This window comes from Argiope bruennichi, chromosome 7 (genome assembly GCF_947563725.1).
Source record: "Argiope bruennichi chromosome 7, qqArgBrue1.1, whole genome shotgun sequence".
Lineage (NCBI taxonomy): Eukaryota > Metazoa > Arthropoda > Arachnida > Araneae > Araneidae > Argiope > Argiope bruennichi.
The window spans coordinates 46,400,999-46,545,177 of NC_079157.1; the positions used below are offsets into that span (position 1 = coordinate 46,400,999).

Genomic DNA, 144,179 nt, shown 5'->3' on the forward strand with positions numbered 1-144,179 from the left:
ACCTTATTGGCTTCATGAACAGTTTACTTGCTTTTCATTGGATGGTAGAAATGTCTTCCCGACTTTTTTTGCCATTTTAGAGTTTATATAATAAGGACAATTCCAAAAAGAATCGAATTTAATTTCAATTTTGATTATGTTGGATATTAATAACATACTTTATTATATTTTATCTTTTTTTAAAAATAAGCCCCACTAAAGTAGTTTGCAAATTAAAATTATTAGAATTGAAATTATAAAAGTAAATTCTACGCTTTTTGTTTTCTTATTTTTGCTTCTTGACAAAGCCGCAAACAAATGAAACTTCTATTCGAACGAAGAAACTCTTAGCTTCTTGCTAAATCAGTGAATATATAAAACTTCTCCCAGCAGAATATCAGCTAATCGGCGAAGAAAATCTTTGCATTCAAGACAATATTTAATTTTAAACAATTTATAAAGTTATTTTGATCGCTCGTGTGTTTAAAATTTTCGAATTATCAACTCAAATTTTTTTACAAAAATGTAATAAAAATTTTAATGCAGAAGATTTAGTTTAAATGACTAATTTTTTTAAAAAAATTCTCAAAATTCTGCAAAATATCAAAAATATAAACCAAATTTCTTGATCAACGATTTGCTTACTTTGTTCGATTGAGAACAGATTTTTTTTTTTCCATCAGTCATTAGTCAATGATATTACTGATAAATTCTTGTGAAAAATCATTCAAAACATTATAAAACCTTAAAAAAGTTTCAAATTAAATTCGTAGTGCATTGAGTCACCATTACAACTAACAATCTGCAAACTTTTGTGAGTATGAGTTATATAATATATTGAATATATATTGTCAAAAGAAAAATGCCAAATGTTTAGAGTTCTTTATAGCAATGACGAAGAAAATATTGTTTAATAAATTTTAATAAATCAAAATTCTGATGAATATAACTTTAATAAAAATATTTCTTAGTTATAAAAATATTATTGTAATCAAAAAGTACCGGAATGTTTATTTAAGATAATTCTAAAGCAGATATCGTCTGCCAACTTTTATCAAACATTTTTAAGATTTATATAAATATTTCGTAACAGTCAGGAATTTATTTCGTTTCATCGTCTGAATATAAATTTGTTTTTAATAAGATAAGACTTTTTACTCTGTTGATTTTTCAACATGGCGAAAGTTACTAAAACAAAGAATATGCATTACATATTGCTTTCGCAACGAAATTTCTGTTAAAAAAGCATTAAAAATGGGGGGGGGGGAAACCCTTTCAAAGAATTTTTTTTATTAGAAATGATAGTATTCTATTGATATAAAAAGCTTATATCAATAAGACACAGATGACAAAAAGCCGTTGTAGATCCACTTCTATTAATAATCAAAATAATAAGGTCAGAGAACTGGAGCTTGGTGATCGTCGCTTGATAATAAAAGATATTATTGAATAACTTTCTAGATCGTTAGAATTCTATCCAGAAATTTTAAATGATCACTTAAGGTTGCGATGCATCGCTTCTTGAGTTATTCAAAGAACTTTGAATTTGTTCCAAAAAACAAGAATTTGCTCAGTTGTCATGTCCTGGTCCGAGAGATATTTTCTTAAAACGATTCCTTTCTAAAATGCATTATTACTTTGACGAAATTTCGATATTTGTTTCGGATACAAAAACCGGCTCAACTATCACGCTAATGACACTTAAAAGATAAAGCACGGAAAGATCATTACAAAATCCTTCAAAAATTAAGGCAATACTATTTTCTTTGATTGTCAAAGTTTATGCATAACGAATTCCTATTAACAGGCCAGAAAATCAATAAAGATTATTATTTAACTGTTTCACATTATTTGCATGATACAATTCTTCGAAAATGGCCTAAAATGTAACTGATTCATTGGTTTTGCAGCGTTCACATGCATTCTCAAAATACAATTATTATTCCTGAGTATTTAACCAAAAATTCAACAAATACGGCTCTAAGATCTCCATATTCACCTGATATATCACTGAATGGATTTTTCTTATTTGCATTATTGAAATTACCTCTTAATGGTAACTTTTTAGTCCTTTAATTCGAAAAAGGAAAATTCGCTTCGAACTCTGAAACGGTTTCACAAAAATGATTTTAAGGCACTTTTTGATCACATTATTATAACAATACGTTTTGACTAACTAACGGTCTTTGTCAACCTTATTTAAAAATTGGTACATCAATGTGCGCTTTAATATCGTATTGCTGTTGCGGGTGGTTAGACTGCCGACGTTTTCTGGTTCTTCCTCTTCCTTTTTATCTAGGAGAAATAAAAATATAGGCTCTTTTCCTCTAAAAGTCCTCCAAGAAGACATCCTATCTTCATACATTAAAGCCAAATCATTTTGTCTAAGTTGCATCAAAACAGCGTTAACTACGAAAAAGTGTAACTTATTTTTTGTCATTTACCCTCGGTAAGATATATATTAAAACAAGTGGGACCGAAACAACAGCTAAATTTTGGAACCTAATCTCTATTTTTACAACTTATTTTTTTATATAACTCAAATTTAGGTAACAAGACAGTAATCTAAAAAAATTATTATATGGACTTTATCAGTACTTTACCCTCATATTAGATTTTAGACACATGAAAAGCAAATATGATGTAACTTCTTGTTGATCTAACATTTAAGCACATGACAAATAAGTATAACCTCCATTTCATAGCGCATCTGAATTCAGAAACAGTGAGTGCAATCATTTAAAAATATTTTAGGATTAGATGACTCATTGAGTTCCATGCTGTATGAAATTCCGGAATATGAAGATCCCCAGATGTTGGAGTATGAACTTTCACAGTTGGAAGATCATCCCATTGTGTCTCTCATACATCTGGCAAGGAAGCACGTACACAACAAGTAAGAAGTTTTTTTGTAATTTACTATCTCACAACAATAAAATCCGACGGGGAAAGGATTGTTTCGTAGAGTGTAAAATGAAAGAACGATATAGGCATTATTAATCCTTGGGGTACATTTGATTGTTAAGATTCGCCAGATAGCCCTTTTGCCTACATTACGGATAACGAAACTTTTATTTAACTTTATTAATCTTTATAATCGCACTTTAAAAAGTTTTAATAACATTATTATATTTTATAATTCAAAGAATATCTACTTTCTGGAAATTGATTTGGCGACTAGACTAATTAAATTTTTAATCTACCTGAATGCTGCGGCCCTAGGTCAACCTAGCTGCCTAGTCTGTCTAATCGGAAATCCGCCATCGTACCAGGGGGCACATAAAGAGATCATATAAACTCCAAGACAAATTTTTCAAGGCAAATAATCTGGCAATAGTTCCAGACAGTGTATGGGACTATTAAACCAGATTTCCCAAGACTTTTCATTAAAAAATTGAAGTTTTACGGTTGAATAACAAAGATTGGATCCACATTTTTCGGCATTGCAAATGTTGAACCTACCTCAAGCAGCAAAAAATCGTCGACCAAAGAGGTTTACCCGACCATTGCGATCATTGGCTAATGATTTGGCTACCACTCTTGCTACTTGAGACAGATCGCTTAAAAGTTCGCCAGTGAGCACTGCTTAATTACAAAGGTTAATATTAGTGTTTTAGATGTGTTAATTTTGTCAACCAATTGACACCAAATTTGATACTGAACTGCAATTTTTGTATCGAAACCACCAAATTTAATTTTTTTTAAATCGCTGCATTTTTGAGTTATCACTTTTAAATGCATGTAAATGTACAGATCTTTAACCCATTGAGGTATTTAGCTCAAAACTGGATACAGATCTAACAAATATACTAGCAATATACAGATACAGATATACTAACAGCGAAACGAAATTTATCCATCTTTGTCTTTCCGTGTTATCATGAGCTAATGCACAAGGACAGTTAAACTTAAAAATTTCTTACTAATGGAGCTCCTTTTAAATTTGATAGACATGTACAAATTTGATATTGTAATACCACTTATTCAATTTAATCCATCTAGCTCAAAGCGTTTTAGAATTATGATGTTCATAGACAAGTAGTCATTATTCCAAAAAATCAATTTTTCTGGCTCTGGGAAGGGGATCTCAAGCTCAGTAAAAATATACTATAAAACTCTTAAAATAAATTAACTTCAAAATAACTAGCCTCCTACGGCTACCATTTATTCGTCCACCCTATTTATACCAAGTAATGTCGACCACAGTTGATGAGCTACATCTTGTAATCCAAATGAAAATAATACTTTAAATTGTACAGTAAATATGGAGAATTCCGATCGATTAGCTATGCAATGTAACGAAATCGATCCAATTGTTGAAACTGGAGACTGTTTAATATTTTATTTGTAATATTTCTCGAAAATAAGGGCAGGTGATCGCTGATGACTTATCTAAGGGTCATAAGCTTTCATATGAAAAAAATAATTGATGAATGTAGACCTGTTGTTGGGTCTGCAGAACTTTTTTTTTACTTGTTATTTTTAATATAAAAAATGATATTGATTCCTGTAAAATTCTTATTGCAAAATGAAAAGAAAGTGAGCTGAGATAGATTCTGTTTATTTTTTAACCATCTTTCAGAAACAGACACTCGCTGCCCAAAGAAGCAATAGCCAGTTTTAAACCGCAGCTAGATTCTGTCATTACTAGACTCCAAACTCTTCAAACACGCCTGGAAAGAGGCAGCACCGAAGTTTCCGTGGAAGACATTGAGAAGGTAAAATAATTCTTGAGTCATTTTTCATGACAGCAGTGACAATATAAAGGTTTACTTTACTTTTTTGGAAACAAAATTGAAATATTAGATATTTTATAAGTAGGTCTATAGTTGAAAATATTCCTCACAATGTGAAAAGTGACTTCCACAATTCAGTCACACGATTGCTTTGAATGGTGTTGCCATGGAAATCAACTAAGAATGATTACAGTTCCGATAGTATCCTAACAAATGTATGTGGCGTCCGAGGCATTATAAGATTATTTTGAATCCAATGGTCATCACTGGAAAAAGCGTTGCGAACGAGATGCAAATGGAGGCAGTCTAAGAGCATGGACTGAAAGCATTTTTCGTTTATGTGAGTTTTTTGAAATAAGGTAGGATTAAAAAACGAATAAAATTTACTAAACCCCTGACATCAGCGACCTTTCGATCCCACTGATGAGAAATGGAAGCAAAATAGTCATATTATACCCCTGATGTCACATATCGTCGTTGTTACATCAATCATCACTGATAATTGGTAATTTATCGTAAAAGACAGATGAGCCATAATATGATTATTTTGGTCTCTTTGGACATCGTTTTGGCTGAGGGGGTGGCAAATGGAAGTATAAATATCCTGGGCACTAGTCTTAAGGATCACAATAGAGACAAAACCTTACTAAGTTTATGTTAATTTTACCAAAAAAAAAAATGGCAAAGGAGAAAAAAATAAAACTATATCCCTGATATTGACCTTCTTTAAGGGATTGATGCGAATCATATTATACCCCGATTGTCACTTATCTTTATTATTCTACTCGTCATTGGCTAGTTAATGTAATTAGCATCCGGAGCATAATATGATTATTTCTATTAACTTGCAGAGAGAGGAACTTAGGTGTATAAGGACTTAAGCACCAGTCTGGAAGAACGTGATTAAAACAAAACATTAGACCCTTTATGTCATTTTTTAAAAAATAAAATATGACTAAGAAATAAAAAATATATTATATAAAATATTTACATAATTGACATAAGGATTCTTCAATTTCATTCCCTTATAATTCCGAATACGTCAAGATTATTTCGGAAAAGTCCAGAAAATTCAAGCATTTTTCGTAAATCCTTTGATTTATCAATAATCTCTAGGAGTATTGATCAAAAATTTTTCGGATGTTTCCTTTGTCTTTTCGTTGTTTCGCTTTTTTGACCTTTTTCTGATGATTTCTTAAATAAGAAATATTATACTGCATCATAAATCCTTTTTGACGAATATAAGATATTTGTAGCTGAAGATTAAATTTGAAAACAGAAATAATATTTAAATACAAAACAAAGTTATTTTTTAAACAAATATTTACATTATTACAAATATTTACATTATTTAATGTAATATCCATTGTATCTTGCAGTCAATTCAAGACCTTAAGAAACTGGAGCATATTGTCCGGCCAAACATTGACCAATTATTAACCGCAATGCACCAAGGCCTGTCACATTCTGGGCAGCTCCCTCAAGGAGGACTGTTGAATGTTCGATCCAAGCGTCCTCCTCCAGTCGAGGTCACGACTTCAGAAGCTGATGTTTATGAATTTAAACCTCTCACAACTGAACCCCCAGTCCATGAGAAGAAACCACTTGCAAGTAAAACCCAAGTCCATGAAATCGGAGTACTTACAAGTAAGACTCAGATCCATGAAATTGAACCTTCTGCAAGTAAAATCGAGTACCATGAAATTGAACCTTCTACTAGTAAAATCGAAGACCATGAAATTGAACAAGTTGCAGCTAAGCCTCCGGTACATGAAGTCGAGCCACCGGTCACCAAGCCCCCCATGTATGAAATGAAACCTCGTGCAACTGAAGAACCAGCCTTCGCTTTGCCACCTCCATCGACAGAAGCGCCCAAGGATACTAGCCAGGAAGAACAGAGAAGAGCCCCTTATAAAGATGAGGTGTTTAAAAGCGACAGCATAAAGGTATGTTTGCTTTTTCTTACAGAAGGGATTTATTGACTCTTTGGTCTTAATAGGGGCACGTGATATTAACTGATTTTCATCGCCAATTGAGAGTCACATTCCGCAAGTGCAAATCCCCAAGGAAAAAGTCAGTATGGGGGGGATGCAAAGGGAAAAAGAAGAGAATCACTACTATTTCTTCTTTTTTCCATTCTGCGCTTGTCAGATTGTCAGATAAATTTCATTGGAGTCACATGGTCTAGAACTACTTCCAGCAATTGTCCCTATGTAACCAAGTTTTAATTGCGATTCTTTATTCCAAATTGGACTGCGTATCTGTATATTGATTTCATGAAAACACTAAAAGTCAGAGAGAGAAAGATTTGATTCTTCGACATTAGAAAGCGAAATGAAAGCAAAAATTTATCTTCATTTGAGACATTTAATTGACAAATATGAAAATGAAAAAATTCGATTAATTTTTTTCTTCTTAACAGTAACAAATTATTCATACTCCAGTTTTGTTTTCCTCCTTTCATTGCACACATTGAGTGGCAAAAAATATTGTTTTGATATGAACTACAAAGTGTTTTCTGATAGGTGTTCCGGCTTTTAGATAAACCTTATTTCTTTTTCCTTACAATTGACTATTCAGATTTAAGCATGGGACCAAATATTTGAAGCTTAACATTTGTAGCTAAATCAAGGCAGATAAGTTGATACATTTTAGGAGCTCAAAAGCTAAATAAGACTATGCTGGTCAAGTAATTAAGTCAAAGTAAAATTATCTGGGCTGACTTACCCTTTACTTTTATGTCCTGCCCCTTACTCTTTCCTATAGACTGAAATGGCAGTAAATGTCCCAAATTAGATATATCATTTTATTCAAAGTTTAGATAAGTATGTAAGTCAAAGGTTATGTCGTTAATTTTATATGCGATGTACTTTAAATTGAAAAGCGTTCATGGTGTTTGGCTTACAAAATCCCTCAAACAACAAAATCCTCTTAAAAGGACTTAGCCACGCTCAAGAGTAAAGGATTCATGAAAAATAATGAAATGTGGAATCTTCTATTAAACATAGGGACCATACTGAATCTGAAGCAGAAATTTGATTTAGCTACTATTTATGGGGCAATTAACTCATCTCCATTATTCAAACAAAGTCAGCTTATTGAAGTAAGCTGTCTTACACTTAGAACAAAACTTATAAATTAACTTATCGTCTGTTAGGAGAACTGTGAAGAAAAACTGGCCAATTACAGAATTTCGCTAAGCGTACAGCCAGATTAAGCCGTCTAGGCAATGAAAACACGTCTCTCCTTTCCTCTCTTTCCCATCTTCACAAATTAATTTTTTTTATTGATTAATAATTTAATCTCCATATAAGCAGTTTTAAGCAGTAAATTAAAAAAAAAAACTACATAAAAAAAAATCCTTTAATTTCTGATCACTTACAGGAAAATTGCTTTCAGTTACTTGCTATTTGGCCGATAAAAAGAACTCAAAATTAAAATTTATAAGTAATTTGAAATAAAACAACGAAGAAATATAACAAGAAATCTAACAGTATCTAAATTTAAACAAATTTAGATACTGTTTAATTACAAGATTGGGCATTTAAATTATAAAGCAATATATTTTGTTCGAATTTTAAAACTTCCAAAAGGAAATAAATTAGGAATGCTGTTAGAGTTATGTTTCAATTGAAATTTTAAGTGGTCTTAGTTATTATTTGAACAAGATCTATCATACGTCACTTGTAAACTCACACACACACACACACACACACACACACACACACACACACACACACACACACACACACACACACACACACACACACACACACAAATAAAAATTTTTTTTAAAAAAACTGCATGTCATTTAGTTTTTAGGAACTGCGGGGCACTTAGGCAGTTATCTACTTTGCCTGTTTATTAATCCAACCCTGGTTAAGAGTGGAATCTCCAACACCCAGCTCAACTACACATGCAATTAATTGTTAAAATTCACTTTGGTCTATCAATTTTTGAATAAATATAATGCACCTGTTTTCAAATAAGACATATAAAAGCACAGCCAGAAGATAGGTGCCATAATTTTTTTCTTCTAACTCATATCACTCCCACTCTGGCTGCGGGGGCCTAGTAGTAAGGTTTCGGCTTTGGAGTTGGAGCTAGAGTCGCCGTATATGGAGACATGGTGCACATTAAATATGAAGTCGTGCTCCAAACGTCCGCCCGCTTGTATGGTGTGGAAATTTGTAAAGGGAATGCCAGCCCAGGTGTCTTTTTCGCCATCTAGCCGTGGCTGAAAATTACGAGGTCCGTCCGAGAATAGCCTTAAGGTTGCTTTCAAACGGGTTATTAACATAATTAAAACTAAAAAAAAAAAAAAAAAACTCTCCTAAAAAAGCTACTGAAAGTGGGGGGCAATATGCCTCTAAAAGTTTATAATTGATAGTTTCAAGATCAGAAGTTCATTCCAAAAATAAAATAAAAAATAATAATCTAGATCAATGAATACTACTTCAAATTAATATTTGATTTCCTCTTCAAAGCTGTTATCAATAAAGCTGAAATCGCCAGCATTATTCTGTGTCAACTCACGAGTTGAAACAGAAAATCATCGAACAAATGTAAGCTTTTGCTTTACAAATTTATCGTTTCGTTCAGTCTTATTTCATGGCTCTCCCCTTTCATCCTCTTTCATCAATGGTTCTCTCCGTTCATTTTTCACAAGATTAAGGAAATTGCAAATGTTTCTGAACTAGTAGAAGTCATCACTATTCCTCTCATTTTAGTTTAAGGTAATTGACTCTATTTGCATAATTTTTCCATAGTCTGCAGGCAAGGATTTCCAAATTGTGTATCACTAGGGAATTTTTGTTGGGTTGTGACAAGATCTAGAATGTATATGCATCTGTCCTCAGTTTTCAAATCTGTGATGTGTGCTTGAAATCTTTAACAGGCCATTTGGTAATAATGCAGATAAAAAACATCAATACGCAAAAAAGCGGCTCGTGTCGAATAACAAAAAATAAAGAAACAAAATAAGAGTTCTTTCACCGTTCCAATGATATTTAAAAAGAACCGTTCTTATGCATGCGATACATATGTTATGTTCCCTGTTCCCCCAATCTGGTGCTTCGCATAGAGTTACATTTCCATGCAAGTATTTCAGAACCCGTTCATCTAATCCGAGACTCTTTTTCACTATGGACACTCAATTCAATTTGCGTGCGTATTAATTTCGAAATCTTTCTTTCAAATTTTGGTCAATGATATGATATTCCTTTCTGACCCACAACATCTCTTTTTGACAGAACGTGTTCATCTTTGAAAAAATTCAAGGTGCCGAGCGTGCACCAAATTTTATCCATCTAGCTCTGTTTGTTTAATAAATATCGTATTGTCTTATATTCGGACAGCCTCACTTCCCCGAAATGAATTTCGATTACAATTTGATAGAAATATGCAAATTTGGTTTGAAGATTATTTACTAAATTTCATCAGTCTAGTTCAAAACGTTTTTGATTTAAAACGTTCAAAGGCATAATGCCAAAAATGCGTTTTCCGAACTCGGGGATGTTTAAAAAGTGAAAACTTGTCAAAATCTGGAGTTCGAATTTTTTGACGATTATAATACTTTTTCCATGTTTTGTAAACGAGAGAAGAAAAAAATATTATTAATAATTTAATAGTCATGCAAATTTTTCATTTTTTTTTCAGTCTTTTATATATATTTTTGCTAATTTTCAACAATAGATTATATTTTTGCTAATTTTCAACTATAGATTATATTTTTAGCTTGAAATACAAACCCTTTTCATTGTTACATCAAATATTTAATAACTTGATTTATTTCCATTGTTGAAAGCTAAAGGAGTATTATGCTTAATATCTGCTGTAGTACACTAGACGATTAAAAAAGTGAAATTACAATACCGCGAAATTTAGAAAACATAGGAACCAAACACTTACGTTTTTAATGTCACTATGATGTTTTAATATGCAAATCTCTTTTAGAAAAGTTCATGTAAAAATGAACAGAGCATATGCAAGACAATTAAATAGCATGACTTTAATGTCCGACAATTTGATGGAATCATCGACATAATATTATATCTAAACAATTTAACTGAAATTAAATACACCCAATATCCCAGTGCCCCAACTAAGTGATCACCAAAGGCGATTAGTAATAAATAAAAACACATACATTTTTACAAATGTATGTAAAAAAAATTTAACCGAAAATAAATCATTAACTCCAATGATTATGTAAAAAAATGTGAAATTAAATTGAATAGTTTATTAAAAGAGGGACATTATAATAATTGACTGCCTATGGTCATTTAATGCTTAAATTCACCAGTGGTCACAGGCAATACTATGAGACTACAGCTCATTACAATTAATCAGAAGTGTTATCACAAAAGGCATAATTTATTTGACATTAAGCCTATAAAGTGTTTTATTAATGATTAAGTTAAAGCTTTGATTAATAATGATTTGTCATTTCAGGAGAGATATGAAATGAATCCTTATCAATCCAGATGGACATGGAAGACTGCAAGCTTTGCAAAGTAATATATATATATATAAAGAAAAGATATCAGTGTTCTTTAATTGTGAAGTGTTGCAATTAAGTCATCTGTAGAAATTTGTGAATAAAAATTACAACTACACATATTTAGAATGTGTATTTTAATTCATTCTATTCAGACTACTGTTGTATTTATCTCATTTAAATGTAAAAGGTATTTAAATACATAGCCATTGTACTTTTAAAATATATACTAGTAAAAAGAAAATTTATCAAAAGATTTACTTAAAAAAAAATTTAATTGTTTTTTTTCTTTGTGAAAAAAATTAAGCTTTATAACCAATTTTTTATTTATTTTCTGATATGTGTAAATTATGTTAATTTTATGTCAGGGACATATAAATTTTATAAAGTATAATTTTGCATTTTATACTCCACAGCAGGATAGATTTTGAATTATGAAATATACACATTATTGTAAATTCAGCCTCGTGTTTTTCTCCTAAAATTTTTGAAGATTTAAAAAATAATTGTTTTTGCTTTGCTTATGACTACTTTCATAAAATATATTGCAATTCAATTATTTTATATCAATGTTCTAATTATCATAATTATAATAAATAATTATAATAAATTATAATTATTAAAGTAAAAAAATAAATGAATAAAATCTATATAAGGAATAATGATTATTGAGTTTAATGCATTTTCAAGAATATTTTGTCTTAAAAATAATTTTATTTTTTCAATGCAAGCATCAAATAACATTAACATGAATTAACACTATACGAAAGCTGACAATTTATTTAGTAAAAAAAGATTAAAATATTGGTTATTTAGTTCTTTAAGACTTTAATAAAATTGTCACTAATACAGAGCCCCTTCCATTATTTTGTAGAGAATTTGCAACCGGGTTCATAATTACTGTTATTTGGAAATAACAATCATTTAAATATCTCTTGCTTTTTACATTGAAATTCAATTAATGCTATTTCCTTTCAAAAAGTTTATGTACAAAATACCTCTTGACGAATCCTACAAATTAAAAAAAAGGTAACATAATCTTATTTTTTTAACAATGTGCAAATTATTATCTTTTCTGACTTTTTCTCACTTTATTTTAACTAATTTTTTTAAAAAAGATAATGATATTTCTGAGATCCATCTTGCTTTTAGGATACATTCCTACTTTTATAAGTTATTTGTATATCAAAGTGTGCAATATATATATATATATATATATATATATTTAGAAATTATGATGAATTTACATCAGACTGATTCAGTATATATTTGGAAATGTAAGATATATACACAAAATCAAAAAACATACTAAAATGTACATAATTCTTTAATGGCAGCCATATGAATAAATACTATCATCAATGACATGTGATTCTGTGACATATGCAAATATTTTAACTTGGCTATACAGAGTGTAATTAAAACATATAATAAAAACAATAACAATATAAAAATAAACAACATAACATATTACACAAAAATAAATAAATTTACAATATATATAAAGAAAATTTATGACAAGAGTTTAAATTTATAACAAAAAAATCTAACGTGAAAACTAAAAGCTTATTTCTTTATTGAAAAAATAGTATGCTGAAGAAAAAAAATGCACAGAAAAATGTATGATATAAATTGAATCAATATCTGTTATCTCTAGAATGATTAGCAATAAGAACAGAATATCAACTAAATAACAATAAAGTAGGTTATAATGGAAAAAATACATTAATAAATACTTGGTCAAATAAAATATAACAAAGCTACTTTGGCAACATGGCAATTCATATATACTTTTTAATTTGCAGAAAGCTCTCTGAACGTAGTTAGGATTCTAGATTTGTATTCATAAAAGAAAATCTGGCAAAAAGGAATTAAATAATTTAATTGCAAGATAACAACATGGTTTAAACAATTAATTTTAGATCATATATACTATTGCTAAAAAAATAATATCTAGCAAATGTTGATATTCCCCAGTGTACGTCAGTATTCAAATAGTCGTTTGATAATGTGTCTCGACATTCACTGGAGTATACTAACATTCTCCAATTTTGGATACTTTCATGGCAAAATAAATATAATATTCTTTAAAATTGTAAGTAAAAGTAATAAATAAAGAACAATAAACAAATTGATATTATCAGCAAAAAGTAAAGCTCAGACTATTAGGAACACATAACATCATATAATTGAAGAAAGAAGTTTATATTGAAATTGAACAGAATGGTACTGAAATAAGCTGAGATGCATATAAAGGCATATATCAGCTTAAAAAAGTATGGCAAACTCTCAATTTATAATGCATATTTTGTGACGCAGCAAGCACAACACTATATAAAATATTTTTTATATATTTTTGTAATTAAATTTTTAATAACGAACTCAAACATTTGTTAATTATCGAACTTTAGTCAATAAAATAATGCCTACCCTGTTTGGAATAATAACTTTATGCTTGGAGGTGCTTATTGGTGCAAACAATTATGAATGAAATAAGTCCCTTAAAAATCCAGAATTATTGACACTCGCTTTGGATCAGATTTAAAAGAAATAACTATGAACAAGATATCCCTCAAAGTAGAAAAGGTGTTAGCTGAAAAGAATTGATAAGTATCAGGAATAAAAAGTTAATTTTATCATCATCTTTATTTTTTCAGATACTATGTTTGAGAAATAAACATACATCTACCTGCCTTTATAGGCGCATAAATTTTGACTTTGTTTATTTGAGCTACAGTGGCATTTGAATTTAACTTGTTTAATCTAAAATTTAGTAATGGTCACAATTTAACTTGTTAACTTACTATTAAATTAAATAGTTCTAAACATGATCTTAATGCATTTAAAAAATAGTTGATAGTTCTGAAAAACATAACTTTTAAACACATATATAGATACTCTGTTTAATGAAACTCTATTTTTAAAATAAAATAAGCATCACTTCATGGAAATCTTTCTTTAGTTTTCATACAGAAAAGAAGTGTTTTATGCCATTCATCAGTAATTGATTCATTCACAGTTTTTTAAATACTGTCAACTTGAGTTGCCAGAAATCATAATTCTTAAAAGTTTTTACTTATAATTACTATATGGCAATAAAAATTTATTTTTTTTACATAAAATTAGACAAAAATTATGTCAAATTAATATTTTTATGGCACCACATCAAAATTCTTGTCTATTTTACTTTCTTGATATGTTTTTCATAATAACAAAATTTTAGAATGTTTCTTCATGTCCTTTAAAATATTAGAATATAATTTTCCTTTTAAATGACATTCCATAGCTTATAGTTCATTTTTAAAACTGAGTGTCTCAGTTTTTAACTAGCGCCCTTCCAATAATACTTCGTTAAAATTAGAATGGAAGCCCTGCAAGTGTATATTTTTATTTGAATTTTATTTTACTAATTTTTTTAATTTTCAAACATTCTTATAAAATTAAATATGTTCGGATAGTTTTCATTTAATGGCTTCACAACTGGCAGACTTATAAGGATTAATATAAATAATATCATTAAGCGACTTTTTAAACCATGATTTTGAGAAATAATACACAATGAAAAATTCTCAAGAGATTATAAACAAATTTCTCAAGTTATAATGATATTTAAAATCAGGCTGAATATATTGCAGAAAAGTTAGTAACTATATTAAATGTTAAAAATACTCATTTTTTGCAGTTTATACAGTTAAAATTACATTTTATTTATTACTATTTTTCATCAATGATAAATATAATTCCTTAACTCATTCTATACATACAAACAGCAAAAAAAAAAAATTAAGTAATTAAGCCACTTCCAAAAGGTGAGATAATACAGTCAAATAAAATAAAATTCAGTTTAATTTACCCAAATTTTATATAACTGAAAAACATAATATAAGGAATGTTGATATTTCCTTATTATATTGGCCTCCAAGCTTACTTGGTAACCTCAGAATTATACCAAGATCGCAGCTATGATATCACTAAGCTCATTAAATTTTATAGGACTGCAAATGCTTCAGTAAGATTTCATCGCCATTTTGGCAATTGAATCTGAGGTATGCTATGACAAGAAAGAAGCAAAATGGCAGTAAAATTATTTTTGAATTTGTTTTGCTAATAGAATCAAACATAGATTATGTAGACCAATAATGGTCAGCTACAACACTTAAATGAAAATAGCAAATATTATATTCAAGCCCGTTTTTTTTTGTAAGTAACAAAATATACGTAATAAATAATTTAGCATTACAAAAGATTCAATAAAAATAAAATAATTGATTTTGATTAATTATTTTATAATCCAATAGAAAACATTTCATTGAAATCAACCATATTTAAATTTTCAAGACAAAATTTCACTAAATTATATGGAAATTCTTCATGAATTATTATTTTAACCAGAAGATAATTAGTCATTTGTTCCTTATAAATCATTTAATTCTTAATTAGAAAAGTATAATAATTATTTAATTAAAATCCATTTTTAATGAAAAGTAAAAAAAATCACATACATTAAATAATTTATTTCCTTGTAATTCTAATAGATTTAAGTTTCAAAAAATTTTTCCAAAATGAAGTCAATTATTACTTTAAAGTCAAACAACAGTATCTAAAAAAACTGTTTTCCAGCTAATGCTGGGCAAAATAATTTTAAAAAATGAAGAAAGAATATAAGCATATGTAAATCTGCTTCCATTATTAGAACATATTAACAGAAATAGAGTTACATCTGTTCAATAATAAGAATCTCTACATTTTTCAATATCTTCGTATATTAAGTCAAAAACACTTCTTGCGGATACAATAAAACCCCAGTTAAGAATGTCCATTCTCCAAAGTTGAATTCTTGCCAAATATAGTAATTGTGACAGCTTTCATTAGAACTCCAGAAGCCATTTGTTACCATTTCTTAGAGCCATCCAAGCTGATGGACTTTTGAGAAATTTTGAAATTTTTAAATGGTTTGTATGACTTTGTCATACTTATGTGAAACTGGACACAAATCTTAAGTTTTGCCATATTAAATCATATTTGATATTTAGGTAATAAAACATCATGTAAAAAAAGAATTTTATGAAAATATGATATTAAGATAACAATATGTTATATATAATACATATAACGTTATATATAACATATTGTTCCACAGAAAAAAAAAATAGTAATTTAAATAGTTTACATTGTTTTTTTTTAAATAAAGTATCAGTTTACAATATATATGATAATTTATTTTTGCTTATTCCATCAAAATTTTGAATAAAAATATTGAGAAATAAGGTATTAAAAATAATTCCCTATGCATATTAAATTATTATGATATTAATTCAGAAATTTTTTTAAAGCAAGATCATAATTGCAGTGCAGTTTTAAAAATTAATATTTTTTGAGGTGAATAAAAAAGTTGACATAGTTTATGATTGTGAGTAATTATCCAGTAACTTTCAAAATATGAAATAACTATTTTTTTGATATTACAATTTGATTTTTTTAGTAAATCAACTGTCAAATTTATATAAAAAAGATAATAATAAATATTAATAAGGAAAGAAACTGGTCTCTTTATAATATAATAACTAAGATTTTACTAACAGATTTAAATATCACATATGTATAAAGTATTACAACACATAAGATAATATTTTTTTGATTTTTTATCCTATCGAAATAAATATAAGAAGGACCTACCAGAAAACTATATAAATGTTTGTAATTAGGTATTCATATTAAAAAATAAAGTTCTCTTGAGTAATTTTTTTTGGTACCTTTCCATTAATAAGGTAAATACATATAATTAAGATAATTAAACCAAAACTAATACTGTAAAATTTCTTTCAAAATTTCACAATATTTTTTTAATAATAATTTCTGTTTAAACTATGTTTCACATAAATATTTATGCAAGGTAACAAATGATGTACTTTTGGCTGAAATATACTTTTTTTCATACTGTAATGACCTTGAAAAATATATAATATGGCATAGGAATTAAATATCTGCAAATTGAAATGAAAGCATGGTGGAAGGTCCTTGCTTTAATTCTTCAATACATTATAACAATTATGAAGTACATGTATTATAAAAAAAATACATGCAGTTAATATATTAGTAATCTATAAGTATTATTTATGTTAACAGAAAGAAGTAAATTATTTGTTTAAATAAATTTCTTAGTAGTAAATGTGACAAAGAAACTATTGATAAGCAACTGATCTAAACTTTAATCTTTAAAAGATCATGATGTAATGTCCCATTTGGAATTTATTTTCGAATATTTTATAGAAACTAGTTGAATTCAATTTGACCTAATCTGTAGTATCTTAAATAAAGTATATGAGGCTGTATATTCCCAGATACACATTCAACCTATGAAGCTTTCTCAACAATATTTTTTCAAAAACAATGAATTTCAAAAAACAAATAAAACAAATTTGATGACTGAAACATTTTGCTTCTTAACAATGATGTTATAAGCATATAAGTCAAAGCAGCCTTTTACAAATGTGTAATTAGTGTACATAATTGACAAGAAGAATGGATGAAATGTGATTTTACACAATGAGGTAGTGGAATGATTTCACTTCAGTAACAGATCAGATTAACCACATAAAAATATTTGAGTTTGGTAGATTTTTTCAAATGATTATATGATAATCAATCAATATTGTTATTCATAACCCATTGGCTGTTCAAAATAATGAGTTGGATTATGTTGAGGCATTTGAAAATTAGGAGGAGGTAACCAAGACTGATTACAATTGATGGGTGGTGGAGGCATAAAGTTATTAGTGGGCCTATACTGGTGATGCTGCAAAACAACTTGATCATTGGGAGGGCTTGGACAAGGATATTGGTGTTTTTCCCGATGTTGCTGCTTCTTCAAGTTTTCATTTTTAATTTTCCTTTCACCTTTACAAATGTTACAAATTTCTTTCTTAATACCTTTCGTTTTAAAATTAAATTTTCCATAGTATATCTTTTTGTACATGGAGAGGCTGACAGGCTGTTCTACTTCCTTTGCATACAGATCATACATTTTGGATAAACTTAGCTCAGGAGGTAAAAACTCAGAGTCAAACTTTCCTTGAAGATGGTTACATTTATATCGAGGCATTTTCTTAATATGATCCACAACTTCATCATATCTTTTGTCACTGATTTTATTTTTACCACCTTGAGAAAGCCCTCGATGGTCAATCAAGCTTTTTGAGCGCATTTTAACAAGTGCAGTGTTTATTCGTTTGGAAGTTATTCCTAAAGTCTTAACAAACATATTCCTGCACACTTGTTTGGATTTTAGGATATAAGTTCGCGAAAACTGTCTCTTGCTTTTCTTACCTTCAGATGATTTTTCTTCAACTTTATCGGAACTATCTTCCTTGTCATCTTTTTTGTCCTTTTTCTTTTTAGTACTTTTTTTTGTGACTTGCTCATCAACTCTAGCAATCAGAAATATGGCTTGTGCCTCGTATGATCCAAGTTCCCAAAACTTTTGAAATTCCTGCTTCCTTTCAGCAGCTGAAAGGATCTCTCTACATTTCATCTGGCATTTGCAGTCATAATCGATAAATTCTTTACTTTTTATTTCTACACCTTTGTAATTTCTATAAGGCTTATTTAAATATTTATTCCCTTTCTCTTTCCTCCATTGGCTTTTGTTCGATTTAACTTTCCTACCTTTCTTGACTGGTTGTTTAGGTTCAGAAGGATTTGAAGGATCTAATGGTACTTCTGCAATGTTGGTAGGAACTATAATTTCATTTATTTGGGCATTAAGATTATTTGTGTCATTAATATTATTATTACGATTAGGAATGCTGGTTTGATTGATATTATTTGCAGCGTTCACGCATTCAGGATTGTAGACATCCAAGTATGTGATTACTTTGTCTTTCATCGCATCCATAACCCAATGCACTCATAAATTCTTTGTCATAAAGGCATGACAAAATTTACTATTAAGGTGGCCCGGATAATAAGTGAATATGCAAGTTAATGCATATTTAAAATTTCTTAATATGGCACATAACATAAAATTCAATAATTGTCAATACACATATCATACATCTTGAGTAATGCGACAACAGAAGCGTATCAGAAAAAGAAATAGGAATTTTTTTTCACCGAAATAATTACTTCAAAATGATCTAATGCAAAATTATTCAAAAATCAAGCAACTTTCATTCAACTTGTGATCTGTTTACCAACATAAGACGCCATATCTGTTTCATAAAATAATGATTATGGCAAGTTACTATCGATATATGTCATAAAATATTATATCCATTTGTAAAAACAACATTTGATGCTGAACGAAAATCGGGAAATATTTTTGTAATAATAACATAGAAAAATGAAAAAATCTTCCTTCACAATAATTTAAATTATCTCTTAAGTTTCGACTTGTTTTTTTAATTGAAATATTTGAATTAAATTTGTACTCGACTGTTTCTAACACAGACATTAGAAGTGATGTGAAGAAAAAAATTTGCAATTGCGGCAGACGTTTCACGGTAAATGTTTTTATTTTGCAATTTGATATTTATAAAAATGTATCAGTGTGGTTTAAGGTCTATGGATGTCTTTTGATATACTGGCTTTTAACTCCTTGATGATTTGATTCTTCTTTACTCGTAATTTTGGTAAATCTTCATTAACACGCGATCGTAATGTAAGGGAGTGTCAAATAGCTTAATCTATTTTGTTTTGGAATAATTAACTTTTATCTTTAAAAAATATTATTATATATATCTATATATATATAACATTTTATAAAAATGAAATAAATCCCTCTTCGGACATCTGATCCCTATGGAATGCTTATAAAAATACATTGCATTCACTTTTCTTTTGTAGATATTACATTTATGGAATCGTAAAAATTACTGGTGTTTTAAGTATATTCCATATTGTTTTATTAAAAGAAAATCTAAATAATAAGCGACTATTTTCAGAACGATTTCTTTTCTTGGAATTGGCATATTTTGCTTTTCTCAGAAAATAGTACATGTTGGAGTAAAAAGTTTCAAATCCATATGGGTTTTAAATAAGATTAAAAAAAAGATTGCAATTTTGGAAAAGAAATTTATTGTTATTCTTATTTTTTTTATTTCGGAATAAATTTTTTAAAGTTACAAACAATTTAAATTGGAAAACAATTAAATAAATATATTTTATTCATAGGTTTTTTTTTTTTTGGCGTAGAATGTGTTAATGATTATGGAAGATAGAATTAAAATTATACTAGACAGATATATAACATAAGTTAGTTTATTTTTAAAGATAAATGTGCTATCCTGAAAGAATCGTTTCATTCTGAAAAATTAACATTGTTAAAAGTTTTAGAATAATAATATATATGTATATATATATTCTACTATGAATACTACTTCTTAAAGCTAGAAATTAGATTTTTCAGTTGTGTCACATATTTATTAAAGCCATTTTGTTTAATTTAATCAATGAATAAATTTATTTTATAGATATTTTTGTGCTATTTTATTATCAATATATGATTCTATGTAACATATAAAAATTGAAAGCTTTTGTATTAAATGAATTTTTATTTCAAATCAAATATTAATTTTTATAATATTTTTGACATTATTGATTTGTTTTAATTAATTATTTGTTCAGATAAAGGAAATATGTATTTATTATTTTTTAAGTTCCTTATTGAAAGACATCCTCTACTTATCAGGTAAAGTGTAAATTTCATCATTTTAAGAAAAAAAAAATCCATTCATGTTCAAAAGAGAGACAGTAAGAATGAGAATGACTGACAGAAAAATTAAAACTGAAAAAAAAAAAAAATGCAGTGAATGATTTCTGTCTAATCTTTAAAAATTTCGCTATTTCTGCTTTCTAAAAATTTTGCTACTTAATTTCTCATTAATCCAGATATTTTTAAGACACTACTGATGGAAAGAGGTGTAGACAGTTTAGTTAACTTTATAATATTTATATTTTAAGTTGAATTCAGAATATATATTAGCTAATCATTTTAAAAAGTATAATGTATATATGATAGCATAGATTATCAATACATACGGAGAATTTTTCTTCCATTCAGTTTTACTTATCATAATAATGGAAAATTGTTACTAGTGTGATGAAAAACAAACATATATTCAGCAGTATTTATTCACTTATGAGTCGAGTCTTTATCAGCGACTTATATTTTTCACTTATGAGTCTTTATCAGCGACTTATATTTTTCACTTATGAGTCTTTATCAGCGACTTATATTTTTCACTTATGAGTCTTTATCAGCGACTTATATTTTTCACTTATGAATCTTTATCAGCGACTTATATTTTTCACTTATGAGTCTTTATCAGCGACTTATATTTTTCACTTATGAGTCTTTATCAGCGACTTATATTTTTCACTTATGAGTCTTTATCAGCGACTTATATTTTTCACTTATGAGTCTTTATCAGCGACTTATATTTTTCACTTATGAGTCTTTATCAGCGACTTATATTTTTCACTTATGAGTCTTTATCAGCGACTTATATTTTTCACTTATGAGTCTTTATCAGCGACTTATATTTTTCATTCATAGTATTAAAATGTATAATTTTTATATCAGAAAAATATATGTGGCATAAAAACAAATCCTTATTTGTTTTAGTGCATGTATTTATTTTTGCCTGGTATTCAAGAAATGTTTCAACAGATATGAGTTGTTAGTAATCATTTTCTATGTATTAGCAGAACAAATGTCCTTTAAACATAACATTATTTTTCATTGGATATCTTTCAGTTTAGTTCTTTTATTCTAGAGTACCATGTGTTTATATAGAAAATGTTATTAAGAATGTGAACAAATTGCTATATAAATAAGACTGATCTATATAAGTTATATATTCATTTAAAAATAGTATGAAAAAAGTATAATGAGATTTCTGTTGATTATTATTTTCTTTTCACACTCATAAAAAAAAAACAATCAAACATATGAAAATGTATAGTTATAAATTCCACGATAACATTTAATACAGAAATAGTAACATTTCCTAAAAATTATAAGGTGATCATGTATATTTATTAAGTAAATTCATATTTTTTATGAATAAAATCTTTTGGAATTAAATAAGACTGATCTATATAAGTTATGTATTCATTTAAAAATAGTATGAAAAAAGTATAATGAGATTTCTGTTGATTATTATTTTCTTTTCACACTCATAAAAAAAAAACAATCAAACATATGAAAATGTATAGTTATAAATTCCACGATAACATTTAATACAGAAATAGTAACATTTCCTAAAAATTATAAGGTGATCATGTATATTTATTAAGTAAATTCACATTTTTTATGAATAAAATCTTTTGGAATTAAATAAGACTGATCTATATAAGTTATGTATTCATTCAAAAATAGTATGAAAAAAGTATAATGAGATTTCTGTTGATTATTATTTTCTTTTCACACTCATAAAAAAAAAACAATCAAACATATGAAAATGTATAGTTATAAATTCCACGATAACATTTAATACAGAAATAGTAACATTTCCTAAAAATTATAAGGTGATCATGTATATTTATTAAGTAAATTCACATTTTTTATGAATAAAATCTTTTGGAATTGAAGTAATTATTGGAGATTCAATATTAATTTTTCACACAACTATTTTAATCCATTCTTTAGTGAAGTGTTTCTATATTATAATGTATTGTTCTATAATTTAATCTATTGTTCTTCTTAAGTAGGACTGGTAGCTCTTCTGTGTTTAAGATATTCTTTAAAAATACTAGTATTGATATTTTTTTTAAAAAAACTATTTAATTATTTTGTATTATTAACTGCTTTTTTTTTAAAAGTGATATTCAATTTATTTATATACTTTGTAAATATTTTCTATTGACATGGAATTTAAACTCAACTGTTTAGAATTTGCTAAACTTTTTCTAAACTAACATATTGGCCAGGATCTTTCACAATTAAAAAGCTATTTAATTATTCAGAAATGCATTTTACAACTTTCTGCTTTTGAGTAATACCCATTGTAATTAATGTATTAAAAAATATAATAAATGGTCAAAAAGCTGTTTTCTAACCATTTTTGTTTGTTTCTGATGTCACAATAACATCAATTAAATGCTTAAACAATATAACTCCTTTATGTTTAAATATTCTATTGATTTGCATTAATTAATTATTTTAATCCTTTGGTTTCTTACAATTTTTTTAAAAACATTTCTGTACAAAAATCAGGGATAAATGTTTTGTGAATATTTTTTTTAATACTTTTAATTAAGTGAAAATATTTTATTCCATTCTTTTAAAATTAGAATTCTGTTCAATTTTTATTAAAGATTCAGTTTGCTATGAAGATTTTTTTTTTTTTTTAAATCAGTAACCTAAATTGACTTGTCATAACTAAAACTTGCTTATTTTTTTAATAATAATAAATTCAGTAATATTTAGATACATATAAGTTTTACTTTTTGCAGTGTATTAGTTTATATAATCTTTTTGTTATATATAAATTATCATTAACCATCAAATGTAAATTTCTTATTTTGTTTAACAATTAATGAAATTTCCTCTTGACACACTTAGGACTATAAAAAAACTTTGGAAGTTATGTGTTTTGCATTGTGTCTTTCTCTCGTGATAGATGCACATATGCTACTTCCAATGAAGTTTAACTCTATTAGAAGAGTAGTTCTGTCCTGTTTTATCTTTGTTGTTATTCATATGTTGCTTTTCACTTTATAGTGTACACTTTAAATTTTGAAATTTTCTTTATAACTATTATTGTATATTAATTGCTGTATTAAAATATATAATAGAAAATAATTTACATTATCTTTTCAGTGGAATTATTGTCCCGATTCCAATTCTCTTAATAATTCTTATGATTATATCAAAGTTGAGTGTTGCTTTTTCCCCATCAAAAAAAAATTAAAATCTTTTCTAAAATAATATGAATCAAGATGATAAAAATCACTTGCTATAACTTCAACATTGAAAGCTTTTTTTCCCCCTTCCAATTTCATAAACATTAAGGAAAATGTTATTTGTTATATCCCTCAAAACAAGACAAGAAGCAAAGGTTTTATAGTAAAATAAACATTAATATTAGCAATAAATAATATTTAATTATGTTTTTTTTTGTTCCCGAAATATTGAAAACATTTTCTTCTAATTAAATTTTAGGAAAAAAAGAAAGAAAAAATCCCTTTTTAAGGAGGGAAAAAGCTGCTTTTAGAAAAACTTATGCTTCTATCATTATTATTGCAATACTGTGATAGTTACATCTGATTATATGTATTTTTCCTGTCTGGCTGCATGTATTTTAAAAAAATGCATGCAGCCAGAATGCTCTAAAATGATTGTAATAATTGTATGTTAATCTTTTATTTTTACTTTTAGTATTAGTTTTGGATTGAAATAGCAGCACTTAATGCATAGGAAAATGTTCTTTTATCAAGACAAGTATATTTAGGGATATTTGTATTTTCCTCTCACTCTTTTATTATCTATCAATTTTTGAGCCAGCAACCTGGCCTACGGGTAGGCTCTGATTTTCTTCAAATATTACTATTTCTATTAAATTAGTGTGAGTCAATTGCTAAAAGTTTTTTTTATAAAATGTAATAATGTCATTAATGGAATGTAGTTGATGTGCACTATCATTTAATTTAAAGTATCACTTTTGTGTAAACATTTTATTCATTTTATCTATCATTTTAATACCTTTCAATGTGTATGCACTCGAATATATTTATTTTGTTTTTCTACAGTACAAATTAAAAAGAGGGAAAATCACAAATTTTATTCCAGTTGCTTTAAAAATTTTGAAAGGTTTTAAATAATTAAAAGATAGATTTCATGCTCTAGAAGAATAGAATAAAAAATGATTGAAGTTTTAATGGTGTATAAACTCTGTTATACTTATAAATAATAAAAAAAGAGGAGTAAAGAAGATATATATAAATTTTTTTAAAGATTTAATAATAGAAATAAGATTATTGCATAAAATTCCTATATTTTAAATGTTTTATTTGATTACTATTGCTTTTAGTTCTTGCTTTGAATTTCTATTATAAAATTTCGTTTTGTAAAACTAAAATAATTAATGTTTTCCCCAGTCCACTTTAACAAGTCACTAATAATTTTGGTTCTCTGATTAGTCATTTTACTTTCAACAATCCGTACTTAAAAAAAATATCCATAGTTGATAAATCTAATGATTTAGCAGGAATATGAGTGAAACTTTTAAATGGATAGCAGTATCTTGTTTAATCTATTCTGAGAATTTAAAAGGGAGTTTAATCATTTGCATTGTCTTGAAGTAGTTATACTGCTTGATTAATTTGTAGCTAGATTTATATGGGAATAATTTTCCTTTAAGGCAGGAAATAAATTAAAGAAAATAACAGATTTTCTTCTTTATTTTATTTTTCCAAAATATAGTTCCAATAATTTGAATAGCCTCATTTAAAATAGTAAATCTGTGTATAGTAAAATAAAATGGTTAGAAATTATTTTGATTTTCATCTATAACAACAATATTATGAAAAAAAGTCTTATTGAAAAATGCTAATCTACTAATAAAACATCTGTTCATTTGAATAGTTTCAGTATTGTACCTTTAAATTATGGCTAAAAAAAAAGACAATTTAGTATTTTGTATGGTTATCATGTATCTTTATCATTTTGGAAATTTTATTTGATTAATAATCATTAATAAGCTGTTAATTCGTTAAGAATTAACAGCTTATTAACGATTAAGAGTTAATTAAATTAATTTATAGTTTAATTTTTAGTTGATTTATAGTTTAAAGAATTTCTTTATAAGTTTAAGAAGTTTATTTAAGTTTAAGTTTATTTCTTTATAGTCTAAAAAATATATAAGCTTAAAGAATTTTTTTTTTTTTTTTTTTTTTTTTCCCCATTCTGCTTATAATGCTTGAATTGAATAATTGTAGCTGTCATATTACTTTAAATATCATGAGGAAAGATAATCCAAACTTTTTCTTTTATATATGAGAACAAATTTAACTTGACATTTTGAGGAGCAAATAACCTTTTTTTCGATATTTGCAGTGTATATCACTGTATTAACTTTCAGAAAAATATTTGATTGAAATGCAACTTGAAATTTTGCATGTTTCGTAACATCGATAAATAAGTTTGTGATGTCTGACTACCATTTAAAATAATAAATGTTGTCAGTGTCACCATTGAAAGTAATTGCTTATCATACCATAACACAGTCAGGACAAGAGAACAGTGTGATAGAATTTGTTTTTATTTCTTTGTATCTTAATAAGGATCCTTTGTATCTTAATAATTTTCTGTTTAATAGTTATAGATTTACTTAATTCTAACTTGTACTGGGGTTCTTGCGACACGGTATGTACTGTTTTGTTTCAATAAAAGCTTGTGCGTCCAAAAGTCGTCTATCATCTTAAGTTCCATTGCGATAGATATTGCAAAATAATAATTTTGGCAGAGTTGTCAATCTCTACAACTGGACTGATTTCGCCAAGCTGTTGATTTTACCTCTTGAAATACATAATGATCTATCGTGACTGTACAAGTGTAATTTAAAATAATACTTTCTCCTGTTTTTAATTGTACTTTGGAACCTAGCTTAGTGAACATAATTTGTTCTCGTATCTTATTCGTAATATGAAACTTTTGTTGAGTGAAACAATTTTATCCATAGGAAGCTATTTAACCCTTTCCCTACTGATCCTGCCCAACCGGCCGGTCCAATTCTATCCTGGAAGGCCAGTTCCTATTTCAAATCAGGGATGCAAGATGTAAAATGAACTATCACCAAAGATGTTTTCGCTTTACATCCTGTACCCCTCTTTTAAAAAAAGAAACTGGTCCTCCAGGATAAAATTTTAACGGTCAGTTGGAACGGGTCCGTAATAAAAGGGTTGAAATAGAACAATTCATCCCATTCCTTAAAAAAAAATACCCAAACAAATATATAATAATGCAATTTATTATTTTAAAAGAAAATTGTATAAAGAGAGTTGCCTCTGGCAGGGTTTCAAGATTTACGTTATCGCTAAATGAATTTGTAGCGCGAATAGCCCGTGCCTTATTAAGATGATGCTACTGAGTATGCGATGCAATAATTCTCCCTGCTTTCAACAACTCATTTTTTCACTGGAAGGTTGTTGCTCTGTTGAATCTGTTTATTTCCCCCTTTTTCCAAATCGCCCCCCCCCCCAGCTTTTTGTGGTCACACAGAATTACCTTCATAAGTCCTGTAGTTCTGGTTGCGTTCTCCTCCACCTCGTCGGTGTTGCTGTCCACCTCTAGCCCCAGGTTCATCATCATAGTTGCAATCTTGTCGATTAAGGCTGTATTAACACTTGTTCAAATCTTTCGGAATTGCTTTCGACAACGCTATCTGGCCAAATTTTCTTCTGTGTAGATATAAAGTTTCTCTTCAAACAAGCGCTCAACTCAAGGTTGAGGCAGGATAATCCGGTTATATTATTGAGTTATTGAGATTGAGAGGTTTGTCTAAATTTTGCTTTGTGATATCTCTCGAAAATGGAAAATGAAGATGGAGAGAGAAAACGACCCTTGATGAATAGTCGTAAAATTTTATGTGAAATAAAAATTATTGAAATCGGTACATTAGAGTTTTATATAATGATTGTGAATGGGTAACATTTTTTACAAAGAATGTGTAGTGAAGGTGTTTTATTGCAAATTCCGTTGAAAATGGGTATAGTTGGGAACAAGATACGATTGACGACGTATCTAGGTTTTCCTAACTTTTATATGAAATAAAAATTCGTGAAATCGGTACTCAGGTTATGGTTGGGGACAGATTCTTTGTTTTTGCCAATCATTTTAAATATATGGATGGTGAACAAACACCTCGTCGCTGAAAGGGCTTGTTTGTATTGATTTTTCGAATTAAATGGATTATATAAACATCTTTTTTATTGTTAGAATTTGTTTCTGGAAAGATAATCATAATTAAGCTTATTTTATGGTTCATTATTGATGAAACTGTTCAAGTGGTTAAATACTTACAAGTGATATTCAGAAACAACAGCAATCATACATACTTACTGTTTTTAGATTTGTTGAACCCACTTTTTAAAAAATTTCTGCTTTTTCACAATGATATTAAATACATTTCTATCTTTTCCTCTCTCTATTTGGCGCAATTGCATTATATGTCCAAGTTTCCTTGAATGTTGCTGCATTGTTCTATTCATAGATGAAAGTTTCGTATATCGTCGCTTATCACCTATTTCAATTTTTATAAGAACAAGTAGAAATGAAATATTTTTGGAGCCAATAACGAGATTTTCTTTCTTTTTCCGTATTAGACGTGAGTGTGTGATCACATGTTCATGCCAGATTTAGGAAGAAGGATCACAACTATTCTTTATTAATCGCGAAAATTTCAGCCCCCTCCACTTCATATTTTAAAATTTAAAAAAATTGAGATGAGTAGTGTTGCTGATTTTGCGACGATAAAGAAGTCTGCATCTTTTTCTTCATGTAGCTGCATATCTAAAAAATAAATAAAAGACGATAAAAACTATACGTTTTTGTTTGTTTTAAGATTCAAATCATGTAATTTTACTTTTTTCAGGACATATTAATTATATTACCAACACATACATATTCTGCCTTAACTCGTACTAATTCCACAGCTTTTATAGTGTTTTTGATTACCAAAATATAAATATTTTTCTTCTGAAAAAACTAGAGGAAAGCGAGGCTATAACTTTTATCAGAATATTTACAAAGACAGTTTTGTGTGGAAAGAACATATATAATATCAAATTATAATTTTATAATTTGAACAAATAGTTACTAATTAAATAAAGCTATTTGAAACTAAGCCATTGTTTTACATTAAAAATGTCTGATATATATGCCAATCGTTTTTATATCATTTAAAGTTTTTAAACTTTATCTTATTGATTTTATAACTACATATATTATGAAAGAGGGCTAAAGAATGTACTCTATATTTTTATTTGTGCTAGTATTAATATTATCAGTGTAATTTTGTAACAATTCTTTACTACATATTCTTTTCTAGTTCATTATATGTTCTTATTTTAATATTTCTTCCTTCAGTTCCAAAATGTCTGCCTCCGCCATATACCTACTGGACCTTAAAGGAAAGGTCCTCATATCGAGGAACTACAGAGGAGATATAGATATGTCTGTAGCAGATAAATTCATGTCATTGCTGATGGAAAAGGAAGAAGAAGGTTGTGTCACTCCAATCTTGTCTCACAATGGGATAACATTCATGTATATTAAATATAATAATTTGTATCTTGTTGCTACCACGAAAAAGAATGCCAATGTCGCTCTTGTCTTTGTTTTCCTGCATAAAATTGTCCAAGTCTTTATTGAATACTTCAAGGAATTAGAGGAGGAGAGTATCAGAGATAATTTCGTCATTATTTATGAACTTCTGGATGAGCTAATGGACTTTGGCTACCCGCAGACCACGGACAGTAAAATTCTGCAGGAGTTCATCACTCAGGAAAGTCACAAGATGGAGGCTCAGCCGCGACCACCGATGGCAGTTACGAATGCAGTTTCTTGGAGATCTGAAGGAATCAAATATCGCAAGAATGAGGTTTTCTTGGATGTCATCGAGTCAGTCAATCTCTTGGCTAATGCCAATGGCAACGTATTGCGCAGTGAAATCGTCGGTTGCATTAAAATGAGGGTTTACCTTTCTGGAATGCCAGAGCTTCGTTTAGGACTGAATGACAAAGTATTATTCGAAAGCACTGGCCGAGGGAAAAGTAAATCTGTCGAATTGGAAGATGTCAAGTTTCACCAGTGTGTACGTCTGTCCAGATTTGAGAATGATCGCACCATCTCATTCATCCCCCCGGATGGTGAATTCGAACTCATGTCTTATCGTCTAAACACTCATGTGAAGCCACTGATATGGATAGAATCCGTCATCGAGCGGCATGCCCACAGTCGGGTCGAGTACATGGTGAAAGCAAAGAGTCAGTTCAAGCGACGATCCACTGCCAACAACGTAGAGATAATTATTCCAGTTCCCAATGATGCTGATTCGCCGAAATTCAAAACCACCGTGGGCAATGTGAAATATGCACCCGAGCAGAATGCTATTATTTGGAGTGTCAAATCCTTCCCCGGCGGCAAAGAGTACCTTATGAGGGCCCATTTCGGATTGCCCAGTGTTGAGAGTGAAGAGAGCGAGGGCAAGCCTCCCATCCAAGTTAAATTCGAAATTCCTTATTTTACGACTTCCGGGATCCAAGTGCGTTATCTTAAGATTATTGAAAAAAGTGGTTACCAAGCTCTTCCATGGGTTAGATACATTACTCAAAATGGCGATTATCAGTTAAGGACTCATTAAAATTATATTGCATTAAATGTCTGTTGAGTTCTGTTTTGTTTTTGGTGGTGATTCCTAGGGGTACAAAAACGCTTCTTTCTTGATCAAAGTAACAAGATTTTGTTTTTTTTATTTCCTATAGTTGAAACCCAGTGCATTATATTTTTATAACAGAAGTTTTTATACTAGATGTTGCATTCCAAATCTTTTAGCTTCATTTATCCTCGATTTCACCCTTAATTAATTTAAACATAGCAAGAGTTTTATTTCAAAAGAGAAATGCTGCGAAGAATAGTTGTTTGTAATATGAATTGTATTATATGTTACAGTGATTCAAATCTATGTATAAATAAATTACATTTAATCTTATCTCTTTGCAGTGCTTTTCTTTTCGCTGTCTCTTACCATTTGCTTGGCGCAGCATGGTCAAAAATGGCTTTTGCGCCAAAAAAATCAAACCAAACCAAATCTTTTCGCTGTCTTATCTTTAGAATATGGAAAATTGGGTTTCTTTCTCAAGAGTCTAAACATAACATATGATTTTAAAAAAAAATCTGCTATCACAGTTTTCAAATGATCACGTGAAAACATTTGTATTTTGTAATAATAAATTCTGGAAAGAAAAAAGAAACAAACCACTGTTACAGATATTAGGTTATCTATCATATGAGAACAATTTTATTTTGCAATATAAATTTTGATTACCGAGTTAGTCACACGTTACATTGAATCATCCGAAATATTTGGGGGAAAAGTACATTGAACTTGCTAATATTATCTCTCTGCTCAATTATATACAATAAAGTGATTAGAAATAAAACTAGACAGTGGTAACTCAGAATCTGAATTCAAACACGTTTTGAATTCGGAAGAATGTTTTCTGATATTTCACGTTTTCTAAAAACCGATATAAAGCCAATTTTTATAACCGATAATATCTTTGATTACCTATGGTATTTATCTCTAACTAATTTCTTTCTTTATAACATACAGTCAAATCTGCTTTGTGTTCAAAACACACACACAAATCCGAAACTTTATAAATAGCTATAATAAATAATTTTTTTACAATATATTAAAGAAAACATTTTTTATGCGGTGAAACGGGGACCGCATAAAAATAAAAGCCTCATTTAGAAAATCTTTTGAAGATATCGGAAATAATGAGAAAGTGCTTTCCAAATAAAAATGAATAATTAAATTACACATGGAAGCATTTAAAAAATTAATTTCTCATTTCAAACATAAGGAACTTTTTAAAATGCGCATAATTCGATACTAATCGTCGTAATTCAAAACGCCCGTCTTCTTATAATGAATTTGTTCAAAATCGCTTGAATTTATTAAGAGTTCGTTTGTTTTATCCCACATTGGAGTTAGCTGACGTGATATGTAGATACATTGTATATTATACATGTATTAGTGTACTTATGTGCACTGAGAGAAAATATTGCTAACACCGTTGGAATGCATATACCGCATAAAAGCAGATTTGATTGTATTCCATTCCCAAATAAGCATCATATTCTCAATAGCAATTTATTTCAATATATTTTTTATTGATAAAATGGAGTTAATGAAATAGTTTTAATACTTTAAAATAATTTTCCTTTTAATTTTTAGTCTGGTTAATTTATTAGTTAATTAATGGTTAAGATCAGTCAGCTGCTTTATTAGCTTTAGAAATAATCTAAATCGAATAATTTAGGTTCATCTTTAAAAGGAATGGCTATATTTAAAATTTGACTTGCAATTTTCTGTTGCGAAATGAAAATAAGTTTGTAGAAATAGATTAAAATTTACATTGTGTGTGTGTGTGTGACATAAGTTATTCAACGTTTCGAATAAGGTTCACAAAATTAAATGTTTCTGATATGCGTATCAGACAGAAGATGCTTAACTATTTTAATACGGATGTTTTGAAAGAACTGCTTCGTAGAGCTAAAAACTAATGTTAAAATTCATCATTATAATTATATGATATTTCCATAAGTTTTTTCATTCTTTAACAGCGTTGAAATAATTGTATAAGTCCCGCAAAAAAATATAAGGATTGTGATAAATTAGGGTTGTTGTTTTTTTAACTAAACAAAATAATTGATCTAGTTCTAGATTTGCGTCTGTGCTTACAATGTATAGGGCATATCGTTTGACATAGAGCTGCCAAATTTGGCATCTATATACAATTGTGGGTAGGAATATAAAACTTAACACGATAACTACAAAACGAAGACGGCTAGATAGAAGAAATTCAGTTCAAATTTTAAAAACCAATAATGGAACTTGTTAAAATTTGAAACCAGCAACGGTCTGTCTATCGATTTGTTCTGTCAGAAACAAGTAAACGCAATAATTAAAAAATGCAAAAACTTAAATATATAAAATTTGGTATGGGATTTTTGACTACAAGTGCAGCATTGTGTCAAATTTTTGTTTCAATCGTTGGAGAGAAACGTCTCTAAATCACATATTCGATTTTTGGATGCTATTAATGAATGCGTGGGATTAATCGCCAAGAATGACATGATAGATTCGATAAAAATGCTAAATTCACGACAAAAATTAGTATTTCGTAACTATTGCATGCCAATGCCATGTAAAACGCTCTCTGGCACGATAAGTTTATTAAAGATTATGCGAGAAAGTTCTAAGGAGACTACTTCCGCTGATTTAAAATTGGACACTTTTGGTTCTTTCGAGCTAACTTCCAAAATATTATTGCACAAAACTCATTTTTGCACCCTTTTAAAATTTAAAAGAAATATCTTTTTAATGCTACAAATTTTATTACCAATAAATTTTTCAGAATTTTGCTGGTTTCCTAAAAATATTTTTTTGTGCACTTTTTAACAATAGAATTCATTTTTTGAATTAAAATTCCACTAGAGACAGTTAAAGTTACATTACCATTAGAGACAGCGTGCAATTAGAAATGTTATCCATTCATTAAATTATTAATGGTATGGGTGGCATTTCATTAGAAATTTTCATATAGACAATAAACAGAAGAGATGTAAGCTTATTAATATAACGCGGCTTTAATATCTGCCACAATTTGAGAGTTAAAACTATTGATGAGGGAATTGTCAATTTAAAGTCGCGAAAAAGATATTAATTTAACGTAAACATAACCAGTATTCCTTGTAAATAAGTTGGTAGCCAAAAACGGTTGGTAATATGATATACGGATATAATTTATCGTAGTACGCGCACATATTTCTATAATTAAAAACCTAGTTTGATAGTTTTTTATTACATACTAGCCGCCTTTGGCGACCAGCCGGTTCGCCAATCTTAATGTTCGTTAAAATTTTAATAATTAAATATTTTATGCAATTCCTACTTTAATAGCTTCTTCATCAAAATATTTTAAAACTTCAAATTTTGATAGTCATATAATTAATTCACTCATAATATTATAAAGGCCTTCAGTCATAACGTAATATGTATCTCTCTAATTTTCTGTTAGCTCCAGTAGAATTTACACTTTAAATTAAAGTGGAAAGGATTAATCTGCAATTAACATAATAATATTTTTTTACTGAAACAAAGTATTTTCTTGTAATATGACTACTGAAAACAGAGTCACTGAGCGTTTAAACTTTATGGGCACTAAAGAATATCTTTCTTAATTTATGTAATATTTCAAGAATTTGTCAACAAAATTTTCTCAGATTCATCATGACCAGATCGATTAATTAACAATGTTTAATTTTAAATGCATCAAACACTAAGAAAATAAAAAGAATCATTTAAAATAATCAGTTGAAAACAGGTTAAAAAAAACTACTTAAAAAACAATGTACTTAAAACTATAAGCATATACAAAAAAATATATAACTAACAAATGCAATTTAATTACAAATGCATGCAAGTAACCTAAAAATAATTTAAATCCAGACCGCATCCGTTGTTAATAATTGTCAACAATTAGAACAAAATGCGCATGCGTGAATTTTCAACGCCAGGTACAGTAACGCAAATGCGTGAATTTTTCTACGCCAGTTGGGGTAATGCTATGCAGATTCTTCCTTTATTCTGTTTTATTTTAATTCAAAAGTACTTCAGAATGAATCTGAAAGATCGATTAATTAACAATGTTTAATTTTAAATGCAGCAAACATTAAGAAAATAAACAGAATCGTTTGAAATAATCGGCCGAAAAATCTTAAGCCTAGCCTCATTAGAGTGGGGAAAAAAAAAACTGAAGCCTTACTCATTTGGCGGTGGGGAAAATTAAAGGATTTTTTTGACGGGAAAGTTAATTTTTAATTAATAATTAAAATTCTAATTAAAAATTCAAAAAGAGGGACCCCAGGTCCACATTCCCGACCTCCAAGGTATACATGTACCAAATTTGGCAGCTGTAGGTCAAACGGTCTGGCCTGTAGAGCGACAACACAGACACACACTGAGCTTTATATAAGTATAGATTTTAAATTCGTATTCAGTTGCATTTATATGTAATATAATTCGGGAATTACAATTAATGTATATTACATAAAAAAATAATTAAATCAGTCATCTGAAACTTATCCTAATAAATCTGATATCAATACCGCTGCAGAAAAGGCGAGAACTATGGTTGAGTCTCTACTGCCATCACCGGCTACTGTGAAACCCTTCCGGTAAGAGGCATATCCCGTCATTGGTAGATATCAACCAACATCACACCATTTCTGGATCTACTAGAGCGGTAAGACCCAACCACCATGCCAAAAAATTTTCATCCCCTTTTTTGAAGTGCCCCCGGGCCATCATAGTCTCATTAAACCGTTCTTCAGATTTCTTGTTCAGCATGAAGCTGGAGAAGAAAAAGTGCGGCATTAGTTGCGCAAATTTTATATAATGGTTTATCATTTTCATTGAAAATTCTCTCATCAAATAAAATCCATCTTATACAAAACAGTTATATAATATATTATTTACCATATGTAAGTAAAAATATAAAGTTAAAGAAAAAAAATTGCGACTTGAGCGCTTCGATCTGGTTGATCGGAACTGTGGTATCCAGCCTCTGACAATGGTAGATTATAATCGAAGCTTCGTTGTTGCCTATTTTCCGAATATTTGGGAAAATAGTTAAAAGGGTACGAAATCATTAGCTAAAACTTTAAAGCGTAAAAAATATACCCATGCAATGTAAGAGGTCATCTACGCCAAACGGTGCAGAGTCAAATTATAACCGCCTAAAGTCGTCATCGTACTGAGGCTTTTGTCTATCTGACCTTAAAATATTATTTCAAATATTCAAAAATTTAATTTCTCATTCCTAAAACTGTTATCCCTTATACTACTAACAAAGGAGAATATGAAGTTTCGAAATGGTTATTTTTTCATGCATTGATCTTGAGGTACAGATTTATTTTGTGTACAGATCTTGAGGTTTTGATGGCACTTCGTATAGAACAAAACACCTGCACACGTACTTTTACAAGTGTTTCATTCATTAACATACGAGTAAATGTCATAATTAAAGAATGAGGTAATATTCGTTATTAACTAATCAGGACAACGAGAGGAATGGTTTTTTTATACTAAGAATAAAAAGTGAAATCCGTAATTAAAGGCAGATATGTCGAATTAAAATATCCCTGCCAATAAATAGGATTATTGCTTTTTTAATTTTTCATATACGAAGTATGCAAAGAGAAAGTATTGTAATCGTCAAAAAATTTAACCCTTTAAAGGGCCATTTTTTTCTAGTCATATTATGTTAAAATATTTTTAGGCTTGAAATTAGAATAAGAAAAGGGATTCTTTTAGCTTATTAGATAAATTTAATTTGATTCATTAATTAATTTGGTTAATTAATAATTAAGTATCAAATCAAGACACATCATTTTGTGTAAGATAAAGAACTGAAGCATCTAAGTTTCTGTCTTTCTAAAAAAAAATTGTCAGCACTTATGCCAACCTACATAATTTCATACAAAGATTGATAAATTTGGTGGGAAGCATACTTCTCACGGCCCTAGAAAGGGTTAAACTGGAGATTTTAACGAATCTTAACATTTCTGATTTCCTTGAGTCCGAAAAACACATTTTTATTTTCTCATATATGTAGTATAAAGAAAGTATAGTAATCGTCAAAAAATTCGAATTCGAGGTTTTGACGAATCTCGTCATTTTAGACCTCACTGAGATTAAAAAAACAAAGCAATTTTGGAAAATGTCCGCCTGGTTTGTCTGTCACAAAGATAACTCAAAAATGAATATGAGCTAGACGGTAGAAATCTGTTATACGGTCTTTGCAACAAACATGCAGATTTCTTTCAAATTCTGAGTAAAATCCGTTCAGAGAAAGTCTATGTGTCCTGGTATTTGAATATAAATTAACACTATAACTACAAAAATGAAGAGAGTTAGGTAAATAAGATTCAATAAACAGATTTGGCATTTATACCGTTGACACCAGACAAATTTTCAACCAAATCCAACTACGGGTTGACTTTCAGGATAAATAAACGCCATAATTCAAAAGCGCTATAACTTAAATATACAAATTTTGTATGAGAATCTAAATACATGTTCGGTTTTCTGGTACTTATGTATTAACCGTCTGCCAGCGATTAATTGAAAAACGAATTGTCAAAGATATGTCCCTAATAGATACTTTTATAACAACTGTCCGGCAATGATATGAATCAGACAATTCTTATGTGCCAGACTGAAAAAAAGAAAATTTGAGCACTCATTGTGTTTATTACCCTGTCCAAAAGACCCCCGGGGGGCACCTCAAAATGAGGATGAGATGCTTCCGGCATGGTGGTTGGATCTCGCCACCCTGGAGGATACACAAATAGGTGGGGGGATCTGACTCCTCCCATCGATGACGGGACAGGGAGGGTTGTACCGTGGCCGATGATGGCCCTTAGGACTCAACCACAGATCGCGCCAATTTTGCTGTTGCGGCGGTCCGGTCATTCAGCCTTATGGTTTAAATCCGAGTGCCTTCGTGGCGGGTCGGAGAGTCAGTTGGTTGACTTACTCTGTCCAAAATCCACAATTTTGTGTAAGTAAGATGGGATAGCATCTTTATAAAGCAGCACGCAAGAAAGTTTCGGGTCGGCAAATTCCACTCATCTCCAATTTTTTACTTGTCCTTCAGGATTCTAATTGAATATAACTGAATTTGAATATGTTGTAATTTCGCTTGGAAAAAAACTGGGGTAAGCAATTTGATTGGTTTAAATTGTTGGGATGGCCATCCAAAATAGATCATATTTTCATCTGGATAAGGAGAGAAGAGGATGAGAAAGTTTTAATATCGATTCTTCACTTTTAAATAAAAAGTTAATTATTTGAGTGGAAAAATTTAAAAGGAAATTCTAAATATTCAAAAGACTTACACTTAATTTTTCTTTAATATGAGCGAAATTTTTGAAATTGAAGTGAAGTATGTGTTACATAGAAAAAAAATATTTGGTAAAATTTTCTAATCGATATCGTAACTGTTTGTTTGTTTCTTATGGCACTTGCCACTGACAAGCCCACTGTTACGAAGACAGCGATTTAAGCCTGAGGGGAACGTCTCTTATTTTTTATAGCAGCGCCAACTAGGGCCAAGAGTACGACTTTGCCACTCACGCATCACTCATTCGCTTGCACAACCCCTTTTTACAGGAGGGCACATTCACACATCTCACAGATAGAACAACAGCCATGCCCAAACCGGGACTCGAACCCGGGACGCCCAGATCACGGGGAAGACGCGCTACCCCTATGCCAGGACGCCGGCTGGTAACTGTTTAAAAAATTTAATTTAATGAAAAAAATGTCTACATTTTTTTTCTATCTATCTGAATTAGCTGATTGAAAGAATTCATATTCTTAAAAAGAAAAAGAAAAAAAAAAGTTTTTTTTTTTTTTTATAGTGATAGAGTTTTAGAAAAATATGGCGAAAATTAAATCTAAAGCGAACGTTTTGTCTCAATTAATAAACTTGAACACATTTTTCTGCAACGCTCTCAAAAATTACTATTTACAGTTTTTTAAGAACCAGAATATATATATATTTTTAAACCTTGTTTAAAATTAGATTAAAGATATACAATATTTTTGTTTAGGTAGTTTTATAAAATTCTCTTATCTAACTTGCTGGAATTTTAAGTTGCAGTGATTGTATATGTACAAAGACAGATGGATAAACTATCAATTCTTAGGTCTAAAATGCGTTACATATTTACGATTTTACCACAATAATCATATCCAAATCATATCATGCATATATATCAATCTTTCAAAATCAAAACTCTTAATATTAATTAATTATTGCCTTCACATGATTAGACGGATGCCATTTAAATTTTGATAGGTAGAAAATCTGAATAATACTTGCCCGCTTTTTTCCCCCCAAGCTCTGATGAGCCATAAAAAAGTTAAATGTAAGGAAAAAAATGAATTTATTATCTAGGGTTACGTTTAACATGGTTATTCTCTGACATAACTGTCGTAGAGATTCAGATATTTGTCATTTTGATACATCAAGTTTTTGATCCTCTCTTTGAAGAATATTTCCGACTGTGAGATGGGCTTTAACATTCTTTTGACGTTCCACATTAGTAATATAAATTCTTTTTTAAGGAAAGAATATGGAGCAGGAATATTTTAGGATTTACTGTTCAAAATCGAAATTTTGACATAGGTCAGTTCGTTGCTTGGAATTCCAGTATCTCCTCTTTCTTTTGAACCATTCGAACGATTTGTTTCGATAGGCTTGTGTTCTTGTCTTCCTTTATCGATAACGCGGCTTACAGCTGAATTATCTTCATCTCTTTTCAGAATAGAACTGGCTAGGTGGCTGAAGTTTCCAGGCTAAAGTAGGGTTTACATTCAGCCAGCTACAATCCATCCAATAAAACCGCGCATGTGCAGAAATTGTACAGTAGCAAGTACTTGTCCCGTTGAGAAAGAACTTGCTATTATCTGCTCTCTCAGCGCATGCACAATCTTTCTTCTGTGCATGCGCGAACTTACTGGAATCTTATAAATGGCTCAGTGTAAACTTACTTTATATATATACGTTTTTAGTAATAAATTCAATTTTTTGGACTCGTTTTATTTATTATGATCCATCAAAGCTTGGTCGGGGGGGGGGGGTATAAATACTGCATACTAAATTTCAACTATCTAGCCCATTCCGTTTATAACAAATGCAATATCAAACACTGTATTTTTGTATTTATTCATTAAAATCTTATGTTCAATGTTTCGAATTTTACTATGATTTTCCTTCATATCGGAGTAAGTAAAAATAGTAGGCAAGTTATCAGTTGTATATGGAAGCAATTGAAATCTATTTTTATTTCAGTGTAAATTCAATATATTTGAGAATACTAAATTTTAAAAATAACAGCTCAGAGAGTACGGAAATATTTCACAAAATACTATAGAATCTATTTCAAGGTTCGAAATACTAGTTAGTAATATATATACATATGTGTGCGTGCGCACACACACACACACACACACACACATTTAGTTAGAATTATTAATTTCAAATGTGAGATAGTTCTGAAAGAAAATCAATCATTTTGAATACGATTTTTTTCGAAGAGAAGTCAGTTATTATGAGAATATGCCCAAATCAAGAATATAATATTAGTTCTACTAGAGTGACTGGTATTAACTCATATTTTTGGCTAAATTAAGCTAATGACCATGTTTTATAAACATTGACTGAGAACTATTTGACAAAAGCTGTTACATAGAATAGAGCAGGTAAAACTCTTTTAATACACTTGATCAAAAAAATACTTTTTTCATTTCAACATACCACAAATAAGAGAAAATTGAGATTTGGATTATTTTGGTTCTTAATATCCCACACACCTGTTTAATATATTTTACATAAAATCTCTTAATCAAGCAGAACTTTCTAAAACATATTAAATAATCGAGTTTTGCTCAGTTTTCTAGATACTTTCATAGTCTAGAAAATCCAGGTTAAACCCTTTCAATACCAGTTTATTTTTCTCCAAAAAAAAAAAAAGAAAAAAAAAAGAGAGAAGTAAATAGCAAATTAGGGTTCTATTAGGTTAAATAAAGTAGAAATAGCAATATTCTGCCAAAATAATAATAATGATAATTTGTAAGGGCAATTGCAAGGTTGGGCTATGTATGACTTGTACAATCCCCTCCCCCACCACCACCACCACCAAGACCTACGATGAAAATACAATTTATTTCAAATAAACTGCTTTGATTTAGCAAAAATAGATGCAAAAGCACAAAACAAAAAAATAATGGTTTATTTTTACCAAAAACCTTTATCAAAAATAATCTTATCTTGACTATAAATGGCCTGCCAGACATAAATTTTTAAGCTTTGTCAGACCTGAAAGAAAAAAATAAACTGGTAGCTTATTTCGCCTTAAGTAATATCTTGAAGACATATATGCTCCTATGGGACTGAAGCGGTTTAAAGATGGTCTAGCAAGATTCTGAATTGAACACTTTTATTATTATTTTTTGTAACATGTAATTTGAAAGAAAACATTAGACCCCATTACTCAGCATAAATGCAGATAAAACTTTAGTGACCTAAAAATTAAAATAGAAGTGAACTCTTTTTCTTCTTTTTTTTGAGATGATATGAAGATTTTTTGAATGAAATACAAAAAGTTTGAAATACAAAAAATTATTTTATGTTAGTTATTATTTATCAATATTTAACTTTCCAGAAAACAATAAGTGCATACTGGCAATCAATTATTTGTATAAAACTCCATACTTGTTAAAAATTCAAACACCAATAAAATTAATTAATTAATTAATATTTTAATTATCAACCACATTTATGAATAAGATGTTTGATATTCAGGCACTTAGAAAAAATGTACAACTTAGATGCAGTATCAAAATTTTATTTCATTTTTTCCAATTTAACACAGGTTGGGAAAAAAAGTAACAGTTTATTTACAACTGTACAAAAATATAACTCTGTAATATAAAATAATGAACACAAACCATATGGTACAATGGCACTGATAGAAAAATTTAAATGCAACATTTCACATTCAACAGTTGTTTAGGCTTTTTCATAATTATCCACAGGATAATGTTCATGATATTGTTCCACATGAGCTTTGACAGCATCCAATTGTTCCTTCAAATGAGGTGGCATCTCATCATAGACATCTTTTAGCATTTCATCAATAGGAGCCCTTTTCAATTTTTCTGCTTTAACCACAGTTTGCATAACCTAGAGACACATCATTATAGTCAGTTATATAAAAATCACATAGATTAAAAAATACACAAAGATTTTTCATTATAAATCTTTGCTTAAAATGTAATGAATCATCAAAATGGATGACATTCAAAACTAAAAGGATTAGTTATGTAAGGATTTAATCATCAAAATAAAATGAGGGTTGTTTTGGAACCCATGTAATTTTAAATCATAGCCTTATGACAAGGACATGCACATTTTGGTACTTCCTTTTAAAACATCAGTAGGAGGAAGTCTCATACTTAATGCCTCATGCAATAGGTCTGAAGGCAACTTATATAAGAAAGAAATGGTAATGGTTAATTTTGGATGACCCTAATTATTTTGAATTCTAGAGGGTGGATTGAGGTGATAATTTTTGCTGTTATATATTGCATTCAATAAAAAAATATATCATTAAAAGAAAACAATTCAATTAATGTTATGTTAATTTTATGTTTTAATTTAAAAATTTGTTGTACTATATTATTAAAAGTTTTAATTATCATTACCTTATTTGGTAAATTATCTGGTACTTATTTATTTATAACACATTATTTACTTCAATTAACATACAAAATAAAGGTTTACTATTATTTTTAATTTAAAAAAATTATTTTATTAAAATTTCAATTCTTTTTGTAATTTAAATATTTGGATAAATTGATAAATTATTTTTGTTATTTTGAGTATATTATATTGCTTTATTGTATAAATTATTTTTTTGAAATAAAACTATGAGATTAATGTTATAAATAAAATAAAACTGAAGGAAAAAAAATTACTTGTTTTTTAGTCTCTTCTTTCCAAGCTTTTTCCTTATTTTCATCCCACCATTTCTGATTTTCCATATATTTCCTCAAACGTGATATGGGATGATCCTTTTGATGCCAAAATCTCACTTCATCAACTGATCTGTAAGCACTACTATCATCAGAAGTGCTGTGATGGCCAATTCTAGAAAACAACAAAAAAGTATAATTGCATTAAAGCATTTGGTGTAAAATGCATATCTGTAAATAATTAATACCTTAAAAGTAGCAAGAAAGAAAAGAAGTTGATATGATTGAATTAGATTAACATTCCATTTAAAAGTAATAAAGGTATAATTTCGGAATGAATTTTTTGAACCATAATTTTAAACTAAGGTCAAATGAAGGCTGAGTCAACACTCCCATCCAAATTTCTGCATCACACCCATGAGAAAATATGAGACTCAGACGAATTTATATGGAATTCTTAAGACGCATTGAGTTTCAAACCCAGAACTATCCAGTCATAAAGCCAAACCTTTACTACCATGCTACAGTAGCTTTAAAAAAGTATCAGAAAAGAGGATTTTAACATTATAATTTAAATTACAAATTCGTCACTCATGTATTTTTCCATGCAATAGATACTGTTCTGAAATTATTACTTATTTAAATTAATTAAACTATCAATTCATGCACATTTTTAAAAGTATGTATAAATTATTAAAAGTATGTAATTAATATTATTTCAAGATTAAAAATAATATGAATTAAAATTAGAAATTATGGATTTTTAAAGTTTTGTTTTCTTATATTGGAGGAGGGAATTCTGCACCTAAAAACATTTTTTTTTTCATTAGAATTTTAATGGTTAAAATTTTCTGGATATGCATCTGAACTATTTATTTTCAGTATGCTATTTTTAGTATTATTTATTTTTCATCAAAATCCTAAAAAATATTTTCATTTTTAAAATTAATAAAACCTTAGTAATATAGGAACTAATTTCATTATAACAACTGGTCCTTGACTTATGTATATAAATAAAATTTCATTTATAGATATCAAATAATGGAATATGTTTCTGCATCTTTTCTATTTTCTTAAATATGTTTCTTGACTCCACCAAAATGAATTTTGTTTTCATTTATATGGACAACTACTCTATATTTTTGGAAAAGTATACAAATGGTAAATTCAAGACAAAAATTCATTTGAAAATACATTTTAAAAATATTTATAGAGCAATTTAAACTTGCACATAAAGACAAGTGAATATGAAAAGTCATAAAAAGGTACAAAATTAAGCATATCATTAGTTCAAATTATTAACGAATAATAATTAATGGTAAAGAAAGTAAATTTCTCACTAGCATACTTAAGAATGAGGATAAATATTGCCAGGTAAAGCATTTAATTAAAAAAATTGCATATTTATTAATGACTATACTTTGACATCTCATTTCTTAAATTATTGCATTTTTATAATACGCATGCACATTTATCAAATTTTTATATATTATCATCATTTTTGAATTTAGATTTCTGGATCCTTTAAGGGAGAAAAAACAACTCGTAATATAAAGGCACAATATTTTTAAATATAAAAATATATGTAAAACATCAAAATATTTTTTTTCTTAACTATATAACTTAAAATAAATCAAACTGTCATATATTTTCTTTTATTACATTCACAAGGTATTATTGAAGGAAAATTAGTATCAAAATGTACATACCAATTATTTAATGTGCTTTAATGTAACAAATTTTTTGAAGTACTTCAAGTGACTATTCTATTTGTTTTACTTAATAAAATTTAAATATATAATTTATTTTTATAATAACACAAAATTTATAAAGGTATAAATGTAATGAATAACATATATATAATATAATATAATTCTAAACAATAAAACCAAATACAATGTAGAAAATCAAGAAAAACTAAAACTATACCTGTAAGTCATAGCTTCTATCAATACTGGTTTTGATTCCTCAACAGCTAATTGACGAGCAGCTTTTGTGACATTGTAAACAGCTAAAATATCATTTCCATCAACTCTAATAGAAGGGATACCATAGGCAGGGCCTCTAGCAGCTTTGAGAAAAGCAAAATTATAAATTAAAATTTACATCTTTAAAGGACTAAAAATAACTTTTGAATGCCTCAAGTGTCATGTTACACACGTAAGTGACATTTTCTCCAGACAGAAATGTTACACACATGTGTGTGACAGGCATTTTCATCTTCATAACCTTATTGCATTACTACACTACTTATTGCAACATTGCAATGTATTTTACATGAGTATCTGATATTGTGGTTTGTAGAGAAACATCTCTTAAAGAGTAATTTTAGTAGACATAAAATAATAAAATATGTTAATGGCATGTAACTCATCTGTGAGCAACTTCAATATAAGTTAAGAAATGATAAAATTAAAACATTTTAGCAAAATCATACATCACACAACATATTTAATGTCAATATGAATTTCAGAAAACATGTTGCGACCCTGCTAGGAAATATTACCCAGTTTCAGGAATGCAATGTGTTAACATAGTTTTTAAATATTGAGTAATATTTGAAAATTCTGTAACTCTATTGAGTTACAGAATTTTCAAATATTACTCGATATTTAATAGTGCAGACAATAAACAAAAGCTTATATTCAAAATACTCCCTGAAATGTATATTTCATTAGTTCTTCATTGACTTGCAACTTTTAATAATATTATTAATTAATTTTAAAACAGTCAAATTCTAAAAGCTCTGCTTGTATGAAATTTAATATGAATAAAATTTTAAAATTATGAGAAGAAATTCTAATTGAGTAAGAGGATAGTAGTTAATATATATATATATATATATATATATATATATATATATATATATATATATATATATATATATATATATACATATATATAACTTAAAAGTATTATTTTATAAAAAAAAATTACCAATTCCATCACCCTTGTATTGCTCATGTGTAGGTGTAGATATAGCATATCCATTGTTACGGCTGCAATAGAATAAATAATTTTAAATGCAAAATCATTTTTTTTCATTGCTACATATTACTAATATAATGAATTTCATATGGTCATAATCTACACAGCAGTCAAAATATTGTTGACTTGGTTACAAAACATCGTAAAATCAGGCCCTAATGCCGCGTCCTGGCTTAGGGTTAGCTTGTCTTCCCCATAAACTGGGTGTCCCAGTTTCGAGCCCTGGTTGTTCTTTCTATGTGTTCTATTTGTGAGGTATGTGAAAGCACCTCCCTGTAAAAAGGGGTTAGGTTACAGAAGCGAATGTGTGTGTCATCTTCAAATGAGCTAGAAGTCAGACTTCTGCTCTTGGGTACTCAGGTAGTCTTTACCTTCAGAAGCTAGTATAACCCCCTTTCTGTTGTAAAGCAGACGTGAAACCATCAACATCAAGTCCTAATGAAAATGTGATTTATTTGAATTCTGGTAGGAGAGAGTGAGAGAAAAACTTCTTATAAATACAGGAGTATTATTCATAGGAACAGTGCTCCTAGTGGACATTTTAATATCCTTAATTAGTGCTCTTAGTGGGTATTTTAAACAGTTATTAAGAGTTTCCTGAAGAATTCCCATTTTTTTTTATTTTTGTATTTAAAATCAAGCAAATGGTATAAGTTAAATAATGCAACCTCATGTCAACTCCATTAGATGAGATATCTATATTTCATACACTTGTACATATTTAGAATTGTCACATTTGTCACTTGTACACATTAGAATTGTCACAACAAAAGTATTTTTTAATATTGAAGTAAACATACCAGAAGAAAATAATTGGGCAGCTAAGGGTAGCTGCAAAATTCAGTGCTGCATGAGCATCTCCTTCACTGGAAGCTCCTTCACCAAAATAGCATATGACACAGAGTCCTGTTTGGGATCTTTTTAAAGCATAAGCGGACCCAACAGCTAAAATAAAATTTGAAAAAGGGGAAAAACGTAAATAAAAAAGAATTAAATACACAACAAATAGAAGCTTTCAACTTTGTAACAACCATTACTTTAACTCAAATGCTGACCGATTAAAAGATGAATTTAAATCAAATCCAGTTAAGAATAATTATTGGAAATCAATTCATGAGAATTCAGATTAAAGCCTGTACTTCAAAGCAGAGAAAAACAGGCATAAGAATACGACATAAATAAGAATGGTGCCACCATATTATGTGAACTGAGACACAAGTTGTGAACATGGGTTCAGAAATTACGATTTTGTTGATTATGAACTTATATCCTAAATGTTTCTTCTTTTAAGGATTCTTTATTTGTCCTATAAAAATGTTTAATGTTAAAGAAATTTGATTAGAAGAAGGATAATATAATGAATTATGAATAGTAATAATTTAGTGATGCTTAATACAATCTAAAATAGGTAATTTTCAGAAAATACAAATATTACAAGAAAGAACTGCATGATTTGACTGATTCTCATGGCTGATCAAATTGTCATGTGTTTAAGTTAATTTATAAATCTTTTGGAAATTTTAGGTCATTAATACATTATTAATACACAGGGTAATTATAAAATAATCACCAGGTTTTAAATCAATATATTTAAGAAAGATAACTTTGAAACTAAACTATACCTAAGTAACAAAAATGAAGCCCCTCCCAAAATTAAATCCCCTCCTCTCAATTATTACTAAAGTTGTTCAAAATAGTCTAATTTTCCTCAAGAAACATTGAAGCATTCTCAGAGCCTTTGTTTAAAAAAACATTAGTGATTTAATTTGTGAAGTTCATTCAGTTTAAAAGTTTTTTTTTAAAGTAATTCCAAAGGAACAAATTGCAAGATGTGCTGAAACAATTTTAAAAGTTTAAATTGTTAGTACCATGATAGCTAATTCAAAATTTGATATGCATTTATCCTTCATCTGAATGATATAGAAGAATGTGATTTAAATTTGAAAACTTATATTGTTAAGCTTATATACATAAAGCTTTCATTCATCAGACCATCATTTGTAAAGGAATGTGTTTTACAACAGTATAAAATGTCATATACGTCTTTTAAAGAGGATGTAAGGCTTGTTCTAACAAACAAACAAACAAAAAAAAAAAAAAAAAAAAAAAAAAACCATTTTATTGAAAATTAGGCCTTTTTTAATACATTGCAAAACTAATTTGTTGATTAACATAGATGTGTATACTTCAACTCCACCAAAAAATTAATTTAAAAGTTAACATTTATTGATAAATACATTAATAAATATAAATTTTAATGCATTAATTAAATAATATGGAACAATTTTTTTAAAAAAAATATTTAAGTAGTAACAAATTAGGAATGATCATAAATATATGAATATACTATTGAGGAGCAATAAAGCAAAATGTATTTTACTATTTAATTACTCTAATAAAATTTTAAGACCAGTTGTTTGTTCATCATTCTAATAGTAAATCAATTTTTTTCTTCTAAAAGTCAATATTCCTATCCTATTAAATATATAAGATGAAAATAATTTAAAACGTTTTTTAAAAAATTGCTTTAAAACATTAAGAATAACAGGTAAAGATAGCTTTAACATAAGATGGAAAATAAACTAACCTTGAGGCATTTGGGTAGCCAAAGGGGATGATATTGATACAAAATTCAAAGCCTTGATTCCATAATGAACTGGCATCTGGCGTCCTTTGCCAATATCATTTTTGTTTCCATAACACTGATTAACAAACTGGTCTAATGTATAACCCCTATACATTAAAACACCTATTTTCAAAGTAAAAGTATATGTTAGAAATATCATACAATTCACATGATTTTACTGCGTCTGATAGTCGGACTTCTTTATTTTAATCTTATTATTTATTTTTTAATGAACAATAAAATATCTGTAATGGAGAAAAAATTATAGAGAAATGAGAAAAACTGTTATTAAAGATGAATATTAAAAATAATTTCATAAAATTAAAATAAAGTTAATGAATATTAGAGACAAAATCAATCACTAGAATATATAAACCATTTCCACCAAAGTTAATATATTTTAAAACTTCCATAATCAGGATCACATTTATGAAATTTTGACTTTCTTATCCAAAGTATATTTTTCTTATCCTACTGTATCCATGTATAGGTGTGTATATGTATTCAGTATTGGTTAAGAATAATTCTTTGTACTAAATAATACAGTACCGAGATAAATTACATAATAAAGCAATAAATATATATTTTAAATAATATTATTAATATTTATTTTTTATTTTCAAAAAATTTCTAAAAAAACCTTGAAAAAAATGTTACATATGTTTGCAAATAATTTTAAACAGAGACAACAAAGTAATTCCTACAAGACAGACTTTAAAGAAGAATTTAATAATAAAAAACAATTTGCAGCATGAATTCACATGCATATCAAACCTGTCAAACAATGAGAAAACAAATAATTTTATTTTATTTAAAACAATTTTTAATTTAATCAACATGTGAAGATGTACTAAAAAGGACAAGCACTTTGAATTCACACAAATAGTACTGTAGAGTAGTGTTTCCAGTTATAGTGAATACAATTTTATAACTCAACCAGCAAAGTAATGCAAATGTGTTAACATTACAGATTGTTACTTTGGAATAATTACTTATACATGCACATGCCAATCTATAATACAGGTGTATTAAATAGTTTCTAAGTTAGCACAAAAATGTGCCATCATATAACAACATATGTATTTGAAGCAGCAGAGATCAGAAATCATGATATGAAAATGGGCTAATATTTTGAGATTAAAAATTGTTGAACATATCTTTTGTTCATTAGAAGTATACGAATTACATGCAAGTATGTAATCACAGGCATGCACATAACATCATTATAAAAACTTCACTACAAACCTCTCAAAGCTAATAATAATATAACCAATTAGATTGTCTTAACAAGACAGCTAATCATTAATAACTAAAAATACAACTCTATGCTTTTTTTAATTCTTTGTTTAAAAAGTTAATTTTGGAACCTTCCGACACATCTAAATATGTTTTTTCAAAAAAGATAAATATATTTATTTATTTAATCCAGAAATGTTCTTTATTCAGGTAATGCAGAAACTTAAGAAATAAAGAATATGTGATCAAATAAAAGTAAAGAATTTAATTTAGGCTCGCTTTTGACCAGCCTTGTGTTGTAGCGCTACAAGGTGGTTACGATGCAGCCAGTCTATACACATTAAAATAAATATGTACAACTGCAGAAATATATAAAGCTATTAGAAGTAAAGATGATAAAAGTGTTTTAAAGAAATGCTGAGATGAATTCTTGTAGAAAGCTTTTACTAACCAGTTTCTCGATATTGCCCATAAATCATATCTTGAGGATCTAAAGCAGCAGCACTGCCAAAATGTGTTCCTTCTTCACCAAAGCTTGTCATGTAGAAAGAAATTCTACCTTGTCTTTGAGATTCATATAAAATTCTATCCATTGTATTTAACAACGTCATGCCCTTGTAAAGTCTGGTGATCATTTCTTGACTAAGCTGAAAGGGGGAGGGGATTAATACAATATTGAAATTTATATATATAAATAACACAATCAGTAGCATAACAATTTCTTATTTGTCAATACATTTTCTCCTTTATATAAATAAACTTTTTTAAGATTTAATTTTCAAAATTTTCCATTTTCTTTTTATTGATTTATTTTCATTTCTTTACTCACTGTAAACTGTTTCATATAAGCAGAAACTATTTAATAAAATAATACATAAACCTGTTAAACTTGTAACCTTAATGTAAAGCAGAGATTTCAATAATATTTTTTAAATTACTGTATATTTCCAAGCATGAACCAAACATTTTTTGGACTTTTAAAAAATTAAATTATGTGATTGACTTATATACAAATCTGCTGATCTTGCAAAAAAAAAAAAAAAAAAAAAAAGACAGGTTTTTTTATTGGCTAGGTGCATGAGATAAGTGCCTTATTTTTGCATTTTTTTGTTTCTATAGTAAATATTTCTTAAGTTAAATAAAAAAGTAATTTTTAATGCAATGAGATTTTTTGTTGTTTTATATTTAAAATTGTTCCTTATTGCTAATCTTTTGTGCTATCTCCAAAATAAAATATGTGATGTTGGTAAAATTTGCACCTGGGTAACGGAATAGTATCAAAATATGATAACCAAAATATGATGGATAAGAATTTCTCTTGCCTTTTTATTTTTCAAACAAAAAATAAAATGGGCCAGAAAATAAGACTAGAGTAGGTGCAACAGATAGTATACAAGACAGCCAATGAAAGAAAAATTGTACAAGTTTTAGATACGCATGCCAGAGTTAAAACAATCATTCATGTCATCTAGCATTTTATGCATAGCAATTTATTTATATAATATTCCATTGGTGTTACCTGTTTAGAGATATTTTTGCCCTTATGGCAATTTGTTTGAACATTACATGATTAATTTTTTTTTTCTAAATTAGAGATAATATACAAAATTTTAATTTTTTGTTAAATTTTTGAGGAATAAACGCACTTTTGGTTTATAAATGGAAATATATGGCATGTTAAAAATACTAAGACAATTGTGAAGTAAAATTAAATTCCTCTATATTTTGTTCGGTTTTATTAATTTTTTAAAGACAAATTAGTAGGAAATCTTTTTTAAAAACTCTATCATTTTTATATATCAAAACAGTTTTAAAGCAACTTGAAATATCAACAGATTAATATTACTCGCAGATTAATTCCATTCCTCCTGAAACAGTTTTAAGAAAAGAAAAGGAACAAAAAGTTTTAACATATAAATCATGAATTTTTCTTCCTAATAAATAAAACTTGAAGTCAACTAGGAAAAAGTTGTAGTTAATGAAGAAAATACGGAAAAAAAAAAGCATATTGATGTGTTTCTACATCATGATGAAAAATCATTCTTTGAGTTCTACAAATTTAATGTGTATTAAAATATATTTCAAACAAATAATAATTCTCATTACATTACAAAACATAAAAATCTATGAAACTATTATTTTTAGCATTTAAACATAACAGAACATTGTATTTGCTATATGACCACTGCATGTGGTACCCTTCTATAATGGAATTTCCCACCTCCGTGTGTTTGAAAATATATGCCAGTGACCAACATCATCTTTTTGTACATCCACAGATGGAAAAGGATGAGATGACCCTCTAGATTTAATTAACTTGTGTAGAACTAATTTAGCATATTGATGTATTTTTACATCACAAAAAAAGCAACAATTTTCTTGCTTAAATTTATCAGTTTATGCAAAAATATTTTCATTATTCTTACTTTATTTTTATCCAAATTTTTTTTCCTGTATATTTTTGCTACTTTTTATATAAATAATAGTAATTTCTAATGAAATTGTACTCAGATAGCATGTCAACAATGAAAATTGTCACAGATAAAGAATAAAAACTATCAAAGAGTCTAGTTATGTTTGCAAATGATTAAATAGTTCTGATAAAATTAAAAAAAAAAAAACACTATGCAAAGGTAGCTATATTAAGAGACATGAGGATTTAAAGATACGATACAAATTTACATTGCTATGCATTTAAAAGTTAAAATGACAGCAAATTTGATTTTAAAATCTGGTTAATGGCGATATATGCCAGTAGAAATTTGTATTGATTTGCCAAAAAAGGGATGATGGAAATGTGTTTAATTTAGCCAGGAAAATGAAATTTAACTCGCTTCCAAATAGGTTGCTGGGATAGCAAATTAACAATAACAGGTTAATCAATGTTATGTGGAATGATCTAATGAAGACTGAATTAACTTTTAAAGAAAAATTTTCTTACTTTTGGATCATGGGATGGATCAATGATATTGCCATCTCGATTCATAACTCTGTAAACTGGAATTCCATCGTAAATATCTCCTCGAACAAATTCCAGTTTTTCAGTCCATCGAGATTGAGAGCCAGGAAATTGGGGTTTGTCGAATTCTTCTAATTTTGGAATCTGCTGAGTTGTACTTTCAGACTGTAATTATATTAAATATCACAAAAAAAAATCATCAAGTTGAATAGATTGAAAATAAAAAAAAGACAATTTAAGACCATAAACAAGCATTCTAGATAATGGTCAGAAAATATATTAATTTCAGATGTGTACAAGAATTTTTTTTTCTTTTTCCATAGAATATTTTGTTCTTCATGCTTAAATGATTTGCCATCAAATAAGACGATTTTAATACATCATCAGAGCAAATTAAAATGTTTCTTAAAGCAATACTAATAATAATGTCAATCTCCAAAGTAATTTTGAGATATGTTTGCTAGTTTCATTTGTAATTATAAACTTAGAGAAATGGGTGCTCACCCAAGGGTAATGTATAGAAAGATAATGTATAGAAAATTAATATCTGCATATCATGGCACAGATGAATAAAGTTAGGAAATATTGATTTTTAAGCATGAATCTAATGTGTGATCTGTGTTAATTCTTTTCAGAAGATTAACTATTGGCGTGTGATTAATAGACAAGTACCAGAAAATTGAATATATATTTTGGATGCCTTTTTTTTTCCTCTACTCATCTGAAACCAAAATTTGACATAAAATTACAAATGTATTCAGAAGATCATAAACTCATTTATTTTAAGATATTGCATTATATGCAAGCAAAAATATAGACTGATAGTGGAAACAAGATTTTGTATTTTGGATACTAAATTTGTGCACTAAATTTCATTTACTTAAGTTGTTATGTTTTTGAATTGCTATGCACACAAGTACATTTTATATACACAAGTATTATGTTCATATACACACAAGTATATTAATTAGTATACAGTTCACCCCTAGATAGATTTGATTCCAAATCTGATATGAATCTATACTTGAGATGTTAAATCTGAGTATCAAATTTTATAAATCTAGCTATTTTCATTTAGTTAGCATGTCCATATCTAGTTGCGAAGACAGACTTCTTTACAATATACAAATTTCGTGTAAAATCCAGATACCATATTTTATTCATTAAATTCAAAGGTTTATTTTTTTTAAAAATTTTTTTATTATTAACATGTTTACAAACAGCAGACACAATTCCCAAAAAAAAGTGTTTTTAAGATTTAACGATATCTGAAATGTTGAGATTTATCAAAATTTCAATTATATATTTTTTGGCAATTATAATAATTTCTCTTGATATACTTCATATACAAGAATATGCAAAAGATGAACAAACTCTAAATTTCAAAATATTACTACAAAGAATGATTATTTTCAAGAGTAAAAGTCAGAACTATCAGGTTTTGTCAATCAAAATTTGTATATTTATTCAGTATTCTAAAGAAGGAAAAAAAAAAAAAAAAAAAAGGAAGAAAGACATAAAATGTCTTTAGAATTTTCCCCCCAACATGTTAAGTTTTACACTCAAAGAACACACAGAGAGAGAGAGAGAGAGAGATGCTCAACTTCTATTGAAAGGCTTGATATTTTTTTATATACTTGAAATATAATTACAATTTAGAATACAAGATGGAAAATAAAAATGCTTTTTTAAATTTTGTTCATGCAACTATTTTATATTCAAATTTAAAGTTAATAATTTCTTATGGCTATACAAATTTTTAATAATAATAGTGATAAAAATCTGCTGTTTAAACTGGAGATGCTAAAAAAATTTATTTAGAAGATTATGGTACTGTTAAAACTTGGTATTCTCATTTCTTGTACAAAAATTCTATCAGGAAAATTGCAGACATTTTTTTAATTCTGATCTTTCTATAAATAGAGGCATTTTAATTCAATGATCCCTCAAAATGTCATTAAAAAAACAATAATAACTGAAATTTAGGACTTAATTAGTTGCTCTGAGAAATACCATATTCTTCAAATGATGTCACCAAAGTATTTAATTATTCTAAATTAGAGGCATCTTGCTCTCTGTCCTATTTAAACATTTATTCTATTACACCCACTAACATTATATATATTTACGTGTGTTTAAACTTATAGAATGTAATTAATGTGAATGAAAAATTTTAAGACTATCTGACCCATAAGTATCTACACTTTTTCAAATGGTGATTGGCCAATAAAAAAGCACTAACACACATATATATTCATTTTAATAACAGCACAAATTTCTACAAAAAAAAGTTTTGTTATTTTACAAATTAAACTGAAATGTTTTTAATTATTAAACCGACAATATGAAATTTAGAAAATTATTTCATATATTTTAAAGTTTATTAGCACACATAAGTAAAATATTCCTTAAAGACATGGCATATTTCAATTCAGGCATTTAATTCCACTCAGACACAGGTTATTCAATTTTTATTCTTTATAATTTTACGGAAATAGTCGAGTTACCGAGATTCTTTGTCAAAGCCATGATGCAAAATCAGAGAGAACTGATTAGTTAAGATAAAAGTAGGAAAATGAGACAGCAAGAAAATATAGTTTTAGAAAATAGCTTATATAGTTTTATAGTTTTATATATAGTTTTATAGTTAGCTTATATAGTTTTAGAAAAGAATTTGCCGATACCATGTTTTGATCAATAACATATCAGCACAGATAACTCAGGAGTAAATGAAGATGAAGTGATCAAGAAAATAGTTTAAAATGTAGATTAATATAAATTATTACATTTTTATTTATAAAATGAACAAATCTGTTGTAGCACAAATTGTAACTAAAAAATCTGATGCTAGCTTATATATAGAATTCTTTTTAATGCAAGATGTATTTAAAGTTATAAATATGAAAAATTACACCACTTTATTATACATATCTACATGCTGAAGTTCATTCTAATTTAATTTTTTTCCAACTGTTTAAAATTCTATTTGTTTTATATAATTACCTACAAACATTAACTTCGTTAAATCTTTTACAGGGAAACTGAATTAACATATCAGCAAATGCGAAGAGAAGATTTCTTAAAGATAAGAAAGATTTCTTTATTTTCACAGCTTTTTCGTTTACTGCTAATAGGATGTGTAGTTTCACTCTCTTGCATTTTTCATTTGAGGATCTTGGGAATAAATTTGCCGAATGCAATAAAACATAAAACATCTTTTGATTAAAGAGATTATTAAACGAAAATATTATTGTTGATAAGAATTCGGATTCTTCTTATTAATTTATAGAAATCATTACAATTACATACCCTAAAACATGTTTCCTGAAAATTTGTAGATTTTGAAACGGTCTTTAAAAATGACGAGTTGTATTTTGGATATTTAAAACAAATGGATGGTAAAGATCGAATAATAGCTGCCATCATCTAAAATATTTATTTCTAGTTGCTAATGAATTATAATTGGAAATTCGATTTACAATCTAAACGTAGAACATTTTAATTACAAACGAAAATAGAATGTTTACTTTTTAACTTGCATGTTACAGTTAAAAAAGTGAGTTAACTGTTAAAATAATTTTTGATGGTTTAATATTAATAATCTAACAGAATATTACATTTATTTAGTTAGAATCGTTTTGTTTATTTAATTTGCCATGATCTTTTTTTTTCTCTGAAATGTTCCGTTTTGAAAATAGTGATCGTAAAATTTTTCATACGTATTGGAAACAACATATTTATAGAAATAGTTGAAGTTCTGATAATGGATAAGATGTACGAATTGCTTTGTGGTAACTTTTTTGGTTTTTCTACATATCAGATTTTAGCCGAACATGAAATATTCTAAATATACAGTTACAAATTATAATAATGTGAATAATTTAATTAATCTATTGTAAATATTTCAAGAAATGAAAGCCCGTGACGTTTATCTTTTTGTGCTGTGTAGTGCATTTTAGTTTTTGCTATGAAGTATATATTTGTGGCTGCCGGTCTTGAACTAATAAATAATTGTTCGGAGAAAAATTCTTATACATCATATTGAGTGTGTGTAAATTTAATGAACTATAGACAATGAGAGAAATAACTGATATTTTGTCATATTACAAAGCTTATGTTCCAAAGTGTTTCTTCACTAATTTTATGTTATCATGACTGCTTTAAATTGTATATTTAAAGCTTTCAAAATTGCGCAGTAACTCATTGAAGCCCATAATACCCGAAAAAATATCGTAAGATATCAGAAATTTGTTTGAGATCATAAATTATTTTTTTTTAACTATGTAGACATTTGATGATATGTTATTTACAAGAATGATTTAAAATAAAGTGTTTCTCATTTTCAGAACTTCTAACATTTTTCTTTGTGGTAGAAGATTTTATGGCGATTGTTTTACCGAAGCGGCAGGAATGCTGTATCTTTTCTTATAACATTATTTTGGTTTGATTCGGTAACGTAAGTATAATTTTTTCCCCAAGTCTTATATTTTCTGATGTAGTGATATGTAATGATTAGTTGCATGTTTTGAAAGCTGCATTAATTTACTACTTTCCAAAATTCGGTGCTCCATACATAACACCCCATATTACACAACTTTCATTAAAATCGAATTTATTTTTACCTTTGATTTCTATAATTTTCACCAGAGTTAATGTTCTTATGAATGAAAAAATGTTTTCAATTGATTACTTATGTTTTATTTATTCTGTTTTGGTAGTCCTAATGTATTTTGTAATGTAATTATACAAATGATGTTATTTTTCTTTGTAAACTGAATTAATTTCATGTTTGTTATATTGAATGCTTATATATATAATAATATTGCTGTTGTATGTTTACCATTATTCAGACTGAAAAGAGCCTGAAATTGTTTCTCAAAAATGTTAGTGTAAATTAAAGACTGTAAGAATTTTTTTATGCATTTGATTTGTTATTGTATTTCAGTTGTTCTAAATTTATCTTTTTTTTGCCTGATCAAATTAAATTACAAAAATGTGTATTATTGTCTTGAAAAAGCTTTACGCTTAAAATGATATAATTAAGCTGAGAATATTTTCTACCTCGTGCTGTTTCACCACTTCACGTCCCGTTTCATATGCTTTTTGATCAAACTCATATGCTCTGTATTTTTCTTAGTGTTCCTTTACACTGTGCAGTAGTTCTGGTCTGGTTTTGGTGTTATGAGGAATATTTTTGTTTGGAAGCCATGTCGCATCAGGTGTTTTTTTTTTTGTCTTTGCAGAAGAAATTTTTTTTTTTTTTTTTTGCATATGTAGATTAATAGCTCGCATTGTCTGTAACATGACAGACAGTTAGCTCAATCCTCTTAGCAAATCGATAAACCACTTTTTAAAAATTTCACAGTTCATCTCTTTGTGATAGTTGACATTACTTTTGGATTGAAATACAAGTTGTGTGGACAGAATAAAACCTTAATCAGTAGAATCAGCATAACAAAAGATCAATCTAGATCCTTTCTCCTACAGAACTTTTAAGCCTCCTTGGCTAGTAGAAATTTACCAAATAAGTTTAGGGGAATGCTACGCATTCACCTAAGTTTCATCAAGATATATCACTGGCTGGGATGAAGGATGGTTTTTTGCATTGTACATTTTTTTAAAAAAAATCTCCTATAAAAAAAAATATTATTTCTTTCCATTAAAAATTTTGGCCCATCCTTGTACTTTTTGTTAGAAAATTTCAAAATTACCTACAATGATTTTGCAAATTCAGGAAAATGTTTTTTATTTATTTTTATAAAGCTGACTCTTAATTTTACCACTGTTGAGTATTCACGTCTATCATAAGACTAGTACAGTTTGGCATATGACACTTTTGTCAAAATCATCCAAGTCAATAATAGGTTTTGTTCATGGATTTCTTTTCTTGGGCAATTTGAAAACTGGAAAATTATTTGGAGTCTCAGCAGCTGTTATCATATCAGCTTTTGCACAAATTCACAGTGCTGGCGTCCTGGCCTAGGGATAGCACATCTTCCCCGTGATCTGGGCGTTCCAGGTTCGAATCCTGGTTCGGGTATGGTTGTTCTTCACCCTGTGTTCTATTTGTGAGGTGTGTGAGAGAGCCTTCCTTTGAAAAAGGGTTGTGCAAGCGAGTGAGTGAGTGTCATCTTCATATGAGCTTGAGCTAGAAATCGTACTTCTGCCCTCGGTGTTCAGAGGTCTTTACCCTCAGAAGCTATTGCACCCCCTTTCCATGGTAACGGACATATCATCATCACAAATTTGCAGTAATGTTCTGTACGAAACATCACGTATTTCAGCAGTTATTATTTAGTCTGTAAAAAAAATTCTTTTACCGCAGAATTTGGGTTAGATAACACCAACTCTTTTAAGCAACTGTACATATTGTAGACAACCATCTTTCATTGTCTTCTGAATCAGAGCTATTCATGAAACAGAGTTAAAAGACAAATTCCCTAGCACTATTTTGTGAAAACAGATTAAATTTATAATTGAGAACGAATGGTGAGAGATCAAACTGTAATGTACCTGCCAAGAATAAAAAACCCTGTATTTCAAGAATTAGAAAATTTTTTTATTATAATATTTTAAAATAGATGTGAATGCAGAAACTTTATTTCTTATACATATTTTTTACTAATCTATGAAATATTTAGTTTGATCTCCTCTCCCCTCCATATATATAATGTTGTTATTAATCACATTAAGCATATACTACAGAACTTTTGCTGTAATAATAATAATGAAAAAATGATTATAAGATTTGAGGACAGGTTTTTCTCTTTTCATTTTTTTATTAATAAAGTAATTCAATGTTAAAGAATGTCATATAATGAATTTCTTCTAATAAATAAGGTGGAAATTGCATTTCTGAGCAATCTTTATTAAGATGGTTACAATCTTTGTTAATAAATGGATTTTTATTATATTTAAGAAGGTTTATTGATTATGTTCCTTTTTGTAGCTGATTACCATTAATAATTACTAGGTTTGGATATAATTGTGTCTAATATCGAATTGGGTAATGTAAGAGAATAGTTTTTTTTCCCCTGAATTTTTTAAAAAACTTTTGTTATGTGTTATTTGTTGTAAAGCATATCTTTTATTTCTGCATAATTAACTTTCAGTTATGAGAGAACTTATTAGTGTGTTATCTTTGATGTATTATTATTATTATTATTATTTTGCAATTAATACACAAGTATTGCTGTTTTTATAAATCTTGGCAATTTCCACAAGATTTCAATCTATGATCATGCCATGGAAATTAATTTCCTTTTGATAGTGTTATCTGATCAGACTGATTGGTTTAACTGTGCATTGATGCGACAGTAATAAAGTACATTAACATAAATTCATTTTGTTTTGTTGCAGCGATGAATAAAAATCATTTTTTAAATATGATCTAATCATAATAATTGGTCTGTCTAATGAATGGCATTTCATTTCATTATAGTTGCTATGACCGTCCTAATGCCTACCTGGTACTATGATAAAAAAGATTTAAAGCGCTCCCCATCTATACTAGATGGTATAGATCCTGAGAAGGAGAGCAGGTATCGTCGAGAGGGAGCTCGCTTTATTATAAATGTTGGCACTAAAATGGGACTGTATCCTTTTTCTTTCAGTTTTTAATGTTCATTTTATATAAATTATTTAAATGTATAAATTATTAAATATAAATTTATAAATTATAAAATTTTATATAAATTATTTAAATGTATAAATTATTAAATATAAATGTATAAATTATAAAATTTTATATAAATTATTTAAATGTATAAATTATTAAATATTATTTATGCAAGTGTTTGCATTCAATTTCTAAAATGGTAGATATAAGATATAATATTTATTTTTTGTCAATTTCATTAGATATTTATATTAAATTGAGGTTTTTAAAATTTTTTAGTAAATATATTTATCAATTTACAGATATTTTAAGAGTAGCTTTAAAATTTCATGTAAAATAATACTTTATGCATACAATTTTTTAAAAAATTATTTTTAATTGGATTTTAGTGCATGTATATATAAAGCTTCAAATTAAAATTTTTGATGAAGTAAATCATGATTAAGTTTAAATATAAGTCTATTAAAGTTGTATTTAGAATAATTTCATTTCATGCATTTTTCTTTTGACTACCAGCAGAAGAAATAAAGGTTTATTTATTCATGTATTTTATTTAAAATACATAATTTTCAAAATGTATTTATTGATCAATTTATTGCAATATTAAAAACTTTTAATCTTAAGTTTCATCCTTAACTTATCTTCAGGCGATATGACACTATGGCTACTGGTGTTGTTTATTTTCATAGGTTTTATATGTTTCACTCGTTTAAGACGTTTCCAAGATATGTAAGTATTAAAATATATATTTTTTGATCACAAATGCTTTTCTGTTGATGAGGTAGCTTTTATTATCAATTCAAGGTTGATAGAAAGTGTGATACTTGTTTATTTTTAAGACTTCCATGTTCTATTGCCAAGATGTTTGCATTATGTAAATTAGAGCTTGGAGAGAGCATAATATAAAAATAATGGCATAATTGTCCGAAGTAAACCTGGGAGTCTTAAAAATAAACAAATATCAAGAGTCCTATAATGCATTGACAAATAGTTGTGAAATTATGACAGAAATGTTTACTTCTAGCTCATACCTATTTCTGTATTTAATAACTTTAATTTGCTTTGGATTCTGGCTATTTTAGTAAAAATTAGTTGAATTTTTCATGATAAAAGTATAGTAAATATATCTTTACATCCTGATGGATAAATAAGCTTTTGAATTTACATTTTCCTGTTTGAAATTGAATTTTAATGCATTAAAAAATTTCATAGTAATAAATTATAAATTGTTAAATATTTTTGCTGAAGAGTTTAAATTTACTTTTTCATTACCAATGTATTATGTTCCTTCCTCTTTTTAGCCTTTTACATATCTTAATTTTTATTAATCTCTTTCATTGTCATTGCATTAATACAGAAAAAAACGTTAAGATGTATAGTGACAAAAAATTTTAAAAGCATTTAAGTACCTATATTAATTTGCTTATGAACAAAAAGCTTTTAATTATTTTTCAATGAATTGCATAATCTAAATAAAAAGCTGTTTTCTTCAAAATGCTTTATCATATTGTTATTCTAGTTATTCACTTTATTTATATCGTTACTACATCTAAAAAATTACAAAGAATTTAAGTCTATGTGTAAAAATCTGTTATAAATAACGTATTATAAAATTTATAAAAATAAACAATGATTGTCATTTAGTCTGCAACTGTTCATGAAAGATTATCTTTAATGTGATGGCTAAACCTATTTTATTATCCTTTATGAAAAGAAAACATATCTTAAGAATTCTTTCATTGTGCAAAACTTTTTATTGAAACTTGAGTAACTAACAGCGTCAAAGCATATTTATAAATAATTATTTAGACACCAGACTTTTCTAATTGCCTTTAGTAATGGATAATACCTCTTTCTATTTTAGTAATTGCTATTTTTGTACCTAGTTGTTTAAAACTTGTTATTTGTTTAAAAGAAAATTGTAAATATATACAGAGGTTACTTTTCCTTTTTGTGTTTAAAAAGAAGTGTGGATAGCAGTAATCTAAAAGATGCATAATTACATTTAGAACTTGCAAAAGTTTTGTAGAATGGTACTAATTTTGGGACAGAGCTTGGGTTGCATATCTAATATTTGTGAACTGTACGAATTTTCAGTAAATTAAGAATTGGATCAATATTTTTATTCCAAATTTTAGTTATGAAATTAGTTTAGAAACCCAAATAAAATAAATAATTCAGATTTTTTTTATTAATATATTAATTTTTAAATCTTGATATAAAGTAAAAATTTTAAGATCTACATACTTTCCCATTTTTTTATATATATATATGATGTACATAAATAAAATAATGAGTTCTACTGGAAGCATAGAATTCGATCGGGCAGCATTGTTTATTTCTTGTTCACATGAAGAACCTACAAAATTATATTGTGCCATTAGTATGAATTTGAACTACATAGAGTTACATATTTGCCCATAGGATTTATTTTTTCGTTTGCATTTTGAAAATGAGCAATATCAATTCCGAGCATTACTGTGCTATTAAATTTTATTTGCCGACTGATTTGTATAATGTGACAGAATTATGTCAGAGCTCTGTGGACCTGTGGAGACAATTGATTTTTTAAAGGGTCTGTTTTTTACATGATTTAAGGGATTTTCAGAAGAAAGAAAATCGATTGAATGCAAATCTTGCTGTGGAAGTTCTACAACTATAAGTGTATGTTTCCAGAATCCTAGGTCTCTGACATTTAAATTGTTGCCTGATAGTCTGGATAAATGATCGGATAAAACCTGAATTTATTCACAATTCATGAAATTTTGACCAATTAATTGGCACTGAAGAAAAATTTTGCTAAGATTGTTTTAGGAAAATCAGTATTCCTTCACCCTTCAAAAAAAAAAAAAAAAAAAAAAAAATAAATAAATAAATAAATAAAAAATAAAATCCCTTGACTAATGGGTATATTTTTTGAGTTGATAGAATAATATATTCATTTTATAGAATATACTCTTATTAGTGATAAGACTTGTAACTGAGAAATATAGTGACAGTACCACAATTGACACACTTTAAACTCATGAAGCAAAATCATTTGCATATTAAATACACACTGCTGTTTCAGTGGCAAGGGAGTCACACACAAAGATTTTGCGAGTCTTGTCCAAATGGTGAATTGATTTTTCTACCTGAAAGTTCTTGAAAGACTAAAAAAAAAAAAAAAAAAGACATGCACATGAGACCAAAAATTAAAATTACATGTGTGCTGCATTATGATAATGTGCCTCAGTGCATTACATTCACAACCAATGAGTTTTTGATGTCTTTATAGTTTCTCAATCATTTTATTCGTTTGCTACGAGTCCATGCAACTTTTTATTTTTTGTACAAATGAGATTCCTCTGTATAGGACATTATTTTGGAACCTAGTAAACATCCATAAGAGGTTTGCTAAAGATAATTTCATTATCTAAATCGTTGTACTGCTATGAAAATTAAAGAAAGCATGCCCTACATTATATGACTTCCAAATGCAATTACTTTGAAAGTAACAGTATGAGATTACAATTTTAATTTGATAAAAAAATTATACAAAATCATTTTTGTTACTTTATTTAGTTCCTTATGAATGATGAAAATTTTTAGAAGTTTTCTTTACAATTGTTGTTTGTTATGAGAACTGCATGAAGTACTAGCTTAATTGTATATTACTGTTAATCTTTCTGCTTATAATTTGTGTATTTCAGAACGTAATTTGTATGTAATTATAAGCATATTACATTTTTGTGTTAATTTTCAGATACTCTTTTCATTATTTTTAATTAAATACTTATAACTGTTTTAGGTCACTGCTTGTTGCTGTCTGTTTCTTGCTGGGAAAGTTGAAGAAACTCCCAAAAAATGCAAAGACATTATTAGAATAGCTAGAACCTTTCTTGCTGATCCTCAGTTTACACAGTTTGGAGATGATCCTAAGGTAAGAGGCATATAGTTATAAATGAATTTTTTATTGTGTATTTTTAGAGCTTATTTATATTCTAATATCCCTCTCATTGTATAAATTAATCTAAATCTATAAATTTAATTTTGTTAAGCATAAGTTTGGTGGAGATGTGAATTGTTTTTGTAATTTATATATTTTTTATATTTAATTTTATTGAATGTATCATTTGAACCTTTTGTATTGTGAAACAGTTAACACATACATTTTAAATTTTGGATCTTTGGCACAATACAAATAAAATATATCATAAACTTAGTTTATTCATATTTTTAAAATTAATTTCTAAGATGTTAATTCAAACTTCGCAATCAAGTTGTTAGGAATTCTGTCTTTCCTGTGATCCTGCAAGACTTAATTTTTGTAATTTTAACTGTCTAATGTGAATTTGCAATATCATGTGGATAAAACAAATATTTGCTCTGCTAAATTTCAAAGAAACTCCTTTCCCTTCTGATTTCCCACAGCCATTGCCCTTTTGTTATCACCCTGCTTTGTTTAATCTATTACTCAAATACCAGCCATAATTTGGAAAGAATCAAACATTCTGTTTAATCATAAAGAAAGGAATAAAACTTTATTTAAAGACTCTTTATTTACTTAAACATTTCTTATGTATATTGTGTAACATATATATATTGAAAATAATTTTGGAGTCATTCAAGCTTTAGCTTCTCTAACTTCTGAGTTGTATGGCCTATTATTTTCCCCAAGAAAGCAAAACATTTAGTCAGAAAATTTGTTTCCAAAACAATATAATGTTCAAATACTTTGTCAGTTTCTCTTTCCTACTTGCTGCTTTGCCTTCCTATTCGATATGCTATGGTGTACTTACTATGAGTTGGCCAATGGCATCTTGACAAAAACTAAAAATTGGATTATTTCATTTATGAGTGCGATTTTCACTGTCTCACTAAGTTCACAATTGTGAGGATTATCCTAGAATATTCCTATATTTCTCCAAAATGGGACATGCATATAAATATAAATTAGACAAACCTACAGTTAATGGTTGTTGATTTAGTATCTTGATTTTGAAATTGTAAAGGGAACAGATTTAGTGCTTCAATAAAATATGGCATATTTTTTGATAATTTTTTTATCCATGTTAATACCGAAATAAAAATAGAGCTTATCAGTTTATGATAAATCTGACTACTAAGTTTATGAACTTAATAGACTTTTAAAAATAATTCTTATGTAAATTAACTCTTGCTTTCATTTATTTTGTTTTTGATATAACATAGTATCTAAAATATAGTAAATTTGACAGCTTAATTTTTCAGAAATCTTGAAATTCTGATGCAGTTCTTTACTGCACCTCCATGCATAACCTAATTTGACACTTTCTGGCATGAGGATGTTATTAGGCAGCTATATGCTCCTTGAATATTATTTCTGGATTCAGTATAATTTTTGTATTGATTATGACTAATGACTAACTTATTGTTTAAAGCTTTTAAATGTGATAGTATTGTTTTCATATCTTATACAGGCAAACCAGTTAAAAGATTAAAATTTTCATTCATTGAGTAAAGTTTTTGTTTTTGAATTTTATTTCCGTTCTTAATCTTTTTGTTGTCACTTGTATGTTTCATGTATCATTTTTCTTACTAGGAAGAAGTGATGACTCTGGAAAGGATACTTCTTCAGACAATTAAATTTGATTTGCAAATGGACCATCCTTACGGTTACCTTTTAAAGTATGCTAAATGCTTAAAAGGTAAAATATTTTTCACGTGCATGAAAAAAACTGTTGTTGAATGTCGTATCTGTTTTTCTTTATTATACTTTTGGAACTGAATTAAAACCAGTTATACTTTTCGTACTTTAAATGTTAATTTGATATTTTTCGACATATAAAAGAAATTTACTTTTGAAACCAGTGTTAAATGCATTTTTCTTAATTAGGGGAAATATTTATGCATGCACTTTAAATGACCAATTTAAGTGTCAAACTTATTATATAAAATATTTTATTTTTTATTTTCAGGTGACAAAGTAAAGTTGCAAAACATGGTACAAATGGCCTGGACATTCATAAATGACAGGTATTTTTTGAAATTATTTCCTGACATGCTAAAAAGTTAGATTGAATTTTTTTTTAAATTAAAGAATCATTTTTCAGCCTTTGTACAACTTTGTGTCTGCAGTTTGAGCCGGAAGTAATAGCTATTGCTTTAATGTACCTTGCGGGGAAACTTAGCAAATTTGAAGTAGTTGACTGGGTTGGACGTACACCTCGACATACACACTGGTGGGATATGTTTGTTGAAGGAATGTCTATTGAACTTTTAGAAGGTATTTGATGCTTTTCTCTATATGGTTAATGTATAGTTCTTTTATATTATTTTGGGTATTGTGTTAATGCATTTATGTCAGGTTATCTGAGCACAAAATGTACTTTTTTACTTTCTCGCATACAAAGTATGCCAAGAAAAAATATTGCAATTCTTTAAAAAAACTCAAACTTCAGATTTTGACAAAATGTTTTTTGAAACTGTCTGTGGATACAATAACTCAAAACATTTTTGAGTTAGATTGATGCAATTCGGTATACAGTCTCTACACTATAATTATAGATTGATGCAAAATTTTGAAAAAACACCATTCAAAGAAAGATTTTCTGTCTTTTTGTCCTAATATAATATGATGACTACAAAATGAAAAGAGCTTGATGGATAAAATAGAATAAATCTCTAGTTTAAATATATGTCAAATTAGGAAATCTGTCAAATCAAAATCTGTCGATGTGTTGATTATTTGTATTTTTACAAGCATATAAATGAGATAACTAAAAAAATATGATGACTTAAATACATGAAATTTGGTATGTGATTTTTGACTACAGTTGGATTTCTATGTCAAATTTTGGTTTTAATTGCTTGGGTAAAAAGGCATCCAAACTGCATATTCAGTTTTCTGTTGCATTTTATTAACTGCACCTTAGAATTTTATACCCAGTAAAAATCGCCAAAAATTGCACTCTAATAGGCACTTTCATAACTATTGTTCGTCAATGACATTTAATTGACATTACATAAGTACATTAATTAAAGAGCATGTGAGGTTTCAGGAAGACCATTCCCACAAGTTAAAATACCTATCAATTATGTTTTGGAATGTATCAAAATTAAACAGGTGTCAATTTTAAGAATTCAGATCAATGACTGCTTTTTATTTTTTCGCATATGTAGTATAGAGAAAGTATAATAATCATAAAAAAAAAAATTCGATTTGCGAGAACAGTTGTTTGCTTTCCATGAGATTCCCAAATTACAGCTAATGAGCATGTGCGACTACTTCTACAACTGCGCGAGAGAATAGAATACATTTCTTGGGTGGGATTAGCAATATTCAATCTGCAGAAACAGCATGATGGTGTTTAATCAACCATATTTGAGTTTATTGAATGGTTTGTTTATTATTTGAGAAAAAGTAATAGTTATATTATAAAGAAGAGATTTTTGTGAATAAATAGCTACTTTAAATCCATATTTAATATGAATAAGGAAATCAATAAAATGATAAAAATGGGATATCAATAAATGATAGAAATCAATTTTATCATAAAAGAAATCAATTCTTATTTTACGAAATGGATTTGAGAAGTTCCACAAAATCCATTTATTGCATACTGCTTACTTTGTAAGAAAATAAATCTAAGTAATATGGGAAAACAGGCACTTATTAGTCATGTCAAAAGAGGAAAACATACAAGACTATGTGCCAGTTCAAAAGAGCAGCATTGTCAACTGATTTCGAATTTTTTTTAGTTCAATAACAATAATTTAAAGCTATATTTGTCCGTAAGCTATATATATCAGAAATGTATTTACATATGTTGTTCACTGAAAGTGAAATAGCTAAAAAAATGTGTGCTAGGCTGTACAGATATGTCGTATCTTATTTATTACAAATGAGGTCCATTAGCTGTATGAAATGGTTGAAAAATCTCAAAAGTTGTAAAAATTGATGCCCAAATGCTTGAATTAGCAAAAATGAATAAATACAAATAAAAAGTAATCTTGCTTTGTAATGTTTTTTGTTAAGTAATAAGTAAATGATTTGTATCACGATTACAAGAATGTTTCGTGTTTTATGTCATCCGAGTCCTTAATTTTGTATGACTTACAGTGAAAGAGCATGAAAGGTAATATCTCTTCACCCACTCAATATATGAATTTTGTCTTGCTGAATTCTAGATAATATAAAAGGATGAGAAAAATTCTGTATTTAATTATAAATGTTTTTTAATATGCTATTTTGAATAATTTTAAATTGCCGCCTCCTTTTCTTGCTTTTTCGACTCTATATTCCCTTATAAGTAAGAGTGCTATTTGTGCATTTCCTCATATCTTAAATATAAATACAGGAAATAATGCAGATAATTTTTTTGGACTGGAAATACAGGGAATTGATATTATAATCAGTCATGAATTGAAAGAAAATGTTACTGTATATATATACTATTAAGAAAATTTCATAAAGTTGGATGCTAATTTGATACATGAAACATTTTTTTCATTTTATGAACATAAGCATGCAATTTTTACCTCTTATTTGGTGTTAATGGTTTGAAATATATGCTGTTTTTATATCTATAATTGAAGTTATATTTTATACTTCGATAAAACTGTTGATAATTTGAATTTCTTCTTCTACATTTTAAAATTGAAATGCATCATTCTTATGTTTTAATGTATTTCTTTCTTCATTTTGTGTTGACTTTCATTCAGGGATGTTCTAATGTTGTGAAATTTTATAAACATATTCGCTATGATTACAACATTTTAAAAGTATCGTGCATTTTTATTCAAAAAATTATGGAAAATTTTTGGGTGTCCTATTTCTTTTCAACTGAATTGGCATTATGGAATCAATTTTTTAATGTGATTATGATTCAGAATTTTTAATTAATCAACAGTAAAATCTGTGAAGCTCATTCCAAGGGGTTATCTTTATTTTTAAATAAACATTGAAATGAAAAAAAAAAAAAAAATACTTTATTGTAATTATGAAAATACTGTTCTATGAACTTTTATTTGTACATTACTGCTGTGTGCTGGACGATTTTTTTATGCATTGTGAATTTTCTGTTGTCATTGCTTTAATCTATTTTTAATATATAAAAGAGAAACATTTCTGAAATATAAGTTGATGTAAAATGTTATTAAGTGTCATTAATATGTTTTACTAGTAATTTATCTTATATAATTTGCAAGATGATGTTTGATTAAATAAATTTATTTTTGATTTAGCAGTTTTTAATTCTTTTTGTTCTTGTTTTAAGAATGTTTTTTAGAAAAAGATTATTAGCTATTTATACCTGTATTTATTTAAAGTTCATTTATTTTTATCAGTATTTTGCATCCCATTTATAAAAATTTCAATATTTTTTAGACATCTGTCATCAAGTATTAGATCTGTATTCTGCTCCAGTATCAAATACTTCACAAGATTCGCCACCAGCAACTCCACCTACAAAATCTAGCAGAAAATCATCGCAGCCCGTGAGTCAAAAATATTTCATGTAATGATATCATGCAACATGAATTTAGGCATTAGAGGATTGATACTCTACCATTCTTTTTATTTCAAGTACTGAAGCTCTTTAAAATTTTAAACTGTAAGATGGATTTTTGAACAATGGATCATTTCAGTTTAAAGGACTACTGAAAAAAATGGTCTTGAACATTTTGTTTTCAGAAATAACATACCTGGTTATTTTGTAAATAAAATTCATTAATAAATATATTGCATTTCTGAAAAATGTGGCTAATTTTTAATAGTTAACTAATATTTTAGTCATTAACTCTTAAAATAGAATCTATTTGTTTTTCGATGCTATGCTTTTAATTTAAATTATATTGCATGTTCATTTCCTTATCATAGAGGTATTAACTATTTTTATAACTCTATGCACATTAGGTTGATATTGCAATCCATTTAGCCACAATACTCATTCATATTCATTCAAGAGGCCTTGGTGGCTTAATGTTAAAGTATTGGCTTCAGGCTTTGAAAGGGACCTGGTGGTAAGGTCTCGGCTTCGAAACCGGAGAGTTTCAGGTTCGAGAACCAATTCCACCGAAGAACCGTTGTGTAAGCATGTCTGGTGCTCATTAAATTTGTCCGGGCCAACCATCCTCCCGCTGGTGTGGAGTGGAGAGGAGTGCTAGCTCAGATGTCGTCCTCATCATCTGAGCACGGTTCAAAATTATGTGGTCCGTCCCAAAATAGCCCTAGTGTTGCTTTAAAATGGGACATTAATATAACTAAACTAATCCATTCAAGCTTGGAAGGTTAAAGGTTCAAATGTTGAATCCATCAAAGATCTGTCATATAACTGTTACCTAGCGCATGTTGAATCTGATGTCGGGGTAAACATTTTTCGGTTTGTGTGATTTTAGAGAGGGGGAGGGAACCAATTTAGATGCCTTTCTCACCTGACTCAATTCTAAATTACAAGGTACAACCCAAAATGGCTCTATTGTAATTTTCAACTAGAATATTGATACAACTAAACTAAACATATTCATGTTAAAAGGGATGTTAATGAAGCTTAATGTACTTATATAAACTTTATTTAAATAAGCATAATGATTCTTATGAATTGCACATTTCAGAGAAAGTTTCTGCATAATTACTCATTCATATTGAACCAATAAAAAATTTTTAAGTTCTACTTTTCTAATTTGAAATTTTAATTTGAACAGTAAAATGGTATTCTTTGAAATTCCCTTTATAAGCTTCAATATAGCTATGGTAAACGGTATCATTAGTTATTCATTAGCTTCAGTATGAATAAAAATCATTTATACTTGAAGAAAATTTTTGATTATTGAAAAGTTTATTACAATATTCAGTTAAAATTAAGTAATCTGTTATGCCATAAAATTAAGTAACATGTTGGACAGCAGCTATTGCTTAAGCTTATCATTTTTCATTTTATTTTACTTCAATATCTTTCATAACACTGTTGGCACAGAGTCAAACAAGTAGTAAAAATATGCATGTAGAATACATAATTAAAAATACTTTTTACTTTAGGCTTATAGTTCAAGATCTTTTTATACATTTTTGAAGAGTAAAAGTAATAAAAACTCTTTGGTGCTATTCTTTTTTTTAATACAAATTTTCAAAAATAAGCACCTTTTTAATTAAAAAATTTTGATATGAAAAATATTTGTTGACGTTTTGAAATGCTGATCTTTCACATGTGATTTTTTTTCAACTTTTAACTCATTCTGATTTAAAATAATAATAATTTTTAAGAAAGAACATTAAATATTTTTTAATTAAAAATATTTTTTTCTTTGTTTGGCTTTTAATCCATTAGCTGCCACAATCCCCATTTGGGGATTTTGGAATTTTAGAGACACCACTCAGCTCCTAAATTAGATTTGGTATGCTCACAGTTTATTTTCATTGGTTTCCACAGTTTAGTTTCATTCTATATGTATCAGTCAATATTGTGTATATTAGAAAGTGTGTATACTGTGCTTCATTTTTTTTTACAAGTGAACAAATTTGTAAGTTGAATAGAACAGAATTGTCACATTTGAAGCATTTTTTTTTTAAATAATAAAATACTGTTCTAAATATGTTATTTACGGTTATAGTAATGATGTGTTACTCAGTTTTTTGTTCGTAATTGATCCTTTTATAATTATGCCCTTTTTCAAGAATATCAAATATATCAAAACATAATTTGAATATAATTATGTTTTTTCACAATATGTACATATATAGTTTATCCGGCAGAAATTAAAAAAATATAGCAGTTAATGGGTTAAACAAATGCAGTACAAAGTAAATTTCTATCTTAAGTTATATAAATTAACTTGATATAACGAAGCTACAGATAATATAAATATTTGTCAAGATATTTATTATAAAGTTTTTGTATATAGAAATGATGTTAAAAGTTAGAAAAAGGGTATAATATTTCCTTCCTTTCATGTATATTTGTTGTCTGTGTTTCAATATATTTTAGAAATATTCCGCTATTCCATTTATGTTAATTTTTAATTTGTTTCACTTTTATTGTCTGAGAATATATGGAAGTAAATTTTGTTGAAAAAGAAATACAGTAGAATATCAAAGAATTAATGTTGCAAAATTCGTATTCGTTTTAAAGTGCTAATAAAAACTATTATCATGATTTTAAAATTATTATTCCACATTTTATCTGAACCTTTGATAATTCTTATTCTTAGCATATTCTTATAGAAAAATTGAGTATTCAAATTCTGATTTCAAGACTTATGTAGATCATATAGAGATTAGATAATTCTTAAAAAATTTTCAGATGAGAGCAGTTTGAAACGATATTCTGTTGTTGATTAAAACTTTTTATTAATACATTAAATGTGACAAATAAAAAAAAATTGCTAGTGGTGTTTTTAATTAAAATTTATAAAATTAATAATAAATATTTCTGATAACTATTTCTGTTTGTGTTAATTTAGTGTATTATTTGTTGCCATTGTTTTTCCTGATATTAATTAAAATATTTTTTTTAATTACATAGTTGAAAGAAATTTATGGTCAATAAATATCGGATGTAAAAATAATATCTCTGGGATTTTTATATTTAAGAACATGAAACATGATTTTTATGAATTAAGGTGCTTTATGAATTAGTTGAAACTTGCTTACTGGCACTTATTGTGCTATTTTTTTCGATTTATCACTTTGGTATTTTATATAATTGTATCCATTACACTTGCTTCAGATTTAAAAATAATAAATTTTTTCAATTGTTAAGATTCCTTTCCCCCTTTTTATAGAAATCATGGAATTGTGATTGGAGATAGCATAACTTCATATTGAAGCTTCAATTTAAATTGCAATATTGTTTTTTTTTTTCCTTCCAAATTAATGTAAGACATTGAATTCTTGTTATTTCAACTAAATAAATCTTAACAAATATTTCATATAGCTGTATTCTGTATACTTTTTAAGGGTATAGTTCTTATAAGAAAACCTTTAAAGTATTAATGCTAATGAATTAAGTTGAGTGTCATGGATACAGCTCTTTTCTTGTTTTATTATTAACTGGATATGATACATTCTTTTTCTTATGAGCCTATATGTTAGTTTGGATAATTGATTTTAGTATTCATATTATATTGTATATTTCTATATTAGAAGATTCAAATTGACTTATTAATTAATAATTGTTGTTCAGTATCTTTGAAAATTTATTTAGTTATTTGCATTTTAGTTTAACCTTTTGTTTCATGATTATTAATGTTTTTATAGCCATCTCCAGTGGAGGTTACTACATCACCAGCCCAAACCAAGCCTAAAGAGATATCAGTAGGCCTACCAATTCCCAGGTTAGAACCTGGTGACCTGAAAAGGAAGGCTTCTGTATCAGAGCCCAAGAAAGAATTGCCAGAAAGCAAAAAACGTCCTGCTCCTTCAACTGAAGGGAAAGCTATTCCTGTCATTTCTGGTTCTCCACCCAAAGCCAGTGTTATTACTCAAGGATCAGACACACAACCATCTTCCCCAACTTCTCCAAATTCTGCTGAAAGTACTATCAAAAGCACTAAACTTTCAGAATCGTCTGTTCAACGAACTGTAACTGAGGCTACTTTTAGAACTGGTATTTCATCTACAAATCCGCAACCATTTTCACAAAGTGTACCAACTCCACCTGTAGAAAGTGTTACAGTAAAGCCAGCTCCTGTTGTATCAGTCACTAGTTTCCCTCCTACTGTGCCACCTCCTACTACAACATTCTCACAACCTGGCCCTTCATTTTATACTGGTGTTTCACTTGAAAAGAATTTCCCTAATATTCAGCAGCCTCCCCCACAAATATATCCTTTACAATTTCAGCATCCTCCACCTCCTGGTCCTCCTCCACCTACTCCTACTGGTCCACCTCCACCACCAGGAATACATCCACCAAACCAGTTTGGTGATCCATCCCATCAATTTCCTAATGTACCCCCAAATGGTGTGCCGCCATTTAATTCCCAGTTTCCTCCTCCACCACCTAGACAACCACCCCCTCTTCCACCTAATATTAATAATCCTCCACCTGCTCCAGTGCCTGGTATAACTCAACATCCACCACCTCCACCTCGTCCTCAAGGATTACCACCTGTACCTAGTATGATTAGATCAGTTCCACCTCCTAGTTTATCTAATGTTAGGCCACCAAGAATGATGTCTGATGGTCCCTTTGGCCCTAAACCACCAGGTACTGATGTTTTTAATCCTCGTCCAGATCAACGAGGTATACGTTTTCCTCCAAGTCAAGACTTTGGTCCTCGACCAAGATTTGAAGGTGACAATCAAGGATTTAGAGGGAGGAAAGAATCTGAATTTGATGGTCCACCACCACCACCATTCTCTGATCAAGGTTTTCCCAGACCTCCACAGCCTAATCAATTTGGACCAAGTTTTGAACGACCTCCCAGACCTCCAATGCCACCAAGGAGATTTCCACTAGATCCAAATAGGAAAGAAAGAGGTCCACGTCCACCAATGGGTAACAATTCAACACAGCCTCAAGGAGCTCCAACTGGAATACCACCTGTACGAATAACGGGGAGGTACTGAATAAAATTTTTTCCCACTTCTTTTTAATTTTAGAACTTTGTTATATGATTAAGCAAATCTGTTTTTCTTATTGTACATATTCCTGTAATGTACATAAAAATTCTTTCCCATATTTGTATGAAATATGTCATTTATATATATATATTTGGACAATATATTTTATTTAATGATATTTTATTGATTTATGAGGTAAGATTTGGATTTTTTTTTCTGATGTAGGTAAGGATTTGAATTTAAAGATATTTAAAAATGGAATTCATGTATATTTTTTCAAATATTTGTATAGCTCTAATGTCATTTGTTGTATATATGAATTCCTCAAATACCTGATGTTAAAATTACTTTGCGTCTTGCAATTCTGTATATAGTCTTTGCTTGCTTATTGCATAACTGATATAATTCTTTTTTTAAGTAGATACTTAAAATGTTATTCCATTAAAAATATTAAGTATATATGAAGGCGGCTGGTTCTTGACATCAAAATATGACATTTAATTGAAATTACAATGAGTATATTTTATAGTTTAATATTCTTTTATATATAGTCAATTTAAATCGTGTTACTTTTTTTTTTTTTAAAAAATGCAAGATTTTTTTTTCTTGATTAGCACGTTTTTAAACTCTATGGCAATTATAATTGAGGAATTATGCTTATTCTATTACATTTTTATGTTATACATTTTGTTTGACATCTAAAAGTGTATTCACAAAAATTTAAATGATGCTAAATATTTTTGAAAAATCTGAAATATAAAATAAGATTAAATATTTTGTTTGGAGGAAAAAGAAAAACTAAGTGTAAAATTGTTATTACATTAAACATCATATTTCAGTTATGTTTTTTTTTTTTTTTGTTCCCGACTTTACTGTGTTATGTGGTTGCTTTATCTTAATGACATTAAACACAATGTTTTGATTTCTTTTATTGTTGTTGTAGCATTTTTTATATAGTTAGTTGAAGCTATGAAATCCCTTTCAAATATATGTTGTAAATTATGATACAATATTTGTTGATATGTCTGTTTTCAAGATTATTACAAATTTAATATGAATTGTTTGGGTATTTGTATTAAAAGGCTGACAGATTTCAGTGTGTGTATTCTTTGTGCACTTGTCAATTTAAAAAATTTTAAATCTTAAATTTACTCTTTGTAATTATTTGACATTGTGTATGTTATGATAAAATGTGGAATATCATTTGTAATATAAATCATTACAAATAATTTTTTTCAAGGATATGTAAATAATCAAGTAATGTAAATTGGCTGTTTGTGGTGTTTGCATTTATTTGTGTGCATAGTAAACCCATCTTCCCTATTCTTGATGTGATTTCATTGCTTTACATGGAATTTGTATGTATTAAGTTTTAGGCAACTACTTAGCAAAGAACATTTTGTACTTAATTTAATTACATTTCATTTCGGTGTAAACATGTTAAAAATTAAAAGGAGTTTGAGTTTCGCTGATGATTTTTTATTAGGTGCTTAGTCAATAGTTTTAAACTATTGCAATTATTTTGCTCTAATAAGAGATTTTTATTTTTTTTATTCTTATGCTTGAATCCATTTTATTTGGAGAATCAACAAAAAATTTAAATGCAATGTAAATGTGAGTTTCCAATATTGTTGTTTATTTTTTTTTTTTTTTTTTTATGATCACAAATTTTTGACTTAAAAATTTACTTTAATACTATGTATTGGAAATAACATGTACAAACTCTATTAACTTATTACTGTTAAATAAATTCTTTTGTGGCTTGTAATTGAAAAACAAATAGAATTGTATTTCGTAAATGTGAAATAGTTATTAAAGATTCAATAATTGAAGATAATTTTAAATTTATTGTATGTAGAAAAATGTGAGAAAGATTATTAATACTGTAAATTCAAGGTAAGTCATCTTTATAAAAAGTGTAGTTTATAGAAATTAAAGAAAAAAATCTTTTGTTTTGCATGTAAAATGTATAAAGGGACTTCAAAGACAAATTACTGTACAAAATTAAAAATATGAGAATAACCATTCAATGATCATTTACAGCTGACAATTTATATAATTATCTCTTATATAATTAAAAAAAAATTATCTTTAAGGTCTGTTTTTTTTTTAGTTTTTTTTTTATTCTAACTTGAATTTTTTTCCATTTTTTGTGAAGAAGAATTAAAAGCTTTGAAATTTTAAGTATTGGAATTTTACATTCTGGGATAATTAGTAAGTCAATAGAAAACTATCAATTTTGAATAAAATAATTGATGAATTGTTAGAACAGAAATAAGGAAATGTTGCTGTGTTTGGTTTGCTATGATCAAACATTGAAAATTATACTTTGGGAAATACTATTGAAGTTTTCAGAACTGAGACATGACACATTTCTGTGGATTTCAGCATTTTTGGAATTGAATTTAATCATTCATGCGATTGATTAATTTGCTTTTATGTAATAATTCTGTAATATTTTCATTACAAATATGTAATATTGTAGCATAATTATAGTATAATACTATTGTTGAAGTTACTATTAATGGAAGCATAATACTATTACTGGAAAGTTACAGCTAGATATTCTGAACATGGTTTTTCAATTTCTTTTTCTCCCATAAGTTCTGAAGAATTATTCTCTAATTTCTGCCATGCGCTTATGGTTTTTACTATAATCTATAGTGTGTTAGATTTTAAAGAAAATAAATCTGGTTTTTGTTGTTCATTTAGTGGCAGCTTATAACCATAATTTGAATCCACTTTTTTTCTGGCTATTTCAATTATCATAACAAATCTTTATGCTGTAACGTTAATAGGTTTCTTTTGAATGTCTTTCTATTATTCTGCCTTTCTCTAGCTGTGTAATATTTTGTATTTTGATTTTTACATTTATTATGATTGAAATACTAATACAACTGGCCAGTTTTATTAGCAATATATAAATTACAAAGTTGCGTAAGTAAAGGTGCAAAATATTATGAAATCGATTAAAATTTTCAGGGGATTAAACTTTAAAAAATACAAAATTTAAATTTTTATATGGATCCCATACAAAAAAATTCCCAATGAGTAAAATGTGCCTCATCTTCTAATAAGGTCATGTACAAAATTTCAGAATTTTATCATGAAAATTCTCTAAGATATCTTTGATAAAACTGAATACTTGAATTTTTGTGATAAAATGCTGAAATTTCATACATAACCTTATTAAAGGATGCAGCACATTTTATTCTGGAAATTTTTTGTATGGGGTCCGTATAAAAATTTAAATTTTGTATTTTTTAAAGTTTAATCCATTGAAAACTATAATTGATTTCATAGCAATTTGCACCTTTTTTTGCGCAACTTTGTAATTTACAGTATATGTCCACGATCAATATTTCAGGATTAAAAGCCTTTTGGGGACACTCTGCATATATAATATTTTACACCTATTTGGAAAAAAAAAGTACTCAATATTACCATACAAATGTGTCTTACTGATACTCCCAGGTTTGATTTAAAGTGTCCTTAAAATTTATATTTTATTTGTACTGCTTTTTATCACTATAGTGTTCTTCAAAAAGATCAAAACAATGTTTGAGTTAAGCATTTTTTTAAAACAAATAAATATATTATTGATAGTACTATAATTTTTTTTTTATTTGTATGACTCATATTTCTTTGAATAATATATTCAATGAAATTTATTTGAAAAAGAAATATAGATATTTCTTGTTGCTAAAAAAAGTAGCTGTTTCTGCAACCATAGTTCTAAGCTAGGTGTAATTTTATATTATGATATTTATAGGAACAATAACAATTTTAACTAAAATGATTTACAAATCTTGAGTGAAATTCTTTACCATTACCAATAAGATAATTGGTATTAACTGAGCATTAAAACGAATACAGAAAATCAACAGATGTGATCCAATTCTGTGAAAATGCGAATTTCAGTTTTTTTTCCCCTTATTAAAATTTATTATTTTTGAGATTGATTATTTTTCTTTTATGTAATAATTCTGCAATATTTTTAATATCTGAGGTACTTTTTGTTTCATTTTATTCTTATACTTGTTTTACTTCTTGGTTTTTATGTTTGGTAAAAATTATTTATGAAATTCAGCACGTTTTTTTTAAAAGCTGGGTCATGTCTGAATTAGCTTAGAATTTAATTAATTGTAAAATAAAATGTCATAAATTATAATTGAAGATATCTTCTATGATAATGATGATTGATTTTGAGACCTTAATGAGCATATGCTGGTGAAAGTTTAGAATGTTCCATCCACTCAGTTATTATATGGAATTATTTGGGAACTATAAAACAGAAGGGTGGATGGGTTACTTTTGGCATGCAAATGACAGGGTAATATTATCATCTTGATTATTAAAAACAAAAAAGCTTTATTATTGACAATACAGTTTGTTAATACTGTCAAATCTATACAGTATATGAATGTAGTACTAAAATGCCTTAAAATTAGCTTGTGTAAGCAAAGTATTTAAAGTATCTGTAATAATGTTCTATGAAATGAAATAATACATTCAAAATATAAGTTACTATGTTTTTGGAAAAGCACTGTTGGAAGTAAGTACATCTAATTTGCAGAAAGAAAAAAAAAATAATCATTTCATGTTGGTGTGTGCATTTTAACTTCCTGTTGGCTTTTTAACATTTCACTAATATATTTTAGCAAGCACTTTGTTCTCTTGATGAGTTTAGTTAGGAATGTGCTAAACTGTAACTTCATGTGCTTTGGTTTCCCCCCCCCCTTCCTTTTCTGTATATAATTTTTTTAAAAAAATTAGTAGTATTTTATATTTTAGGTAGATAAAATTTCAGAATTTAGTTTATTAGATTAGTTTTACTTGATTTATCCATTCAGATAAAGGTAATATTATTGAGGAGCGATTTTTTGAAAGATAGATTCTAATTAATTTTTCAAAATATGTCTAAGCATATTTTATTTTAAGCCGAGACAAATTTATTTTTAAATAATATTAATACATTTTAAAAATTTGTAATTAATTTAAAGGACTTCATTGCTTTCATGCTGATTTCCATTTTATAATTTTACATCAATTATTTTAAGTTTGTGTAAAACAAACTTTTGAATAATATAAACAATTTTAATGATTAAATTCCTGATCAAGTAGACATTTCAGATGGTTGTTCATTTGGATTTCTTTTCAATTTCTTTAATATCTGAAACGTATGGTTGATGTTTGTCACCAATATAGACATAAATAAAAAAATTTTTTTTTAAAAAAACTTTTAATTTTTATTTATCTATTATTTTTTAATTCTTAAATTTCATTTGCAAGCATAGGGTTATTGTCGTTTTTATATCTAAAAAAACTGATACCTACATTATATCTTATTAATTCATAAAGGGACACTTTTGAAATAATTTCTCTTTGCAGTTTAAAACTGGGTAACTTTTTTGATGAATAGGAATTGAAAAAAAATTAATTACCTAATTGAAAACTAATTGTTCATTGGTAGTTATTACTGAAAATTTTTCAAAGTCATTTTCTTTCTTTAATTGCTAAGGCATTGTTTAATGGAACATGAGTATACTTATTTTGTGTTTTAGGCTATTTTAACCTCATTTTTATTGTTTCATTATACATATTTTTGATTGTTGCTGCAACAAACAATTTTTTTGTAACTAATAAATCATATAAGTTTTGGTTAATTGTTAAAAATTTATTTTATCAAATAATTAATAAGTGCCTAATAAGTATTAAATGATGTAATAATTGCCTGATCCTTTTACTTGTTTAATCACAGAATGACTATCTTACATTTCTATTTTGAATCATCAAAACAATAAAATAAAATGAATAGTGTAGATTCAATCGCAACTTAACTAAATTTTATAAGGTATTATTTACAGATGAAAATGTCAACTAGTTTTCCTTTTCTTTTATTAAAATTGTTCGCTAAATGCATTGGTTTTAGAAGGTCCTTCCTCCCATTTAGGTATATATTATCGTTTCGTTATCTTTCGAGAATCACCATAAATGAATTATTATGTGAATTAAAAGTTTTAATATATGTGATAAATTATTAAAAAAAATCGTTAGATTCTGATTCCTGATATATCCATAAATTTGTATTTTAATCACTGCTGTCAAAAATCAGTTCATCCAAATCTTTGTCTGGGCTGAAAAGCAAATCGTTTGAAAATGATTTCAACATTAAACCTTTGTTTAAGTAAAAATATTAATATTTGTTAAGAAACGACTGTAAAAAATTGTTAGAATTGCTGATTTCCTCTTGAGAAACCTGAATATTGATTGGGTCTTAGTAACTGTGATGTAGATTCTTAACTGAAGCAGCATTTTGCTCCAGGACTTGAATAAATGAGTGATCAGAAATATGTAAAGTTGTGTAATAATAATATTACTGTCTCGCTGCAGTTATTATTCTCGACATTAGTAATAACTAAAATAATTAGACATTGTTAATTTTGACGACCTTACTTTTTAATTATTTGTGCTACTTTGAAAAAGTTGACCGTATTACTTCCCCTCCACCCCCTTCCCTAATTAGGAAGAAGTTCATTATATATTTTGCGAAGATTAATTTATATCAATTAAAATAACTTCTAAAATTTCTCGTTTTCAATTTTTATTAAAATACAGCATAGCCAAATCTTACTCTTGGTTATAAAACTGTATAAACGAATTCAAAACAACGTTTACCATACATAAATATAATCACACTAGCTTTAGAAAATAATGGAGTTTTTTAATAGGAAAAATGCAATTAAATACTGTTTATTTACATTATTTGAAATTTAATGCTATCAAATGTTCAGGATTCGTCGGGACATTTCGAGTTTTTGAATTTTCTCCAACCCTTACTCTTAAATCTCTTCTGCTTCCCTCTGAATACTGAGAGCATTTTAATGTTACTGTATTCTACCATTTTAGTAATCATTGATAAGGTATTGCAAAAAATATGTAAAAAAACATATTTCTCAGTTTTGGTGGTCTTTTAAATTAAATTGTTGGAGGGGGAGAACTGTATTCATTTGATTATATTTTGATAGAAAGCAGCTGAGGTAATATAAATAATAAGTTTATTTCTTTCTTGGCTTTATATTTTACCTTTACGCTTATATTGTGGCCTTCTAAAAAATTTGTAGTTCATAAACGCTAAATCATTTGATACGTTGCTTTAAAAAATGCCAAGAGATGGCAGCACAAGGTAGCTGTTTTTGTCCTTTAAATTCTGTTGTAACTATTTTATTTGAATTATGTTAAAAAAAATCTTATATCAGTATATGTGAAAAGGCGAGTAATTTTTTTATTGTATTCTCCGAATCATTAGATAAGTGTTTATCATTTGCTCCTTACTTGAAAACCAGTTTTCTGCAGAGGGGCGGTGGTGGTTCTAGGAAAAATTAAAGCTAGTTTGAATCAACTTCATATCAAATAATTTTCCCCTTCAAAAGCTTTTCTGAGAATCATTTAATTGAAATGTATTTTCCTAACTTTGGAAATGTTTGTTTTAAAATCTGAATTAACAAAGATTTTACATAAATAATCATTCTAGTTTAATTGAAACTATAAGAATGAAATTATATATTAAACTTATGAAATATTCCTTTCTTATTTTAAAATTGCTTTTAAAATGAGTGGCATTTAAAGGTTTAATTTGATAATAATGCTACAAAGTTAGTGATACAAATGTAAATTTTTCTTCTATTGCTTGAATTTTTTTTTTTTTTTTTTTTTTGTTGCTTTTTCTTGTTCCGGGTTTTAGATCTTAGAACAGTGGTAATAGATTTTTATTCAGCGAACTAAATAACTCAGTTTTACTTCTTTTTTTTTTTTTTCACTATAAAAGTGTGGGTTAACAGTGATTGTGAGAAGATAAGTAATTTTTGATTTCTAAAAATAAAATTTATAAAATAAAATAAAAAATTTATATCGAATCTGTTGCAAATCAAATGAATGTTGCTATTAATAATAGCATAATTTGAAAATTACTGCATGTTCTTATAGAAGAAATGCCGCGTTAATTTGCTGCATTTGAGAGAAAGGAAGGGGTGACCTAGAGAAAATAGATTCTCTCCCTGAAAATAAACTTTGCATGTAATTTAAAATTATAAATAAAATTTATTTTTAGCAATTCTCGAAGAGTTTTTCTGTTATAATATTATCATAAATAAACTTTTAGACAAATTTGTCAATAATGACCTTCTGTAAAAAATAAGATTTGAATTTTTTGTTAAAAATCTATATAATGACCTTTTACGCAGACTTGTTATTGTTTTTTATTGGCAAGATAATAAGACAAGATTTTGTAAGATATTTGAATTTGTGTGTTTTAAGATAAACTTATTATATTAACAATTTGATTTTAATTTTGGCGGTTTTTAAGATTTAAAAAAAATAATACTTTACTGTATTTTTTTCCTTGCCCTTATTACATATATATATATATATAATATTGTTTACGTGACTTTTTTGTAAAGCGAAGTTGGAACGATAATAATTGAAGAATTTTTCAAAATGGCTACTGGCATTGGTATAAATTACTTCATAACGCCAAAAATACCTACCTTTATGGATATTAGAAAATATTCTTTTTTTTTTTTTTTTTTCAAACTTTTATGTTAATACATATTTAAAAGTAGCTAATTGCACAACATATGTAGCGGCAGGCTCTCTACACTCAAATACATCTGTTTCATTTTATCTGAATTGGAATGAATATCAGTTCCAATTATCTCAATTCGAATTTTCTAGAATCACAAATAATGTTTTAGATTATTTCTTACAAATATTTGATGCTTTTCGGGAATAAAGATCAGATACTATTAAATTTTTCGAAAAAAAAAATATGTATTTCTGATTTTCTTTTGTTGGACATATTCATAGTCAACCAATTTTTAATCAGTAAAAAAAAGAAGGAAAAAAAGTTTATTTTTGAGTCGGAATAGGATTTTTTCTTAAATTCTAAGTTATTCATTAGATTTTTTTTTTTATTCTATTAAATCTTCTTTCATTGTTTATTTTTTTTACATTCAAGATAATTCTATGAATTAATATAATTTCTAATGGCTGATTGTTTCTCTCTCACACATTTCTTCTTTCTTTCTTTTTTTTTTAATAGCAAGAATATTTACCAAAAAAAAAAAAATTTAAATTGATGTTTGTTGGAGTTTCGAACTCCGCCAGCGGAAGTTATATTCCTTGATTCTTTAAATTGAATTTGTAGTCACGTGATGAAAAAAACTGTGCTATAAGATTATATAATATTTAAACAATTAAGTGGATTTAAAAACTAAAAATTGGAAAATAAAAGAAGTCCTTTTTTAAAAACACGTTTTTATTATTGTTCTGAAAAGGTGGGGAAAAATAATTAAAGTCATAAAATCCTAAGAAACATGATCGTAAGGAAATTCTCAGCGAATAAAGATCCTGAAACATTAATTAAAAATTCATGTTCTAACAGCGATTTATTTTTTATCTTCACATTTTTGATATTTTTTTTCTTTTTTAGAACATTAATAAAAACGTGAAAACGTGTTTTCATATGTTTATCATTTTCAGATGTTATTCAGTGCTTTCTAATTGCAAAGAAAATGAAAAAATTGCGTGTCTTTTGCCATTTATTCATTTATAACGAACATCGAAAGCTTGCAATTGATATAAAAATGGCGGGTAATTATGAAAAGGAAAAAAGCTTTTGTATGACTAAAATAATCGTATTACTATAATTATCATATATAAAGATTTCGAATAAAACGAAGTGCAATTATTCTAATGTTACTGGAACTTATGAAACGTATTGATTGGTAATATAGACGATTTGTTTTACAGAATTTCGAAAATATCTTTTCCAACATAATTTGCATTATCTTATATCTATCTCTTCATTATTATATTAATATTTTGATCAAGAATTTAAATTTTACTTTGGTTGTATGATGTAGTTATACAATGAATATGTTATGTTTGAAATGTTTTGTTATACTTTTTACTTGATTATCGTATGTTTTCATTTCAGGCTGATAGTGTGAAGTTTTTAATTTATGAATGATTATATTAACACTGAAATCTGTTGGCAGATTTTATAGCATTTCGTTACTTGCATACCATCTTTACATTCAATGTTAAAAATTTATTTCATGTCTTTCTTAAATCGTTTAAATTTACCGTGTTTATTTAGATTTCAGATTTTATTGCGTTTGTAATATGCTGTGTATCATTCTGCCATTGCATTCTAATATCATAAATCCAAACTGTGACAAATGTTGATTGGATTAACAAATTTATTAGATTTACGAAATAATTATCAATATTTCATTATATACGGATTTGGCTAATTATATGCGGAGGTATTGTTCTAATTTAATGTGACTAATTGACGTCATTGACTGTCATCTAATTGATGTAGCTGCTTGTTGGATCTTATTACATTGTTTTGTGCTGTACTATGATGTGGCATTTTTTTTTTGTCGTGCAAATATAAAATGATGCCGAAATTTCATGAGCGTAACCATAGAGTTTTCTCCATTGTTAACTGAAAGTAGCTATTCAAATGAAAGCCAACGGCACTTTTGGATTTATATTGGAAACTGTCCAAAGTCATTGAACTTGATGTCCATATTCAGCCTTTTGCATTATAGGCTAATGTTAACACAATAATTAATTTTGCTATAAGGCAACATTTTTCTTTGATGTTTTCTGAATTAGTCATATTTTTAAATGTTCTGAAGTTGGTTCTCTATTGCTGTTCATAAAAAGTATCATAATTATGTTCAGCTAAAAAAAATCTAGCTGTCAAAAAAAACAAAAAACGGTTTTTATGGTAGAAATGATTTTAAAAAATTGTAGTTTAACATTTTTGTTTTGAATATTGCTAGTACATCTAGTCTGGTTTCTAGAAAACACTTTATACTGTATTTGATCTAATGTTTTGAAATTAATTCAGTTGAATAGAACACTGGGAATTTCCAAATTAATTGTTCTTTATATGATTGGTTAGTCCTTAAAGTCCTAAAGAATTGGAATTCCGTCGGTCTTCTACGGCTTGCTCCATAATATTTTTATTTAAAAAAGTACTATGAGAATTAAAGGTAATTTAAAAAAAAAGGATTGAATTATTTTTTTTATGTGAGAAATTGAATTGCCTAAAATGGAAAAATTAAATTTTCTTAATACCCCCCCCCCCTGCAAAACAAAAAAGCCGCAGTGCAAACCGCGATTTAACCAAAGGTTCTATGTGTACTTCGGTCTATGCAAAGTTTTCTCGCTTGTGTGGCGGGGAGTTTTGGAATGCTTCTCTTAGAAGTCTATCTCTTCATTTAACCATGGAAATGAGCAGCACATTTTTCATAACAGGATGTTATTAATTTGTAAATTAATTTGGAATGTTTAAGATTTCCTTGTTTCTTCAACTGAACTTGATTGAATAAATCTCTAAACCGAAAACTTAATGCAATATTTAGCTGATTACGTACTAATATATCGCAAGGAAAAGAATTCTTGTTATTTTTCTCTCTTTCTTAAAATTCTATGAGAGTTGCCCCAGGGAGTAGGAAGTTTTAATGACGGAGCGGAAAAAGTTCAAATCAATAAAGTAATATAGAAAAGCAGTATTCCTCGCTTTTTATAATATTTTAAATAAGTTTATTTTTAATTTTGCACTTGTGAGAAATGAAATATTATTTTTTAAAGTTCTTTCAAAATATTATGTCTGATGAAAAATTTTCTTTTTGCCTAAAGAGAAAAACATCAAAATTTAATTGACATTCCTAATCAGAATTCTTAATATATACAATTAAAAATCCATTAAAGATTACTTTTAAATAATAAAATGCTAGTTATGATAACCTACTTATGTCAATATCGTGAATTGATTTTATATGTTTGTTATCTAGGTTATTTTTTTTTTTTAATGTGCACAATTTTTTTTCGTAAATTAAATCTGATGTGCTTATTTTTTTATTTGTTGCAGTATGTGAAAATCTGAAGTTTTCCGGGGAAGCGACTTGCCGTCGATAATTCCGGTTTCTGCGCCAGAGGAAGTCACTTTTTAACCTCAGGATTCATCTCTTTGAAAAGGGAAATATCAGCATTTTTTTCAAAGATATTTGAAAATAATTTGAAGTTTATCTCATCGTTGTATATATTATTAATTTCGAAACAAGGTGCTACAAAGATAAATTTCAAATTGTCGTCTGCAATGGAATGTGATATTGCTTACGCAATAAGTGCGATTTAAAGTGCAAACGATTTCTGATTTCGTTTTTTTTGCTGCGATGCTTATAATTATTTTTATGCAATTGAAATTATATTATCTTTGAAATTTACCAGTATGACTTTTTGCTGAATGGTTTGTAATTATTTCTTTATTTCTCCAACTCTTTTATTATTGAAAATTATTTATATTTTATGGAAAATTATCATGTTTAAATTAATTTTAAAATTGCTGCCTTTTATATCATATTTCTCTGCGTAACAAATATTAAAGTTTTGATTCTTTTATGTTCTTAAACATTGCTTTAAGGAACTTCAACTTAGATATTTTGTTTCTCATTTTCAACGTTTTTTGTATTCATCAGTCATTATCTGAAATCACATTTACCAAGTATTCATTGTTATTTTACGGGTAAGTATTTGGAATTCAAAATCTGTTCTAAATGTAATTTGCCATTTTTTTTTTTTTTTTTTTTTTTTGTATAAAATTCATATTTGGTAGATTTGTACTGATATTGACTAAAGTATATGATTAATATGTGTTGAAAAATATAATTAAACATTAAAAGAACAAAAAGTCACTGGAAATATTTATAAAAGCGCCAGGGTGTTTTTATTGATACTAGATTTATGGTGTGAGGTGATTTGATGCATTTATGATTATTATAAATACAATTATAATAAACTTTGAAATGTGGAAAACTTAAAAACAAAGATACGTTGGGTGTTTTATTAAATAATGAAATCCATACAAACACAAATTCATCTTCTCATTCATTCTTTAAATTAGTATTTTCAATGCGAGATACCTGTTTTTACTATTGTGAATAAGTTCACCTATGAACTGACTTTTTTGCGAGTTATTTTATATTCATGAAATGTTTGTTTTTGCATTAAGAACGTTCTTAAGAAAATTCTAATGGCAAATGACAAATGCATAAGTTTTCATATTCTATTTTGTCAGTTTATTTAATTGCTTGTATTCAAAATTTTTATTTCAATGTTGTTAAAATGTTACTGTAGATGTATTTGTACTAAACACAATAAAGAAAATCAGTCGAAAATGTATTTTTAAAACCATGTTTATATCTAAAAGAAATATTTTCAGTAATTTCATAATAAATTATTTCTTCCTTTTTAAAAATTCTTTTAATCTTATGGCATCATGCTGATGTGTGGGTTAAATTTACTCATTTCAGTAAAAATAAATAAATAAATAGATAATTAACAGCCATAAATCTAGTTTGGGTGTTTTTAATTTGTAATTGTGAAGAACATTTATATATGTGCTTTGATAACTGTTGACTTCTTTGTCTTTGTTCATTGACTTTCTTTGTCTTTTAAATACATTATGTAACGCATAAAGCATAATTGTCTTGAATGTAACGAAAATTCATTGACCTGCCTTTTGAAATAAATAATTGAATTCTTTTATTGACTTGGAATTTCTAAATGAAGCATCAAATGATTAAAAATAAAAATTTATTTTAAAATATCACAAAGCTTTTCAAGACATGAATTTGTATAAGCAGACATGATCAACTTTTCTCAGAATAAAGTGTTTAACTTTATTCTGTTTAACGTTAGTTATCTATGTGAGTTGAATTGACGTTTTTATGATGTCTACTCTTTATTATGTTATATCGCTTTGACATAAATGCAGTTTTGTAAAAAATAAAATCAATTATAGGTGTTTATCTTTCTTGGAATTTTATACCTGGTTTAGAGTTTTATTATTAGAACAAAACAAAGAAATGAAATCCAACAAAATAATTTAGGTTTTATTTCGTTATCTAAGCTTAGTTATTATTGAAATGTTAAAAACGAAGACTGCACTAATTTATTTTTTCTATATAAAATTACATAAACTATTTAATGCTAGTATAATCTGCATACTCTTAGCATGTTGACTAAGAGAACTTATTTGACGAAATCTAATTGTTACAGACGACCGAAGATACATTTTTATAATTTTCAAAAAATATTTTCAGAACCATTTAAAGAGAAAGGAAAAGTATTTTCAGATATATCATTAGACTAACACATTTTTCTTCAATATTGTGAAGCAAGTTGTGTTTTGATTATTTTTGTATATCTTACTCTCCTTAATGATTCCTAATACCGTACTTTTATCCAGATTTCTTCATATTTTGCTCAATTATCAGAAACTAATTGTAAACATGAAACTAATACTAAATAATAAGATCTGAAAACAATAATAATAGCAAACATCAATAATAATACATGAAAGTAATAGTAAATATGTGTCTTTGTGGAAAATTGTTCTTTTAATTGCAGTGCGGAAGTCGGGATTAATTGTAATAATTTTCTGCATAGTTTTTGTATCTAAATATAAACATATTTAAAAGTATCTTCGTATAATTATGTGTTTGTTTATAGTTATACTTTGTATTTGCTTTATTATATTTATGTATTTTTATACTTAAATTTTTTCCGCTGTTTTGATCATTTGGTAAGAATTAGTCTTTCCTACTCCCATATCATTATCATAAGTTGTTATGATGTTTTTTCATATTTGTAAAATACAACCATGATTGTGTCGTAATGTGTACAATTAAAAAAAATTAATTTAAATTTGTATTTTGTCGTGTATTTTCATTTTCTTATTTTGACACTGATTTAAATATACGAACTAAGAAACCAGAATTTTTTACTTTTTTTTTATACGAAATACATAGAAAAAAATTATTATAAGCATAAAAAATAATAAGAAAAATCAAAGTCGATTCATGGTAAAAAATTATAATTCTTTATTATTGTTTGCCACTGCCTTACAAGGCAGCCTTCCCCAGATTCACAATTTTGCGCGAAGGAAGGCGGATAAGAAGGCGTGGAAAGTGTGCGAGAAAGTTGGGAGACTACTCGCGCTTTTTTTTTTTAATAAATAAAAAAAGCATTAGTGAGAGGGGATTTATTTATTTTTTGTATTAATGGAGTGAAGTCTCAGTCACATGATATTAATTGTGTGACATTATTAACTTTGAAGTTGAAAAAAAATCAATGTAAATAAATTTTATGCGATTGTTTATCATATAAATTTTATCTGTTTAAATCCTTAAATTATAACATAAGTGTTGCAAAAATTACTAGGTAGATCGTTGGATTGAGATACATTTTGAATAGTAGATGCTTACTAAGAAAGTTACTTTATTAAAAGTCCATCAGAATTTTTACGTTTTACCCTCAATAACTTCAGAGCGTATTATCGCGCTTGAAAACTATTCTCACACTAATTTAAAATCGGAAAGAAAAAAAAAAAAACTTTTTATTGATAATTTTATTTTCATATACTTTTTTTCCTGTAATTTTCAAATGCAGTTTTATAAGATTTCTTTTTCATTGTTTGAGGTACTAAATTTATACGCATGCGCATTGAGATGATATTGCAGTTTTTGATGATTAGGATAGAATTTTGATAGAGTACTTGAGCTCTTGATCCGCAGTCTGCTGCACTTGTACTTGAGCTACCAAGCTATTGTTTGCCATCGGATTCTAAAACACCCCGCTCTTTTGCGCATGCGTTAGGATGGGTTTCATTCGGCAAAATAAGGGTGGAAGGAGAAGTTGTTTACATCTATACTTATAATAAAGCTCAATGTGTGTGTGTTGGCGCTCTACAGGCCAGACCGTTCGACCAACAGCTACGAAATTTAGCACGTATATACTTTGGAGGCCCGAAATGTGCACCTCGGGGTTATTTTTTCGAATTTTTAATTAAAATTCTATTTATTTAAAAAATAAGCGAAATTTTAGCGTGTTTCTGCTATAACTTCCGAAAACATTACCGCACAAAAAAGATTTTTACATCAAGTTAAAGATCAAAAATTTATCTTTTAAATGATACCAATGTTTTAACATTAAAATTAAATTTCTGTTTTTAATTAATTTTTAAATAAATATTTTAACTATATATTTCAACAATTTTTTTCGTACAAAATAAAAATAAAATTTAAGCTGCACGAGCACGTTTCGCATTCATGGGGGAAAAAATTAGCTTTTTTCAAAGTGTTGCCATCACATCGATTAAAGCTCCATTTAAAAATAAATTAAATCTTTTTGAAAATGAAATCTGCAAAAATATGATTTTTGTCACGTGTCTGTAGGAAATGAAACAAACGTGAAATATTATTTTTTTCTAAAAAATAAATTCAAGAAAAATTATTTTATGATCTTTTACGCTATCTATATTATTAATCCAATAAATCAGTTTTATTTTAAGGCAAGTTTTGTTTAATATGAACAGGATATCCATTCAAATCAGGGCCACACAGCTAATTTGTAAACCTTTAGTAATAGACACAGATCTTCTAAAATGGTCTAAATGGAAAATGATTATATTTTATGTAACTTGATCCAATAAATACTCTAATATATAACGAATTTTTTATTGTACATAAAGCTTCTGCTGTGGAAATCACGTTTAACAAAATGTTCTTGAAACACTAATATTTTAAAGAAAGAATTAATTTCCAATCAACTAAATCAATCACTTAAACTGACTGATTTATGAAAATTTGAATATCAGTATTCAAAAAAAAAAAAAAAAAAAAAAAAAAAAAAAGACTAATTTTAGATTTTTTATCGATTGTTTTAAAGAAAATACGCCAATCAGCGCGCAGGTTTCTTAAGATTAATTGGCCTGAGATTATGAAAATGTTGAGTTTTTCTAAATTTTTAACATTCGAAACTTCATAAATCAGTCTTGGTTAATCGTGGGAAAATAGAAACATTCATTCATTTATTTAAAATTTGGTGTGTCCAGAATATTTCTCAGAATATGATACCTTACTGCATAAAATTTAGACTTCATAATTTTTGAAATATATTTATTTATAGGCCGGAACAAAATATTATTATTGATTTCATTTCAATCCTTTTGAAAGCAAAACTAAAAACTGAATTTTATGCTGAATCTGAGAAATTTTAGTTGAATTATTCTTTGAGATATTACACAAATTATGAAAAATATTTTGTAGTTCACATAAGACTTAAATACCGAACGATTCTGTTTGCAGTACTCATATTCAATAATAATAATAATAAATAAATAACAACAAAAATGATAAATAAAATAAAACGCTTGGTTTCATTAAAAAATATCTTTATATTAATTACAATTTCAGCATTTCCACTTTAAATTAAAGTTGAAGTTTTATCGGAAATGACAACACATTAGGAAAATATATATATATAGTAAATTGAACGAAACGATCTAAACAACAGTATAAGTTTGGTATGACTATCAAAATTTGAAGATTAAAAATGTTTTGTTTGAGAAGCTATTAAGAGACAAGTTACTTAAAATATTTAATTGAAAATTGTAGCGAGCGGTAATATTGGTGAACCGGCTGGTCGCCAAAGGCGGCTAGTTTAACAATAAAGTAAATTTCGGAAATGGTACGTCTTTCCGCGTCACCTCTTAGTGATGGTCGAAAGTGGTCGTCTTAGAATACTGAAACGAGCAGTATTTTATAATTTTTTATGCTATCAAAAACCTTCTTGCACGTTTTGTCTGCTATATAATTAAAAGTAAAGTTTCAAAATAAAATAAAACTTTCATGAAAAAATGTTTCGATCTAAATTTCCGAGTTTTCGTTAACTTTTCTTGTATATATATATATATGTAATGATATTTTAAACTTTTAATTTAATCCAAATTAATTTCCAAAACTTTATTTTAATTTAGCCCATCGTAACTTCATTCTAAAAATATTCTCTTATTTCGTGATCCAATTCCACTTTCGGTTTAATTAATTCCTCTGTAAAACTAATGCGACATCAGAACTACGTATCAAATGAAAGTGATATTTTTGCCCTTGTCAGAGGTCGAAATATGGCGCGTGGTCGGAAATCGTATATTATATATGGCTAGTGATCATTTGTTTCGCCCCTTTTGCCTTTCTTCTGCTTTTGTGTCGCGCTGCGCCTTCTTGTAAAAGTTCATGCCTGCCACTCGGAATAGAATAAAACGAATTTAAAAATACAAAGTCTCTTTACTGCTTCGAACCTGCACTCTACTTAAACCAAAATAATGTTACATATTATTTAGCCGACAGGATTCGAAAAACATTACATATATAAAAAAATATTGTAATCGATAAAAAAAAAAGAATTCAAGTTCCAGGTTTTGATAAATATTCATGTTTCAGACATGCCTGAGTTCGAAAAACGCATTTTTGGAATTATTTCTTCCTGTCTGTGAACTCAAAAAGGCTTCTAGTTAAACAGATGAAATTTGTATGTGACCTTCTCATTCAAAATTCAAATTTTTATGTTGTAGACGAAATCGGTCAGTGGGAGTAAAAAAATATATATTCATTATAAAAGTATGGATTTAAGTGTCAAATTTAGAATCTAATCCATCAAAAGATCTCCGTAGGCCTGTATATTTGTGAGCATTTTCGAGTAAACGCGAAAGCGAAATTACTTAAGACATATGAAATTTAATATTAAGTATCGTCTCCAATGTTAAAGATCTATGGAGTGTCCCGAAAAAGTGGAACAAGCGTTTCTTTGTTTAACTATTGCAATTAGATAAATATTTCCAGTGGCAAAGTTTCATCAAATAATTGAATATATAAAAATATTTTGGCTTCTGTAAAAGTAAAAAGTTAGAAAAATTTACTTTTTATACGGTCCCCATAGTGGAAAAGTGTCAGTGAGGAAAAAGTTTTTTTTTTTTTTTTTTTTTTTTTCCCACCCACCTATAAAGGCCCAAAGTTTCAAGCTTATATCTGTAAAGTATACTGAAATATTAAAAGGCAAATTTATTAAGTTAGACCATTTTTCCCACACCTCTCAAGTGGTGCTCAATTGAGGCTGTCAGCAATTTCCTCATGCATTTGCAATCATAAAAAATTATGAATCGGACAACACATTTATTTTCATTAAATTTTTAAAAAAATACTCGAATAATATATTACTTGAAATGCTTTAAAATTTATTCAAAATGAGCACCTTCGACACATATACTAAGTTGCATTCTTTTAACAATATTTGCGCTTATGCGATCTAGTTCATCATTTGTGATTTAAAAGCAGGCTTTTTGAATTTGTCGGCAAAGATCTTCATAGTGTATTGACAAATGTATTGTCAGATTAAAATGACGTGATCCGTGTTTGGTGTCAATTGACTTCATTACAATTCTTTATTATTGTATAGCAAACATTTAATTCAGGCATAATAGTAATAAAAATTATTTGAATGTATCAGTCACCATTCAACGTACTGTTGTTGTACAAAATCGAAACAATCAAGGAATTTTTGAACATGCCATACCACACAATTATAAGAAATTGCAACTGATGATGAATCTCTTATAGGAAGAATGGATTGTTATTATTTTAAAAATGATAATTTTGAAGATTAATATTTATACCTAAATAAATGCAACCTTCGTCAGTCCGAGTCCGAATAGCATTTCTCAGAAAAGAATTTGATTTTACCTAAAGTAGACCTAATTGTAAAATTCTAGAAGTCGAGCATGTTGTTGTCCATGTATAAATCCATGGGCTCCAAAGATGCCAAGTATTAACCCCCTGTAATACATTTTTTTTCAGTAAGCAATGCTCAGGTATATAATTTAATTTTCTTAGTTTTAAAAAATGAGAGGTGTGGTTTTTTTTTTTTTTTTTCATAAAAAAACATCAATTTTGTAACATATAGCTTTTAGGCCATGTGAAACTTATCATTAAAAAGATTTCTGTTATATCAATTATATTATGTTATATATACTATCTATTTATGTTTCTTTTCATTGCTTCTTTTAATCGCATAGTTCTTATAGAAGGCATTTTGCGCACTGCAGTGCTATGTGATTCCAAATCATCCTTGCTCCCTACACCTCCTGCAAATTTTGTCATACTGCCGGTGAAATTCGTTTTTTGATAAAATGATTCTTAAACACAATAAGGCGGCAAAGTGGAATTTAATGAATGGACTAGTCATCAAATTGGTAGATCTAAATTACATTTTGGATTCAACATGTTTGAGGAAAAAGTGTCCCAAAACCTCCATATTATGAGTCCCCCTCCCCATTATCTAACGAGCTTAAGCCAAAAAGGTAAAGTGGCTCAAACAATTGAGAATACACCTTGCTTTTACTTGATAAATCTGACTTCCATCATAAATAACACATTACCGAGAAGTGCAAACGGGTTTTTATTTTTACGCATAACAAATGGTTTAATTTAAAGTAAAAATAAACAACAATCAACGAAAAACTTCTAAATTGAAAAGTTTCAGAAGCATTTTAAATAAACATACGCAGATTTTTGCCTAAAAAAACTGAGAATACAGTGTGCGTTCGCACATTTTTTAGACGCTTTTGATGGAATGTACAGAAAAAATTATACTCATATTTTGTGTTTTACATGTTCAGTTTGATAAATCTTGTTCTTAACTATCATTCTATATCGTAATTTTCATGATATGCTATTCCATCATGGCTTTTAGAGCGTTTCTAAATTACTGAATAATTGGAAAATTGCTTCTCAAAGAGAAACCAGTATTAATGTATGGAAATTTGTATCAAGATTTTTTTTAAAAAGAAAAAAATTATCGTAAAATAGCTGAAATTATTAGTATACTCCAAACTTGGGTCCAGAAAATCACTGTAAAATTTTAAATGGATTGATTGAAAATAATTGTGAAAGAGGAAAGAAAGATATTCTGAGTGATATTGCAAAAAGGAAAATTTTTAAAGAAATCGAGATTGATTGTAGAGTAACTGCAGTCAAAATTGCTGCAGAAACCTCTCAAATTATAGGTAGAAGTGTAAGTGCTCAAACTGTGCGAAATGTAATTAGACAAGCTAGATATAAAAATCGAGTTGCTGGAAAGAAACCGTTATTCAGCTTGCAAAAAAGAAAAAAAAAAGCATTTGATATTTGCAAAAACTCATCAATTGAAGATCAATAACTTTTGGAAGAAAGTTATATTTAGTGATGAAAGTAAATCAACAATTTTTGGCAATGACGGTCGTTGCACGGTATGGAGGAAGCCCAATACCGCTTTGGATCCGAAAAATTTATATCCTACAGTTAAACATGATAGGTCCGTCATGGTTTGGGGTTGCATTGCTTCATCCTTTAGGAAAATTAATTTTTATAGATGGTATTAGGAACTGTATGGTTTACTTGGATATACTTTGCAACAATTTAAAGGAAAATACTAAAAATTTGGGCTTAGATGGAAATTTTATTTTCCAGCAGAACAACGATCCCAAACACACGGCATGTAATGTCAAAATGCTGTGCCTTTTTCATTGTAAACAGCAAATACATACTCCACCACAGTCCCCCAATATCAATGGTATTGAAACTCTGTGGGCCACACTCGAAACAACCGTGCAAAAACAAAGAATTAGAAACAAAACCCATTTAAAATAAGTGTGCAAGAAGAATGGGGTAAAATAACTTCAGATATTACCAAAAAGTTGGTCGAATCGGTACCACGAAGTGTAGAGGTCATTATAAAAGCCAAAGGACTTGCAACTAGATATTTCTTTGTATGAGAGATATTACAAAAATTTCATTAGTGTATTCTCAATTTTTTGAAGCAAAAATCTGCATGTGTTTATTTAAAATGCTTCTGAAACTTTTCAATTTAGAAGGTTTTCGTTGATTGTTCTTTATTTTTACTTTAAATTATACCATTTGTCATGTGTAAAAAGAAAAACATGTTTGCACTTCTCGGTAATGTGTTATTTATGATGAAAGTCGGATTTATCAAATAAAAATAAAGTGTCTTCTCAATTGTTTATGCCAATGTGTATGGTTCAAATTGCAATATATTTCTCAATTTTATACATTTAAAAAATCGCTTGGCTTATTTTTTCTTCTTTTGTTTAAGCTAAATTAATTTAAAATTATGATAATAATGCAGATTCAATTTATGTAAAATACTTACAAAATAACTTAAACGAATAAAGGAATTTCTTATAATATTTATGATACCAGTTATTTTATATTTTATCTGTAAATAATGAATTGATAGAATTTAAGTTTATTTTAAAAGCATGTTCTTTAAAAAAAAATAAGTGAATTCGAATAATTTTGCTAGGAAAATTCCTTCTAAACAATATATGCTTGCAAATCAAATTTAAAGCTCTTTGTATAAATTCAATGATATTAAAGCTGTAATTTTTATTTTACATCATTGTATTCTTATTTACTTAGAAATTAGTATTAAATCGACGGAAGACGAACAAAAGTTTGAGAAATTATTACGGAACAAATACTGCTTGAGAAGCTCTGCAAGTGGAACACATTTCCCTGGCGCGAAAAAGATATTCTGGAAAATTATATTAAAGTTAATATCTTTTACCGGTACTTCGAATATATGTTATGAAAACACGAAACGATAGGCAAATTTTTAGCGATGTTATTGACATAAATTGTGTAGTTAGGGTGAAAATTATGAACTAAAAAGATTTTTTTAAATTAATGTAAGTGATAGGTTTATTCAAAAAATAATACTTAAATTTTACGGCTGGATTGTAAATTATTCATAAACGAAAAATTTTCTAAATGGGGAATTTTCAATAACCTCGCAAGAATGTTTTTCTATAGATGCTTAGAGCTATTCATCCGAAGTTATAGAAATACAAACTTATTTTTTTTGTAACGAATTCGTTTTAATGTTTATCCAAATTGAGATTGAAGTTACTTAGGTACATGAAAAAATGAAACTCATGTTTAATTTAAATAGGGCATTATGTATTCTCTAATTATAGAATTTTCGCCCGTAACCTACTCATAAAATAGTGAATTTTTAAATAATCATAAAGTAGTGACTCTATAAATAATCATAAGAGAGTGAATCTATAAATAATCATAAAATAGTAAACATATAAATAATCATAAAATAGTGAATATAATTATAAAATAACTCTAATCATAAAATAGTGATATTTTTTAAAATGAATTTTACAATTCTGTGAAATTTAGTTCAATTAATCCCATTTACTGATTATTTTACTGACGTAAACTTTAAGTATATGAGATTTATGTTCTGAAAATAAGTATAAGTACTCTTCAAATCACAAGTTTTTATGTTTATAGCAGTCATGAACTTCGAAATCCTTTAATGATGATTGTTATTGTCATTTTTCTTAGAATATAAATAATTGCACTATGAATATATTTTTGCTCCAAATGTTTTATTTTTTAAAAGCTATTAAAATATATTCAATTTTTTTTATTTTCTTACTTTATTTATTTTTTATTATAAAATAAACAACAAGCTTTATTAAGTTTAATATACAGTTAGAAATCATGTTTTTATTTCGGGAATGGCAGCTGATTTTTTAAAAACTAAAACGCTATATACATGGCAGATTTGCATCTGTCTAAAACGTTACGTGATTCAAAAACTGATTTAGTTTTATAGTATGAAGTTTTTAACAATAATTTTGAATTGCTTCGAAATCCTTTACATGCCTTTGTCTCGTTTAGATTTTTTTTTTAAGATATCGATTTATCGATTCTATTATTAGTATTTTTTCATCGATATCATACAGTTTATATATCATAAAAGTTGAATGAAGAGCTTTAATATTAATTAAATTTGCCCCTTGCTGCAGTTAAATTTTTAAACTACTTAACACACAGTAGTATTTTCATTTAATGTATAGTGAGATATTTACTGATATTATTCTATTTTATTAGTTTTCCCAATTTTCTATTAAATTGTGAGAGCTGAAATAAATTCTATAAGTACATCCGTTTATATAAAACAAATTATTCTATCTCATTCAATTTACGTGATCGTTATATATTTTTTTCATCTTTTTTTTTGGAGCAGTGATACAAAATGACATTTTTTTTTTTTTTGCTTTCATCCAATTAGTGAGTCTGAAACTTTATCTTTTCCACAAAGACTCGGCGGATGTTATTTCAGTCTCTGGAGTTCTACGCAACTGAAAAATTATTTGTCCTGGAATTTCCTGAGAAACTCAATTATATTGTTATTTTATTTGCTTTTGTTTAATCCGAAACTTTACGTTTTTTTTTTTTTTTTTTTTTTTTGTAAAAAAAAAAGATAAAAATAATTTTTAACTTACATTTCCAAATGAAAAAAAAAATGGTTCTTTGTCCTGGTTATAGATAGAAATTCAAAGAAAGTGTTTAAATTTATTTATAAGAATATATTACGAATATAATAAATCTTTAAAAAGAAGGGGGAAAAAATAGACGATAACTGGAATGTAATTCGAAAAAATTAGTTAAAAATGGGATGAATTAGTATATAATTTTTGAGAATTTTTAGGAATTTAGGTTTTACTTAGAATATTTATATGCTTTCGAACTTTTGTATGTTTTTATAGAATTTTAGTTTGAATATTTCTATAGAATGTTTTTATAAAGACAACTGGATTTTCTCTTGAATTCTGGTAAATTTGTATCGAAATTGTGTAAATAAAAGCTATAAAATAGATTTTAAAACTTTTTTTATTCAGTATCATTACTTTTTAAAAAAATATCTTGTATTCAGTAAAAATAAATCGATCGTTTCGTTCGTGGAACATGTTAAAATAACTAGTAGAATTTTTCAGAGTTTTACAGTAAATATGAAATATCGTTTGATCTTCCAATGAAGTTTTTAAATTTAAATTTCTAAATTTAAATACTTATGTAAATTTCACTACAACTACAATGTAGAAACTTTCAGTGTTCAATGGCAATTTTTTGACAAAATGATTGAACCTGTGACACTTGATAAAAATTTTTCCAATTTAAATATTTAGAATATTGAAAATTATTCCTGTAATTAAAGAAAAGGCCCATTTAAGTATTTGAATTCAGTATAATACATTTATTTTTGATTGTATTAATGGCCAAAATAATTCAAGTACAATTTTTTATTAGATTTATCAAGTACAATTTTTTTATTAGATTACAAATTTTTTTGTAATAACATCAAAAAAATCGGATCAGGTTGGCCTTTTTTAAATCATGAATAAGTGAACTTAATGTTTTGAAGTGTTTTGATATTGGAAGACATTAAAGAATTTAATGCCTTTAATTCTTTTATTTACTTCTAATGAAGTCTATGCATGTGACATTATTGTCAGAAAATTACTGTTAATAGCATCCAACTGCCACACACAATACTGTTGAACATTAAAATATTATGCAATGCTATGAGGTCACTTCCTTTTTCGATATGGAAAATGCGTGATTGGCTCAAAATTAAAATGACGTGTTCTATTTTTGGTGTGAATTGCATTTCTTTATTATTGTATAGCAAGCATATAATTGAATAGACATATTTGGTATACAAAAATTCCATAAATTTTTTGTATTTATTAAAATATTAATTTTTCCAAATTTTAATCATTTTTAAATGTATTTTTTTATCTGTAATTTAATATACATGTTAGATATTAGTATTTATGGAATTAAAGCCGAATTCAGTTGTATTCGAACTGTATGATGTTTGCCAAAAAAAAAAAAGAAAGTTCTAATAAGGCAATCATTGATTCTGTTATTATTCTTCGTTTTTATTTTTTAATTTTAAATACTTTTTATTCATTATTTCTTATTTTTAACTTTAATTTATCAAAGATGCTTATTTGAAGAAATCAACCATAAGTCAAAGTTAATCCATAATTTTGTGAAAACATTGATGGATGGCTTAAAGAATTCATGACGTTCTATTTTCCAATAGTTATATTGAAAGGATGTCTACAATGATAAAAGACTATCGGATGAAAAATATTTCCTTATCAGTTAGCTTTCATCTGGCTTAAAAATCGCTGAAGGGAACGGAATCCGATTCTTTTAGAAACATTTTTTCAATAATGGAATATATTGGTCGTATTTTTAGGCAGACGATAATAGAATAAATAAAATATATCTAAGCTATTTTCAATAACTTTACCGATAAACGTGGGAAAAAACGACTCATAGCCAGATTTTTAGTGTTTATTCATTTCAGTTCATAGTGCGTTTTATCCGAAATAAATGCAACAACAAATTTGTTACTTATTTTCTAAAACTGGCACGTTATTTCGAATAAAGGAGCAGAAAAGTTTAAGAATCCCTTCATAGTAACATTTTGTTAAAAGATATTCTACTCTTTATCTGCTTTTAAATTTTTTTAAAAAATCTATTGCGCATCATTCTTAAAAATCGACATCTAATGTGATATGTGCTTCAGTGAAGAAAAATGACCACGAGAGGTGACTTTCACAAAAGATGATTTAAAATGAATGTGTGATGTAATATGCTGGAATAGTTCTTACATTTTGAGTTTGTCATGAGCCTGAATATGTTCTATTCTTGAATATCCACCATATTGTTTTTTAATTTAGTTTTGCATAAATCCTTTGAAATACATTTGTAAACAAATATTATGAAATTATTCCATACAGCAGTGTCCATGAAAGTTAATCCAATGAAATATCTTTCATGCGGGTATTGTATTCGAAAGGTTTAGGTTTAATTCGTAAACAAAGAAGGAATATCAAAGATTCATTTAACTTGTTAGAATGCATTAGTATTATAAGAGAAATGACTTTATGTCACACACACACACACACACACACACACACACACACACAGGATTGCACAGCATTGTGTTGGTAGATTACAATGATACACGTAAATTATGATTATTTTATGATACGCAGATTAAAATGATAGTTTGTCAAGTAAATTGACTCCAATAATTTTTTGAGGAACGAATATATTTAAAATAGTTTTTGAAGTGTTATTTTAATGTGTAAATATGATAAAAATTTTGGAGTAGGATTTATGGAACCTTTACTTCATATATTCTATAGAAGAAAGAAAAAGAAATTCCTCAATTATTCTATCTCAAATTTTGGACGAAATGTCCGTCTATTCGTTTTGTGTGTTACGAATTTATCATATTGTTTCCCTACGCGGTTAATTTTCTAGTGCGGAAAGTGATAGTTTTATAGATGCTGAATCAATGATCCTTCTCTGCTTTGGTGACCTTAAAGATAAATTTGGCGCCAGAATCGAAAGATCCAGAATATTCGAGTATTTTGGCGATAACTCCATTAGGATTTGAATTCCGAAGTTTGTTCTAGAATATTCAATGCCCTATTATAGCTATAAAAACCGGAGAAGCATAGAGATAGATGAGTCAAGAAACATGAGCATTTGAGTTAAGTCTTTCTTTGGAATATTGATCTCTTGTGAGTTCTCTTTGAGTACTTTGTGCTGTTAAAATTGCTTATTTTCAGTTTGCTGCTGTTTATTGCAAGTGATGTTTTGTACATATGCCTCATGTTTTCGTGTAGAATAATGCGATATTATCCTTTATTGAGCTTATTGGATTTTTCACTACACCCCTACGGCATAAATTTTCTATAACAGCATTGAACTAAAAAGATGTATTCGGGAGATTATGTATTATTGTTATGTATTTATGTATGTTGATATGTATCAAATTTCGGACCAGATCCACCTCTGGTTGACTGTTTGTCGTTCTATGTTATATACGTTAACACGATTTCTCTGAAACGCAACAAGCTTGTAAAAAGAATTTAAATACATTGCCTTGTCACCAAAATTATGCATATACATCATATTTATGGCTTAATCGATCTACAAGCAGAGGCCTAAACAGCATTCTCAAGTATCTTCATAATGAAGCTAAATAGAAACGTGCTGTATTAATATAGATACGAGAAAATAAAGGCAATGAAACTTCCACTGCTTTATAAAATATAATTAGTGATTGCTTTTTTTTCATAAAAGAAAAGTTGTAATTGCTTTTTCTTCATATAATTCGTAACAATTTTTTATTTATAAAAATAATTTGTGATTATCTTTTATTTATGACCAATATATCACATAGTATTTAAAGAGAAGGACTTTCAATAAATATTTTTGAATGCTTTTAGGTTGTTGTTTTTTTTAAATATCCTGTGTGTTTCATGTCAAAATTATTTCATGCAAAGTGTTTATTCATATTTATCTTGCAAATAAAATTTTGATATTTATTTATTTAATTTAACATGCATTAAAAACCGAGTGGCAATATATCACACTAATTTGAGGTTTCATGAAACGTAAACAATTCAGTATGATTATAAATCTTTGCATGATAATGATGCAATTGATTTGAAATTTTGTATTAGCATATCGAAAAGAAATATTACGATGTTTGTTATATAAATAAAAAAGAAAATGAGTAAGTCTTTAAAATACATTCGTAAAATGTTTTAATACTTCTCCATTAATTCGACAAAAGTTGTCACAAAAAACAATTGCTGGCGTAAAATGTCATTTTTTTTTCCTCAATTCACTAGTCTCCAAAATATGCTAAAAATATCAATATGCTGCAAATTAGCGGTTTCAATAAGAGTAATCATATATTTAAACGTTTAGGAAAAAGAAAAGGGCTAGACTTCAGATCGGTGCTGTGTGCTGCCGCCAAAGCTGAATTATTTTGAGGAAATTTCTCGCCAAATGTAATCATAACATTTTTTATTGCAACCCGAAAAGCCATTTGTTACCAATTCTGGTATCCATTTAAAATAGCGGACTTTTGGCGTGTTTTTGATGTTCTTTACTAGAAACCGTACATTAATATTAAGTCTTAGCAATAAAGGAACAAAAGAGGTGCATATTTAGGAGACTACTGGTTATTAGACTTAAGAATAAAATACTGTCGCTACACTTGCATTTTTTCTAGTGCTGGTAATCCAAAAGTTTTTTTCCATGAGCGTTCAAAGTTACTTAAAAGATTTTGGTCATCTTAATGATTGGCGAAATTGTCACGAATTTGGCAACTAAACAGTATTCTGTTCTTAAATCTAATGGATGGAATTAAGTCTAATAATAATATTAAGTTTAATGATTTCTTTCGCTTAGATACTCGTAGTATTTAACGAATTTCACATGCATATTGGTTACTATCACACTAATGGGAAAAGTTTTTAAAAAAAATGGAGAATGCTTCATGTAGTGCCGAGATAATGAAAAGGTATAAAATCATTACATGTATTGAATATTTAATTTTCCTTTAAGTTGATGTGTAGAAAAATGGGACCATTTATTAAAACTGAAATGCATAAAATATAAAAAACATTTGTGGGGAATTTTTAGCTTTATAATAATTCCTACGTGGCACTTATAAATGGGTCAATTGCAGATCTTGCAAATAGACAGAAAATGATGTCACAACATAGCACTGTATACAGTAAATGTCAATTTATATACATTGTACACTGTACATTTGTATTTGTAATGTACATTTATATACATTGTACACATTGCATTTGTATTTGTAATGTACATTTATATTTGTATTTGTACATTTATATTTGTTTTTGTACATTTATATTTGTACATTTATTTGTACAAATAAATGTACAAATACAAATACAATTTTTTTATTTATTACATTATATTTGTACATTTATATTAGTATTATACATTTGTATTTGTACACAAATTTTTGTGACATTCACTGTATACAGTGAAATGTCACAACATTTCACTGTCTACAGTTAAATATTTTGCTCCAGACTTAATATAGAAAACAATTTTTTTTTTCTGCTACAATCTCAGATCAAAATTCAAATCTCTTAAAGAACTTAATTTTGAGCTACTATGCTCTCATGAATGCGGGTGCAAACACACAGACACATTTCCAAAAAAATCTTTCGAGACTTGGAGGGGGGGTCTGAAAACGTTGATTTTAATAAGTATCGGACAATCGGGAAGACAGATTTCTTCAGTCTGGATTTTGTTGAAATTCAACAGAAATCTACAAATCTTGTGTAAAAAAACCAAATCTTAACCATTAGCTTTCATCCGTATTTCAGCTATCGTTTTCACAGACAGAACACCAGATAAACAAAATTCCAAAAATGTATTTTTCTGAATCAAGGAGGTCTGAAATGTTGAAATATGTCAAAGTCTTGAGTTCAAATTTTTTGACGAATACAATGATAACGAATACAATGATGACGAATTTTTCGACGAATACAAAAACGATATCTTCTAAATAAAAACTAAGAAATTAATTTTCTAGTTCGAAATATTGTAATGTGATAATAATTAATTATCTGTATTGATTGCAAAAGTCGCTGAATTTTATGAGCAAAGAGCATCACTTGATTTTCAGAAAGAATAACAGCAAAAGTGAAAATTCTATTTTGAAATTAACGTCCAAAGAGAACATTCTGAAGATTTTTTTAATCCGAATATCAATAAAAATAAAAAAAATGTATTTAATACACATTATTATTATAATTTGATAATAATTATATAGGCTTTAATTTCTTTCTAGAAATTATCAGCATTGTTTCAAATAAAATTACAAGGAAATAAAATTTATATCAGTAAAATGTTTGAATTTTAAAGGGGAATACAAATAATTTTTGTGTAATAACATGCCCTGAAAACAGTGAAGAGAAGCATCAAAATTTGAAACAATTTTTAATCAATTAAAAATCTAATCTGAATTCTTAAAAAAAAAAAAAAAAAAAAAAAAAAAAAAGCTATTTTTTTTTGTTTTTGTTTTTGTTTCTTACTTTTATGTATACAAAATAAAAGTATTGTAATCTTTGAAAATTTGACAAATTTTCACATTTCAGACATTTTTTTTAATTATGTCTATCTGTCTGTGAACAAGATAATTAAAAAATGCCTTGAACTAGATGGGTGAAATTTGGTATATGCTTGTAACATCAAATTGGTAGACATTTTATAAAATTTTGAACGAAATCCTTTTGTCGGAAATGTATTTGCCCTCCTACCCGGACTTTAAGCGAACATGCTAATTAGAAAATGAAAGCTAAATGAATAAAATCTATCATCTAAAATATAGATTCATATGAAATTTGGAATCACATCTATCGTGCATTGCAATGTTGATTACTTTTCTAGGAAGCCTAAAACAATACATTGTTGTGAGTCACCAGTGATTCATCTCAGCGATTTGTACTTTCTCGAGCGTGTCAGTGCGAAAACGCAATGATATAAATAGATGATATATGATTCGATATATGATCTTGTGATTATAGTTCTAGTTATATGTCAAATTTTAACTTCAATCGGTTGGATAAAAAAAAAAAAATCGTTGGAAATACATACTTGATTTTCTAGTTCCTGTGTCAATGATTTTTGATTTAAGATAAATTAATTCCATCAAAAATGCTAACTTCAAGCCAAAAATCAATTTTTTATAATTATTGTTCACCAATGTCATGCAATTAATGTAAAAGTACTGATTTTCTTTTCTATACTACAAGTACACAACTCCCATATATGAAAATAAAAATTCATGGACTTTTTTTGTGAGCCTTCCCTAAGGTCCACAATTTTGTATGGGGGAGATGGAAACATTTTTATTAGAGAATATATGAAAAAGTTTCAGAAGACTACTCCGCTAATTTAGTAAGTTTTTATTACCCAATAAGTAACAACGTGCCAAAATTTGATAGATCTATGTCTAACGGTAGGTCCTATACAGCTTTCCATTCTGTGCATTTCACAAAATTTACAAAGATATACCAACATGAAGATCTTATCATATTAATTGCGCTTTCTTTTTCTAGATTTGGGAATTTACGAAATAGGCGGAATACCGTTCGGTATACTGGCTATCAAACGTTTTTTGCCCTTAGACAAAAAGGGGAGAACCGACGCCCTTCGACCATTGATGTTAGTCCTTACTTTTGTCTGCTACGCCCTATTTTGTGCCGCCCGGAGGCCCATCACCGTTGTACAGCTGAAGATCTTGAAGGAGTGCAACGCTTCCATCTTCGAAAATTCGAGCATCCATACCCCGTCTGGGAATGATACATGGTGCAGAGGAACGGTATTTCAAAAAGATGCGCAAACCTTCATGCAAGTGTTAGGCTCACTTTTTGTCGGGGCGTACGGAGTAAGAGATTTTCATATATTGCAACTTCAAATTAATATTTTATAAAAAAATGACCATATGTTCCCTAAAACAATATATTATTGTGCGTCACCAGTGATTCATCTCACCAGTGTATATTCTTGGACCAAATGTGGAAGTTATCTAGGGGAACTAATCATGCAATGGAGTGTTGATTACTTTTTCATAAAAACCCGATATACAATTTTCAGTGTGACAAATTTTTATTTTCTCGTATATAAAGTATAACACAGTGAAATTAATGTAGTCTTCAAAAAATTCGACTTTGAAGTTTTAATGAATATCCATGTTTTATATCTCCCTGAATCTGAAAAAGACATTTTTGGAATTACGTCACTCTTTGAACACGATAATTCAAATATACATTGAGCTAGAGGGATGAAATTTGATATGTGGTGCTAACATCAAAACTATAGATTTCTTAAAAACGTTGAAGAAAATAATTAAAGAGAAATCTTTCTGTCCGAGTTTCTGTCGATTTCTGTTCTGTGAATAGGATGATTGAAAGTACAGAAAGCTATATGTGAATATATACTTGTATCAAATTTTGAATTAAATCCATTAACAGGGTAATCATCTGCTGATATGTACGTAAAATAATTTAAAAATGCAATGACTTATCTAAATGAAATTCCGTTTGGAGCCTTGTAACAAGAATTCTACATTTGTATTTAAATTTGGGCTAAATGGACAAAAGAGGGCCTTCCATAATTCATATTCGCGTTCCTACATTCTACTATGAAACACAAAAAGGCATATATAGAGAAATCCAGACGTGGAGGGGGGGGGGCATTCCTGCTTGAGAACTTCGATTATTTGCTGTCTTCAACCCCTTTCTCTGTAATACGTTCAGGAGATGCATAATCTCAAAGAAAGACCAAGTAAAACGTGCAGTATTGTCTAGGTTTATGAGGAAATCAAGAGAACAACATTCCCGCTTGTTATATCTAGGTCAATATAGAAATAACGGCCTTCCCCTCCCCCACTACCTATACACAGGATGATATTGTTACAAATCTGTAATGTTGCTTGGTAAATGATTAGTTCAAACACTGGAAAGACCGTTTTACGATCTGCTGGATGCTGATCGGGTGCCGAGTCAGTTATCCCAGAGCTTGGTGATCAACTAGGCGACGAATTTGGCGGCTTTGGAAACAAAATAGATATTACTGGAAACTTCCAGCGATTCAGCCAATAGGAACCTAGATATGCCTGATTGCTCCAGAACCTTCTCTGCTCGCCTCCGGGAACTATAAAAGGTCTAAAGTCTTAAGCCGAAGGAGTAGTTGAGAAATGTTTATCGAATTGTGAAAAGAGTCAACTGTGAATAGTTGAATCAGTCCAGCAAAGAACAATTGTTGAGTGGAGCTCAAGCGATTGCTGAATTGAGTTGTGTGTGCTGAGTCCTGCTGTTTACTGTAGAAGCAGCATCGAGTCGTGTGAGGTGTAGCCAGTCGTGTAGTAGTGAGTAGGAGTTGGATACAGCTAAAAAGAGGAAACAGTGGAGAATTTCAAGCGTTTGGAGAGATCGTAGAGTGAAGCTACGAAGATTCCCTCCTCCTGCTGAATTCTTTCTGGCCGCTTTGTATGCTGTGGTTGTTATTGCTACCGATTATTATTTGTGGGTTACTGTTTGTTGTAGTGTGCTGCTGTGTGTTGACTGTGCTTGTCTTGGCTGTATATTTGTTGTCTGCGTATTCTTGTCTTCGTGTTTAGTAAAATTAGTCGTTCATGACTGAGGCCTGCTAATAGTTTTTACACCATACACCCACTACAAGTGAACCCAGTGACTTCACTGACATAGTGGAATTGAAGTTCCGTAACAATATCAATGGTCAGTGCTGGCAGCGGAACGATGAGAATAGAACTGGATGGAACGGATTTTTTTTAGTTGTTCTGAAAAGTCTCTTTTGATTTGAACATGCTATACAACAAACCTTACTTTTTTTTCTCTTTTGGTTATTTTTTCTTGGATTCTGATAAAAACAACTCCCTCTCTCGAGAGCCTTTGGTAACAAAAAATACTTAGCAATTTGGCAACAAGATATATATACATACTTTACAATTTTCATAATCTATAAGGCTACATATACCAGAATAATTAAATTAACCGTCACTAGAAATGCCAAAGAAAGCCTGATTTGCTCTCAAGGTCCTTGACTCCTTTTCATTAAACTCTAAATTTTTTTGAAAGCGAACTCCTTTTTTTTTTATATTAACTTACTTCAAATATGGAAAATCTCATTTTCGCTTTTATTTTAGTAAATTGCATTTATTACAATGTTTTTACTTTCTCGTATACGTAGCATAGAGACAATATAGTAATCGTCAAACAATTCGAAAGCGAGAGTATGGCGAATCTACATGTTTAGACTTCCTTGAATAAGAAAAACACATTTTGGAAAAATGTCCGTGTGTCTGTCTATAACAAAGATAGCTAAAAATGCTTTGATCTAAACGGATGAAATTTGGTATACAGTATTTTTAACAAATTTATGGTTTCCTATGACTTAATTGTTTCTTTGTTTAAAATTTAATAATGCAATAGCTAACTTTGAATACTAATAATGTTTACTTAATGCAATAACGTATATAGCAGCTCAATGGAACACCTTAATAATTGGACTTATGTTGGAGATAAAGCAAGTTTGTCTATTCTTCAGAAGTTGAAGCTGATTTTACTCCATTATATTCATTTCCAGTGGATTCCATCTCACGTGGATCTACTTGGTAACGAAATAGCAGACAGACTTGCAAAGAAAGGAAGCAGCCTAGCGAATTTAATTTCTGCTGAACTCAGAACTCTTCTCTCAGGCGAAATCCCTAAATAAGAAGAATTGGATGGTGCCCCCTACTCATGATTGGTATAGGGCCAATAAGCCGGGCCAATCCTTAATTCTTCCTTCTGATAGAAAAACCAACACTTGCCTGTCGCGCCTTGTCAGTGGCCACCTTAAATGTCTTTTCTTTTCTCAGGGTGAAAAATCTTACCCTCTTTGCCCGAAATGCTGCCAACATCGGGCCACTGCTGAACATATTCTAGACTGTTTAAGAGTTCTTTGGGGAGAAATTTATTCTTCTCCCTTCCTCGTTTTTGACTTTCTTCTTGTCAACGGATTTTTGGATTTGGTCTGACTAAGTCAGGCCATGGAGATTAGCAACAACAACAATGTACATAGCTGTCTTAATATCAACTGCTACTAAAAAAATAGAACATCATTGATTAAAAACAAAATTCAAATACATGTTCAAGTAAATCAATCGAACAGCGCAAATGCGTGTGGCGATTTTGGGATCATTCAAAGTGTTATTTCTCTCTTTAGTTTTTATTACCTTTCCACACATTTTGACTAGTTTTAAGGAAAAATACAAGTTAAAATACTTTTTTAATCACCACTCGTACACGTAGTATAGAAGAAGTATAGTAATCGCCAACAAATTAAAATTCAAGATTTTGTCGAATTTCTACGTTTCTGACCTCCTTGATTTAAAAAAAAATATTTCGGTATTATGTCTGTCTGTTCGTAAAGACGATAACTCAAAAGCGCTTTGAGTTTAATAGACGAAATTTGGTAAATGGAATTAAGATCGAATTCGGAGATAATCAAATTTTGAGTAAAATCTGTTCAGAGGAAGTCCGTTTGTCCGGCTGTTCGAATATAACACGATAACCACAAAGTAAAGAGTTAAATAGATAAAAATCGGTATACAGATTTAACATACGTAGTGTAAGCACCTGTCAAAATTTCAGCCAAATCCAACCAAGAGAACTCTTGGTCTGTACCTTCAAAAACATGCAAACATGATAATTAAAAAATGCCGATACTTAAATATATCAAATTTGGTATCGAAATTTGTGACAAAAAGTACAGTTTTACGACAAATCTTCGTTCCAGTGGGATGAGAAAAACGTGTTTAAGGCACAAATTCTATTTTCGGATACTACTGACTTCATGCCAGGGATTAATCGCCAAATAACTCTCCAAGAATGCCCAGTTATATTCAGTAAAAATTCTAAATTCACGCCAAAGAATATATCGTAACTATTGTAGCCAATGCCATTCAAGGCGTTCTTTGAGATAATTCATTTATTAGAGAGTTTGCGAGAAAGTGACAACTCCCGCTAGTTTTATATAAATAAAATAATTGTTTTTTTCATAGGTGTGCATGTACGGAAGTGGCGTCATAGCCGATTACTTCAACCCCCGATATTACTTGACATGGGGAACTTTGATGGGGAGCTTCTTCATGTTGGTCCTGGGTTTGGGAAACCTTTGGAAAATCAACAGCATTGAATTTTTCATTATGGCATTGATTCTCTTCGGTGCAGCTCAGTCTACGGCCTGGCCAGTTGTGCTGTCTTCTGCCACTCACTGGTACGGCGGGAAAAGAAGCGGATTCTTCTTTGCATTGTGGAACACTCACTATTATGTTGGTAAGCAATGCATCTTAGTTAACATCCCATTTTGAAGCTCTGTCTACGGCCTGGCCAGTCGTATTGTCTTCTGCCACACACTGGTACGGCAGGAAAAGAAGCGGATTCTTCTTTGCATTGTGGAATACTCACTATTATGTAGGTAAGCAATGCATCTTAGTTAACATCCCATTTTGAAGCTCAGTCACGGCCCAGCAGTCGTATTGTCTTCTGCCACACACTGGTATGGCGGGAAAAGAAGCGGATTCTTCTTTGCATTGTGGAACACTCACCATTATGTTGGTAAGCAATGCGCCTTAGTTAACATCCCATTTTGAAGCTACTACTCTGTGCAGTTTTCATGGGACAAGTTAGTTCATTCTTTCATAATTGAATAGTTTTATCGTCTTCTGCCATTCACTGGTAAGTGTAAAAAGAAGGGGATTCTACTTTGCATTTGAGAATACTCACTTTTAAGCTCGTAAACAAAACTGCTGAGTTAACAACCCGGTTTGTAGCTATTGCATTGTGCAAATAACTTAGGATAAGTTAGTTTCCTTCCATCTCAGAATTTTAATATCATTATTGGTTGATTTCTGAAACTGGCTTATACTAATTTTCTACTTCCTTGTATACATAGTATAGAGAAAGTATAGCAATCGTCAACGAACTCGAACTCGAAATTTTGACGAATCTCCACATTTTAAACCTCCCTGAGTTTAAAAATAAAATCACTGATTTTTAGAAAATTTACGTTTGTATGTCTGTGACAAAGATAACTCATAAACATTTTGAGCTAGACAGATGAAATTTAGTATAGGTCTTTATGCCAAATTGGTAGATTTCTATCAAATTTTGAGCAAAATCTTTGAATAGTAAGTCTGTCTGTCCTGCTATTTGAATATAAGTTAACAAGATAACTACAAAATGAAGAAAGTTAGATGATTAAAATTCGATCAGGATCTATAGTGTAAACATCTATCAATTTTTGTGCTAAATTCAACAAGAGGTTAAATGTCTGTCAGTCTGTATTTTCAGAAACATGTAAACGCAATAAATAAAAAACACAAATATATCAAATCTGGAATGGAATTTTGTGACTACAATTGTTGATTTTTGTCAAAATTTTGTTTCAATTTGTTACAAAGAACGCATTTAAAACACAAATTCGTTTTTCAGATACTTTAACCTCTTGCCAGGGATTAATCGCTAAAAAATTCGCCAAGGATCAGAAAGGTTCATTAAAAATGCTAAATTCACGCTAAAGTTTAAAATTTCATAATTATTGTACACCAATACCATGGTGTAACACCTGGGATAACACCTTTATAAAAGAGTGTGCCAGAAAGTTTGGGGATATCACTCTCCCTCCCCCTTTTTGCTCTTTCCTTTTTTTAGAATTTTAATATGAATACCAGTTGATGTCGTAAACTGTCTAATGCTAGTTTCATTGGTACTGAGGCAGGTTGATTGCTAGAACCATATAATAAGAGTGTAAAAACCAGAAATAGTCAGTTGTTAGCTTTTGTGCGTGAAACATGAATGTAAGCAATTTCTCTCATTGAAGTGTGTGTTGCTTTTTTATGTTTATGAAGGATATTACTCGAAAGAAATTTCATAAATCACTAATCTTACATCAAATATTCATGATCATTCCATACCATAGCAATGGAGGGATAATAACACTTTAAAATCTATTGTCCTTTAAAAATCTATCAATTTTGATCAGTGGCGTACTTACATAAAAGGGCGCCCAGGGCAAATACCACAACAAAGCCCTACCCCCCATTTTTGTGACATGTGACTCATTTTTTCCTGAATATTCATAGCGAGGATTGCAAAGACTGAAAATGCAAGTAAACTGAAATAATCTATACTTATAATAAAGCAGAATGTGTATGTTGGCGCTCTACAGGTCACACCGTTTGACCTACAGCTACCAAATTTGGCACATATATACATTTGATGTCGAGAATGTGCACCTCTGAGCTATTTTTTGAATTTTTAATTAAAATTTTAATTAATGAAAAATTAAGCAAAATTTCGATGTTCTTTCACGATAACTTCCGCAAATATTATCTCACAAAATAATTTTTACATTGGATTAAAACTCAAAAAATTTTTCTAATGAACCAAATATTTTAAATTATATATTATGCTTCTAGTTTGATGAATTTTTAAAAGAATATTTTAATAATATTTTTCAACAATTTATTTCGTACAAAATAAAAATAAAATTTAACTTGCATGAGCTAGTTACAGTTGCATGGGAAAGAAAACTTTTTTATCAACATGTTGCCATCACACTGATAGAAGCTCAAATTAAAAGATAAGTTGTTACTGGAAATTAAATCAAGAAAAGCGTAATATTCAGCAAGTGTCTTATGAAATAAAATAAATAAGAAATATAATCTTTTCTAAAGAGTAAATACAATACAAAGTTTTCTATGCTCTTTTATAACATCTACATTATTAATTCATTAAATTAGCTTTATTTAAGCCAAACATGGTTTAATATATATCCTTTTAATTCAGGGTCCAACGGCTAATTTGTAAACCTTTAATAATATAAATACATGTATCAAATTGGTTCAAATGAAATAAATAATTATATTTTATATAACTTGAGTCAATAAATGCTATAATAAATTACGAATGTTTAGCTTTTATCTAGACCCCCTGCTCTGTGAATCATATTTAACAAAATATTCTTAAGATATTGATATTTTAAATTAAAGCTGACTGATTTATGAAAATCTAAATATCACTAATTAGTAAAAACGGGCGATTTTACACCACTTCATCGACCGTCTCAAAGATTATACCCCAATCAACGGCCCAGGGTTTCTCAAGACTAATTGGCCTAAGGTTATGAAAATGCTGATTGTTCTAAACTATTCAAAACTTTATAAATCGATCAGATTTGATAGCAGAAGACAGAATGCTCATTTATTTATTTAAAAGTTGAAGTGTCAATAATATTTCGCAGAATATGATTCCTTAGGATAAAAGAATTGTATATAATTTAGACTGCATGATTTTTTGAAGTATATTTATAGACCGAAACAAAATAAAATATTGTTATTCACGTCATTTAAATTCCCTTGAAAGCAAAACTAAAAATTGAATTTTATGGTGAATCAGAAATTTTTGTTGAATAATTCTTGAGATATTACATAAATTATGAAAATTATTCTGTAGTGCACTTAAAACTTAATTTCTGAACGATTCCTTTTTCAGTATTCATATTTTAAAAAATTACTTAGTTTCAGTAAAAAGTTCAGTTTTTTATGTTAATTGCGGTTTAATCATTTCCACTATAATTTAAAATGGAAGTTTTACGGGACCTGACAAAAATTAGAAAGAAATATAGTACATTATGGCTTAAGGTCTTTTTAATAATATGAATGAATTATATGACTATCAAAGTTTAAAGCTTAAAAATATTCTGATAAAGAATCCATTAAAAGACATTACATAAAATATTTAATTGAAAATTTTTATGAGCATTGGCGAAGATTGGCGAACCGGCTGGTTTCTAAAGGGGGCTAGTAATAAATAAGACATTTTTGATTTGATATTGTTACGAATCTGTAATGCTGCTTCCCAGCATAGTTGGTTCCACCATCGGAAAGAATGTTTTAACAGTTATCGGTACTGGACGGAGTCCGGTGTCGCGTCGGAGGTTCCAGAGCTTGGCGACAAACTTGGCGACCATTTGGCTACTTGGCGACGAATTTGGTGACTTTGGCGCCAAAATAGTTTATACCCGTAACATCGAGAAATTTCCCGTTCCGTCCAGTAGGAACCGAGATACGCCTCGAACGTTCCTGATTGGTTGAGAGGCTTCTAGCCCCGCCCTTTGAGACCTATAAAAGGAGGCGGCAGTGGCTGCCAGAGTAGTCGGGATCGACGGTAAAGAATTTGCCTTCCAGAGATAAGCGGAGCAGCGACGGTGTGAGCTAGAGCTGAACTAAGCTGCGCGCTACTGTCTACAGTAGAGACTTGTTGTATGCTGCTGTGTATACTGTTGTATGCTGCTGTGTATACTGTTGTATGCTGCTGTGTATACTGTTGTATGCTGCTGTGTATACTGTTGTATGCTGCTGTGTATACTGTTGTATGCTGCACATCTCGGCTGAAGATAATCGTCTGTTGTGCTGTATATTGTTGTCGTCTTTATGCTGTCCTGTGTGTCTTCGTGTAAATAAACGTCGTTGTTTTATTTTCTACTGCCGCCTGCTGATTGAGCGTTCTCCACACCATATAACTCCCACTATCCAAACGAACCCGCGGAAAATTTCGTAACAATATGATTTAAAAATTACTGAAACTTTGCGCTGTACATCTCTCAGTGAACAATCCCGGAATATAAAATGTATCGTACGAATATTTCTAAAAAATGCTTGAAAATAATTTTATAAAATCATTTCGAAAGTTTTATTCTAAATTTATATAAAGAATTTTTTCCATTATAATTTTAATAATTCAAATAATACCCAAATAAAAAATCAAATAGTTATTAATATGGAAACTTTTAATACTTTAGTGAAATACAATTCAAAAATGGTTTCCATTTATATCATACTTTAAGAAAATAGAAAATGTGTACAAATCTCTTAATTCATCATATATGAATGTATATACGAGCAATAATGAAGAATTATATTTATATTATTTCTGGCACTTAGGAATTTTTATGAAAACTCTGAATATTTCAATAAAACATTTCTTAACACATACAAAAATCTTGATAACTAAATATATACCTATTATGTTATGCAGAATTATTCCCCACACCGTTAAATTTAACTATCCAAATTTACAATTAATTACTTTTAATAATATATCTAGCACTCTGTGACAAGGTTAAAATGCATCGCATAAAATATAAAACTGTGCAATTACACAAAAACTCAAAAATCTTATTCAAAGATGAATTAAATGTGAATACTGAAGTGAAGATAGATGAAATAGAATAGAAACATAAATGAAAAACTCGAATGGCATAGAGTTTTGTCGCTCTGTTGACTTGGTGTAGAGTGTTAGTTGATGTCCGTATTTACAGATCGCATTTCTGCAGAGAATATAGCTTCTGCAATTAATGAAGATAAATCAAATGTTTCAGCAATTTTTAGAACACAGACAGAATTTAGATCAATATTTACTATAATTATGAAGAAATAAATTGAGGAAGAAGATTTTATTTCCATTTTGATTCAACAATTTTCGCTTTGAAATAGTTATATCATAAAAAAAAATAATGACTTTTTTTAGGTATTTTATTAGATCAACTTCTTTTAGTTTAATATACAATGCAACAATAAAATATCCTTTTCCTGTTTGAAAGCATCTGTAGTTAAAATGGACTAAAAATGGAACATACAAGTAAGACTTTAAGACCCCTGAATTCCTTCGAAGATTGATGCCACTGTTTAATTTTTTTTCAGGAAGCCTTTTAGGGATACTACTAGCCGGCATAAACGTGCAAGAGCGCTGGGGCTTTGCTTTCTTCTTTCCTGCTGTTCTCGTGGTTCTGATGGGGGTCGTCATTTTCCTCTTTTTTGTCGTCCATCCAGCCGATATAGCAAACTTAGACCGGCAGGATATTTCTAAAGAACAAGAAGAAGGTCTGTTTTGTCACTGGATGTTATGATTTCATTTTGATTTAACAATTATATATAAACATTGCTATTCCTATGACCAGTATACTTCACAGGATGTTTTAAAACCATAAGGAATGAAAGAGATTATGAATCAGGACCATATCAATATGGACCAATAAGGAATGAAAGAGAACATGCAAACTTTGATTGCAAATGTCATTAACAAGAGATAACAGACAATACAACAAATACAACAATGAACAAAATACATGAAAAAGTGTAAAATACTTTATAAAGCAAAATTTAGCAGCCAAATCATACACTTAACAAAACCTAATCATTATGTGAGACGTAAACTTAATGTTTTGATCGTAATGCTTCAGTTCGAATGATTACAAGTACTTAGTGAGTTTTAATTAACTGGTCAGCTGTAGCAATAAAGATGTTATTTCGTTATAATAAAATGGTTAAGTACTACATGAAAAGATAATTCACTTCAAGAAAATTCCGGAATTTGATTTTGCTTTTGGGGAACTATAAGGAATTTTACATTTGTTAAATAGATATTTGCAATAAGCAATTTTAATTACATTTTTTTCAAACTCTTAGATTTATTTAGTTTTTTTTATTAAAATAAGATATAAATTTTTATGAAAGAGGTACTCAAAGGCAATATTCAAGAATTTTTCACAATTTTAAACCTTTAACTATCTCGTCCGTGAGTCATATGGGTCTTGTATTTTTGTATTTTTAGCCTTATTTTCTAAAATTGAAATCATTTATATACATTCTGTTAAAAATTATACTGAGTTCTTGAACGTTTTATGAATTTAAGTTGAATCAATATAACACTTTCAAAATACAAAAAACAAAGGGATGTTGTTTAAAATCGTACTAAATTTATAATGCAGAGACTGAACTTCCACCTTGGTTGGACACTAAGCGTGCCATTGAATTCTACGAGGCTTTCAAAGTTCCGGGAGTGCTGGAGTTCAGCGGCTGCATGTTCTTCTCTCGGATGATCAGTTACTTCTTCCTGTTTTGGCGACCTGCATTTCTACTCGAGTTTGGGGTGAAAACTCTGGCTGAGACGGCCCTCTACTCCCTACCTTACATCATTGGAGGCATCTTCGGAGGTTTGACAATTGGGATCCTCAAAGACATTTTCCAAAAGAACGCTTTAATTTGCATCTCGTTTCTCTTGCTCTCCATCCCCTTTATTGCTATCCAAGTGATGCTTCAGTTTCAGGCGGTAAGTACACAAAGAAATTTATAAAGTCAAAGCAACAAAAATTCTAAAGACACTTTAGTTAGATGCAAATATAGATATATATTTTTAAGGAAAAAAATTAAATAAAGCCTTTCATTATTAATAAATTAATTCATTATATCCAAAAATTAAATAAATCTGTGCTGTGAAAAGATTAGCAGATTCAATAACGAACAAAGATGCTTTATTCTTCTAGAAAAATACGAATAAACAGCCGAAATGCACACATGATGCCACTGAGGTAAACAGCAACACGTAATTAGAAAATTGGTAATAAACAGCCGTAATAGCAGAAAACACATTACGAGAAATCGCAGGCGATCAATACTGGTGCCAAAGAGAGACTTCTCTTAAATATTCGTTTGAACCTAACTGACTATTCCTCTCTTGACCACTTATCCCAAAATAGGCTATCAAATATTCTAAAACAAACTTTGAAACTCGAGTCCTAACGGAGTTATAGCCAAGATTCTTGAATATTCTATGTCCTGCATTTTCCCGGTATATGGACGCCAAGTTTGTCGCCAAGACCGGGTTTCTTGATCCGGCATCCATTCAATATTCTTTAAACTATCTTCTTTCTAGGAGACTTATTGCTCAGATACGCGGTGCAACAAATTTGTAAAAATGTTTATAAATGAACCAACGCGAATATTCTTCTCATATAGAACGTTTTTGAGTCATCTTCGCAGTATAGAAAAAAAGAATCAAATATAATCGAATCTTTATCCGTGGACGTGCTAAACTAAAAATTTCATACAGACCTACAATTTTAGTCTTCCTTGCTAACTTCCATCTCTTCAGCTAGTCATTCATTTGAATTACTATTTCATTTACATACAGAAAGAAATCACACTGAAATTTGCAGATTTCTATCAAATTTTGAGTAAAATCTACTCAGATGAAATTCGAATGTCTGGCTAATCGAATATAAGGTAACACGATAATTACAAAACGAAGAGAGATGGATAGATTAACATCTATAGTATAGTGTTAAAAACTTGTAATTTTGCTTCCCATCACGAATAGTGTCAGCGTAAGAAAGATTGTTTTACGATCAACCCTGTTGCGTGCTGAGCGCGTGCCGCGTCATGGACCTCAGAGTTTGGCGACAAACTTGGCAACCATTTAGCAATTTGACGATGAATTTGGCGATAAAATAGATAAGGCTCGAAACTTCGAGAATTTTGTCTATCCGTCCATTAGGAATCGATCTATGATTTCAGATATAAGTAAACGCAATAATTCAAAATCTCAATAAAAATGAATTATAGCAAATCTTAAAAGTGCATTTTTGTATCAAATTTTTTTAAATCGGTTTACAAAAACATATCTAAAACATAATAGTTGATTTTTGCATGCTATTTACGCATGCCAGGAATTTATCGCCAAATAAATCGCCAAGAATCACACGATAAATTCAGCAAAAATGCTAAATTTCAGTAAAAAGTTAATATTTCTTAACTACTGCACACCAATGCCTTGTAAGGCATTCTCTGGTATAACAAGAGTAATTAGAGAGTATGCGAGAACATTTTGGAGAGACCATTTCTCCTGATTTCTATGACTGATTGTTTCATATCTATATTTATATCTGCAGTAAGTATATTTGTATCTAATTGTTTTATTTCATTTAAGTTGTTTATATGCTTCAACTATTATACGTTACTTCTTGTATGAAACATACCGTATTCATCAATTTCCAGAACACCTTAGCACTTGACATCTTTCTACAATTGATCGTCGGTCTGTTGGTGGAGGCTCCGTACATCTTACTCAGCACATCTATCTCAGTCGACCTGGGAACCCACAGCATCATGAGGAGGGGTCACAGGGGCCTGGCGACCATCGCGGCTATCATCGAAGGCACTGGGGCAGTGGGAGCGACAGTGGGGCCTCTCGTCATTGTGGAGCTGGCTGACAAGAAAAATTGGATAAACACTGTGATAATAATGACTGCGATGGAAGTCCTGGCGGCTCTGTGCCTGGCTCGAATCGCTTACAAAGACTATCAGGCTGCCTCGATGAAAATGTCTTTAGGAGATTACTGGTTTAGTGGTGTAAGAGAATTTCCAGGATGAATGAGATATCCTTTTGGGTCATATAAATGGCATGATTTCGAAATTATTGTACTAAATTGAAAAGAAAATAATAATAAATTAGATTTTCATTTTTCCATCCTCTTTTTTCCCTCCATTTTAAACTGCCTCTTTTGTTGTAACGTTTTTGAGATTTCTCTGAACCCTAGAATGAATGAATTTATATATTTTTTTTTACAAAAATGTGTGTTTTGAATAGCTACATGTGTGTTTTGAATAGCTATATATAATTTAGGAAAATTAATTAAATAATGGCTATATTATGATTTGAGCAACATCCCAGGGACACAAATCAGATTATAACAATTCTGCAATAAAAATAAAAATCTCCTTATAACCATATATATTTTTATAATGCCCAAAAATATTTCGATAATATTTTTAATGGTAGAGTTATTCATACAACATCCACCTTGGTATTTTTCTAAGTTTCCACTTTAAATATAATTTTAGTACCGCTATTGACATATATCGATCTTTCCCACAAATGTTTATCAAAAAGCATTTAAAAAAAGATTTCTAAACACTCATTTCTGCCATTTGGATCAGTTATGTGAAGCTTATAAATGGAAATAAAAATGTGTAACCAAATGGTTACACGATGCATTGCAGAGTTAAAATTAAAGGTTATTCATTAATGACTTATCTAAGGAACATAAGCTTTCCTATGAAATAACAATTGGTGAAATCTGTGCAGTAATCGTGGCTGGGTGAGTCTTACCAAGTCTCTTCACTAGGCAATATCCAATGAAGTGGCGATTTTGAGATTTTTCTCAAAACTCGAAGCCATTCAAGAGAACTGGCGAAATCGGACCAATGGTTGGACTGATGAACTAGTTCTGTCTCGAATTCCTTAAAGCAACCATCAGATAATGAAGATGATTAAGTTTTCAGACGATTACTGGTTTTGGGGTGTAAAAGAGAGTTTTTTGCACGTTTAAGGGTTCTTTTCTATCATCTAGGTAAATCCATGAAGGTATTGATGATATTAATTATTATAAGTAGTCCAAATTCTAAATGTTTTATAAATCTAGAAGAAGGTTATAATAAATAAAATCTTTATTTGTTCATTGCGCCTTGCGTTTCTGAATTACGTCTTTCAGCTTTCATAGAAGTTAATATAGAAGATGAGATGTTGAAACTCCAATATTATGTTTTCAAAACTTTACAGAGATAAGAGTTTTAATGTTGTGACGATAACATTCTCTTGAAATAAAGTGTTCATTATTATGGCTTGGTTGAGAGTGCCACAAAAATGTCTTGCTTGTGGGATTGTTTAGTGATACCACAAATGTAATAGTCCAGATCTTAATATGTCCATGTTAACAGTCTTGATCATTACTATGAAAATCTGAATACTAAAATTTTAATGTCCAATAAGAAAAAATGGGCAATATTAGGTTTCTTATTATGGCAACATTAGGTTTAGATCTTCTTGTTTAGTCTCAGGATAAAAAGAGGGAGAGGGAGAGTAATGAAGAGCATTGAAGCTTTATTATGCCGTCATTCATTGCAAATGCAAATGCATCATTCATTGCATTGTACTTTATTGTCTTTGCATATTTTTTTCAAGTATTTTTTCTTTGAATACATTGTAAGAGGTGGTTTTATTTGACCAACCAATTCAATGGCTATAACCAGCTTGTTTGAAATAAGTTTAAAATGCCTGAACCATTGCAATCCACCTGAGTCCTTCGTTTTTTTTTATTTCTGAAACTGAGAATGCACCTAACTTTCTTTTCTTTTTGTCACAGAATACCCCGAATTTAGAATCTTAGGATTCTGTGCCTGTTTAAAGGGTATACGTGGAAAGATTTATAGAAGAAAAAATGATGTTGAAGTTTACATACAATTCATAAAATATCACTGCAATAAAAAAAGAGAAATGTTTATTGGGGGAAATAAGTTCATGGATTTCGATGAAAGGTTGAAATTGCTTGGAGAAGGAAGGGATTGTTTGAAGAAATCGACGAAACAAATTATTCTGGGCTTGAATCTAAGAAATCAGATATTCTTTATCTTACAGAAACTGCACAAGATTTTTTTTGGGGGTGGTTATGTTGTTTGTTACCACGTTGCTCTACTAAATTTGTTAGAGATCTTAGATGGGTTTACTAAACTGAAAAGTGAAAGGATAGTTAGTGGTATAATGAAATGGATCGCTCAGTTCCCCGCAGCCACAATGATATGGAATCTTTCTTGAATATGGAGTGATTCTTTGATATGGAATCGCTTGAAATTTAAAAGGAATCGGCCGGTTGCAAAGATTGTATCTTGCCTGCTCCATGTGTGTAACTAAGGAACACGTTGGGTATGATTTAATAAGAATATACCTAACTGTTAATTACCAGATTTATTTCTTAGAATCGTGTAGCATTGCTATTAATAGGTACCTGATATGCGCTAAATATACATTGTAAGGGAACATTTCTTAAATATTCTGCTTAACATTGTTTGAAATCTGCCTTGCAAAGAAAATATTTTTCTAGAAATGCTAGGTTCCATTCTGTCTATTCAATTTCATTTTTATTTCAGATCTCATTGGAACCTAAACCAGCATTACATATTTCATAAGTATTATAAGACTCTGTAATGGATTTGGATTGTAAGGTATGACCGTGACAAACAGTTTGGGTAATCAGCCATCCTACAAGTCTAGGCAATCGTCAGTTACACTAAAAGAGAAACTACCATCTCTTATGGTATGGTATATGCCATGCAAATATTGTTGGTTAGCCTTCTGATAAATTTCAGATCTAAAGGCTGAAGAATATAATCAATTTGAAAAAACTATAATCAATTTGAAGAAACGGATTTTGTTCACAATCTTTTAGAAGCCATCCAACAGGTCGAAAATATGAAGATTGTTCTTTTGTACAACAGTCCATTTCCAGAATGAGATGCCTTAGCGGTAATTAATTAGTATGTAACATTCGTGTAGTCCGATGTAATGGTCTTGTAATGTATGTTTCAAGCAAACATATTAGTTCGCCATACCATTCCGTGTTCACATGTGTTCTGTGACATCCAATAGGCTCTGTAAACTAATAGTATGCGTTTTTGAAAATTTGATAGGCTATTTCTTTTGCACTTTCAGCAGAAGTCAACGATACATGACCTATATTCTTGCTACCTGACTCCTTGCTGACTTGAGGGAAAAAAAAATAACGTTTTGTATAGCATAGGTATTATTTATGTGAGTGCCTACTTTTCAAATCAGCGAATAAATATCGAATAAAATTGATTGAATTTTATATGGGTTCTAACGCATTACGGTATATTTCCATTATATACCAATACTAATTTCGAAATTAGCTTTCGAATTATATTTCTTTAAAAAAACCGAAATCTCAATTTTTTTTAATGTCAGGGGGCTCCAGATACATATATATAAAGGACGAAATTTATAAACAATTTTGTAGGTGCAAACTGATTCAATGACTAACATTTTTGCTATATGCCAGTAGTAGTTTTAAATATATATATATATATATATATATATATATGGTTTTTATCCTTTTTTTTAAATATTAAATACCAAAGGGCGCAGCTAATTATTAAGCGAAATTTATGAAATTTTTAGAGGGTTTTGACATAGCTCCTGTTCAACATATCTGTCCAATGCTAAAATCGATTTCTAAAAAAAGGGAAAAAAATCAGTCCATTTTATTATTTCTCACGTGAAATAAGCCTTCTTTTCAAATAGGTAAGATCTCAGCTCTTGACTAGAAATCTATTAGAAATTTTTTTTATGAAGACTTTAAAAGAAACTTTAAAGTTATAATTTTCTACATCATTAAAAATTGCTACTTGATAAATGCCGATACTTTATTATACTTCTTGCGTACAGCCGACCACCCCGCCACCACTGAACGTAGCAGTATTGCCAATACTTTATTACACTGAATTTTTTTCAGAAAAAAAGTTGATTCTGTCTTCAAAAGAATGTTCAACATCTTTGTAATTTTTTTCTAAATTTGAATTTAAAATGCTAAATGGTTACTAGACTATTAGGTTTCCCTTAGTAAAATAATGAATAAAAACAATAAACTGAAATTGATATTAAAAAATTTTTTTTAATGCAGTGTTAATGCAGTGTCACCGAAGATTAATATTTTGCTGTTATATTTATATATACTTCCTGCATTATCAGTTAGAAGTCATTTATTAACTTAGGAAATTTTTAACCACTTTATTCTACAACATATTTATATAAAATCACATAATCCTTTCACTTTCAAAAAAGGAATTATAAATAAATGAAGAATGTAAATCAATTTTTGTTAGTGTATCATTCTAATAATGGATATCATAATGCGGTGTGATATACATTTAACTGTTCTTTTTTGATAAAAAGATTTGTTCATTCTGATATTGAAGCATATTTTTGAAAGAATTACGAGCTTCTTTTTTTATAGAGCCCTCTGGATTTATCCATCATATTTAGTAAAATGTTTTAAGCCAAAATTACACATCTAATACACTATTTTAATTTAAAAAAATCCAGTCTTACATGATTCAAACCGATACAATTCAGAAATGTTAAAAGTAATTGTTTTAGACGAATTTTATGTTTAAAGTCGCAACCTCGGAGAAAGATCTTGAGGAAATTTTGTAAATCGAAACTATGCATTGCTGAATTATCAATAAATTTTCGAAAACTTTACATCAGGAGGTATTACAACTATTTTGAAAGCATTTTTAATATATAATTATTTTATTTAATCTTTCTTTTCTTTTTTTTTCTTATTCCTATTTTCAGTCATTATTTAAACAATTTCGTATTGAATTTGTATTTCGTAGGATTATGGACAAATTTTGCCTTAAATTTAGCAAAAAATTTAGGCCTTGTTTTTGAGATTGTGAAACATTTAATACCAGTAAAGAAATTAGGATATGTAAACAGCGAAAAAAGGAAATGTAAATGTTTATGCTTCTAAATGCAAACGATAATTATCTGTAATGCATCATCAAACAGCTGTCGACAATCAGACTGAAATTCAAAATCATCATCTATTATGCCAGTTTTCAGCTGCTTCTAACATTATGTTATTCTTAATTTTTTTAAAATATTTCTGCTTATATGGGAATGTGTCGAACTTATTTTTCATTTGAGTGATTGCTTTTGAATTTGAAGCATACCTAAATAAATAAAACTTTTATTGTTGTTATTTATATTTTGTTTGTGGGACTATATTTTTTGGCCAGAATTAATTACAAAACTTAAATTGTTTTGAATATACCGTTTTATCACCAGCTTCTAATTGAAAATGACAGAATGTTCGCAAATAATAGATTTGAGAAATGGTATTGTTCTACGGATTGTGCATTGGGAATATACGGGAGAGTCCGAGTTATTGTGCATTAAATTCTTTTGTTGAAAGACGTCTATCTGCAAATATTATTTTCAAAATTATGAAAAATTTCAGTGTAAGTTATAGTTTGGGAAATTCTTTTCGTATCATTTCGTATTTCTGCGTTTACCCGATGGAATCTTCTAAATTACCTTACTAACAGTAGCATATTAGAAATCAGCAGCCCAAGTGCGTGCTGAAAATCGCAGATATGGAAAATTTTAAGCAAATACCGAGCATTTTCACGTAGTAAAATACTGGGACAAAAGCTATTGCCAGGTGATCAAAAGTGCTGTTTTCACTTTTGCACTTTTATTTTAAACAAACATGTGAGAGGTTCATCTTTTATGAATGAAATTTTGTGCACCGATGAGTGCCAATTTTAATGCGAAGGAAGAGTTAATATACATAATAATCACTTTTGGGCACTGGAAAATTCTTATAACATAAGCCCAAGAAGCACCAAGTGCGCTGGTCTGTGAATACTTGTACGAAATATGAAAGTATACTTTAATTGAACCATTCTTGTTCGATGATGCTTTAACATCGACTGAATACGAGGTTATTTATCTTGTCCGTTAAAAGATTATTTGGAGGTGACTGTTACCCCAAGGGATTTGTCGAGGAAGTGTTTTTAGCATGATAAAGCTCCAATACATAAACCTTCTGAGTCATGCATTGTTTTCGCCAATACATTTGGAATAACATCTTTAGATCAACAGGTCCTTGCGAGTGACTTTCACAATCACTAAATTTAAGTCCATAAGATCTCTTCTTTTCGAATTAATTGAAAAGAAAAATATATATATAAGAATATATGAGTCGAAAAAACGATTAGAGTTACACAGTTGGAATTTGGTACATGGCCTTTACACCAGATTTGAAAACTTCTATAAAATGTTGAGCAATTTCCATTCAGAAGAAGTTTGTCTGTTCAGGTACTTGGATATATTTTTACACAATAATTACAAAATGAAAAGAGTCAGATAAAATTCATTACTCAGATCTAACATCTATAGTGTAGACGCTTGTCAAAGTTTGGGCCAAATACGACGAGGTAATCATCATCTGTCGGTCTGTATTTTCAGAAACAATGTAATAACTAAAAAACGCAATGACTTAAATATATCAAATTTGGTATGGTATTTTGAGACTACAAATGTAGTTTTGTATAAAACTTTACTTTCAATTGGTTGGAAAAATCACTAAAATATAAATTCTATTTTCGGATATTACTACCAGCATGCCAGGGATTAATCGCCAAAAAACTCTCCAAGAATGGCATGATAGATAAAAAAAATGCTAAATTCACTCCAAAGGATAACATTTCGTAATTATTGTACGTCAGTGTCATGCAATAGCATCCTTTGGGATAACGCCTTTGTTTGAGAGTATGCAGGAAAGTTTTGGAGGGACCATTACTGCTGTTTTTTTTAATATAAAAAACACTAAAGATTGTTTTTTTTTAATTTTCGAAAAAAAGTTTAATTTTTAAAGCGTTCTAAGAATTTTAAGTTTTAAGTATCAACATGCACTTCCTGTTTGCATTAATTTCTCAATGTGGAATGTCTGAAATTTTACAAAGATTTTTAAGTGTTGTTGTGAGTGATCATTGCAACAGAACTGTTCTTATAACTGATTTATAGAACAAAAACTCATGTCCGATCTGTACATCACTGACAAATGCTGCGAAATATGATGCAATATATTCTTCTTGATATTGCCAGGTGAATTTCATAACCTTTAATTAAATTTAATAATTATTGACAATTCGTGTTCTGTGATGAGCGATGAAATCTATGTGAAAAAAAATGCAATCATAAAATCAGGAATAAAGACGAAATTAAAAATCTGATGAAAGAAAATCACAACAAATCAATCAAACAAAAAAAGTGGTACATTCCTTGAAAAGAATTTTTAATTTCGAATTCAATATCCTCTCCACTTTTTTCTATAGAATAGTGCATAAATTATATTATTCTTTTTATGAAAAGAATCCTTTTCAATGAAATGAGAAAAAAAAATCAATTTACATTTTTCTTTTTGTCGTGATCCAGGAACGGCGGCTTCAGTTCATAGGGGAGATGAAAAATAAGACAAAAGAAGGAAGGAGGGTGGTATATTCAGAAAGACAAAATCGTAAGCCACGCCAGTTATCGTATTTTGGAATAAATTTACATGAAAATGGCGGTGAAGATTCGTTTCCTGATACTACTGCTGCATTTAAATATCGTCTGCTTAATATTTGTTCGCTGATGCGATGGTAGAATCTGTTATGTCTTTCAGAGCGTTATTAACTGAAAACGTGAAAAGTGTGGAAGTTCCACGATGCACGGGATCAACTTGTCAGGAATGCAGTGAAGTTATTGACATATCTGTTATGAGCTCGATGCCAAACATTCTTGAAAGAAAACTAATATTCGAATGTTTTAGAAGTAAACTTATATAAATAGTATTTGATCTAATAAACAGCTCATATAAAATATTTTAAACCAAGAAAATGGCAGCGGTGTACAATATAGATGTTCTTTCAACAGTTCTAATACACACAAAACATAGCTGGAAATAAAGTTTTCTTCCAAATTTCTTTATTACTATCACAATATTTTGCAATTTTGTATGATATATTGAAAAGAATTGAGTTCAAACATTTTTTTTTCTTTAGTCAGATGTATAAAATGATTTGACTTTTGTTTATTGTTTGGTTAGATATGCAGTTTCAATTATAACTCGCTTTTGAAATTTTACTTCGTGTATGTATGAATAAACTGATAATCAACTCGTGTGCGATTATAACTGAACACCAATTTCAGATCTAAATTTCTGGAAGTAAAGTCATATGTCAAATTTCAAGGTATTCGCAAATTTCAATAATCATTTCATAAGAATGCTATAAGCAGAATGAATTTAAATTTTAGAAAAACAACATTATTTATCATTTTCAGTTCCATAATGGTGTCACTTAATAATAATTATAGGAGTAATGTCTAAATAAATGAAATCTTTCAGATTTTTCTGTTTTCTTAATAATCAAGACTTTTTCCGTTGATTATTTTTGTGAAATGAGAACTACAATTTCTACGAAATACACTCTACAAGAATTCAACTGTAATTATACAATTTCCTAAATACGCTGATATGCAGGTCAAATAATTATTATTTAGCACTGAAGATAATAAACTTCCTCAGTTTGAACAATAAAAACCCAAACAAATGATAATTTCTTGTTTTTATTTCATTTTACAGATGTAGTTTAAAGAATACTTTGGCACACTTTAACTGCTCCCTGGGCCATTTCTCTAGTTCAAGAGAATGGCATTCTTGATTTAAATAATTAAGTTCATTCCACTATTTTTTTGCCAAATCTAACAGTTATTCGGCAATAACAAAGAAGATTTGCTTATTTGAATTATTTTAATACATTTACATTAGGCAGCCAAGCAAATTTCTTCTCTAAAGGTTTCAATAATATAGAATAAGATTATTAATTTATCACTTTAAAATAAGATTATTACATTATCTTCTTTCTTAAAATATTGAATTCATGCTATTTAATACACTTATAGTCAAAATAGAATCATATAGTTCTTTCTTTAAAAATATTTCATAAATCACTTTTCACATTGTTTCAATGTAAGTTACCAGTTTTGTGTAATAAAAATTAAAAAGAATTGAAATAACGATACCATTGATATTTCAGCGACTTCCAAATCTTGCAACCCTAACTACCATTACTATGTTCCACGTGGAAGAGAAATCTGCAATAAAGAAATAGTTGTTTAAATTTCAACCATCAGATGGCGCCTTCATGCAATTTTGTTTGCGTCTTCAAGAAATCACTCTAGTAAAGAGTTATTGTTTGTTTGTTTCTTATGGCACTTGCCACTGACAAGCCCGCTGTTACGAAGACAGCGATTTAAGCCTGAGGGTGACGTCTCTTATTTTTTATAGCAGCACCAACTAGGGCCAAGAGTACGACTTTGCCACTCACGCATCATTCATTCGCTTGCACAACCCCTTTTTACAGGAGAGCACATTCACACATCTCACAGATAGAACAACAGAAGAACAACCATGCCCAAACCGGGACTCGAACCCGGGACAGACGCGCTACCCCTATGCCAGGACGCCGGCAAAGAGTTATTAATTGTCTGTAGTAAAGACACATTTTTTTCAACTTTCAGGACATGGAATGCATTTGAAATTTAGTTTTAGGCATTCTTGTGTATCTTGTCAGCATAAATTAATTGGAATGCTAAATTCCAATAATTTTTTATACTACTATGACAAATAAGACATCAGCTATAAAATTCTTTTTCTTTTTAATTAAATCAAATAACATCTGAATCTCAAAAGAAGGATCAGGATCGAGAAAAATGAGAAAAGAGAACTTCAACTGGCAATTAGAAAAAGAAAAATAAAGAACAAACTTCATTTAATCAGAAAGAAGTATTTGAAAAATGTGACAAAACTTCTTGTAAGACATTAACAAAACTGAATAAAATCAACGAACTTCAAAATGAAAAGAGAGAAATTAATTCGGAATCTAATTACACACCGTTAGGAGATGTGATAAAACCAACATAAAACTAAATGTATATGTTAACGTTTTTCCGCTCATTATGCCAAATTAGGCAATTAACTGTGCAATCAAATTTACCTTAATTGGGCGAGAAGATTTAATTTGGTTTGTATTTCAAGGATCAAATTTTAATGCATCTTTTTGGTTCCTCCGTTCCTTTTTGGCTTCTCATCAAAAATGTTCTCCTCTCGACTTCCTAGTATGCTAATACAGTATAGCTAGTTTTGTGCTCCACAGTGACATATTTCCATTTAGGCAAACTAAGCACTTGCCTAAGGTCGCTGACAAAAGGCTGCAGGTAGCTCAGTAAAAAAAATATTAATTTTGTTATCAAATAAATTTGTAAAAAAAATTATTAATTATAAAACTTATAACGACAGTACTAGGATAGTCGTCATCATCAACAACAAAAAAATGGAATACCTCTGTAATTTTGTTATTATCGTATCTTCACAAATTTGGTGTCGATGGAAATGATGGAAAAGTTTGTCGAGATAGACAAGCTGATTAACTGAGTTAATTAATATAGTTAATTACCTACTATATCTCAAAATATTTCCATTACGGCTATAATTTTTTTTACTTAATCGATTTGTTGTCTTGAATTTAAACTCTTAATAAAATTTTATAGAATTCTGACGATAATTCCGAGAGTTATAAGTTTTCGAAAAATGACACTTCCAATATTAAATGAATCTGGTGAAGTTTCGGTGATTTTTCGGAAACTATTATATATTTCTCAAAAAATGTTTTTCATTCACTTACAAAAAATTATCATTTTTCATAAAGTCACAAAATAAACGCATAAATGACACAAATTTGATATCTTTTAAGGATTTTTAAAAATGAATTTGAGGAAAAAAGTGAATTGTAAAGTAGTAAAATGTTTCCATGGGAGCAAAGCCGACAAGCTAATGTGCCGGAATCCAAAAAATTGCACGCATATCCCAAACAATTTTTGAAATATTGAAGGGAATTGTAATAATTTTTTTAAGGTCAGTTTTTCAAATTTTAATAAGCATGTCCTAAAGAGCCTAATAATCCAAAAAATGTCAAGAAATCTCGAATTTCTACAGAATCTGTAAATACATATTTATCTGCTGCAGAATATTTGACTCCGACATGAATTTATTCAATTCATACGAATTAATGTCCATACAGTTGGATTCAGTGACTATCTGATTAATTGAGTTTCAGAATGAATTTGAATTATTTTAAATATTTCATGCTATGACTGAGAAAACGATGGAAGCATTTGGATTGGTTTTGAGAATTTTCAGATTTTATTTGGCAAAACTTTTTCTTGTGTCGAATCAAGGCAAGCAAAAGAATGTAAGCAAACGACTTTAAGCAACAAAAAATAGAATCTAATTTGAGAAAGACTTTTTATTATCGATGCACTTCTTTCGAACCAACTTCACATTTTAGATATTGAATAATGACTCTGTCAACGGCGGATTTAATCATGTTGCCACTATTAAGTAATGAAATTATCAATTAAATTGTGTGATTATATACATTCTTATTAATTTTTTTTAATTTGTAGGTCATGGAAAAAGCAACTAAACTAATTAAAACATTAAAATATTAACAATAATTATTAACTAATACTTCTTTACTTACAAGTATAAAAATTTCATTATTCAGAAATATTACAAAAAAACAATACATTTCAAATAGATATAATAAATTATTATTTTCCCGTATTTACCTAGTTAATGCAATTACTTAAAGAATAATTAATTGTAAATTTATATTTTAATTAAGATATGTGACTATGATCGAGATCCTTGGAAAACTTCTGAAAATAGTTACGTTTTTGAATATTTACATCAAAAAGATTGAAAAAGCATTGCGAAAACAAAATATATCAGCTAAGTGCCAAATTTTTTTTCAAAATGGAAAATGGGCTTTCTTTTGGTTAAAAAGCGGTATAATGCAAAATTCTACTGGTTTAGAGATTTATCAAATGATTCGCTTAAAATTTAGCAGATGGCTTAAGAAATATATTATCTAGTTTGTGAACTGAAAAATAAGCTTTATTTCTTATCTATTCTTTAAATATTGGGGCTCGTATGATAAATAACGTGATATTTTCAATTTTTTTCACCTTGAGAAGCACTAAAACAGCTATAAAATATTTCTAAATGAATAGATTACTTGTTCTCTAATTCAAGAAATGCAGAATATTCAAGAATATTATAATTATTCAAGAAAATAGAATAAATCATTATTCCAAATTCGAACAAAAAATACGAATTAGATTTTAATTTATGAGGCTTTCCCTAAAAAATTATAGAAGATTCTATCGATCTAAAGATATAAAATAACATTAAAATGTATTAGTGTATAGTGTAACTTTTCAATAAATGGACTTAGAAACATAAACCTGAGGATTTTATAAAGAAACTTGTTCAAATATTAAAAAAAAAAATCAAATAAAAAAATTCATAATTTCCCCCAAAAAACAACTTTTTAACGTAATCACTTACCTTAATAATTTTAATAATTCAATAAACACATATTCTGCCCTCCTAATATTTTGTAATTAAAAATTATTTTTTGAATATTCATTTATTGATAGTTGGGCTAATAAAATCTTTTAATCAACCTATATGTGCTCCCTTCCTTCAGTCCAGCGGTCTAATCCTCCTAGTTGGATATCTGCCACTGGATACAGTACATTACAAAGATCAGGGAAATATTTCTTAAAGCTATACAATATCATTTTTCAAAAAAAAAATAGTAAATAAAAGTAATATGAACAATAATTAATAACTTTTTCCGCAGATTGCATTATCAAATTAATTTTGACAGTAAAATGTAAGTTTAGCAAGCACCATTACATTGAAATTAAAAAAAAAAAGAACGATGAAATTTTTGAAGGCTTTCAAATTGTTATGAATGATGTTTTTTTTTTTTTTTTTTTTTTTTTTTTTAATTAAGTTATATCAAGTGATTTATATTTCTTGGATTATTAGTAACAAAAGCGAGAATGAAAATGGTGATATAACCCTTTGTTCGTTTTTAATAATTATTTTTCCAGCTAAATAAAATTTTAAAAAATGCCAATTCTAAAATACTAGCTTTAACATTTAAATAAATAACCAGAACTCTGAAACCTAAATCCATATTAATTATCACAGTATTTATAAAAAAATTGAATGCTCTATCCTAAATGAAAAAAAGTCTAACGAAAAACTTAGGCAATCTGTAAACGTATAAATAAAATGAAGTCCTCAAAATTGCCATTTTCTATCTCATTTTTACATCAGATTACGCCACCTAGTTACTGCAAATGGAGGTTACATTAAAACATCGTTATTTAATTTTTGGCAACCGTCTTTAGCAGTTTTCACACGAGTTTTCTCTCCCTATTTTGTAACGCCATCTGTCGGTACAAATGTTAACTAAATTACCATTGGATGGAATAAAAGCTCATGATTCCCAAACGTAAAGCAGCACACAATACATTTCCATTCGATACATTCCGATTCCATCTTTTTTTTTATTGATTATCAAAATCCATCTATCCTTTTTGGGACAAGCTATGTATACTCTGTATATCATATATAGAGTCGAAACTTGGGGCAAACCTAATGTTGATAGTTACCAATCATAGAAGCCTTAAATAATGATTTACAAAAACACTTCCTTTTATTTCCTAGAACTAAAGTTTACAAATAGCAGTTTAAATTTTTTATCTAAAATAAAATCATGCGACATATAATTGCACTGTTAAGACCCACCCGCTTTACTCCCAGCCGATTTATTGCTTTTTGTTGACCCCAAAACCCCTTCAGAAAATTTCCGTACAAAAACCGAACTTATGAGCACAAAATTCCACTAATAATTCGATATATATAAATCATTACGTTTTTGAATGATCACGTTTACGTGTTTTTGACATTGCAGACCGACATATGGCCAACCCTTCAATGGATTTGACCAAACTTTGATAAGCACTATAGATATTAAATACGTGTACCAAAATTTATCCATCTAGCTCTCTTCGTTTTGTAGTTACCCTGTTAATTTATATTTGAATAGAAGCGTGGACAGACTTCTTTGGAAAAGAATTTGCTCACAATTTGATGGAAATTTATAAAGTTGGTATAAACACTGTATACCAAATATCAACCGCCTAGCTCAAAGTGTTTTTGAGTTATCTTTGTCACAGACAGACAAACGGGCATTTTCCAGAAATGTGTTTTTCCGAACTCAGGGAGATCTAAAACGTGGAGATTCATCAAAATGTAGAGTTCGAATTTTTTGTCGATTGCTATACTTTCTCTATACTATGTGTACCAAAAAGTAATAAATTTGTAAGAAATTCGAATTTTGTGAATTGCAAAAGATTAAAATTAGAATATGTTTTATATTGAATTATTAAATAAAATATAATTGGTTACTTATTTATAGCCTATTGATTATAGTAATTGTTCATTGGAATGATAATTATTCATTTTATTAGTTCTGTTATTTTCTTCTTGAAAGTTCTGTAAAACAATAATTTTTATATCATTTTAGAAGTTAATTATTTCCTTTAAAAATATCATAAAAATTACAAGTTTTATTTTTGATTGTTAACTATTATTTAATAAATGATTTGCTATACTCTAATATGCACAAAAACGAATAATTATGTTGAATTTTTTTCGAAAATTAAATTAAAATAGGCCATTAGCATTTCAATTAAATTAAATATGTCTTGAAATGTGAACTACATTTGACCAGTTGTTGAAAGACAGGCCGTTATGAACACCTCAAAATACCTAAATCCTCCATTATGTACAACATAACGCATAATTTTAAATTTAAACTCTCTGAACATAATGTCGATTCAGGCAGTTTAAACAAAACTTAAATAGTTTTTTGCAGGAAGTATATGTTACCTATAAATCTATGGAATCGGATATCGAATGCTAAACTGGAAAACACCAACGAAGGCGTAGTGTTTAACGTGCAAATAAATCATTATGCCGGTCTTATTGTTTCTTAAATAGAAATTCTGTTTCACCTCCAAGTCTAACTTTCACATTTAGTAACGTAAAGTAATAAAAATAACGTGCTCACATTATACTCCTGTTACTCGGAAAGCGCATCAGTTTTCACGAAAAGCATTGCTAGATAGAATTGGACCCACAGTTTATCCCGCAGCTAACTCTTTCAGATAATTGGAAAGCTGAACGGAAATCTGGCAACCGAGATATTCGCAGACGATTTCGAAGGTTAACGCAGTTATTTCGTGCCTCGGGTGAATTTACTTGAAAGAAATATTCCTTTTCGAAAACTAAATGACAGCAGATTTACAGCAAGATCTTACGATGTTTTTTTTTTTTTTTTTTTTTTTGCCGATTCACTGATTTTTCGAAATAAATCAGATGGGGAGCGAGAAAATTTCCTGTTTCTAGATTTCGCTAAGTGAATTCCGCTTGATTCAATTCGTCTATGAGCAGTCTTTTCCTTTTTGCGAAGTAGTTAAGCATAAATTACGATTTGGAAATGGCTGTTCTTTAGGGAAAAATAAATTTCATTTTCTCAGCATTAAATTAAACCAGAAGTGATCTTCCCAAACCTTTCTCGTATATTCTCTAATAAACGTACATCTTACATGGCATTGGCGTGCAATAGTTACGAAATAGTAACGTTTGGCGTGAATTTAGCATTTTTACTGAATCCATCGTGTCATTCTTAGCGAGTTTATTTCGCAATTAGTTCCTGGTATCCGTTAATAGTATCCAAAAATAGTAATATTATTTCTGTTTTAGACACGTCTTTCTCAGCCGATTGAAACAAAAGTATTGGATATTGTAACTTTTATATTGCTTATTTTCTGCATCTACAAAAAGATGCAGAAAATAAAATTCAAATTCTACAAAGGATTTAAATATTACTCTTTAACCATTATGTGACACTCGTTGGAAAGCCAAAATAGAGTCGGTTAAAGCAGTGTATATACAGTTTGAACAAACTTGTAATGGATTTATTGATGCAAATGACAATAATACAGCGGTATATGAAGGTAAAAGTCTAATGGATTCAATACAAGAAATGCCATTCATTTTAGTATGGTTTGCAATATTTTTCAAAATAGCACTATCAATAAACTATTTTAAGTAAAAACAATTGTTTTCAACTGGGCTCTTAATTTAGCCAATAAAATTAAATCTAAAATCCAAGATTTAAGAACAAAATTTAACTCATTTTTAGACGAAGCAAAAATGATACCAAGTAATTTGAATCTTTCAGAACTTTTTTCTGGAAAACGAATTTGAAAAAGTGAAAAATTATATTTCGAAACAACAGAAAATGAAATTATAGAAAACCTGGTTGAGGAATTTAGATGTTATTTTTTTAACTCCGTAAATGATATTGTTATTTTACAGATAAAAGATAAATTTAAAAGTATTTTAAATTCATCACTGATATAAAAACTTTAGAAAAACATGAATTAGAAAAATGTACCAAAAACTTTGTAACATTTTATGATAACAATGTAGACGAAACCCTAATCCAAATAATTATTTTGCTACGGGATTTGATTTTGAATGAAAGAAATGTAAATAACGCTCAACACGTATTGCAATACTTATTAATTAATAATTATAATGATTTATTTCTAAATGTATTAAAACTTTTTTTACATTGCCAATTTCTATAATGAATGCTGTGCGCTTTTTCAACAAACTAAAATTAATAAAGAATTGTCTTCAATTACGCATGTGTGCATAATACTTAAATGCACTTGCAACACTAAGCATCGAAAAAGAAATTGCAAAAAATTGTAATTTTCCTGAAATAGTATCAAAAACAAAATCTAGAATTAAATAAACATGCAATAGGAATCTGTGTTCGTATTTGTAGGCATTTTTTTTTATTTTACAAAAAATTTAAGGCCTCAAATGGTTTCTTGCACCTGGATTCCCTCGTTAGAGAAGGTCGGCTTTGTTTTAGAACTGCATCTAGAGAAGGAACAAATAGTTTCTGAATAATCATTTTTCTTACCACCCTGAAAATCTAATGGTAACCAATACTTGAATTCCTTTCAACATTTTGATAAACAAAATACTGCAGATATCATTTATCAACAAATCTTTGCTGACCATCGTCAAAAATATCATCAATTTAAACCTATTTTTACAGATGTCTCTAGAGGTTTCGATCACACTTCTTTCGCGTGTATTATTTCAAATTCTACAATAGCCAATAGAATTCATGAATTTTGTTCCATTTTTTACATCAGAAGTAACTGCTATTTTAAAAGCTTTATCGTTCAATTCAGATTGTTCTCCGATAGCTATAAAATACTCAATGATTATGGAATCCCTATCATCTTTGTAAGCTCGCAGCCATCTTTTGCTTTTCAACATTTTAAACTTGTATGACAAACTTATCTAGAAGGGCTTTCAAATTATTTTATGTTGGACCCTCGTACATGTGGAAATTCTAAGAAATGAAAAGGTTGATATGGCAGCTAAATTCTCTACTACTTTCTTGACAACTCAGATTCCTCTTTTTGATTATAAGAAATATTTACTATATATATATATATATATATATATATATATATATATATATATATATATATATATATATATATATATATATATATATATATATATATACTGTAATACATACTATACTGTTATATATATATATATATATACAATATCACATTTTGCATTCGAAAGGGTAAACTGAATGGAACACACAGATTCATAATAAGCTTCATACAATTAAGCCTACAATAGATCTCTGGCCCATTTTACACAGCAGAAAACTGGACACATTTTAAATAGGTTGAAGTTTGGGCACACTCGATTCCCCCACCGACATTTCTTGATGGAGGACTGTTTATGTGATTTTATTATTTATAATATTTTGTTTTTATTTAATTACTTTATTTGTATTTTTTATTCTTTATATATTTATTCATACAGTAAAGATTAATACTGAACATAGATGGCGCAGTATGCGCTAACCCATATGTATGTTTGGAATGTGGGGGAGGCGCACTTAAGCTGTTTTTGTAAACACTTCTCCCTGAGAGTTGGTGTGAAACTGGTGCAAGTAGGCACCGCTCGCTCTTTTGTTAGCGGCAAAAAGAAGTATTCGTTCGCTCTTTGTTAGCGGCAATTTCTACTTTAATTGTATATAGTATTATGTGTTACCTTATATATGTGAAGTCATCGTCCATGTGTTGTTATATGTGTGTGTGTGCAAAATAAATAAGAAAGGACAAGAAAGCATCTTTCCTTGGCTTAAATACACACAACCAGCTACATAAAATTGGAAGCACCGACGAGATGTCAGCATGAGAAACAGATAAGTTTCTTTCATTTGTTTCTTATTATTATTGATTATTAGTTTGATATTTTTAAAGAGAAGAACATCTGAAGAATTAATAAGTTCTCGAATTGCGAGCGAACATAATTTTCTTTAGTTTCGGTTCCGTTTCGCAAACGATTTGTTATATAATTTTTTTTCAACATGGACGATCCGAAAAGATATAAGGAACACATAACGCAAATTAAAGTCGCAAGAGGCAAGGTTAAGGCCTCTTTAACTAGATTAGAACATTCTGCAGATGAATTAGAATCAAAAAATGAAGTAGTGATTCGTTTGCAGAGATTAGAAGAACTTTTGAAAGAATTCGAAAGATTAGATTCAGAATTAACTGTTGAGGATTCTGAAATAGAGGAATTCGAAAATAGATATTTTTCCTTGAAATTAAAGTTTCAAAATAAAATTGATGTTTTTAATACATCACAATTTACTTCTGTTGTAACACAAAATCCTTCAGTTCAATCTATTTCGAATTTTCGTTTACCAAAACTTACTATTCCAGTGTTTTCTGGTAAATTTGAAGATTGGATGAACTTTAAAGATTTATTTGTATCCACAGTTCATTCGCAGCTTTCACTAAGCAATAGCCAAAAATTTCAGTATTTAAAGGGTTTGTTGTCTGATGAACCCGCTTCTTTAATTAAGCACATACCGTTGTCCAATGATTCCTATGAAGAAGCATGGGGAAAATTAATGGACAGGTATGATAAGAAGAAGAAAATTATTAATGCATTAATCAAAACATTTTTGGAACAAAAAGGCATCTCTCAAGCCAATTCAACGAATTTGCGAAATATAGTTGACACGAGTGATGAGGTTTTGAGAGGGTTAAAATCTTTAGGAGAAGAGGCATCTAGCAGAGATCCATGGCTAATTCATTTGTTATTGCAAAAATTAGATCCTGAAACAAGAAGACTTTGGTCCGTGAAAACTTCAGAAATAGAATTTCCTACGTGGGAAGAATTCTTGGAATTTTTAAATACCAGATGTTCATCTCTTGAATTAATGGTTTATAATGAATCTGATGCTAAAATTCCTACTAAGTCTAATTTTGTTGCATGTGAAAATATTCAAAGAAATAAAAGTAATAAAAATTGTTTGAAATGTTCGGGAATGCATAAATTGTTTAAGTGTATTAAATTTAGAAATATGGATTTGAATGCTCGGAAGAATTTTGTAAAGCGAAACTATCTTTGCTTTTTATGTTTGAATTCTCATAAAATTAAGGATTGCACTAATAGCCATTTAAAGTGTACCGTATGTAAAGGAAACCATAATTCACTCTTGAATGAAAATGTTAAAGGGTAGTAAATAGTGCACGTGTTTCAGAATCCGAACCCGAACCTAACGATCAAACCCCAAAACACCCCTCCGAAGACGTCATCCGCCAAGGGGGAGAAACGCAACGCAATAAATCAGTGGAACCTCAAAGGCCTGTTAGTTCTAGCACATGTCTAAACAACTCCAAATTTATAACCTTCCTTCCCACGGCAAAGGTTTTACTGTATAATAGTGGGGGTGATTCTTTCTTATTCAGAGCTTTACTAGATAGTGGTTCGGAGTCCAGTTTGTCAGTGAAAATGTAATAAATATTTTAGGACTAAAAAGAAAGAATGCTAGAGTGTCTCTAAGTGGGATAAGTGGGGTTCAAGCAGGAACCACACGTGGCTCAGTTAATTTAAAAATTGGGTCAAGATTTAGTGAAGAATGTGTGACAGTTAATGCTTTTATTTTAAATAAGGTTACTTCTCAAATCCCAGTTGAGAATATTAACATTAAAGAATTAGATTATTTGAAGGGCATCACTCTGTCAGATGAAGATTTTTCAAGGCCATCAGTATGTGATATAATTTTAGGTTCTGATTGCTTTTTCTCAATCCTTCGTAATGGAAAAATTAGTGGGTCTGAAGGACAACCAATTGCGCAAAGCACAATATTTGGATGGGTTGTCGCTGGTCAGATTCGAAGAGATTCTATTTCATCATCGTACACACAATCGCATCTGATTTCCGTTGAAAGTGATTGTAACATTGATTCTGTTTTGCAAAAATTTTGGCAAATGGAAGAGTTGCCGGATAAAAAGTTTCTTATGTCAGATGAAGAAGAATTTTGTGAAAATCATTTTAAATCGACTTGCAGGATAAATGATCAGGGTCGATTTGTTGTAAGATTACCTGTTTATAAGGACATTAATCAGTTAGGAGATACAAAGGGAATGGCTATTTCTAGGCTTCTAGCTATGGAAAGGAAGTTTAAAATTGACTCAGAATTTGAAATGGAATACAAGAGTTTTATGAGTGAATATGAAGAATTGGGGCATATGTCACCTAATAAAGATTTTGATTTTTCTAAACCGGATTACTTTCTTCCTCATCATGCTGTGCAAAAGAAAGACAGCATTACAACCAAATTTCGAGTTGTGTTTGATGGATCCTGCAAACCGCCTAACTTTAATTCGTTGAATTCAGTTTTGGGGGTAGGAAAATTATTACAACCAGATATATTTACTATTCTTGTCAGATTCAGACTAAATAAAGTTGCTTTCACTTCCGATATAAAGCAAATGTATAGACAAATTTTAATTGATTCAGAAGATCAAAATTTGCAAAAAATAGTGTGGAGAAATTTACCTGATTCCACTATTAAGGAATACAAACTTTCTACTGTAACTTATGGAACTTCATCCGCTCCATTTTTAGCTACTAGATGTTTACATCAAATAGGCTTGGATTCTCAAATTATAAATCCTGAAATATCTAAAATAATTCAAAATTCCTTTTATATGGATGACTTGATGGCTGGAGCAAAATCTAATGAAGAAGCAATCGCGTTAATTCAAAAATTGTCGGAAATTCTAGATGTCCGAGGATTTCACTTAAGAAAGTGGCGTTCTAATTCTCCACATGTCTTAAATAATTTAGCTGAATGCCTGAGTGATAATGAATCTAATGTGGAAATTCATCCCGAAAACTGTTCTAAAACTCTGGGACTTATTTGGAACTCTTCTACTGATTGCTTTGTTTTTAAAATTGACTTTAATTTTGAGAATGAAATCACCAAAAGATCTTTTCTGTCACAATCAGCAAGGCTATTTGATCCTTTGGGTTTTCTTTCACCTTGCACAATATTAATAAAAATCTTTTATCAGCAGTTATGGTTGCTGAAACTTGATTGGGATAGTGCCTTACCGGAACATTTTGCAGTTAAGTGAAGTAAATTCAAAAAGGAATTTCAGCAAATATGTCACATTTCTATTCTGAGATGGCTTCTAACTACAGAAAGGGAAATTACTCTTCATGGATTTTCGGATGCATCGGAATCAGCATATGCCTGTGTAATTTATGCGGTTCAAAGAGCTGATAATGGTGTTACGAAAGTCACTATTTTAGCAGCTAAAAGCAAGGTAGCTCCGCTAAAGCCTGTTTCCATTCCACGGCTGGAGTTAAATGGAGCTCTCCTGTTAGCCCGATTATTATCTGTTCTAATTAATACTTTTCATGATTATGATATTAATATATATGCTTGGATAGATTCTCAAGTTGTTCTTTCCTGGTTGTCTTCACCTCCTCGAAATTGGAAGCCCTTTGTTGCCAACAGGACGTCAGAGATCTTGGACCTCATCCCTCAAAATAGATGGAGGTATGTACCGTCAAAGGAAAATCCAGCAGATATAGGATCCAGAGGTTTGTCTCCAAAGGATCTGCCAGACTGTCGTCTATGGTGGGAGGGCCCTACTTTCCTAACATCATCAGAGGCTGACTGGCCAAAGCAACCAGTATTCAAAAACAATGACTCTGTCCTTAAGGAAAAGAAAAAAACTGCATGTGTATTTGCTGCAATTTTGAAAAATGACTTAATAGATTCATTGATTGAAAAATACTCGTCATATACTAAGTTAATTAATGTATTATGTTTTTGTATTAGATTTATAAATAATTGTAAAACTGGTGAAGTTAATAATTCTACAGGTATAATTGAACCTATAACTTCAAAGGAAAGAATTTTTGCTCGTAATATTATTGTAAAATATGTTCAAACTGTATTTTTTGATGCTGAAATCAATTGTATAAGGTCAAACCAAATAATGCCAAAGAAAAGCCCACTATCAGCACTTTGCCCATTCATTGATAAGGACGGGTTGCTCAGAGTGGGAGGGCGTCTTCAAAATGCATCTTTGCAGTATAATGCAAAACATCCTATCATATTACCTAACCAGCATAAATTAAGTATTCTGATTGTACAATATTTTAAATTTGCATGCATGTGGTAATTTGTTAATGGGTATTTTACGCCAACCATTTTGGATATTAAATGTTAAAAGAATAGTTAAAAAATGTGTATTAAATTGTGTTGTATGTTGTAGATTTAGAAGTAATATGTCAAAACAAAAAATGGGAGATCTTCCTGAGGGACGAGTGACTCTCAACAGACCATTTTTTGTCTGTGGTATTGATTATGCAGGTCCAATTTCTATATTGAAACACCGAGGCAGAGGAGTCAAAACAACGAAAGGTTATATCGTTGTATTTGTATGCTTTGCTACGAAGGCTTTACATTTAGAATTGGTTACGGATTACACGTCCGATTCCTTTATTGCTGCATTGAAACATTTTTGCTCAAGAAGGAGAACACCTAAACATATTCATTCGGACAATGGGACTAATTTTTTAGGAGCTAAAAGGAAGTTCAAAGATTTATACAACCATTTATCTAAAATTAATCTAGATCAAAAGGTTTCGTATTTTCTTTCTCAACAGGAAATTGAATGGCATACTATCCCTCCTTTGAGTCCGCATTTTGGTGGACTCTGGGAAGCTGGTGTAAAATCGGTAAAATTTCACTTAAAGCGAGTTTTAGGAAATTCAAATTTAACTTTTGAAGAACATTATACTTTATTAACTCAAATAGAGGCGATATTAAACTCAAGACCCCTAGTTAGTGTAGATAATGATGATGTAGATAACTTAAATGTTCTAACACCATCTCATTTTATAATTGGAGATGTAATTAATAGTCCACCTGAGACACTGGAAGTGTCTACACTTTCATTAAGGAAACGCTGGGATATTGTCCAAAAAATGAAATTAAATTTTTGGAAAAGATGGCATATGGATTATTTGAGCTCGTTACAAAATAGGAGAAAATGGAAAAATTGTTATCCAAACATTAAAATCGGTGATATTGCAACTATTAAAGAAGACAATATTCCCTCGGCAACATGGCCTCTTGGTAAGGTTGTAGCTATACATCCTGGTAAGGATGGGGCCATAAGAGTAGTTACATTAAAAACTTTGAAAGGGCTTTTTAAAAGGCCTATAGTTAAACTGTGTATCTTACCTGTACATCAAGAATGACTTCTTGATGGGTGGGAGTATGTTATGTGATTTTATTATTTATAATATTTTGTTTTTATTTAATTACTTTATTTGTATTTTTTATTCTTTATATATTTATTCATACAGTAAAGATTAATACTGAACATAGATGGCGCAGTATGCGCTAACCCATATGTATGTTTGGAATGTGGGGGAGGCGCACTTAAGCTGTTTTTGTAAACATTTCTCCCTGAGAGTTGGTGTGAAACTGGTGCAAGTAGGCACCGCTCGCTCTTTTGTTAGCGGCAAAAAGAAGTATTCGTTCGCTCTTTGTTAGCGGCAATTTCTACTTTAATTGTATATAGTATTATGTGTTACCTTATATATGTGAAGTCATCGTCCATGTGTTGTTATATGTGTGTGTGTGCAAAATAAATAAGAAAGGACAAGAAAGCATCTTTCCTTGGCTTAAATACACACAACCAGCTACAAGGACCCTACACCATTTTGCTCAATATGTGATAGTCCTATGTCTCTTTTACACATTCTTGTAGAATGTCCACGGATTTCTTTATAGAG

The 144,179-nt window shown here is 28.8% G+C and overlaps 5 protein-coding genes across 8 annotated transcripts in view; 4 read left to right on the forward strand and 1 right to left on the reverse strand.

The window, feature by feature from the left end:
- The window catches only part of LOC129976763 (uncharacterized), a 23,325-nt gene extending 11,961 nt beyond the window's left edge, over positions 1-11,364 (forward strand). Inside the window, exons 3-6 of the mRNA XM_056090500.1 lie at positions 2,734-2,875; positions 4,562-4,697; positions 6,095-6,661; positions 11,169-11,364. Of these exons, the coding sequence (XP_055946475.1) occupies positions 2,734-2,875; positions 4,562-4,697; positions 6,095-6,661; positions 11,169-11,234 (911 nt within the window). The 3' untranslated portion in view covers positions 11,235-11,364. The remainder of the gene's footprint in view (positions 1-2,733; positions 2,876-4,561; positions 4,698-6,094; positions 6,662-11,168) is intronic.
- An 8,296-nt stretch (positions 11,365-19,660) lies between these two features.
- On the forward strand, positions 19,661-30,926 carry LOC129976284 (AP-1 complex subunit mu-1). 2 transcript variants are annotated; one of them, XM_056089770.1, is made up of 2 exons: positions 19,661-19,715; positions 29,303-30,926. In XM_056089770.1, the coding sequence occupies exon 2, from the start codon at positions 29,310-29,312 to the stop codon at positions 30,576-30,578; it is 1,269 nt and encodes a 422-aa protein (XP_055945745.1). In that variant the 5' UTR covers positions 19,661-19,715; positions 29,303-29,309; the 3' UTR covers positions 30,579-30,926. The 2 variants fall into 2 exon arrangements, with proteins under 2 accessions (XP_055945745.1, XP_055945744.1); XM_056089769.1 differs by lacking the exon at positions 19,661-19,715 and adding an exon at positions 19,729-19,873.
- A 10,483-nt stretch (positions 30,927-41,409) lies between these two features.
- LOC129976620 (2-oxoisovalerate dehydrogenase subunit alpha, mitochondrial-like) lies at positions 41,410-55,893 on the reverse strand. Its single transcript, XM_056090271.1, has 9 exons — positions 55,673-55,893; positions 52,346-52,528; positions 49,856-50,051; positions 48,130-48,291; positions 46,343-46,487; positions 45,492-45,553; positions 44,484-44,625; positions 42,558-42,729; positions 41,410-41,763 (listed from the first exon to the last, which is right to left on the reverse strand). Exons 1-9 carry the CDS (start codon positions 55,787-55,789, stop codon positions 41,590-41,592), a joined length of 1,353 nt encoding a protein of 450 aa, XP_055946246.1. The 5' UTR covers positions 55,790-55,893; the 3' UTR covers positions 41,410-41,589.
- A 224-nt stretch (positions 55,894-56,117) lies between these two features.
- On the forward strand, positions 56,118-87,145 carry LOC129975627 (cyclin-K-like). 3 transcript variants are annotated; one of them, XM_056088709.1, is made up of 11 exons: positions 56,118-56,154; positions 56,710-56,819; positions 59,805-59,958; positions 60,629-60,710; positions 63,772-63,903; positions 65,545-65,650; positions 65,921-65,978; positions 66,056-66,228; positions 69,331-69,440; positions 73,198-74,504; positions 86,456-87,145. In XM_056088709.1, the coding sequence occupies exons 3-11, from the start codon at positions 59,810-59,812 to the stop codon at positions 86,460-86,462; spliced, it is 2,124 nt and encodes a 707-aa protein (XP_055944684.1). In that variant the 5' UTR covers positions 56,118-56,154; positions 56,710-56,819; positions 59,805-59,809; the 3' UTR covers positions 86,463-87,145. The 3 variants fall into 3 exon arrangements, with proteins under 3 accessions (XP_055944684.1, XP_055944685.1, XP_055944683.1); XM_056088710.1 differs by having other exon boundaries at positions 56,118-56,137; XM_056088708.1 differs by lacking the exon at positions 56,118-56,154 and adding an exon at positions 56,166-56,595.
- Positions 87,146-94,701: 7,556 nt separating this feature from the next.
- LOC129975361 (glucose-6-phosphate exchanger SLC37A2-like) lies at positions 94,702-119,982 on the forward strand. Its single transcript, XM_056088424.1, has 6 exons — positions 94,702-94,780; positions 106,265-106,593; positions 110,773-111,046; positions 116,476-116,655; positions 117,543-117,883; positions 119,608-119,982. Exons 1-6 carry the CDS (start codon positions 94,702-94,704, stop codon positions 119,980-119,982), a joined length of 1,578 nt encoding a protein of 525 aa, XP_055944399.1.
- Positions 119,983-144,179: the final 24,197 nt, after the last annotated feature.

Bases quoted from the DNA above. Each gene is read 5' to 3' on its own strand.
- LOC129976284 (XM_056089770.1), top strand. From the start codon at position 29,310: ATGTCTGCCTCCGCCATATACCTACTGGACCTTAAAGGAAAGGTCCTC.
- LOC129976620 (XM_056090271.1), bottom strand. From the start codon at position 55,789: ATGATGGCAGCTATTATTCGATCTTTACCATCCATTTGTTTTAAATAT. The intron at 52,529-55,672 runs GTATGTAATTGT...ATATAATTACAG, and splicing joins TTCAGGAAACATGTTTTAGG to TCTGAAAGTACAACTCAGCA. The intron at 44,626-45,491 runs GTAATTTTTTTT...CTTTTCTCAAAG, and splicing joins ATACAAGGGTGATGGAATTG to CTGCTAGAGGCCCTGCCTAT.
- LOC129975627 (XM_056088709.1), top strand. From the start codon at position 59,810: ATGACCGTCCTAATGCCTACCTGGTACTATGATAAAAAAGATTTAAAG. The intron at 60,711-63,771 runs GTAAGTATTAAA...TAACTGTTTTAG, and splicing joins TTAAGACGTTTCCAAGATAT to GTCACTGCTTGTTGCTGTCT. The intron at 63,904-65,544 runs GTAAGAGGCATA...TTTTCTTACTAG, and splicing joins AGTTTGGAGATGATCCTAAG to GAAGAAGTGATGACTCTGGA.
- LOC129975361 (XM_056088424.1), top strand. From the start codon at position 94,702: ATGTTTGAGGAAAAAGTGTCCCAAAACCTCCATATTATGAGTCCCCCT. The intron at 94,781-106,264 runs GTAAAGTGGCTC...TTCTTTTTCTAG, and splicing joins AACGAGCTTAAGCCAAAAAG to ATTTGGGAATTTACGAAATA. The intron at 111,047-116,475 runs GTAAGCAATGCA...ATTTTTTTTCAG, and splicing joins GAACACTCACTATTATGTTG to GAAGCCTTTTAGGGATACTA.